This window comes from Durio zibethinus, chromosome 1 (genome assembly GCF_047325235.1).
Source record: "Durio zibethinus cultivar Kanyao isolate XHJ-2024 chromosome 1, ASM4732523v1, whole genome shotgun sequence".
Taxonomy (NCBI): domain Eukaryota; kingdom Viridiplantae; phylum Streptophyta; class Magnoliopsida; order Malvales; family Malvaceae; genus Durio; species Durio zibethinus.
This window is the reverse complement of record NC_143162.1, coordinates 6,434,689-6,574,997: the sequence shown is the minus strand read 5'-3', so window position 1 is coordinate 6,574,997 and position 140,309 is coordinate 6,434,689. Positions and strand designations below refer to the sequence as shown.

Genomic DNA, 140,309 nt, shown 5'->3' with positions numbered 1-140,309 from the left:
ACCAAACGTGTAAACAGTCCAATTTTCTTACAGCCATCATTTAGCCATGGCTAAGTCGGCAGCCTTGTCATCATTGTCGTGACTAGAGAGTAGTCGGCTATAATTGTGAAAGCACATTAACATCGTTGCATGTTCAACATTTTCTTTACTTTTTTATAAATTACTGGCTTCCTTTCTTTTTCTAGCTTTTAATATTCACATATCAACCACAGAAAGTCAAATTGTTACAAACTTTTTTTTTTTTTTTGGGGGGGGGGGGCGGGGGTGGGGACAATCTTGCAATACTAAGTATGTTGAACTTGCAGGTGCTTAATGACGAGACTTTTGCTATTTTGGTCCTCATGGCACTCTTTACCACCTTTATCACAACACCAATCGTTTTGGCCATCTACAAGCCGGCACGCGGTTCCTCAGCCCTCCCTCGCCGGAAATTACGTGACTTGACCAACACCGACAAGTCCAAAGACGAGCTTAGGGTCCTGGCTTGCCTCCATGGCCTTAGCAATGTGCCTTCAATCATCAGTCTTATTGAGTCAACTAGAAGCACCAAAAAATCCCAACTCAAGCTTTTCATTATGCACCTTGTTGAACTCACGGAACGTTCTTCTTCAATCATCATGGTCCATCGGGCTCGAAGAAATGGGCTTCCTTTCATTAACAGGCTTCGCAGGGGAGAGTGGCAGGACCGAGTTGCAGGAGCTTTCCAGGCCTACAGCCAATTAGGTCGAGTCTCAGTTAGGCCCACAACAGCCATCTCTGCATTGTCCACTATTCATGAGGATATTTGCCACGTGGCAGAGACCAAAAGGGTGACAATGATCGTCTTGCCTTTCCACAAACAATGGAAGAGAGAGGGCGAGCAGCAAACAGTAGAAAATGTGGGCCATGGATGGAGACTGGTTAATCAAAGGGTGCTAAGGAGCGCACCATGTTCAGTGGCAGTGCTCGTGGATCGTGGATTTGGTAACGAAGCCCAGAGTCCTGCGCCCATTTCCACTACGGCTCATAGGGTGTGCATCTTGTTCTTTGGTGGGCCTGATGATCGTGAGGCTTTGGAGTTGGGTGGTAGAATGGCTGAGCACCCAGCGGTTAAAGTGGTCGTTGTAAGGTTCGTTGAAAAGGACGGATTAGAAGGAGCTGGGGTAACGCTGAGGCCTTCAGCAAGCAAGTCCAGTGAAAAGCATTACAGCTTCTCCACCGCCAAAATGAACAGTGAAAAAGAAAAGGCGAGTCCCTATATCTACGAGTTCAAAAATACTATAAATTTATGTTTGAAATTACTGAATTCCTATAATAATTATATGACCCGTTCATAGATTATTTAATTTTAATTTACTAACAGAACGCAATCTTTGCTAACCCAACCGTTAGAAAAAGAACCTATATGGTATAGTGAACATAGATTAAGATTCTAAAATAAAATGTTACGCTGTCAATTGGAGGTTATGCTAAACACGTAGCCTTTTTTTTTTTTTTTTCATTTACTAAATCAGGAATTGGATGAGGCTGCAGTGGCAGAGTTCAGAAGCAAATGGGATGGAATGACAGAGTACATAGAGAAGACGGCCACCAGCGTTGTGGAGGAAGTTCTAGGACTAGGACAATGTGGGGATTATGATCTTATAGTAGTCGGAAAAGGGAGGTTCCCATCACCCATAGTGGCAATATTGGCTGACCGCCAAGCTGAGCATGCTGAATTAGGGCCCATAGGAGACTTGTTGGCCTCATCAGATCGCCGTGTTTCGTCATCGGTGCTGGTAATTCAACAGCACGACACGGCACATATGGAGGAAACGCCAGTTGCAAAGGTAATTCAAAATGATTTTGACAAGCTCAAGGGTGAAGCAAGCGCTGGTGTTGGAGAGATTTCAAAGGTTGTGTAATTACAATTAACTTGGCATTCAGCAAATGCATATGTCTGTTGCCACAGTTCATTTCAAGGGTTTTTTTTTTTGTTTTTTTTAATAATCTTGAATATGCATTATATATATATATTTATATGTTAAAGATGATGATCTTTTCGAAGTGTGATAAATTTATATTTGATTATTTATTAAGGTTAAATCTTGATGCATATCAAATATATACTTAATGAATCCATCCACTACTATAAATAAATATGATTAATTCAAATTGTAATTTAAATAACAAAACTTAATTTTAATATTAGCGTTGTGATCTTATTTATTTTTAAAGTAGGTTAAAGTATTCATGAATACTTTAAAAATAGAATAAGATTATAATATGCATTGGGGTAATGTTATAATGGGAAAGCTATGCATATTTCTTTTATATATATATATATATTATAAAATATTTATGCATGCATGCTAATATAAATGCATTGCAAAGGCTAATGGGCATTTAGAAATCATTTTATTAAATTGAGCATTAATTATTCTCCTGCTTCTTCGGAGTTTGGACAGTGATTTCCAACCCTGAGCTTGGGTCCATATGGCCCGGGGATTTTAAATTATGAATATAATTAAAATATTAAAATATTAAATTTTTAATATCTCTTTTGTTTTTTTGAAAATTTCGAATATCTTAAAACTAACAAACCGGATTAGCTTTGACAAATTTTTAAAAGACTGATGGAACCAGACTTGATCCTCGATCACTTTTATAACTGCATTCAACGATACTTTTCGACGAATAATTTCATTATAAGAGCAAAGGCAAAGACGAGTGGCAGTTATGGAACCTCATTTTAAGATTCTTTTTTTTAATTGGTTTTTGGATACTCTTAAGCTGTAGTGAGAAATTTTATTGTCGCTTTCTCTTCTATTTAAGATGGGTAATTAAAATATTCCCACTAACATTAAGGAAAGATAGATATTTCTCTATGATCCCATTCCAGCAGCCCAAATTTTCATCATGGAAATTAAAGTGCCATTCCAATGAGCAAACAAGGATATATCTATATATATGATTTATATTTAATGCTTTATTAATATATAATTTTTACATATCATTAATGAATAGAATGATATCATTTAATATGAATTAATTTTTAAAATAATATTTATTTTTTATATTTATTTTAAATATTAATATTTAATTATTAATAAAAAATATTCTTTTCACCCAAAAATCCCAAAACCGAAAGGCAAAAAAAAAAACCATTTCCCACCTCCTTTTTATCTTTTCTAAAAAGTAAAAAAGGTAGAAGAAAAAACCACAATCCTCCCATAAAAAGAACCTCAGTCAAACAAAAAAGAAAAAGGAAGAGAGAGATTTATAGTTTCAATCTATGGGGTTTTAGGGGAATTTGAGAGGCTATTTTCAAAAAAGAGGTAGATCTTAGCTTGAGGAACGATATAGTAAAAAATGGTGGACTTTGGCGAGGCGAAAAGGGCTTTTTTTTTGTGTTAAAGCCAAAACTTTTGGTTTAGAACTAGCAAAATCAGGGAATTCTTATGAAAATCTATCTGAGAACGCGAAAGAGGGGGAACAGAGCTTCATTTAGGAGAATTTTGAGAGCCAATCAACGTCGAGAGCGGCGACTGATGTTGAAAACTAAGGGTAATAGTAGTGTCATAACGTATAGATCTATGGATCTATCGTTAGATTTGAAATGAAAAAAATCGTCATTAATTTTTTTTATTAGATGTGATTGACCATTTAATTAAAATTGATCTACAAAACAAAATTTAGATTCGAAAGTCGATTGCGCATGAAAAATATTATAGCACCCCTAAAATGCTCATCCAAGAGATGTCATCAGTTTAATTTCGAATTATCCAAGCCTTAATCATTTTTTATAATTTATCAGGTAATTTATTAATTTTATTAAGATAATAAACCCTTGCAAAACTTTTGTTCATTTATTTATTATTTTGAAAACATTATCTTCAAGAAAATTTTTTTGAAAATTTTTTTTGAAGTATATTTTTTCAAAAAAGATACTAGTGGCAGAAGTTTTTTTTTTTTGTTTAAAAAAATAAAAAAAAATGGGTTAGAAATAAAATAAAATAAAAATGAAAAAAAAATCTGCAATCAGGTCGGGTCAAGACATGGGTTGGCGCGACGGTCTTTTAGTCAACCTAGGGATCTTAATTTGCCTAAAATGATGTTGTGTATAAGCGGTATATAAGATACCTTTCAACATTTTTTCTTCAAAACTCTAGAGCCTCTCTCTCTCTCTCTCTACACCCCAAAACCTCTAATTTCTCTCTAAAAAAATTATCAAAAAATTTAATCGAAAACTAGAAACCCATCAATTTTTTAAATTTTCATCAAAAACTTCAATCGAAAATTGAAAAATCCACCGATTTTGGGAAAACTTATCAGATTTTGGAAATTTCATTTGGATCTCGTCGAAAACTTCAATCTTTGTCAAAAAATTCAACCAAAAAATTCATTCTTTGTCGAAAAATTCATTCTAAACCTAAAAAAAAAACCCATAAAAAATTTTAAAAAATCCAAAAAAATTCCTACGTCGTCCTGAAACCTCACTGAACCTTTTGCAACTTTAGGATCACCTTATAACCTAGAATCAAACCCAGAATCTCAAATTAACTCCAAAATCCCAAGATCACATTCCAAAACCCTTTCTGCCCAAGAATTTCCCAAACTTACTTTTAGTAATTTTCACTATGTCTTTCTGTCTATCTTCTATTGTTGTCTATTAGAGACAGTTCAATTTATAGGCATCTCTATGATTGATTTTAGGAAATTGACAGAATCAATCCTAGGCTCGAATCCCGGGATTGAATTCTGTCATAACGAGATTCTAGGTCCAAAATCTTAGCAATCACATTAAAACTTTGATCATGTGGGATTCTGATTCTGATTTCCACTCATGTGTGAATTGGATTTGAAAAGGAAAGTAACAAAGAGAGAGAAAAAAAAAAAGAGACCAGAAAAAGAAAAATAAATAATAATAATAATAATAATAATAATAATAATAATAATAATAATAATAATAATAAATGTTTAATTGAACTAAAATGGGCTAAGATGGGCATGAACCAATATGGACCTAACCAAATTGAGCTTAATTGGGTACAGATCAAAATGGGCCTAGTTGGGCTCGAACCCGAATAGATCTAACTGGACTCGGACCAGAATGTGCTTAATTGGGTCTAGACCGAAATGGGCCTAATTGGGTCCAAACAAAAATAAGTGTTTACAGCTATCTTTCTTTGCACATTTTTGTTAGACAATGATATTGTAAAGACCTAGATACCCTCTCTGACACGAGTTTAAAAAATAACCTGGACTGAGCCAAGGTCGGATAGCCGGGATTAAACCACGAGTCAAATAAAATGACCAAGATCGAGTTGAGGTTGAAAATAAAAGATCAGAACGGAACCACGAATCATAAGAAATGATCTGAACTAAGCTAAGACCAAGTTATCGGGGCGAAACCACAAGTCGAAATAAAGCAATTAGGACTGAGTCAAGGTCGAAAATAATGATCGGGACTGAATCACGAATCATAAGAAATGATCTGGACTGAGCTAAGATCAAGTGATCGAGATGAAACCACAAGTCAAAATAACTGCAACTAAGATCGAGTCGATGTCAAGAATATATATGATCGGGATGGAAACTACAAATCATAAGAAATAATCTGGATTGAGCTAATATCAAGTGACCGAAGTGAAACCATAGGTCAAAATAAAATGATCAGGACCAAGTCAAGGTCGAGAATAAATAATCGAGATGGAACCACGAATCATAAGCAATGATCTGGATTAAGCAAGATCAAGCGAGTGAGATAATGCAAATGTATGCCTTATCTAAGATGCAAATGTTTCATTGATTGTGGTACTAAGGCTTTTGTTTTCTCGTTTTTGTACACCTTTAGTAGAGAAACCATCAAATATTATCCTGCATGTTCACTTTTATGAAGAAATTCCCCTTCACATTTGACAAAAAAGCTATTTTTCATTAATCTAGAGGTGCATTTTTTTATAAAGAAACCATCTTTCATCACCCTGGAAATATGTAAAGAAATCATTTTTCATCATCCTAGAGGCAATTTTGGCAAAAAAACTTTTGCATCCACCTGTTTGTTTATCCCAAAGAGAGCCATGGAAGTCAATTTTTTTTTGGGTCATCTTTTATCTTTATCCCTTTCAATCCTTTAAAATAACACACTTCTTATGATTTTGTTCAGTTATTAATCATTATCCCAATTTAAAAGTATGAGGATGCAAGTTATGCATTTCTTCCATTCATAGCAAGATGTAAAGAAAAAAAGCAACGTATAAGATTTAGGGAATAAAAAGATGGCTTTCATTTATTTGAATAATCAGTTACAAATAATGGTGGGAAGGAAAAAAGAATGCACATGAGCGACTATTTGGGGTAGCAGTGCCCCAAGACAAATGATTAGATGACCATGATAACAAATCTCATATCTCATTTAAAAACTCAATTAAAACTTGATGCCCCAATATTTTAAAGCTCTTCAAAATTTACTATCTTGGATATGCCTTCCCAAGTAGTGCCAATTCCAATTACCTTTCAGAGTTCCAACCCATCATTTGGTTCCAAGTCACCCTTTCAAGTTTTTGACTTGAACTTCTCTCTTCTCTTTTTTTTTCATTTTTTTTGATTTTTTATTTAGTTCAAACCGCCCTTTCGGGTTTTCGATTTGACCTTTCTCTTCTTTTTTTTTGGATCAAGCAAAATACTTTTCCAATATGTCAGAGTTGACAGGGCCAGAAAGTTCATCTTCATCCATCTCCGACAAGATCAAGGGTCCTTAAAAAAATCTATTTTTACCACATAAAGCCTCTTTCAATTTGGAACCCATTTTTCCTATCATCATGATGACTTGGAAGAATATTTTTGAACACCAATTCTCCCTTTTGAAACTGTCGAGGTCTGACATTTTTATCATAAGCTCCCCTCATTCTTCTCTAATACAATTGGCTATGGCACAACATCATCAATCTCTTCTCATCGATAAAGTTCAATTGCCCATAATGCTTCTGAATCCATTCAACTTCTTCTAATCTCACTTTTCTTTGGACCATTAGAGATAGGATTTGTACTTTTATTGGTAATATAGCTTCTATTCTGTAGACTAAGGAGAAGAGAGTTACCCCAGTAAAGGTGCATACAAAAGTTTGATACGCATGTAGAGCAAAAAACAATTTTTCATGCCAATCCTTGTATGTTTCAATCATTTTTTTAAAATTGTTTTGATATTCTTGTTTGCAGCTTTCACTACCTTATTCATGTTTGGGCAATATAGGGCTAAATTATGGTGCTTGATCTTGAATTGAGCACATACTTCTTGTATTATCTTGTTATTCAAATTTTTTGCATTGTCAGATATGATTTTTTTTGGATGTTTATATCTATAAATTATTTTTCTTTTGATGAATTTACAGACCATCGATCTAGTCAATGTTGTGAATGAGGTAGCCTCAACCCATTTGGTGAAGTAGTCAATCATCACAAAAATGAATCTATTCTCATTTGAAGCCTTTAGTGTGATAGGGCCAATGATATCCACGCCCCACATAGAAAATGGCCAAGGTGGTGCTATGACATGCAAAGCACTAGACGAAGCATAAATCTTGTCAGCATAAATTTGGCATTTATGACACTTTCGAGCATAATCGATGTAATCTTTTTTCATTGTCAATCAGTAATATCTAGCTCGCATGACCTATCCTGCCATCATATGCCCATTTGCATGTGCCCTACGTACACCATTGTGCACTTTTTCAACAATTCTTTTTGCTTTAGATATATTTACACAACGATGTAACACTTGGTCTTTGCCTCTTTTGTACAAAGTTTTTCCATCTAGAAAGAATCTCATGGCCAATCTTCATAAAACTCTTTTATCATTTTCCATTGCTTGATTTGGATACTACTAATTTTTTAAATACTATATGATATCATAATATCAGGGGCAACCATCCTCCTCTTCTTCCAAATTGGTATAATGTACTGGCATATCTTTGATATCCAATTTGATAAGCTGGATTTCAACAGCATCACCGATCTATACCATGGTGGCCAAGGTAGTCAAGGCATTTGTAATCTAATTTTCTTCATGAGGCAAGTTTTCAAACCGAATTATTTTCAACTATTTACACAGCTCTAAAATGTATTTATGATAAGGGATGAGTTTTGAATCCCTTGTCTCCCATTCACTTTTCAATTGATAAATGACTAGAGCTAAGTCCCCAAACACCTTTAATAATCTAACTTTCCTGTCCAAAGCCGTGTGCAGCCCCATGACACAAGCTTCATACTCAGCGACATTGTTAGTGCAGTTGAAATTTAATCTTGCTATAACAAAATAGTAGTGCTTCATTGGAGATATCAAAACTACTCTAATCCCATACCCCATGGCATTAGTAGCTCTATTGAAATACATCCGCCATGTTTCTTCTTCATCATCATCTTTTTTTAATTCTAAGATGGCCATTAATTTCTCATCTAGAAAATTAAACTTCATGGGCTCATAATCTTCAGTGGCCTTGTCTGTCAAGAATTCAGCAATGATACTTCCTTTGATTATTTTTTAACTTACATATACTATGTCATATTCAAAAAGCATCACTTGTCATCTTGTGATTTTTCTTGATAATGAAGGCTTCTTGAAGATATATTTGATGGGATCCAATTTAGCTATGAGCAAAGTGGTATGGTACAACATATACTACCTGAGCCTTTTAGCCTTCCAAGCCAAAATACAATGCATTTTCTCTAGTGATGAATACTTAAACTCATACTCTATGAATTTCTTGCTCAGATAATAAATAACTTTTTCTTTCTTACTGAATTCATCTTGTTGGCCTAACATACATCTCATCGAGCCTTCATGTACCACTAGGTATAGAATCAATGGTTTTCCTGAAATAATGGGTACTAATATTGGAGAGTTTGATAAATACTGCTTAATTTTATTAAAGGTTTCTTGGCAATGTTCATTTAATTCCTCCGAATTATTCTTTCAAAAGAGTTTAAAAATGGGGTCACATTTGAGAGTAAGCTGAAAAATGAACCAAAAAATATAATTCAATCTGCCCAAAAAATCATGAACTTCTGTTTGTGTACTTGGTGAAGATAAATTTTGAATAACCCAAATTTTGTTTGGATCTACTTCTATCCATTTTTAGCTTATTATAAATCTCAGTAACTTTTTTGATTGGCTGTAAATGTACATTTAACTGGATTCAGCTTAAGTTGAAACATTCTTAACTTTTTAAATAACTTTCTGAGGTTGACTACATGATCCTCTCTTTTTTGGGACTTGGTAATCATGTCATTCACATACACCTCAATCTTTTCATACATCATATCATGAAAGAGTGTCACCATAGCCTTTTGATAAGTTACCCCAATGTTTTTTAACCCAAAGGGCATAACTTTGTAGCAAAAAGTTCCTCACATGGTGGTAAAAGTGGTCTTTTCTATATCATTTGAGGCCATTTTTATCTAATTATAGCCAAAAAAATTTATCCATAAAAGAGAATACCGAGTGTTAAGCTGTATTATCCACCAAGGTATCAATGTGAGGTAGAGAAAAATTACCTTTAAGGCTAGCTTTGTTCATATCTCTATAGTCTACACACATTCACACCTTACCATTTTTTTTGGAAACAGATACTATATTAGCCACCCATTTAAGATATTTGGCCACTTGTAGGAAGCATGCATCAAATTATTTTTTAACTTCCTCTTTGATTTTCAACAGTATTTTCAGTTTCATCCTTTTTAGCCTCTACTGCACCAGTTTGCATTCTGTCTTTAGTGGTAACTTATGCTCCACTATTTCAATGCTGAGTTCGGGCATATCTTGATAAAACCAAGCAAAGACATCCATAAATTTTCAGAGTAAATCCTCTAATCGCTGTTGGTTAACAACTGAAAGTGAAGTACCAATCTTGACTTCTTTGTTTTTTTTAGATCACCCAAATTGACCAATTCGACCACTTCTTGATGAAGCTCAATGGATTTATCTTCCTATTCAATTAGTCTCATCAAATTTAGAGACAAAGTATATTCATCAAAATCTTTTTTGGTATCGAGTTCATCGGTATTAATTAAAATTTTAAAGTTAAACCCCAGATCATTTCATGATTATCTTCGCATTCATTTGGAGACCTGAAAGTTAATAGAATAGAAAATATTGGTAAGAGATTTTGATGGTGTAATAAATGGAATGAAAGAAATGAACAAAATGCATGCTCCTACTTTTATTGAAATAATGAAAAATAAAAGGCCTAAATTGGGCATAAGCGATCAGAAAATGTGATTACATTGAAGGAAAATCAGAAACAATTGACATTTGGAAGACCCTCCAATTTTGTACTTCATATCCTGATGGGCAAGGGTAAACCATGACTTCTTCATTTTGGCTTCCATCATCCACCACGTGAATAGATAGCTTGGTGAAAAGTTTCTTCCACTTTGGTTCTTTTTTTGTGTCCCTTTCAGCTTTGAAAGCATGTATCCTCCAGGTGTGAAAGTCTCATTTAAATGAGAAACAATCGTTGACTCATTCCTTGCCCTCCTACCAAGGCTTGGTATTTTTCTTATCTCATAACCCAATCCTGCTCTGTCACTATTGTCCTCAAGCTTTGGAAATTCTCTCATCCCTTGAAGGTTCTTGCCCTAACCAAACCCAATGTTTCAACCCTTGTTAACCATCTGATTAATCATGATTTGATTGAATTTGAACCCTTCACCTAATGTATTGATAGGTTCAAAGGATCTGTATGAGCACTTTAATGATTATTCTGTTGCTTCTACATATGAGGCACTTATGGGTTGGGTTACTAGCAAATCTTTCTCTTCGACCACAATCATCAATTGCCCTTCTACATTAAATTTGATTTTTTGGTACAATGAATAAGAAATAGCCCATGTTTTATGGATCCAGGGTCTCCCTAATAAGCAGCTATATGATGGAAAGATATCAATAACTTAAAATTTTATATTAAAAACACATAGACCAATCTATATGGGTAGTTCAACATCTCTCAATACTTTTCATCTAGTCCTATCAAATGCTCGAACTACGATTTGACTGTCTTGGATATGAGACATATCAAAGGGTAACTTCACCAAAATGGGCATATGCATAACATTAATGGTTGACCCATTATCAACAAGGACCTTGGCTATTATATGGCCATTGCATTTGACAGTGATATGCAATGCCTTAGTGCTTCTTCTACCTTCTAGTAAAATCTCATCATCACTAAAAGAGATATGATGTGGTACTACTAGATTACCTACTAAATGATTCATATACTCTATAGAAACATTATGGGCTATATAAGCTTGATTCAATACCTTTAACAAGGTATTGCGATGTGGTTCAGAATTTAAGATAAGTGATAATAGAGAAATTATGGCTAGCATCTTATTCATTTACCTACCACAGAGTACTCACTATGTTTAACTAGCTTTAGAAACCCGTAAGCCTTCTTTTCAGGCATAGGTTTTAATGTATCCTTTTTTAGAATTTTTAGTTCAGTTTGCTTCTCTTTCTCTTTTTCTAATTTGTTTAAAGTCTTTGAAGTGTAACATCTTTCACTTCTAGTTATACCTCTTACTCTTATTATATGAGTAATTTTAGCTTTTGGCATATCCTTTTGCTATCCTTGAATTGTTACCCTACATTCATAATTCTAAGGCACTACTTTGTTATCTTTATAAAGAGATGGGTATGAAACCATAAGGGCTACCGGTTTGGGAACAAACTTATTCTCAGCTGATGGTGACTTCTATTTACAACATATAGTGACAAGTTTTAGCACCCACCTATCTGTCATAGCTACCTCGGTGTCATTTAAGACTTTTAACTCTTCATACAGCTCTATTTGGTAAGAGTCCATCAATTTTTGAACTTTACCATAGAACTATTTACAGACATCAATTAAATGACCAGGCGTCCCATTATGATATTTACACATTTGATTTGGTATGTGTTTCTCACATGAGTGCATGGAGCCACTGGTTGTATCATCCTAGCCATATATAAGACTTCATATAGCTAGTCAAATGGCATCTTAAGCTTATCTACGCTCTTCTTCATATATTTTTCACTTGTGTCCAAAACATTAACTATATAGTTGGGTAAAAGATTCCTACTAATGTTAGGTGCAGAACTCCCATTAGTATCAAAGCTTATCAACATTTTTTTAATCAAACTCTGTACCTTATATTTAAAAAAAATGTAATTTTTAGTAGAATGTCTTACTACTCTGAAATGATAATCGCAATAGGCATTGGCATTATACCATTTAGGGTAAGGAGGTTAAAGCTGTTTTACAAGGACAAAGGCTATTAAATGGCTTTTATAGAGTTCTTGATATAGCTTCATGTAGCTTATGGGTATGGGATTAAAGGTTGGTCTTTCTGTGGTTTATGGTTATTTGATATTGCTTGTGGTACTAACTGGGTCAGCAAGGGATCTTAAAAAAAATGGATAAGATGGTTAAGTAGTTGATTGGTATGAAGATGCAGAAGTATGACTTACTGTGTGATGGTATGTGGGGTAGGTAGGTCGAGAGTAACTTTTGAATTGTTGCCCCTTAAGATTCACAACCTAAGTCTCATTTTTTTTTCTTAGATGTTTTTTTATAAGACTCACCTCTTTCAAGCTTACTATTTTTTTATAACATTTTCGATGATCTCTCTTAAAATCACCATGTATGTAAAATTTTCAGTCACATTCTCGATCATTCTCTCACAATAAGATGACTTTAGAGTGCTCACAAATAGCACAATGGTTTTTTTCTCTATTAAAGAGCGTTATACCTAGGCAGCCACATCCCGTCACCTTTGAACATATCGCTTGAAGGACTTAGATGCCTTTTTTTCTATTGCTTGTAAGGAGAGACGATCGGGAGCCATGTCAATGATGTGTCAGTACTGGTTAATAAAAGATCTGGTCAGATCTTTTCATGTCTTAATACGAATCCCATCTAATTGGACATACAATCTTACCATAGATTTAGTCAAACTGTCTTAAAATACATATATAAGTAATTTTTCATTATTGGCATGTGCAACCATTTTATGACAGTATATAGTAATATACGTGATAAGACACTTGGTACCGTCATACTTTTCAAACTCTGGTATTTTGAATTTCGATGGCATCACTACATCCGGTACTAGGTAAAGTCATACTGCATTCATGGAACCATAGAAATTGATTCTTTCTATAACTTTTAGTCTTTTTTCAAGCTTGTTCATAGCCTGTTCAATTTTAGAAATTTCTAAGAGCATAGCTGCTTATGGCTTTTCTTTCTCTTTTACTTCATCTGCAGTAAAGAGTTGAATGGGCTCAGCTATTTTTTTGATAAAGATAAGATTATCATAGCTTTAGAAATTTTCATAACCTGGTGCATAGGTCATTCCAGGGTAATTGTACTTTAAAAGAGCTATCTATTGTGGCTGAAAAAAATGGTATGGTTTGATTTTATAGTGGGCCGAAGCTTGAAAGATATGCTGAATTAATAGCTTCCTATGAAGTATCTTCTTTTACTGATTTCTCCCTATTTATCTTTTTCAGGGCCTCCAAAATTTAGGTAAGCTTTCTCTCTAATGCTTCTTAGGCTTTCTCTATCCTTTCATAGTGACTTGTATTATCTTGTTCCATCTTTTTAGCTCAAGCCCAAGTATTGTATTGATGCGTAGCTATTTTTGCACCTTAGTATCACAATTAAAGATTCAATAATAATGTTATGATAATGAATGTATGAATGAATGTGATGTAAATGAAAGAAAATAGAAAGTAAAAAAAAAATATTTGGCCCTTGAAAAAGATCCAACAAAAAGAAACTTTCATTTATTTCATATAAGTCTATTTTACATCAAACCTAATATTGTTCGTCTATAGAAACATCTAACTTGCTCATACTGGTCCTTAACTTCCTCAATGAAATTCAACAACTTCTGTCCATGCTTCCCTGCTGGTATGATCAAAGCTCTTAGAGTCTCAGCATTTTCTGTCATTTCACCTGCTTGGATCATGGCCTTGTCTATCTGAGCAGTAAGGTGTTCTATGTATCTCTGTCTTCCTAACCCTTCTATTTTGTTGCATCACACGTGATGGGATAATTCTTTATGCCTTTCTATAAAGAACCTAATATGATTTTTTTGTTCACTCAACTTTGATGTCAGAGTCAGAATGTGGTTTAAAAGCCATTAGTTCTTCTACTCAACCTCTATGAAAGCATTTTCTATATGGTCGCGTTCCTCTTTCAACTTTTCATTTTCATGAGCCAATTCAGTATTGTTTATATCTTTGGCTTGTACTTGTATATGCAACCTCTTATGTTCTTGTTGTAACTCCTTTAGCTCTTTTAGCTCGTCATCCCATTCTTTAACAAATTTTTAAGCCTTGCTGTATTTTTTAAAAATTCTGTGGGCTTGAACTTCTAGTTTTTCTGCTTTATTTTGCCATTGCTAATTTTTTTCCTGCAGCTTCAAGACCTCTTATCTCAGTTTCTCATTTTTCATCTCATGCTTTAATTTTGAAAGCTGTTTATCATACTCTTAACCTATTGGTAAGTGATAATCCTAAGGCCCAGATGCAATCTCCTGACCTCTCTTATTTCTTCAAACCAAATACCTATGAGTAACTAGATTAGTGAATGGTCCTAGGCTTACTCTCTTGGGCATATTCCAGGCTTTAATTATATTGTTAATTTTTTGAAAGGTTTTGGGCTCCTCATATGAACAATCAAACTAGCCGAGCTTGTGGGTCATAGGAATAAATTGTTCAGCTCTATGCTGCCTCTTTACCATTAATGGGGCATAACTTGTTAACCCCAATAAGCCTAAAAGTAGGACCCCTATCTCATCTCTACATTGGTATAGCATAGGTTCTCTGTCCATCCATAGAGCTAACCATATTACCTTACTAGCAGTAAGTCCTTGTAATAAACATTTTTACTCGTTTTAAGTTCTTACCTCTGGCCAAGTGCACTGATAGAATTTTCTAATCAAACTCTGAGTGTGGAGATAAAGTTTGGTAAAGGCACTTTTCTTGCATTCAAAATGGCTCTTTATCCATGCATATAATAAAGTTATACAACTTATGAAACGTGTATTGTCCATTTACCTATAAAAACTCAGAGATCTGATAGTTTTTTACCAAGATAACTGGTGAAGGGTTACAACCTCTTTTAATTTATTCAAATAGATCCACCACTTCTATCTCATTGTGTCCTAAGACCTTAGGGAATATGACCAACCTATATATAGCTCAGAGCAAATGCATTCATTCCCTGGTCATCATCCGAATGCTTGATAATGAAATCCTGAAAAACTTCTCATAGAATACCTTTGTGATCACCTTTCTCTTGAATGTATGAATCTAGAGTCTTATTTCTCACCCCTAGCATCTGACTTAGCTTCCTATGACTCCCTGATTTGTGTTTCTACATGTATGTTCTGTCGGATACAATAGATGCATACCCATTAGAGTTGAGTACTCCTCAATTGTTAGTACTAGATCAACCTCATTAAAGATAAAACACCAGTATAAGGGATGCCAAAACTGTATCATTACTTTGATGAACGAGTAGTCAACCTCTACTGACAAGAGATATGCTATATGTCTAAACTTCTCACAAAAAGCCTCCTGCCTCTAAGGGGTCATATCATTCTATGTGTCTGATAGGTTTTTCAAGTTATTATGTTTGAAGAGTAAGTGGACTTCTCTTGATAGTGTAGGGATGTGATCAAGTGGTAAACAATCTCCTTCTTCTAATTACCTCTTTTTCGATTCAATCTTCACCTCTATGGGAGAATCATATTTGAATAGCATAGATGAGGCACAAACTTGACATTCTGTGAAATCCATGAGGACTTTTTTAAAATAGTTTTGGGGTAAAAATACTATGCAATCTGTGAATATGTTCATGAATGTGTGCAAAAAGATATAAAAGAAGACAAAAAAATTAGTTAGTCATTTCAATAAAATATAGGAAAAACATAACAGCATGACCCACAATTTTAAATTATCTACAAAGGGTGGGAAAATAAGGCTCTATCTACGGTTAGGCTTTTAAAGTCAACTATATATGGTTTGGGCCATTTTTAAAAAGCTCTCAAATTATTCCCTGCATCATGGTCTATTATAAACTAGTAAGGCACCCTAATCATCACCCATCATAGGCTCCAAACCAAAAGGGTTCAATCTGAGTGAGAGTGTTTTATAAGCCCATACGGAGACATGAAATCTCACGAGGCATAGGTATTTCACTCCCTCCTAAAGGTAGAGCCCAGGTGGAGGGCTTATGTTATGCACATACAAGTGAATGACAAATATAATAAGCATATATTTAGGCAAATATAAATACTGAATAGTAAGGCAGACAAATAAACAATAATAAAGCAGAGATAAACAATGAAAAGAAGTAGTTTTAAATTTGTTAGACAAGGTCTGGATAATAAGAAATCTTTTACTGGCTTGAATCTCCATAATCTCCATAGTGGAATCGTCAAACTGTCATAACGTATAGATCTGTGAACCTACCACTAGACTTGGAATGAAAGGAGTCGTCACCAATCTTTTTTGGTTAGGTGTGATTTGCCACCTAATTGAAGCTAATCTGTAAAACAAAGGTTAGGTTCGGAAGTCGATTGCTCATGGGGAGTTATAGCACCTCTAAAATGCCCATCCAATGGATGGCACAGGTTTGATTTCAAATTATCCAAGCCTTGGTCATTTTTTATAATTTACCAGATAATTTATGAATTTTATTAGGACAGTAAACCCTTGCAAAACTTTTGTTCATTTATTTATTATTTTGAAACGTTATCTTCAAGAAAATTTTTTTGAAAATTTTTTTTAAAGTATATTTTTTCAAAAAAAGACATCAGTGGTAGAAGTAATTGTTTTATTTTTTTAAACAAAAAATAATAAAATAAAGAAAAAGGGTTAGAAATAAAATAAAATCAAAAAATAAAATTAAAATAAAAAAATAAAAACTTACGATCGGGTCGGGTCAAGACGTAGGGCAGCACACGGGTCTTCGTGTCGACGCGCAGATCCTAGCTTGCCCGAAATGACATCATGTAAAGGTGGTATATAAGGTATGCTTTAGCATTTTTTCCTCAAAAATCTAGAGCCTCTTTCTCTCTACACCCCAAAACCTCTAACCTTTCTCTAGAAAAATTATCGAAAAGTTCAATCGAAAACTGAAAACCCACAGATTTCTGGAAACTTCGTCAAAAAATTCAATCGAAAACTGGAAAACCCATCAGTTTCTGAAAACCTACTAGATTCTGGAAATTTCTTTGAAATCTCACCAGAAACTTCAATCTTTGCCGAAAAATTCAATCAAAAAATTCATCCTTTACTGGAAAATTTGAAAAAATCCAAAAAAATCTCTACATTGTCCTGAACCCTCCCTGAACCTCTTGCAACTTTAGGATCACCTTAAAACCCAGAATCTCAAATTAACTACAAAATCCTAAGACCACATTCCAAAATCTTTCTGCCCGAGAATTTCCCAAACCTACTTTTAGTAATTTTCACTATGTTTTTCTGTCTATCTTCTATTCTTATTTGTTAGAGACAGTTCAATTTATAGGCATCTCTAGGATTGATTTTAGAAAATCGACAAAATCAATCCCAGGCTCGAATCCTAGGATTAAATTCTGTCCTAGCGAGATTTTAGGTCCAAAATCTTAGCAATCACATTAAAACTTTGACCATGTTGGATTCTGATTCTGATTTCCACTCACGTGTAAATTGGATTCGAAAAGGAAAGTAGCAAAAAAAGGGAAAAAAAGAAAGAGACCAGAAAAGAAAAAATAAATAATAATAATAATAATAATAAAATGTTTAATTGAACCAAAATGGGCTAAGATGAGCCTGAACCAAGACGGACCTGACCAAATTAAGCTTAATTGGGTCCTGACCAAAATGGGCCCGATTGGGTTCGACTTAAATAAGTCCAACTGGGCTTTGATTAGAATGTGCTCAATTGGGTCTAGATCAAAATGTGCATAATTAGGTCCGAACTAAATGGGCCTAATTAGGCCTGATCAAAATGGACCCAATTGGGATTAGACAAAAATGGATGTTTACAAATGGCTGTTAGGTTTTTGGTTTAAAGAAGTTGAGAAAAGTTTGATTTTCTTAGGATAGAAGAGGAATGAGTTTTAAAAAAAAAACTTTATAACTATTTTTTTAAAAAGCAATATTAGGTCAACCCGCCGTCTCGTGACCTAGTAACCTAACTCGATGCACTTGTTTTGACTTAACCTACTCACTCGAAAGCACTTGGCCCACACTTGTTAGACCTGTTTGTATCTCAACTCAACACAGATTGGGTTCAGACCTCAACCCATTTGCCTTGGCCTCTTTCATAGAATTGGGTTTGAATCAAACTCAAGATAAATTCAATGTAATCCACTTAGTTACTTGTTTATTTTGTATGCATTTTTTAATAGATATATCTATTTAATTACTTTACTATTGGTAATGAATATATATATTTAAAAAATATATTAAATGGTTAAGATGATAATTTCAATTTTCTTGTGTAAATATATTAATTTCACCATAAACTTGATAAAATAAAATAAAAAAAGGTGAAATTCTTCCGATGGTGGGATTTCAAAGTCTAAGTAATAATTTTCGAGAATTTCTTAGGTGAGAAAAGTCTTCTAAAAATTACAAAAATATTAGAATGTTTAGAAGTTCTTTTCAATACAAAAATTCTCACTTTTTTCTTTTTCCTTAATTTGAATAATTATCTTAAAAGAAATAAAAAAAGATGAAAGATTTTTGTTGCAATAAGAAAAGTTAAGGGAATTATATTTTAAATATCACAATAAAACCACTTTCATTAATGGCAAGATAAAACATATAGTTAATAGGTATAGTTTTTAAAATGAGCGCTGTAAGAGTGCTAATCTTTCTCCACATTTAACTGCACTCCCGAAACCGACTTTGTTTTCATAGACCCAAAATTTATCTTTTAAATAAATTTTAATTAATTTTAAAATTGTATTAAAATGATAAGTTTTTTAAGTAGTCAATCACACCTGGTTAAAAAAAATGATGGTGACTCCCCGATTTTGATTTTTTTTCCTTAAAATTTTCATTTGGTAGTCTCCGAAACCATTACAACAGCTTGGTGATTCCACTGAAGATGTAATTTTTTTAGAGTCAGATCAAATTTAATTATGTATTATCTTTAATTTTAATTTAGTGGTCTTAATTGGCATTTAACTTTAATTTCTTTGGTTTTGATTTTGCTTTTTTAAAATAAAAATAATAATAAAAGAGAAAGATCACTTGCATTTCATTTTAATTATATCATTTATTCGATTATTACTTTATGTTTTGTATTTACTATTCTTAATAAATTGTAAGGCATTTAAGATTAGGGTTCAATGTTATGTTCTCTCATTCTCACACGTAACATTCATATCATGCATGAGTTTTATATTCGTGCTAGGAAGGAGTAGAGTACATAAACTCTAGTAAAGTGATAACCTTTGCAATGGTAAGTGAAAAACTCTCATTCAAATTAAACCATTTTAGATTGTAGTCTATAATGGGTGAAACTCAGGGTACCTTACTAGTCCCGCATGTACGCTAGTAAAAAAATAATTTGAGAAACTTTTATATGCGTATAAATCTAAACTAAGCATATAACAAGCCATAAGGGCCAACCTTAGGTAAAGCCATGTTGATCCTTTTTTGTTGAACCTACCGAATAAGGACACATGAGGAACATTCTGATACAATTTATATTTAAGGGTAATAATAATGCAAAAAAGACTAAAGTTTTGAAAAAAAAATAAAAAAATCCTTTCAATAAATTTTATTTTCACATACTGTTTGATTCATCTATCATTTGTCCAAAATTTGCAACTTCGAATTTTTTTTTAAAAAAAATTTCTTGTATTTTTCAACAATCAAAATAAACAAAAAAAAATAATTTCAAAAAAAAGTTTTTCTTAATCTCTTTGTTTAGTGGCCAAACAATAAAAGCAAAAATGTAAAGAAAAAATCCTTGAATTTTAGTCATTTTATATACTTTTTTTCATGAGAAATTTTTTCTTGAGATTTTATTTCTTTCAACAAAAAAAAAAAAGAAAAAAGAAAGAAAGAAAATTTTGATTTTGAATATTATTTTACTCTTTGTATTTTATTTTTTCCTTTTTGCGTTCATTTTTATCATGTTTCGCATTTGAAAATAATAAAGTCGTACATATATTTCATTATATGCACATCTGAATGGAAATGTCAATTTTATTAAATTTGCATAGAACATGCATTCCATTTTGTATAAACATATCGTATCATGATATGATATATAAATACATTTTATTAAGCATTCAACTTAAAACTAATTAGTAGTAAGTCATTGGGTCTAACTTAAATATAAGACTATACGATATTGAAAATTTAATATATGTGAGATAACCTACTTTAATAGGCCGTCATTACGTGTAGGTGAAGATGAAAGAAGTCTATTACATGATAGATTAGAAAAAGGCAACAAAAATTTTTTTTGGCTCTGATACCATGTTATGGTTCCAACTTAAAACCAATTGACTGTAAGTGAAAGGGTCAAACTTAAATATAAAACTACAAGATACTGAAATTTTATTATATATGAAATAATTCACTTTAATAAGCCCCCATTACATGTAGGCAGAGATGGAAAAAGCCTATCACATGACAGATTTGGAAAAGGTAACAAAAGAAAATCCTGGCTCTGATACTATGCTATATTTATATAATTTTTATAATTTTTTTAGAACTGTTTAAAATTTTTATATTTGTTTGAATTGTTGTATAATTTTTAAAAAATTGTTTAAATTTTTTTAAAATATGCCATAGGCATGACGTGGCATTGATGATGTAGTACTAATTAAATTTTTTAAATGTGTCGGTATCTTATTGGATATTTATGTTACGTCAATAAAGTTGACTAATGGTGTTAATCAAAGGTATCAACATGATAATAATTTGAAAGTTCAAGTACATCAAGTACTCATGTGACAAAAAATTCTTTAAATACCAATATGATAAAAATTATAAAGTTCAAAGGTCAAATATATATTTAACCCTTAAAAATTCTTTTTGATACAAAAATTCTCACTTTTGTTCTTTTCCTTTAATTTGAATAATTTTTTAAAAGAAATAAAAATATAAAATATTTATAAAAATATGAATTTTTTAATAAATAAATTTATTTATGGATGATTTTATTGTTATGCAAACCATCTCCAAACCAAAATACTGAAAGGAAACGTTTCTTTAGTATTAAACTTCTAAAATTTGAACAGCTCGGAATACAGAAATCCTTATTGCAGGAATTTGCCCACCAATTATTTTCAATTATAAAGATCATTAAAATTTAAAATTAATGATAAGTTGCGATTTCACAACCGTGGCTTTGAGTATTTGGAAGATCACTTCAGGCTTTATCAGCTAGGGAAAAAACTCAGTCTTTATTTTTCGTTTGAATGAATATTAGTAGATTTAGATTACTTACTCCAGTACTAATATAAATTTTTAAGATCAATTTATCGATACTTAGTTTCACAAATCTTCAAAAGTTTATTTTTTATTCTAACCTTCGAATAGCTTCTTTGATTTTTTTAATCTATAAAATAGTTATTAAATTTGTTAACATATTTTCACACTCTAAGTCTTCATGTTCAGAGAGAATATTTTTTATTGGAGTAATTGAATTAATACTTCTTATTAGTTTTTACACGTATATTGCCTCTTTACATATCACATATTTCAGTCTTGTTAGTAATAAGTCTCTGATAGCATTTATATAAAAATTTTTTAAAAAATAAAATTTTATTTCAACTCTTATTAAAAATTAGATAACGACTATGAAAAGTAATACATTTGAATCCACTTAACTAGATTCAAATTCCAAAAACCAATCTGAAAAAGCAGGCACATTTCTCATTATTGTTTCTTCGAATTCCTGACACTTGGAACGCATTCATTTTTTAAGTGCGGTGCATTGCATTTCATAGAAAGTTCAGCTCATTGGTGGATCATAGAAGGGTGCCACTAAGAGTTTAAAAAAGATACTATGCTAAAGCAGCACCACTAGTTCATGTTTTAGACTTCTGATATGATCTTTTCAAATTAAAAAAAAAAAAAATGACCGATCACCTTTAGATATCAACTAGCTTTAGTTTTGACGTATGTATAATTTTGATCTTTAAAAGTTTATTTTAATAAATAATTTTTTGATATTATGATAATAATGATAGATATTAATAATTTAATTTTGATTTTTGGTCTAATATAAGTAAATTTTAATAATTTTTTATATAGTTTTGATAATAATGATAAATATTAATAATTTAATTTAAAATTTTATATTATAAGTAAATTTTGATTTTTTTTTTACATAATTTTGATTTTGATAATCTTTGATAAAATTTTGGAAACTTTCAATACAATTTTGATAACTTTCAATATCAGTTTGGTAATGTATAATACAATTTTAGTAATTATTGATTTAATTTTGATTTTTTTTATAAAAATTTGGGTAACCTTTTTATTTAATTTTAGTAATTTTTTGGTAACTTATGATATATTTTTAATAATTATTGGTACAATTTATGTCATCGTATATTTAACAATAGATTCTCGAAAGAAAATGTGGGTTTAATTCTAGAATGAAATAATTTTTTTTTTTACTTAATGACATTATTATTTTATTCAAATTTAGAATTTTTTCACTAAATTTTTTTCACTAAATAGGTTTACGATAGATTTATTCTAACCTCATAAGATGAAATTTGTAGCTTCATTTTTGCTAGTAACCAAAGTTCAATTCCTGATAACTTCATGTATAAAAAATTTATCAAAGATTGACAATTAAATTATCATTAATTTTACTATTAAATTATTAATGATATACTTCTATATCATTAAAGATTTACTACTAAATTAATATTAATGTACAATTAAATTATGAATGATTTATTACTAAGTTTTAAATGATTTACTATTAAATTTTTTATAATTTATTACTAAGTTATTGATGATTTATTATAAAATTATAACTAATTTATTATTAATTTATCGATGATTTACTATAAAGTTATTAATAATTAACTATTTCACTACTAAATTCTCGCTAATTTACAACTAAATTATCACTAATTTAATTTAAATTTGTTATATTATAAGTAAAATTTGATAACTTTTATATAATTTTGATTTTTGATAACTTTTAATAAAATTTTAATAACTTTTGATACAATTTTGCTAACTTTTAATATTAGTTTGGTAACTTAGAATATAACTTTAGTAATTTTTTATTTAATTTTGATAATTTTTTTTTATAAAATTGTGATAACCTTTCTATATAATTTTAATAAACTTTTGATAACTTATGATACACTTTTGGTAATTATTGATACAATTTATGTTATCATATATTTAATAATAGATTCTTGCAAGAGAGTGTGAGTTCAATTCTAGAATAAAATAATTTTCTTTTTACATGAAGACATCATTGTTTCATTCAAATTAAAAAATTTTTCATTAAATTTTTTTATTGAATGGGTTCATGGTAGATTTATCTTAGCTTCCCAAGATGAAATTTGTAGTTTCATTTTTGCTAATAACCAAGGTTTGATTCCTAATAACTTCATATATGAAAAATTTATCAAAGATTGACAATTAAATTATCATTGATTTTACTACTAAATTATTAATGATATACTACTAAATTATCAAAGATTTACTACTAAATTAACATTGATGTACAACTAATTCATGAATGATTTACAACTAAGTTTTTAATGATTTACTATTAAATTGTTGATGATTTATTACTAAAGTTACTGATGATTTATTATAAAGTTATAGCTAATTTATTACTAATTTATCGATGATTTACTATAAAGTTATCAATAATTAACTATTTCACTACTAAATTCTCACTGCTGATAATTGACAACTAAATTATTATTGATTTACAACTAAATTTTTAATGATTTATTATTAAGTTATCAATAATTTACATGTAAATTATCAATGATATATTATTATGTTATTATGCATTTACTTCTAGGTTATCATTGATTTAATACTTAGCTTTCAATTATTTATTACAAACCACATAGATTTATTACTAAATTAACTATGATTCTTTACCAAATTATAACTAATTTATATTAAATTATTCATAATTTACTATTAAGTTATCACTTAGTAATTATTAGATTATCAATGATTACTACTATTAAGTTATATTGATATACTTTTAAGTTTTCAATAATTAACTACAAAATTATCATTGATTTGCTACTTATTTATAATTTACTATTAAATTTATCAATTAATTATTGTTAAACTAAAATTGATTTACTATTAAGTTATCATTAATTTATTATTAAGTTATCATTGATTTATTATTAAGCTATTAATTATTAGCTATTAAGTTATCACTTTTTTTATTAACCTATCATTGATTTATTAATATATTATTATGCATTTATAACTGTCATAACGTCTAGATCCGGGAATCTATTGCTGAACATTGACTTAAGGAGTCGTCACCAATCTTTTTTTATCTAGGTGCGATTGGCCATCTAAGGAATCTATCATTTCAAGGAACACCTAAGTTTAAGGGTTCCTAAAAGAATAGGTTCGGGTCTACTAACCAGAATAGGGTTCAGAAATTCAATTACTTGTGAGGAAGGTTATAGTATCACGGACCTAAGAAAAGAGTCATGAATCTCACATCGACCATAATAAGAGGCTCATTGGGGTATATAAGGGTTCACACCACCTCCATCTTGTGAGGCGCCTTTTGTAGGACAAAACCGTGAGGCCAGGGGGCCAAAGTGGATAATACCTCACAAGGGTGTGAACCGTGGCAGAAAGGCTAATCTGGGATGCCGAAAGGGTGAATACCTGGGTCCCAGAGCCGCGCGGGTTCGAAGCTTGAGTCTCGACCCATGACAAGTGGTATCAAAGCTAGCCCTAAACCGTTCGATCGACGCCAAGCACCTCAAAGGAGGCAGGCAGGGTGGTCAGCCTCTGCGACGAGGGCGTCACGAGGTTGGGTGCGAGAGAATATCACGGACCTAAGGAAGAGTCCTAAGTCCCACATCGAACATAATAAGAGGATCACTGGGGTATATAAGGGTTCACACTATCTCCACCTTGTGAGGTGCCTTTTGTAAGACAAAACCGTGAGGCTAGAGGGTCAGAGCGGACAATAACTCACAAGGGTGTGAACCGTGACAAAAAGGCTAATCTGGGATGCCAAAAGGGTGAATGCCCGGGTCTCAGAGCCGCGCAAGTTTGGAGCTTGAGTCTCGACCCGTGACAATAGCATCCTCACAACGCCCATCGAAAGATGGTACCAACTTAATTTTGTGTTATCCAATAAGTCTTAAAAATTTACCAAGTAATTAATTATAAAAAATTATTCTCAATTGACTCTAATACTTTTAGCAGAAAATTAAAAAAATTTTCTTACCTCAAGAGTATGCAAGAAAACTATTGTTCACTTACAGAAGTTTCATCATCGAATTATTTAACATTAAAAAAAATTTAAGAAAATAAAAAAAAAGAAAAATAATGATTGCTTTTGTACAGAAAAAATTGATACTTTCAACTTTTCCCCAAAAATATTTTTTGAAACTTTAATTTTGAGAAAATTTGATACTTTCAACTTTTCCTCAAAAATTCACTTTTGAAAACTTATTTCTAAGAAAAATTGATACTTTCAACTTTTCTTCGAAAATATTTTTTTTAAAGTTTATTTTCAAGAAAAATTGATACTTTCAACTTTTCTTCAAAAATTTTTTTTGAAAATTTATTTTAAGAAAAATTGATACTTTCAATTTTTTCTCAAAAAATTTTTTTTTGAAAATTTATTTAAAAAAAAAATTGATACTTTCAAATTAAAAAAAAAACCTTTTTTTTTTTTACTGACTCTGAATTGTCAAAGGTTGAAGCGATTTCACCACCCGTTACCAAAGCCAGGCGCTCTATCCCATCAAAATCAGCATGCTCAATTGCAAGTATTCCCGCATCAGCGAAGAGTTCTTCAGGTAAATCAACTGCTTGTTAACAAAGCAGTTAATCCCATGTGCTATGATCTTTTGCACCTTTTCTCTCATTTTTTCCTTCTCAGCCCCTTTAATTTCAGCAACCTTAGACATTAAATCAACACGAACACGTGCACCATATATCTTCACTTTATCTGTATCCATTGCAGTATTTGCCACCAAAATCTTAGCATTTTCTATTCGTTTTGGTTGTTCAAGCCCTATTTTCTTGTCAAGAATGAATCCTTCATCTAAGAAAGAATCCTTCAATGATCCTTCAGGATTCTTGATAATTTGGATGGCCTCTAAATTTATGCTCCCCTTTAACCTCATAATAGCATCCACAGCTAGTTGTGCAAAATGCTCCTTATCCTGAGAGAGAATTTTGGAACTCAAAGTGGTCATTGTAATTTTCATCAAGTCTAACTTGAATTTCTCTGCATTCCCTTTGTTATCTACAACCCTCTGGAACAAAGCATTACGAGCACACTCGACTGTCATTCGATAACCTGAGATTATGGTCATGGGGTGAATCTTAGCAGCCACTAGCTTTTCTGCCTCCCTTAAAAGCTCTCCAGCCAAAACAACAATAGAAGCTGTCCCATCACCAACTTCATCATCTTGAATTTTTGAGATGTCGATCAAGACTTTTGCAGCTGGGTTGTCAATAGGCAGGGACTTTAAGATGGTAGCTCCATCATTTGTAACAGTGACTTCACGTCCTCTGCCGGTTGATTGTAAAATTTTATCCATTCCCTTTGGCCCAAGGGTTGTCTTAACCAAGTCAATAATTGCAATTGCCCCAACAAATAATGCCATTCTGGCCATTTCCCCCTTCTCGTCACTAGCATCATCTTTAAGAATTTTTTCAATCGCCGTGGAAAATAACAAGGACGAGAGTAGCTCGAGCCCTGATACTCAAAAGAAACCCTGATGCGCGATGTAGGTGGGATTTGTGATTCGGATCCTGTCGAGAACAGAAAATGGACACAGAGTTTTGCCTCTGTTTTCTGTGTTTCTCCGGTCGTTCCCGCATTCTGTTGCCGTCCTTCCTGCTCCGATCACCAAATAACGGTAGAACAGCTAGCCAGTGACACTGCTTAACCGACCTTGTGAGGTTTAACCTTCATTACGTCAGAGTCCTGCTTATTAAACCCAATGGCAGGACAGTTGAAATATTATCTTCTAACATAGCACCAAGACCCTCAGAATTGGATGTAAAATCTGAACTTGAACTTTTCGGCTTAACCACATTATCATGATCTGGACCATTAGGATCATAATCATCATCCTCTAGATCATCAGACCGAAGCTCCATTTGTCTTTCTAATGATTCAAAGGGCTCCTCTGTGCAGCTAATGCAAACTAAATAAATTGGTCCTTTCACAAGAAAGACTACCTGGTGTTTCCCAGCCTTCACCAATTTGACACGATCTCCCCCATTCTCTACGAAAGAAATAATAGCTTGAAGTGTTGCTGAAAAACCAACTAGCTTGTGTTCATCACCACATCTGGAATTTATTGGTTTGCCAGAATTACTCAAAATAAAGAAGTGCTTCTTCCGCTTCCTCCATGATATCGAAGCATCATCCTCATCGACGTGGCGTTGCGGTGCCAGGGCTGGGAGAAAATCAGAAATATTAGGCAGACCCAAAGTCTATTATTTCTGAGATGACGTGCCTAAACTTGGTGCCAACTGGGAGAAAATCAGAAATATTGGGCAGACCCAAAGTCTATTATTTCTGAGATGACGTACCTGAACTTGGTGCCAAGGCTGGCCCTAGCATCCCTCTCAACGTGCCACCCCATAACATATTGATAATCACATTCAATATCATTAAAAAAAAAAATTGCTCACTGACATTGACAGGCGATCCAGCCTTGCTGTATATATAGTTTCTCGTACTTCCTTACGGCGAAGCATATATACTTTGTCCAAAGTGATGTTGCTAAGCATCTTGAGTGTACATACCTTTCTTAACATCCTGCACTCAGGACCATAGGGGTTCCAAGCTATGTCACATCTGCCGTTTGCTCTGAGGGTAGTCACAAGCACGTCACGATTGGCAAATGCGATATCTTGGCCTTTAAGCACTTCTCGGGTCATGGATGGGGAGGTCACCCACCAAAGAGAGGCCTTAAGGGCCTAGTGGCGATGGGTGCTTCCCCCTTTGTTTTTGCTTCCCCCTTTCAGCTTGTAAATCACAATGATTTATAAAATCATTTTAATAGAGTTTCAGTTCAATTTCAATTAGTAATTCAATGTTAAAGATTAGCATCTAATTATGCTTTCTGATCATCATCAAGCTTAATCTCAATCTTTTTTTTTAAAAAAAAATAATCAAATAATAAAGATAGAAAAAGAAAATAAACAATAAGTAGACCATAAGATAAAACTTAAAAAATGATAAATATGAAATAAAAATTTGAAATAAAAATGAATAAAAATTTTTACAATCGAGCTTGGACTGATTTTAATTGATAACGGACCTCGGACAAAATGAGATATCTACAATAACAATAAAACTTGAAATTTAACAAATTCACTAATAATATAAGAGATAATTTTCCTTTTATATAACAACATTATTATTTCATTCAAATTTAGATTCCTTTACTAATTTTTTATTAAATAAGTTCAAGGTAAATTTATTCTAGTTCCAAAATAAAAGTTTTGATTTCGTTTCTGCTAAATTGTTAGTGATTTATCACTATGTTGTTGATGATCTATTATAAATGTATAACTGATTTATTATTAATTTATCGATGATTTACTTAGAAACTATCAATGATTAATAATTTATTACTAAATTAGCACTGATTTACAATTAAGTTATTAGTAATTTACTATTATGTTATTAGTGATTTAGTTGAATTATTAGTGTATATATTTTCATACATATTAGCAAAGTATAATTACATATAAAAGATTAAAAATTTTGAAGTGTTCTGTCACGAATGAAAATAATATTTATCCTATATTTCTATCTTTAAATAATAATTTTGGGTAAAAATTTTGTCAATGATTAAAGTAACGAGAACAGATGTAATAAATAAATTTTATAAAAATTAAACAAACAACAATTTTAAAAAATCGTAAATTCAAAATAAGAACCTTCGCATTCTCCATAAAAAATTTCTTATACTAAACAAAAAAATGATATATTTTTAATTGTTACTTCATTCTTATTATCCTCGTTCAAAATAAATTTCTTGATATTCTAATGTCAATCAACCTCTCCACTTGAAAAAAAAAAATAAAGAATACTGTAAAGGGTCATAATAACCCAAATAATGTTTAATTCTATGTTATCTTCTTGAATGAGTATAAACAATTATATCTCTTTTAAATAAAATTTTCAATTCCTCAACCCATATAACAATAACTTGATTAACAAATAAATGATTATAAAATCATTGACCTAGTTTAACATTTATACAATACAAATTTCAAAATTCCTAAAAGAAGATGTATCCTTTAATCTTTATAAGGCTTAGGCATAAAGATTTTTTTTTACAATTATCATTAGTATCTCTCTTACTTTTACACTTAAATTTTTTTTGTATTGTGTTTTTATTTTATTTTGAAGTTTATTACCGGTGTCATAAAAATATAGCTAAAATAATATGAATTAATCAACTCAAACTTTAAACAATTCAAAACTTAGATTGAGTATAAATAAATTTTTTACTTAATTTAAATCTTAATTTAATTAAAAATAATATAATACACATAATTATAAAAATAACTAACTTGACTTGATTTCAATTTATTTTAAAAAGTTAACAACTTAATAATTATTTAAAACACAAAATGATTGAATATAACTAAAATTTGAATTGAAATAATAATCAAATTAGAATTCAATATTTTTTATTCATCTTCCATAACAATTTAAAAATTTCTTATTTAAACTTTTTTCTTCATTTTCAATGTCTTATTTTTATTATATTTATGATTGAATTTATTAATTAATTTTAAAAGTATTTTTAAAATAAAATTACAATTATAAGTAATTGAGTTTACTTTTTTTCTTAATTTCTATTTAGGATGATCTAAATCTAGTTTTTTAAACAAAGCAAAGCATGCACTAATTACTAAGTATTTTGTAAATAAAAGTAAATGATAAAATTTGACTCAACCTAATTTATTGCCAATTATAAATCTAAAATCCAACTTGAAATTATGAAAAGTCAAAATTCGAAATGATTAAAATACTAAATATACAATTAAATAAAGATTTATCAAATGAGTTTTACTAATTAATCTCGTAAATCACTTTTAAGTTTAGTTAAATTATAATTTATATTAATATTTTTATATTAAATGTAATAGTGATAATTAATTTGATGAATTTCAATTTTTTTAAACAAATATTACATAATATGATAACCTTAAAATTTTTTATATAATAGTGAACATTCATCAACTGATTAAAAGAGAAAATAAAAGAGTATACAATGTTTTTCTTAATAAAAAATTTCATATTAATTCTAATGAAATTTGAAATCAGTACATTTATATTTTTTTCATTGAAACATCATATAGTACTAATATTCTTTTTCATATGGAGAAAATAGACTACACATAATTAATCAATCTTTTATCTCATTTTTCTATTTACATAATCATTTATTGGTGCTTTCAATAACCATCAATTGAATGTAATTATACTTTTTACTAGTTGAAAACTTAAATTTTCTTTTATTTTAAAATTTTAATTATACATAAATTTTTATTATATAAAAATGTTAAAATGCATAATTTTAAAAATTAAAATGAAATAAAATAAATTTCTAACCTTGGTACTTGTCATGTTTTTTTAAGAAAATTCCAATTCTCATAATAACAAATTTGTTATGTAATACCTATATAATTTATAAGGATTTTATTTTGCAGCATTAATAACATAAATTTTTATGAATGAATGTAACTTTGGTATAAATATCTACAAAAGATAATTCCATTAAATTTTGTCATATCTTAAAAGAATTCTCCAAAAACAATTAATTTTCCTTCACTTGATAATTTTTTACTTAGAATAATTCATATTAATTCTTTTGTATAAATATTACCTAATATGGGAACTTTAAAAATTTTGATACAACAATGAACATTTTTCAATTTATATAAAAGAGAAAATGAATGTGTCTATAATATTTCTCTTAATAAAAGAGTTTCATATTAATTCTAAATTTGAAATCAATACATTTGTATGTTTTTCAATAAAATATCATATAACACTAACCTTTTTTATCATATGGAGAAGATAAAGCTATGTATAATTAATTAATCTTTCGTCATATTTTTTGCTTAGGATAATCTTCCATTGGTGCTTCCAATAACCATCAATTGAATGTAATTATGCATTTTATCAATTCAAAGTTTAAATTTTTTTTATTTGAAATTTTTTGTTATATATAAATTTTTATTATATAAAAATATTAAAATACATAATTTTAGAAAAATAAAATAAAATGTTAACCTTCGTACTTGTCATATTTCTTAAAAAATTACAATTCTCATAATAACAAACTTGTTATATATTATTTATACAATTTATACTTATTTTATATTTAGTATTAACAACATAAATTTTTACGAATGAATATAATTTTGACATACACATTGAAAAACATAATTCCAATGAATTTTGTCACACCTTAAAAGAATTCACTAAAAACAATTAATTTTACTTCACTTAATAATTCTCTAGTTAAAATAATTCACATTAGATCATTCAATCACCTGGATGATAAAAAAGCAGGCAATTTAATACAACTGAGAAATAAATTAATCATATATATACATATTAAGATAAAAGTTGAAAGAAAATTTAATCAATTATTGTTTCATCAAAGTGAACAATTCTTATGTCAATTTGATGAGACCCAATCTTGAGTTATTGGTAGCTCCACCAACTCCTAAGTCAACTAACTCAAAAAGTGAAAAGTCTAATTAAAGTGTTCAATAAATCTCATAGTACTAATTATTGGTGAAGAATGTGCAGTCGATTTGCAGTTGATTTACTATTAGTTTTTGTTCATGGGAATCTTTTATACAGATCTATTAAATATATAAAGGTGAGCAGATATCGATTCAAACTGATTTAACTGATCGAAATTAATAAAATATGATTATTTCAGTTCGATCTAGTCGATTTTTTGTTATAGTCGATTTTTGGATCGATTAAATTTGTTAAATTGGTCAATTATCGATTTTTGAAATTGATAATCAAATTAACCGAATTAATCAATCTTATAATAACTAAAGGTAAATATGTATATTCCCCAAAAAAACCCTTAAATTTAACTCACTTTTTCTAGCCCACCCCACCCACGCCATGCCTCATTTTTACTATTTGCCTCCCTTTCAGTCTCTTGCATATTTGTCTCCCTCTTAGTCTCTTACTCAACTGCTTCCCTCTTAGTCTTTTGCTCCTTCTAATTTGCTGCATAAGATCTACATAAGATCAGATAGTTGTAAAGATTTTCCTTTGCTACATAAGACTTATAACCATCGTAAGTTCTTAAATCCAGATAATTTATATTTTTTCTTTTATCGTGATACTATAATAGTTGCCAAGATGAGATAAATTTCTTCTTGCTTCTTGAAGCTAGTGATGAGTAAGTAAAAGTCTTTTCATACGTGTCCTTGTTTAGGATTGTATTCTTCTTGTCTAGTCTAAGTTAAAGCATAAGAGCAAGAAGTGCCAACCCAACCCCTAGGGTGTGCCCACAAAAGGTCAAATTGAATGAAATAGAAGCCTCATTTTCTTTGCTGGTGCTTTTCAGCACCTTTGGCAGAATGAAATAAAAGCCCCATTTTCTTTACTAAGCTTTTCAGCACCTTTGGCAAACCTCAAATAGTCCCAACTTCCTTCATTGGTTTGGGTGCTCTTTCTTTTTCTCAATGAGATCTTTTAGGAATCATAGTTTTCAGTAGTGCTTGTCATCAAAGCTTAAAATAAACTCTTAAAAAATGTCGTACTCATTCAATTCCCTAAAATATATTTTTATTTTTTATACATTTTTAATTTTGACATAATTTTAAAAAATTTACTTTTTATTTATATTTAAAGTTATCATAATTTAAATTTATTGAAATTAATAATCTTTTATTTTTTTTTATAAATGAATTGAAATGTTAAATTTTTTAGTGACATAAATGCAACTATCACAATTCACAACAATTAATGATTAATGTAAAGCTTATGAATCATTTAAATCAAAATTCAAATGGTTAAAAATTATAATCCCTACAAATTACTAGTAACATCCAAAGACATTGAATTCTAAGTCATTAATAATGGACATAATCAAGAGTTCCTGACTTCTTATTTCCTACCTACACTTTTGGCCTTAGACATTAATTACTGAGTTATCATAAAAGCTAAAACAAGCAACTAATTAATCTAAATTATGCTAGATACTTAAATTAAAAGCTAAATAAATTACCCTAAACTATGCTAGATACTTAAGTTGTTCGTTGATAAAACAAGCAACTAATATATAGTTTGATTAACAGACTATTTCATTATTTGCATATCCAATATGTTCAATAATTGTGTGACCACTACTTTATTATTGTTTCATTATTTCAATATAATTTTATTTTTATTTATTATTTGAATATAATTTAATTTTTTATTTTTTATTGTCTGGATATAATTTGATCACTTGTTTTTTTTTTAAGATGTCAAATGAAGTGAATGATATGACTTTGGATTCTACACTTAATCAAACATAATCAGTCTCTCAACTTCTTACACATGATGAAGTAACAAAAAGTGAAACTATAAATTCTAAAGTGATGAGACGAGCATCTAAGCCATGGTCAAACGTATGGGACCACTTTATTAAATTTGTTAACGAGAAAGGTAATCGTAAAGTTAGGTATAATTATTGTGATAGAGAATTTTTTACTGATCCTAAAAAGAATGGAACCACTGCTTTAAAGAATCACATGAATTCTTGTAAAAAGCTTTCTCGTGTTAGTGGAGATGATGATACTCAAACAAAATTGGTGTTACTATCAGAAGGAGCGAAATCTTTAGGCACATGAAAAATTAATCAAGCTGTTGTTAGAAAATGTGTAGCTAAAATGATCATTCTAAATGAGTTGCTATTTATATTTGTGGAGTCGAAAGGATTTAGGTATTGCATGTCAGTTACATATCTTAGATTTCATGTACTATCACGATGGACAGTTGTTAGGGATTGCTATCAAATTTATATTGATGAAAAGACTCATTTGAAGCAATTCATGAAATCATCTTTCATAAGAATATCTCTTACCACTAACACATAGACCTTATTACAAAGGGTCAATTATATGTGTTTTACGGCTCATTTCATAGACAAAGATTAGAAACTAAACAAAAATATATTAAATTTTTATCCTATTTCTAGTCACAAAATTGAAGCTATTGGTAAGACAATTGAGAAATATTTGCGTGATTGGGGGATTGATAAGATTTTTACTGTTACAGTTGATAATGCTAGTTCTAATGATGTTGTAATTGCATATTTGAAGAAAAAATTTAACAATGCTGAAACTAGTATTTTTGGAGGTAAATATCTTTATTTGAGATGCATTACACATATTGTTAATCTTATTGTTTGTGATGGATAAAAGGAAATGAATGAAACAATTGCTCTTATTAGAGGGGCAATAAGATATATGAGACAATCACCTTCTAGGTTAGCTAAGTTTAAAGAGTATGTTGTGAATAAACATATCTAGAGTAAAAGTTTATTTTGTTTGGATGTTACCACTAGATGAAATTCTACTTATTTAATATTAGATGCAGCTCAAAAGTTTGAAAGGGCATTTGATGCATTTCATGATATTGATCCTTATTACAGAGGTGAGCTTTTGATGGGAGATGGGATGCTCGATCAAAATGATTGGGTAATTGTTAGGAAATTTACCTTTTCTTGCAAGAATTTTATGATCTCACTGTGAAAGTTTCAGGTACTTCTTACATCACATCTAATACTTTTCTTAATGATATATGTGATGTTTATTCCACTTTACGAGAATGGTAATTAAATCCTGATGTTGAGTTGAATGCGATGGCAAAGAGAATGAAAGATAAATATGATAAGTATTGAGAAAATATAGAAAAGATGAATATGTTGGTTTATATTATTTCTCTTCTTGATCCTTAAAAAAAGCTTTTTTTTGTTGAATATTGCTTCATAAAAATGTATTCTTCTTATAAAGCTTCATTGATGATTAAAAAAGTTCAACAAGCAATAGAAAACTTGTTTAATGAATACAAAAGAATGTTAGAACCTCAGTTTGAGCAAGTTGATGAAAGTAGTCAAGTTAGCCAAATGTCACAGCTTATCAATGATGAAAGTTGAAATGGAATGACAAAAAAGAAGCAAAGCTTTAAGTCCAAGTACAAGAGATATAGGATTGAGCATGGCAAAGATGAACATAAATTAGAATTAGCTAAATATTTGAGTGAAGAGCCTGATGATGATGATAGTGATGACTTTGATGTTTTAACTTAGTGGAAATTCAATAGCCATAGTTTTTCTATCCTTTCTTATTTAGCTCGTGATGTATTACCGATTCTTATATCCACAGTTGCTTTCAAATCTACTTTTAGCACTGGTGGTCATGTCCTTGATGCATATAAGAGCTATTTAACTCTTATAATTGTGCAAGTCCTTATTTGTGCTTAAGATTGGTTACGTAGATCTTTTTATCTTTATTCATTTCAACTTGAAAATGATTTGACATAACTTGAAAAAATGGATTTAGGTAACATTTTATTTATATCATCATTTATTTTTGAAGTATTATTATTTTTATTTTTTTATTTGTTTAAAGCTTACTTTAGTTATTTTTTGTTTATTTATTTTTAGATTTGTCAAAAATTGCCTTCGATTTAGTAATTGATTAAGAAAAAGGTGCATGGACCTTTTAAGGTAATTTCATTATTAATTTTTATGAATATTTGCATTTAGAAAATATTTATTTTATTCTTTGACAACTAATTAAGATTTTGATCTCTTTAACATCTTAGGAAACAATGAAGGATGTGCACCAAAGCTATGGGGTTCATGTATGAAGAATACTGTTAGAATTTGAAATCTCCTTTAATTAGCTTATTTTATGTTTTTTATAAACTTTTATATCCATTTGCCAACTCAAAGTGTCCTTAGTTTATTTTATATTTTGTATGAGCTGTTAGCTCAATTTGCCAACTTAAAATGTCTTTTATGTTTTGCACCAAAAGTATGAAAACTATATTTGCTTGATTTGCTTTTTTAAGTTGGCCTATTGACCCTTGAAAACTTGTTTATGTGTTGAAATGACAATTATTATGTATTGATGGCTTTATTTATTATTTGATATATGTTAGAGTAATACTTTTTAAAACTTATTGTTTAATTTATTTTGATTAAACAAGTTTAAATGAGCATTATTTATCTTTTTTCTTGTAAAATATTGTAGAAATTATTAAATTCATTAGTGATTTAGTTTGAATAATATGTGAATTTGAGTTTTATTAGATTGAATTTGTAGGTAAATAATTATTCAAAATAAGAGAAAAAATGATGAAAATTTTAGTTATTTAATTGAACTAATCGAACTGAACCGATTTTTAATCAATTTGGTTAAATCGATTATTTAAAATTTTGTTGGTCAATTCAGTTATTGGTAGAGTAAAAATTGATTAATTTGATTATTAATTTTTTTAAATCGAATTGATCGAACCGATCGACTGCTCATCTCTAAATATATAGACTTTAATTGCATACATTCATCCAATACTAGTCCATTTGCTATAATTCATTTACCCCAATATCACGTTTAGGTATGCAAGCTTTTTCATTTATTTTCAGAGAAGCTGAATGTTATATAATATTCTACTAAATAGATATTCACCACATTAAATTTTGAAAAAAAAAAAAAGAGATTTGGTCTTGGCCTAGACTCCACCGAATCTAAAAGATCTTAGTTTTTTGAACGTATAAAGACAAAAAAAAAACCATTGCAATTGCCGGAAATACTAAACCGACAAAAGGCACAAAAATAGAAGGAAAGCTATTGAAAGTTGTTATAAAATGGGTACCTCAATTTAATATTTGTACCAATAATGCAGGGAAAGTAAAATTAAATAAAAGGATTTGTCCATCTTTCTAAATGAAATAAAATAGGTATATAATAATATGACCAAACATTTCAATAATTCTCGTGTTCATATTTCGAAAGTAAAAAAGACGTGGATGATAGGTAATTTATTAAAAAATAAAGAATTCTTTCTAAATTTTTTATTTAAATGAATCAACTATTACCATAATTATATATAGACATTGAGAGACAAAGAACCCCTTTTTCTATATTTGTTTGTTTTTATTTATTTCCCTTTTTACTGTTATTGTTAGAAGAGAAAAAAAAAGTAATTCTTTTATTTAGTGAAATCTTAACTTAGTGTAGTCATATATTGCATACTTATCCCTTGTTTTATTTATTATTTTGGGAACTTCATTTATGCTATGCTTTATTGACTTATTTAATATCATGAATCAAAGAAAAAAAGCTAAATTCAAAATGGGTTCCATGAACTCCAAAAATATTAAAAATGATCGACCAAAATACTTTTATAAAATTTTAAATTAATAAATTTATGCTTAAATATATATAATTTTAATAATTTATTTTAAGTTTAATTTAAATCAATTAAAATTAAAAATAAAGTTTATGTGAAATTAAATTATGTAAAATTTAAAAATTTTAATTTTAAAAGTGTTAAAAGCAATTTATTAAAATACTTTAGGTAATTTTTTTATAAATTTTAATTTAAATAATTACCGAACAAAATACCTTTATGAATTTTTAAATTAACAAAGTTATCTTTAAATATATGTAATTTTTATTAATTTATTAGATATCAATAACTAAATTAAAAATGTAACTTTCAATGCAAATGCTACAGCCATTTGTTATATAGCCATTAATATTTATTCAAAATTTGTTTTGTAACAGCTTGGGCTTCTTATGTTTATCACTAAGCACTAAGGAGAGAAAGGAACAAAGCACTATCGACGAGAGCAGTACAGGGGCAGCAACAATTTCCCGAAAGACTTTTACTGATTTGAATTGTGAGGAATGGATTTTCACAAAGTTCTGAAATATTTTTAATTTAACAGCTGACAAAGGATAATATATAAGCTCATTAATGAAGTGGATCTTAATTTCAATAATCAAGATTGAAATGCTAACAGCCACAAGTATCCAAATAAATTTGAAGGCTCCCAAGCAAGTATGCCACAAAATAGCACCTACAACAGAAAAAAACCAAAGAGATCACGGAAAAGAACGCCTTAATATCTACGCAAACCAAGACAATTTGCTAATAAAACCTATGACAGATCAACTTTTTTAAGCATCTGTTAGGGGACCGGGGAAAAGCAACTTTTTGGCGCACAAATAAGTGCAATTATTTAAAATATCCAACATCCCATTGACAAGAACTGGCATTAACAACAGGAGCACTTCATCAATATATTCAACTCTATAAAACACTAGATCTTGTCTAATTTACCTCCGCATTTTCAAAATTTCGACAAACAAAGCCTTAGATTGTGAAATTTTACATACTTGGCATCGGCAGGTTTCACTGGTTCTGGTCCTGAGCAGGCAACAGCGACCATGCAACTCAACATAACCACTTTAAGAACCTCATCTGATGGAGCATGGCAAGGTGAGAATCCTCTAAACTGCACCTTCCCACTACTGATCGTTCAAACAACCTTGGTTCTCTTCACTAGCCGCTTCCTTGCATATCTTCTCAAACCTCTACGCCAGCCCAAAGTTGTTGCTGAGATTGCTGTACGTCAACTTGATTCTCAAACAATAGTTTACAATCCCATTTTCATTACTTGATAGTCCTATTGTACTTTGATGCTCTTAAATGAAGTGTTTCCTAGTTTTCCAGGGTGGAATTTTGCTTGGCCCCTCTGCTTTAGGCCGCAATAAAGATTTCTTGAACTTGGTTTTCCCTCCATGGAATACACCAATACTCGAATCCGTGGCAAGTATTGGTCTTTTCTTCTTTCTCTTCCTTGTGGGACTTGAACTTGAACTAAGCACAATTCGTCAAAGCGGTAGAAAAGCTTTTCGCATAGCCATAGCTGGGATGTCCCTCCCGTTCATTTTCGGAGCTGGACTTTCCTTGTTTCTCCGAAAAGCTGTAAATGGAGAGGATAAAGTAGGTTATGTCCAGTACATCATGTTCCTAGGCGTGGCTCTTTCCATCACAGCTTTTCCTGTCCTCGCCTGCATTCTAGAAGAGCTCAAGCTACTAACGACCCATGTGGGGCAAACCGACGTTGCTGCATGGATATTACTGGCCTCGGCCGTGGCCCTAGCAGGCAATGGTTCAGGTGGAGCTCACAAGAGCCCCTTAATATCCATATGGGTTCTTATTTCTGGAGTTGCTTTCGTTGCTTTCATGTTAATTCTTGTGCAGCCCGTGATGAGCTGGGTTGCTCAGCAGTGCTCCCCAGAGCAAGACAATGTTGATGAAGCTTGCATATGTTTAACTTTAGCTGGGGTAATGCTATCGGGGTTCATGACTGACATTATAGGAATCCATGCAAGATTTGGTGCTTTTGTATTTGGACTAACAATTCCTAAAGGAGGTGAATTCACAGCAAAATTGATAAAATGGATTGAGGACTTCGTAACTGGTTTGATTCTTCCGCTTGACTTTGCGGCTAGCGGGTTAAAGACGGACGTGGCTAAAATTCAAGGAGTAGAGGCGTGGGGGAATTTGGCGCTTATTATATCCACGGCTTGCGCAGGGAAGATTTTGGGGACGTTTGTAGTGACGATGCTGTGTATAATTCCCGTAAGAGAGTCATTACTCATTGGCGCTCGGCTTTTTGATGAATACCAAAGGGTTGGTGGAGCTCATTGTTCTCAACGTTGGCAGGGAAAAAAAAGGTGAGTTAAACCTATTCTTATAAGGATCACTACAGCTCTAATACAATTTGATAAGAAAATAAACAAGCATGCAAGTACACGCAAACAATAGAGCAAGTTCAAAATAAAAAAAAAGAAACATAAATAATAGAGCAAGCTCAAAATAAAAAATAAAAACACATAGATATATTATTTCGGTCCAACTTAAAGTGATCTACTCTAAACCTAATTTATCAATAAACAAATCTTTATAGTTGTGAGACTTTTAGAATGACAAAAAGTCATTAAAAACACCTTAATTAAAACTTAACCCAAACGTCAGTTACACATTTTTAATAACCCACTCACTTAACTATTCTTTTAGTGTATAACTATTTTGATATTACCAAACCAAAACAAAATAATTTATTTATAAGGGTGAAATCTCTTATAACTTTACTAAATTTTTAATGTGTGATACAAAACAAACTCTCAACTCTTATAACTGCACTCAATTTTCGATGTAAGATTAAAAGATTCAAGGTAAATCTGAACAAATCATCCCTTGACTTGAATCTTCAAATTAGAGAATCACATGCAGTCCTATAACGGAATAGCGGTCGTGAAATCATAGTAGCACCATCACCCGCCATTGTTATAGGGAAAATGTGATCTTAAAATTTAATCACACTTGAAATGGTGCATGAAGCCATTGAAAAATGGCGTAACAGAGAATAGCAGTAATAATGGTTTGTTATAGCCGTTATCCTTGTTTTCCCATCACCAATTCAATTTAAAAAAAAAAACTAAAACTTCAACAGCTAATAATCTGAGAAAAACAAGGCCAAGGTTATACTCTGTATGCAATGACAATAATGAGGGTCAATGGGTGTGTGGAAACAAGAGTTGGGACTTGAGAGGCTGACTTGAGATTGACAAAAGAGGAAGCGTGAGTGGCTAGTGAGTGGAGGTTGGAATAGGCAAAAAAGAAACACGAAAAAGAGTGAGAAATGCAAAGAAATTGAAAAAAGGAAGAAAATTTGAGCAGGATTAAGTCATTGACTTGAAGGAGGCCTTGAAAAAGATTCGAAGAAGTAATTTGAGAATTAGGTGGGATTCACAATTCAAGGAATTTTGGGGATGGGACTATAGGAGTGGGATGGGTGGTGGGGTGGGTTTTTTTTTAATTTAGTAATTAATTTTATTAAAATATAAATTTGAAAATTTTTAGTTTTTGAAATTTTTTTAGAGAAAATCTAATTAAAGGGATTGAAGGAAGTTTATAATTTGCTACTAAACTAAATATGAATGCTTTATTACAATCTAAATAAAATTGTGAATAATTATAAATACATAATGTCATAAACTATTTTAAGAATTATATTTTTATGATTATAATTATAATTATTACATTTTATAATAAATTGTGCAAAACTAAAAAAATTCACGACTGCGATAACCGTAATAACCGTAATTATTTCTATTATGTTTGAAAACACAATAAACACAATACAACTGAAAATGCGTTGTGATTGCTATTTAAATCCATGCTCTAAATACTTTAACAATATTTGTAAAACTAACACGTTTGCCTGTCTTCTTTTTCTTCGTTGTAGGAATCCCAACAACTAAGCCTCCATTAAGTATGTACAAGTGATTCTTGACCTTATTCTCTTGCAAAACCATACTATCATTTTTGTACATTTTACACCAATCATTTCGTCCATAATATGTATACCCACTAAAAGCTAACACACCTAAAACAATCAAATTGTAGCTATAACTCAATATATACCTTACATGATGAAAAGTCTTAATAACACCATTATAAAATCTAAGCCAAACACTCCTAACGTTTTGAATTTGTACCTTTGCATTGTTGGCAACAACGATATCCCCATTATTCTTATTATTTCTTAATTCTACAAAGCAATTGCTATCATTGCAGACGTGGATAGAAGCAATTGAATCTAAAACTCAACCTTTGTCAACTTTCAAGGGTTGAGTTTCATTTACAGAAGTTGTCAAAAGGAGACCATCATCAAACACAATAGTTGTAGTGTCACTCTTTTTTTCATTTGATAACTTCTTGTCATTCGTCTTTTTAAAAGTAATCATATCTCTTATCAACTTCTTACAATGCACTTGGATATATCCTTTCTTACCACAATAATAACATTTTGTATCACTGTAATCTCTATCTCTTAACTTGAATCTTCATCTTGATCCATTAATTCTCTCTTGAGTTCTTCGTCAATCAAAAACCTTTACAGTTAGTACACTCCCTCTAGGTGATGAGTTCTCTGTTAACATAAACCTTTCATTCTCATGTAACAGAGCAATCACATTATCTAACTTCAAAGTAGAGCTACCCACCAATAAAGTTTGAACTCGAGATTATAGGATTTATACAAAAATGACAACAAAATTAAAACCTTCTCTTTATCTTTTAATTCATCAATAGAAATGACCAGCAATTGAAAAACTAACCTATTAAATTCATTCAAATGATTACGAAGACTCGTAACTTCTTTCATCTTCAAATAATATAATTTTATCTTCAAATATAATTTATTAGTCAATGACTTCGATGTGTAAATACTCTCAAGCTTATCACACAAATTCTTCGTAGTACTGTCAATCAACACACTACACTTTACCTCTGAGGCTAAGGTCAATCTAATAGTACTAACAGCTTTCTTTTGAATTCTATTTCAATTAGTGTCAGTCATTCTCTTAGGTTTACTATTCTCTAACGTCTAATCTAACTCTTGTTGTACTTTTATGATATTAACAGATTTCGAATAGTACTTTGCCATAGCATAAAATTACTATTTCCATCAAATAAAGGAATATCAAACTTAGGTATACTAAACATACCGTCTTCACAAAACTCAAACTCTTTTCTCTTGGGCTTTCTTTTTCTTATGTCTCGAATCTCACTCTAACACCACTTGTTAGAGAAACAAACAAACATGCGCAGCACACATAAACAATATAATAAGTTCAAAACAAAAAATAAGAATACACAAATATATTTGTTTTAACCTAACTCAAGGTGAACTAGTCTAAATCCAATCCACTAACATATAAATCTTTACAACTGAGAGATTTTTAAAATGAGAAAAAATTATCTAAAACTTCTTATTCAAAACATAACCCAAAGCCAATTACACCCCTTTAATAGCTCATTTAACTAATCTTTTGGTGTCTAACTATTTTGAGATTACCAAACTAAAATCAAAGCATTTTACTTATAAGAGTGAAACCCCTCCAATGTGAAATACAAGATAAACTCTCAATTATTATAACTTCACTCAACTTTTAATATAAGATTAAGAGATTCAAGATAAACCTCAACAAATCTCTACCATGAATCAAGTAACAAATTTTTTGCCATGAATCAAGTTGGCTAATTAATAGGGTGCCTTGGGATTCAATCATATCGTATATCTTTAACATATACATACATACATATATATATATATATAGATAATGACCAAATTGCGTGCAGACTGATGTCAATTTCATGTTCTATGAAAATTAAGTTGGGGGTGGGTGCTAGAATGTAAAAAATGCAGATATGAATTTGCACCAGGAAATATTTTTCTCCGAGTTTATGTTAATGAGGGCATTAATGCACTGAGCAGATGGTATAATTTTCATTGATGAATATATTATCCTAAGGCAACAAGTGGCAGTTCTTTTTTGCTGGAATCACTTTCCGATTTTGGAATTTAGATATCCTATTTTCCATACAAAAAACTGTAGCTTGTCCTCGATTTAAGATGTATAGTATTCCCAAAAAGAAATTGAAGAGCTACATAATTTGAAAAAAAAAAAGAAAAAACCTCTGGTCTCAATCATCATCATATTAAATCCAAACTTAAGCTTTATTCGCTTTACATAGAGATGAGTAATTAACTTACAATTGTCAAGCAGGTTCTAAATGATGAAATGTTTGCGATTTTAGTCCTGATGGCACTTTTTACCACTTTCCTGACAACTCTAGCAGTTTTGGCCATATATAAACCTTTGCGTCGTTTGGAACGAGCGTTGCCCCCTGCTCAAAACTCAGAAGACGATCTTCGAATCCTAGCATGTATCCACGGACCTGGCAATGTGCCTTCACTCGTCAACCTTATCGAGTCAATCCATACCACCAATAAATCCCCACTCAAGCTCTATGTCATGTACCTTGTTGAACTTACTGATCGATCTTAATCTATTTTGATGGTTCAGAGGACCCGAAAGAATGGTTTTCCCTTCGTTAATAGCCTATGTCGAGTCACCAAATATGACCAAATTGCAGCTGCCTTTAGGGCGTATGGCCAACTTGGGAGACTAGCCATCCACCACTCAACGGCCATTTCAGTGTTGTCGACAATGCATGAGGATATTTGCCATGTTGCAGAGGATAGAAGGGTAGCAATGATCATCTTACCTTTCCACAAGCAATGGAGAGGGGCGGGCGAGGAGGCAATTAAGAACATCGGCCGTTGCTGGAGAGAGGTCAATCAAAGGGTGCTAAAATGCGCACCATGCTCAGTGGCAGTGCTTATAGACTGTGGATTCAATAGTCCATCAGAGCAAGCGGCAGAACCCACTACCACCATGCCAAAAAGAGTAGGTATTCTGTTCATTGGAGGACCAGATGATCGTGAAGCTCTGAAGCTCGGTGGGAAAATGGCTGGACATCAACTAGTTCAGGTGACTCTGAGATTCCTCCAAAGTGATGGGAACAGAAGGGAGAAGGTAAACGTACACAATTTTATCCAATATTTTTGAAATATCTATGACTTCTATCTTTGTGCTGAACAAAACGCTTTTAGCAGGAACTGGAAGAGCTTGCATTGTCGCAGTTTAGGTCTGATGGATCTGTACAATACGAAGAGAAGGCAATAAGCAACGTGGCAGAGGAAGTGCTGAGAATAGGACAAAGCAGAGAGTATGATATTCTTGTCGTTGGAAAGAGGCAGCTCCCATCATCTATGGAATTAGCAGGAAATCATACGAAGAGTGAAGAATTGGGAGCCATGGGATATTCTTACTTCAGCAGATCCAGGCATCTTTGCATCTACCATAGTGATCCAATGACGATGCGAATCAGATAAAAACAAGAGCAGTGTCTCAAAGATGATATGAGACAAAGAAGCTATTCATAGATTTGTGACGAAAAATGGGATGAGCAAGTGTGGCACTGTAAATCTAAACGTCATTGGAATCTTTAGGTTTGTTTAGAACTTGAAAATAACAATAATAGTTAAATACTATAGAATTTATATATATAATTACGTCCTAGCAAATCCAGCACTCGTTTCAAAATTTTCCGTTCCTTAATGGTAACGAGTTTCGAGATAGTGCAACATTTGCCTCAAATGCAAATGAGCTAACCCAGCTGGAAATAAAAGTCGGTGTGTCGTAGGCCTCGAGTCTAGGCAGTTACCGATCATGATAAATAAGAACAAACAAAAACCCTGTTGCCAACAGACTGGTCATATTCCAAGCAACAAGTGGAGCTATTAGCCAACAGGATGGCTTGATTATTCCAAGGAACAATTAAAGCTTGTCTCGTGGTGCATGGCCAGAGCTTAAGTGCCCAAATGCAATATAAGCTGCAACAGCAGAGGAAAATTTTAAACGCATTAAAAACTTCTGGACAAAAGTTATAATAACATGAACTTCTCAACATTCCTTGGATTGATCAAGGTATGGGACAGACTTATAGACTTTTAGCTGTGTTCTTATGAAGTTCACTTGTTTCTTGACAACAAGAGCACGTTTTGCATCCAGATAATTTGCAAAATACTCTTCCATCACTAGTAATTAGATCAGAGTTTTGGTCAAAACATGAAATATTTCAACAAAAGATCAAACTACTAAAGATTACCAGAAATAAAACAAAGCACACAACAAAAGGATAGGAAAAAAAATATTTAGCTACAGTTGGTACATATCCAAAGCAACTTTGAATTTTCATGTCGCAGATAACGTTTCCTCACACTCACAACCAGACGTCTTTCCAATTGGGCAATTAGCATTTTCTGTCCACAGTTTTACAAATACAAACTACTCTTAAACTCGAAACTTACCCAAGAAATTACATAATAAAATTGTTAAAGTTTAAAAAAAAAAAAAAAAAAAGGAGGGAGGGGGGGGGGGGGCAAACGAGTTGCTAAAGATACACTAACTTCATGAAAAGCGTTCCCTCTTCCATTTGGAGATCTAATTCACGAACAATTTTCTTAGCAGCTGTGCTAAGGTAGAAAAAATTCTATCCATCCCCTGTGTGCATTATCCCAGAACGAATCAATTGTGTATTAGTTACCTTTTGTGGATAAGTAAGGTTCTGATAAATGTGATATCATTCAAGTTCAACCTGGCCACACATCAGATAATCTCATTTATGTATTGGAACTCAAACAAAACATGATCACAATGCAAAGACTAATAAAACAAGAAAATAAGAAAGGGAATATATAAGAAATTAACCTTAAAGAAAGCCTCCACCTGTCCATGTGGCATCTGATTTTCCATTGTGGCCGACAGCTTTTTTATCAGATAAACCGTTATAGAAATTATCATATCCATCATCCTTGGCATCGTCCCAGCCAGCCCAACCATCATTGCTATGAGAAGCAGTCACTTTCGTAGTATCTTCCTTCCTATTGTCTTTTGTGTCCCAGTCATCCCAAGAATTTGAGCTATAAGAATTATAATTCCCACCAGAGGAGGATTGTCCTCCAGAAGTAGAATTCCATCCTCTATTCTCCTGTTTAAACTCCTGATAATATCCATTCTTTTCACTATCATTTCGTTGCCAGTTACTATCATTTTTCCAGTTCATGCCATCTTTAGTGTACTCCTCAACCTTCTGAGAAGCTAATGCCATGACCCCTTTCATGATCCCCCATGTCCTCTGGCCAATCTCACTTGTCTTTGCAGTGACAACATTGACAGTTTCGTTAACTTTGGTATCATAGCCACCCTCCTTAACCTACAAAAAAAGGTACATCATGCCCTTGTGTATCTAACTCCAATTCCCCATATCCTTGTAAATAGCAACAAGAAAAGCAAACCCATCAAATTATAACCATAACATTCAACAATTTAGCCAAATCAAAATGCCAAAATTAAAGCAGTATGCTTTTCCTAAGGTATCAATTCTAGGCAAGAGAGTTTTAACTTGAATGTAATGATAGCCTCTTAGGGCCACAAAGAGCAACCCTCGAGTCAAAAACCAATTTCCTTTGCAGAAGAAGAATTAAACTGTTTACTGTTTAAAATCCATATGATTTGGAACAAACATATAGCAAAAGGATTAATGATAGAAAGGATTCAAATTTCTCTGCATTATTTCTAATACAGAATTACCCCAAAGGTTCTAATCAGCTCTTCATATGTCTCCCATGGAACTGTTATATAACCCAGCAGACAGCAGTCTTGTGGTTTAATGAATAAAGAATATTTAAAAGAGTATCTTTGACCTTAACAATGCCCTAGAATGTTTAAAAGAGCACAGAAAAATAGGTGAAATAGAGTGAAAGCTAATTTATCTTTAGTTTAGACATTAGGAAAGCAATTAGGAGAGCAATAAAGTGAAATTAAAACTATAGGTTGATCAACTGTAACCCATTGATTGAGAGGCATATTTTGAAGTCAAAGATTTTAACTTAGGAGAAAATTTTACAGCAACAATTTCCTATTTTTTCTCTTATCATTTGGTTTTCCAAACAAGAAACGTTGAAACTAGGTGCACCATGCAGAAGATTACCAACTTAACAAAAAATATACTGAACTTAATGGTTTAATTTTATTCACATATATACTTTATTCAATATAATATATAAAACATTAGGTCTTATATACTTTAAATATTTTGACATGTTGTACTTATATTATATAAAACATTGGAGGCCTAATGATAGAATAACTGAGGAATTTGTCTGTTCATCATGCATTTTGTAAAAAATCATATAGGGTTAAAGAATTTATCATATACAGTACAAAGATAAACAATTTTGATGCATCTAAAAGAAGATTATCATGCAAATATCAATAATAAAGATTCAATAACAGCGAATATCATCGTTAATCAATGTAAGATATCAACTTGCAAAACAATCAAAAAAAGAATTCAAAATTAATATTCCCACAAAAATACCTTGGAGGTGAACTCCTTCGTCCCTGCTTGGACAACATTTGCAGCAGATTGAGCAGCGGATGCAGCTACCAAAGATAACCTCCCAATCCCCTGAACCAAAAACAAATCAGCCAATAGCTAATCGTTATCACCAAATAAGGAAAACAACAAAAAGAAAGAAATAATCTCTTAACCTGAGATACAACAGAGAGCACATCCCCCTGAGAATTATTATTATTATTCCTTTGGGTAGGCATAGGACTCGATCCAAACCCAACATATTTCCCTCCTTGCGAAGGTGGTAACCCTTCGGGCCTCGATTCATTCTCCACCATCTTCCTCGCAAAAAAGCTCTCTTTATTAGCCGCCGACGCCTCCAATTGGGATCTCGTGTACATATCCTCCGTGGACCTCGACCTCACCGGAGCACCTCCCATTCCACCACCATGATTATTCCCTCCCCTAAAATCACTCGCCGATTGATTCCTCCTCATATCGCTCGAAGATCTAAATGAATCGTCATTATCCCAACTATCCCACCCTTCATTATTCCCATAATTACTGCCCCTACCACCGCCACCACCACCGCTCAACGGTGGCCTTCTATTTCCATTACCACCTCCGTTGAGAGTCTCTTTCGCAACCGGTGGATCCCGCCATGGGCGACCCTCGGCTAGGGCTTGGATACGATCACGATAAACACTTGCGGCATTAGTGTTATATTTGGTAACGATATCGGTGTCTTTAGGGATTCCGTATTGAGCCAAAAAGGCGTTGAGTCGCTCGTTACCACCCGATTCCATTTTCTTGATCTGGATCTCGGACCATGAGTCCATGGTAACGGATCGGACGAATGAGATGTGGACACCTAAGCCACGGTGTTTCCCGGAGCATTCTAAGCACATGAAAATACCGTAGGAAACTGAAGCCCATTGTGGATTCTTTTGGTTGCAATCTACGCAAGTTTTGTTACCTGGCTGTGATTGGAGTTCGCGTAACCGTCTCGTTGCCGCCATCTTTTAATCCGATCTGAATTAGATCCAACAAGAGAGAGAGAGAGAGAGAGAGAGAATAAGAGAATTGATCTATAAAAAAAAATCTAAAAAAAAAATTATTGGAAGGCTAAAAATTTCCGGAGGAAGGAGATCACCGACACCGTCAAAACAAATTGAGGGGGAAGGGTGAAGATGACTAGTGGTGTGGTGTTGTTGAAATACGTGATTTTGGATTTTTTTTTTAAAACAAAAAAAAAATGTAAAATTTCAGTTCCTTATTTTAACAAAACACGTGCCGTTGGTGTGAAAATATTCAACTCGGTTGTGACTCGTTTTCGCACTTTGTAAAGCTGTTCCTCCTCCTTCAGTCCTTGACTGTTGCGTTGCTGTGTGTATTGGCTGGTGATTTAAAATTTAAAAAAAAAATTTCATAGGAAGAATCTAATTATTTTTTCAGCCTTTTTTTATTGAGTTTTTTATTTTGAAACTTAAAAAAAAAAAAAATTCATAGGGCCTTTAGGGAGGTAGGTGATTTATTAGTATTAAATTTTAAGCAAAATGTTGTATCGTGACTTCTACATCGGTCGAGTCAATTACCAAGTTTGTGAATAGAGTTCAACTAGGGTTGGAATCGGAATAAAGATTTTTAAATTTGGAATTAATTAATTTGGTTTAAGTTATTATTTTATTAATAAAAAATTATTTTTTAAAATTTAATTTTAGATATGTTAAAAATTATTAAAATATTTAATGGACATATTTAATGGGATTCAAATGATTTAATCAAGGCTTTAAGCAAAGGTTTAACAGTGTCAATGAACCGGGCTCAATTGGATCTAATCCATAAGTGCCCCTAATTGATGCGACTTTCTAAAATTCAATTTTGTCTATGAATCTACGGGCAAATAACTAGATTTCATTTAAACATTTACATAGTATAATAATAAGATCAATGTGACTTTAAACATTTACATAGTATAATAATAAGATCAATGTGACTTTGTAAACATCCTATGAATTAGTGTGAGAATAAAAAATATTTGCAATTATGATATGTAAAAAGAATAAAATAATATTTGCCATCTAACATGCATCAAATATATAGGAAAAAGAAACAACAACCCAATAAAAGATTAGGATTATGTGTTCCATTATTACGCGGACCAAGAAGTTTCAGTTGACCATACTGTTTCATAATCATAAGGTGGGTAACAAGGTTGGACGGTTCAGATTGTGTGTTGGTGTAAGCAGTTTCCTAAGTTGGTAGTCTGATGGGATGGCTCAAAATGTTTGTTCATGATGAAAAAGTGCAGAGGGAAAATTTGCTTTTCCGTCTTGGATTAGCCTTGTTAGATCATGATTATCAAGTTGACAATTAAAAGTTTAAACTGATCCAGCCATAAAACACGTATTTCAGAACTCTCAAATGAATCCTGAAAAATATTTAAAAATGAAATAAGTTTTAGTAGTAGTATTTCATTAAGAGACTAACAGTTGACAAAAATGTTGGCCTGTCCTTTTATAAAATGATTTTACAGAAATTAAAAATTGATATAGAAAATACAAGATGATGATGATGATGCTAAGCATTTGATTTACTAGAAACATTGCTCTTTGCAGATGAAACCCAGTTTAGTCTAGAGTCCATGCCTGTATCCAAAACCCAAAACGAAATGAGTGAGTACCAGCAAAACATGTTTATTTCAACAGTGATTAATATTGTGTTTTTGAGTTGTAACTACTAACCTGGATTTTGCCATCAGAGGAACCAGCATAAAGCATTCCACCATCCATGTCTGAAACCAAGGATGTAATCTTTGCATGTCCCTTGCTGCCCACTTTAATAGAAGCAACTCTGTTGATTCTTTCTTTCAACCAAACCTCAATGATCCCACATTTCGTGGCTGTAAATATGAAATCATTGTTGACAGCAGTTCTTTGGATGTCGAATCCCGTTGAAAATGATCCCATTACTGCCTTACTGGATCGACAGAACACCTTCATTCATACATGCAAATATGTTTTAAACAGGAAATTACTAATTGTTTGTATATATCCTGACAAAAGAATTGAGCTGCATACTTGCGTATAAATATACCTTTCCTGCAATTCCATCAACTGCAGAACCACCAGCGTAGAGAAGATCATCATGTATGTTCAGGGAATTTACAGTTTGTTTTCCCAACAATTTTCTTGTCCCTGAATGGAACGTGCTCAATGTAGAACTGCACAAGTCCAGCTCCTGAATTTTTTTTTTTTTCTAGTTCAGCATATTGACGATTGGTAATTATTCACAAGAGTTAACAGCTATTTTGGAGAGGGTGCTTACCTGTATGATGTAGCCAGAGCAACCAAAATATAACTTATCTCCTGCCATGGCTATGCACTTCACATGTTTATTGAAATTTATATGCTTTGGAATCCCAGACCAATTATACACCTGCCAAAATGCCACTTTTTGTTTTAAAAATCTTCTTATGGACTGATCTGAACTGCTTGTTCCATATTTATTTTAACAAGGCCCAGGAATGTGCTTACCTTAACTCCATTTCCTTGAGAAATAAAACATGCAAATTTAGCATTGGCTGTTAACTCATACACTGCCTCTTTCACATCATGAACTTGAATACAGTGTATTTCTTCAGGTTTGAGTGCCCATACCTGCAGATAAAAGCATATAAGCAATTTGTTGTAGAGAATTATTAAGAATCCTACTCAAGTAATTTATAGTACCAGCAAAGCTTGAATGCTTGACAATATAATACAATTAAGTCTCACTCGTGAACTATTATAAGATGCAAAATTTTCATCTGCTATTTTGTTTCAGGACCTTCAGTTCAATATATAAGAGCAATTAAGGACACTTTATATGTGCTTATTGTTACTTTATTGCTACTTCTCTACTTGAAGCTTTAAAAACTCTGTGATTAGGTCATTCTGTCCAGGAAAAAAGAAGATAAGAACAAGAGGTTAAAAGAAACAAATGTCTACTCAGTTATGAGATGATTTACCCGAATTGTTTTGTCCAAGGAGCCACTATATAGTCTATCACCTGAAGCTGGAACATACAAACATGTAACAGCTTTCATGTGCTCATGAACTTCTTGAACCAGCCTTAACCCCCTTTTCCCAGCATCCCAAACCTTGAGGCAAAAAAAATTTAAGCACAGTTATTGGAAGAAAATAGTTAGAAGTATTTTATGTTGCTTGCATGCAAGCATGTTTGTTTGAGGGAAAGAGTAATTTAGGCTCAGACCTTTATGGTTCCATCTGAGTGACTGCTTATCAAGCAACCCTTCAGATGAAGCATACACAGAACCTCACCATTTGCGCTTGAATCTAGTTCTACAACATCGGTACAGCTCCACAATTCTGTCTATAATCCAAAATATTATTTACAATCAGTTATCAGACTATTCATATTGTTTATGGTGAAGGATATGAATAGTTCTGAACTTACTGCATTCACAGATGACAAATTCATTAAAGCTTTTAATATATCAGCTGCCACAAATGAATTCCTCTTGAGCTTTCTCAAAGTTTTGTAGATGCATTTAGCACACTTTCCCAATTCTTCCAGGGCAGCTAAGAATATGATAATTCAAGTTAATGATTATTTTTATGGAAATGAACATGATAATGCAATGTTAAAGATCTCCTAAAGTCACTTACCTGGATCATTAATAAAGGTTTTCAAAGCAAGGGCCGCCAATATCTTCTCCTCCAAGTTCTTAGATGATTGGAGGACATTTATAAATTCATCAAGCAAAGATTCACGAGCAGCCTCTCTTAGTCCAGTATCAGGCAGTGTTACAAGCATGTAAGTGAGCCATGTGGCAATAACAAGGCATGACTTTGCCATTTTTAAGGAATTACTCTTGAAGCATTCCTCCAATGCTTTGAAAATAGATCCTTTTTCATGATTGCACAGGACAAAAGCCACTCTTTTCTCCCATGAACATGCAGCTTTCTCTTCCTCTTCCTGCAGCAAACAGCAAGATTCAGGATTGACCCAAAGCAGCAAGAAAAAAGAAAAGAGCACAGATCATATCTCCACAAAATCCGCATTCAACATTAATGCTAACCATCATTTCAGTCAAATCTTTTTCATGGTAATCTGCCTTTATTAAAGCATTGTAAGGTTGATCAAAGCCTGCAATCTTGAGTAGCCAGGCTTCAATATAGGACTCTCCTGAGGAAATAAGACGGCCTGGAAGAGATAGGAGTGCTTGTAGAACTATCATTTGTTGATTAGGAAAATCCTTTCTACGGAGTGCTTCAATCAATGCCTCTATAGCTTCTTCCCTATAAATGCTCATCTTCCGTGGCTCAGCCTGGAAAAATTCAGACATGTTAATCTATGTTTAATAGCTTACTACGTACTACTAGCTACTAGTGTATATGAAAAGAAAACTGTGATAAATTTTGAAGTATTGTTAATTTCAAAACAAACCAGGAGGTCAAGCTGCAGAAGAAGAGTGGAAATGGTCGGCTGATGTTCCATGGGGGCCATCTGAAGATAAACAAGGAAAGTATGCATGGTGCTGAATGCTCCTTCAGTCCTAATTATTTGCAAGATCTGATTGCTAAGTGTTCTCCTGAAACAAAGGAAGAATAGGATTTAGACACAGATTTGTATAAGATGAAATGTAAAGTGTAATAGTAGTTTAAATACCTATTCAGCTGAACCAATTCGGAGAGAAAATCAATGCATATGCCTCGTATACTATCATTGCCAGCATGAAGTAACTCAAGAACATAAGAAAGTTCAATTCCATTTGCTATCAGGTTCCTGCAACTTTTATCAACTTTCATACAACATAGGAGTATGGAAATAATAGACCTCCTTCCTTCCACCCTATCCAGAAACTTGACCAGGGAAGGAATTACATTTGCAGAAACAACACTTAAGGCATTGAAAGACCTACTGTTTTCATCCCCTCCCATCAACATTTGTTCAAGCATTGCTATAGCAGCATCCTTAGGTTCCATTATCGACAGAAGATCATCTGATTCTTCATTTTTATGCAGTATTATCTGGACAAGGGAGGGGACAATGTCATGAAAAGAAAGCTGAGCAAATGTTGGTCTCAGTTGATATATAAGAACAGCAGCCTCAGATAGGCCATTCTTAAGCAAAGCAGCAAGACAATCAAAATCAGAATCTACACTGGTCAATGTCTCTCCAATATTTTCATCTGTGAAGATTAGTTCTGAAAGAATGTAAATTGAGGTCCTGAGAACTTCTCTATCCAAAGAAGCTGACAGTATTTCGACAAAACCATTAACAATTGTCGGTTTGGATAAATAAGAATGAACTGCAACATCACCCTTTGAGTCCTTCCATAATCTAGCAATTGCCAGCACTGCTGATTCACATTCTTGTAAATTGTTTGAAGTACAAAGACATGACACAAAAGGTTTTAATCCATTGATAATTGTTTCAACCGCAGCTTGAGATATCACACTGGTTGGTGATGTGGCTACTGCTGCTCGTGTAAACCTTTTGCCCCTTTGGTTTACATAATCATCTATACCCTTGTAATTAGAGATGTTGGTTGCTCTGGTTGATGGGGACACCAATACAATTTCTTTCCCTAAGGGGGAGCTGAACGAATTTCTGGGTGTTTCAGAGTATGAAAACTCCTGAGCAATATCAGGATGCTGCTCTTTCCAAGATGTTATTAGCCTCTTCAAGACATAGTTTGTCTTAGGCAGTGCGCTTGAAGAGAGAGGATGCCGAGTAATGGGGCAGGTTGCGTTCCCTCTATTAAGCCATTCTTCAATTGCTTTTCTTTCATATGTTTGGCCTGTTTCGAGTGTAACAGGGTCATTGAAAATCTGGCCTGTGATGGGGCAGACGAAATCTTTTGGTGGTCTTGACTGCGGAGTCAGCTTCTCAGATAAGGGGAGGGCAACACAGCTATGGTTCCCTTCATTACTTTCGTTTTGAGAACTGCAAAATGAAATGAAATATGAATCTCACGAGAAAAATACTGATAAAATCCTTAGTATAGATTTGTTCAATCAACATTAAGGTTAAAAGACAAGTTTCTTACCTATTTTCCAGTGTTCGGATATTCACACGATCATAACTCATACTCCGAGGTCGACCACGATTCTTCCTACAGCTTTTCTGCATCTCCTAAATTTCCAAGTTAATATCAGAATAAGTTAAACATTTCAATTTCAGATGCATGAAGAAACAAATGAAATGAAGTAAACTTTTGGTATTTCGGAGTTCAGACATACTATCACTTCACCATCTGAGTCTTCTGAGCTTATGCTATGATCATTACTCTTGCAATTTGGGATAGGCAAAGAGGTAGGATCACTAGAATCTGTGATACGACAGGATAAAAGGCGCAAAAATGATTTCGATTCCTTTTTAGAATTCACATCAGGTTTCGGAGATGAATTTTTTGAGGAAGAGGTCTTAGGGGAATCTACAGGTGAATAGATTGAGGGGGAACGTGTTTGATTCATAAGTTTTGTAGGTTGAACAGTTGTTCCAATTTCCTTATCACTGGTCATTTTCCTCCCTTTGCTAGATTGGACCTCATCAAATTGATCTTCAGATTCAATAGAAGCATCATTGGGCTCATAATCAGAATCATCTTCATTTTCCTCAGGGATACCATCCTACCATCATAAAGCAAAGACAGAATATGTCATTAAAAATTTGCTAAGCCTTAAAAAAATACTGAATAATAATCATAAAAATTTGATGCTACTGATAACAAATAGTTGGACTGATTCAACTTTCAGCCTTACATCAGGATCCCAAGCAGCAGATTCATCCATATTCAGTGAGTAAGCTGAAGAAGTTGCACTCATTCTGCTAGAAGAAAATGTCCAGTGAACAATGTGAGAAGTAATTATAAACAAGGCTGCTAAGCATTTTGCTAATAACTGGCTATAGAGTTGAAGCTAACCTGTTGTTTCCTACTCTTTTACCATGTTTAGATTTGAGAACTGGAGAGAAGCCGGCACTTTTAGGTAGTATAGGACCAAATTTTACATAATCAGGGATTGACCTGCTCACCTCATGTAGAGGAGTCATTGGTGGCTCAGCAATTGGTAACATGGGAGCCATCACTTTCTTGTTAGCCGTTGAATCAGAATTTATACAGTCTTTGTAGTATTTAGCAAACAACCGCGTATTTTCATCTAATGATTCACCATAAAGTTGCTCCAGTTTTTTCAAATTTTCTACTTGATCAGGCCTCATGGAGAAAATCAAAGATTCATTGAAGAATTGATCAAAATCAGTAGTAAAAGACAGATCAGAAGAATCAGGAATTACTTCCATCATTAGCCTTTGCCTAGCTTCTGAATACCACCCAACAATTGAACTCATGTGTGGGAGGAAAAGTTCTTTCCAAAGTTCAGGAGCAAAATCAATCCGCGAGAAAAAGGGATCGATAATAAACATCTCAAGAACATGAAGAACTGAATTACGAACATTGTTACGCAACTTCCAAAGGTACGAAAGGTTCAAATGAGCCCATGCAGACAGGTAAGAATTGGGGACACCAGCAGTTTTATGGTCAGAAGTCAGCATAGCACACACTTGAAGCATCTTCTCAGCATAGTCTAACCTTGCATTCTTGGTTTCCATATTGGATGTCTCAATAGCTTCTTCAAGGGCTTCAATTCCCCAATCTAGATTTGCTAGCACAGCTTGATCAGAGTATCGAACCTCGATGTCCTTGTCTGTGCTTCCATCTTCAGCTGCTAATCTCTCTGCACACTGTTCTTTGTGTTGGATTCTTTGTTCTTTATTGATCAACCGATCTTGACTAAAACTTCCCACAGTTGTAATCAATGCCCTTACAATTTCCTTTTGGTCCATTGCAAATCTATAGTTCCCAGCCATCTTTTCCTAGGCCTCTAGACTCCTTACTCAAAGTGTAAACTAGAACATCAGGTCTCCATTTTCATTCAGAAAAATGCTTCAGAATGTGTAAAAATATTCTAAATAAAACATTTAAAGTTTCCAAAAAAAAAAAAAAAGGAGAGAAATATGATCCTAGCAAATAAACTTCTATGAAGAACTGCTTACCTTGTGGAAGAAGTAACAATCAAAATCGAAGAAGATATGGGTTGGCAATTTTTACCGGTGTAGCTTCAGAGGAATTTTTTGAGATGAAGAATAATTCTTCATCAATTTCAAAGACTAGAAAGATCAGGGCCGGCCTCTAAATTATTAGATGGCAGTAGCTGTGCCGGCTTTGTCATTTGTTTATGTGATGATCAAAGCATAGGGTCGACAAAGCATTAATATATCACAAATCAACAATATTAATATAAGCATATACTAATTAATAATATTACAAATCAACAATATTATAAACTCTTCAAGGGGCAGATTTTATGTCCTTTTCAGTTCTTTTTTTTTTTTTCGTTCTCAAACTCTCTTTTGGATCATTAATTCTGATTTTTGTAGACCATTATTCAATATTTCTTTGAGTTTTTTTTTTACAAAAGATATCATAATTTAAAAATTAAAAAAAAATTTAGGTATTCATATCTTAATTTAATACTTGTTAGATACCACAATTTTATAAATAATTACATAAACCAATTAAATTAAACATCATGTTTAAATCAAACTTTGAGCTCTAACAATTATTGATTTTTTTTTTTGAAGTTATACTTATAATCAAGTATTATATTCATATAATTAATTATTATTTCACTGAATAATTAACTAATATATTATAATTTAACTAAACAATCAAATTTGTACACAGTAGAACTTGAATACAAGTATTGATTATTGAACTCTAAATCATAGTTAAATGTTTTTTCCCATCATTTGTCTTCCATTATTTAAGTTAGAAAATTAGTTACTTCCAAATTATAAGTTCAAAAAAAGGTTTCTTTATCCTAATTGAATTAAAACTAGTTTTGTTAATCGTTATTCTTAATATTAATTAATAATCAACAGCAAATTAACCCGTTATATATTAAAGAAAAGAATAGACCATTAGCCTTATTTAGATGAATTGTTGTTCTGTCATATTCCAACAGCCCATGAAAAACAAAGTTTATGGCCCATGGACTATGGCCGAATCCCCAGCTGCCGACCAGTCGACCACTAAAAACTTCAAAATCTGGGTGCGCCTGCTGGCTGCCACTGCCCAAATTTCCCAATTTCCTCCTCTTTCTCCCACTACTTTGGAGAAGGAAACTATTATGTTGGCTGACAGCATCTTTTTGGGATCTATCTCCATCCAAAGTTAACAGCTGCCCTCACATTTGACTTTGGCATTGCATGATCAGCATGGATCAGCTGATCGATCAAGTAGCCGACCAACTTCCCAACAGTCCGAAATTTCCTCCGTAGTACAAGGTTTGTCCCCATCCAACATTATGGGCAATTGGAACTTGGAACCATGAATAGTATGGAGCAAAAGCTAACATGCCCATACATTGTGTTAGAAATACCAAAAAAAAAAAAGTCCAAAAATTAAAGAATGGGGATGCTTGGAAGAAAAACGCTTGCATTTTTCCTTGGTCTGATCAACTCCTGGTGAATTTATTGCTTTTGATCAATCATACAACCACCCATCATCAAATATACCATATTGGTACGGCTAAGATTGTCGTTTTTTGGTGATTGTGCTACTTGATGAATAGTTTCAATTCATTTTCTTTTTTTTCTGATGCTATTTTCTTTTATGTTAAAGAGTAGATTTTATTTATTGAGATTAAAATTTTAATATTCTAACATATTATATGACAACGACGGTTTTTCTTTCATTATATAGAAAATGGTTGATAGAGTAAATATCATGGCAGCTAATTAATTCTTTTCTCTGCTCGAACGTGCCTGTCTTATTCATTTCTCGATCATCTTTTGAGATGAAATTGCCAACGTCGTTAATAAGCGTGGACCTTTTAGACGTTGAGGTAGGAAGGATAAGATTCAAGATTGGGTTGGTAAAAGTTAAATATTTATGTTAATGGGAATTAATTGAATCAAGGCCTACCAAATAATAATAAGTACCATTTTGCGAATTATTTTTTACACTATTTTATTTTCATATGCTTTGCTTTTTTTTTGTTTTTGTAACAGATAATTATATGTTCACTAAGCTACTTGAGAATTTTCCTTTCCTTTGAATTTTTTTTAAGAGAAAAATGAAATATTAATGATAATAATATGAAATGTCAATTGAAAGGGTTCCATGACAATGTTGTTAAAAAGGAAAAAGACAAAGATATTTATGTTGCTCGTGTCTTTTCATTGTCTAAACCGTGTGGGGAGGATTTCGTGGCTTTTCAGGTTTTTTTTTTTTTTTTTCAGTTTTCAAGCACTCTGTGGAAAATTGTAATCCTGGATTTCAGTGGATCTTCTAGTCCAATTTGTACTCTAGCAGAACTTTTACATTTGGTACGTGTCTTTCTTGAAGGCGACGCCGTACAGGTGATAAAGGGCTGCAAATATGGATTTGATGAGTTATCAAATACGGGAAACATCCGTATAAAGGTAAGGACCATAAGAAAACTTGTTACGATCTTTTCAGGTTGATTACGTCAATCCCAGTGTCAATGGGGCTGCTCATTGTTTAGCTAAATATGCTTTGAATAGTTCTGTTGAAGAGATATGATGTGGGGTCCGTCCAACCATAATCCGAGATATTATCAACACTGATTGTATTGATTTTAAGTAATTTATTAATTATATTTGATTAAACAAATAATTAATGCAAACAAACTTTAAGAGAAGAAAAGAAAACTTGAGAAAAATTTTTTTCCCATTATTGCTTCTATGAAGTTAATGGTGAACTTCCAGTACTCCATAAGTTACATCTCATTAAAAAAGAAGTAATGAGCTCCAAAACTAATCACGCCCTAACTTCCAACCAAATAAAAGAAAAATAATTGTTCAAAATTTAAGGGCTTGTTTTTGTTTTTGTTGTCAAACCAATCGACAGTGTCTTTCTTCATATGGATTACATGTAATCAAAGGTAAAGGAAAAAATGGGAAGATTTTGAGCTTGTTACTTTCATTTTATTGATACGATGCAGCTACAGCCTAGTAACTAGTAATTAATTTCGTTTTAAATATCTTTGTCAATCGTAAAAGTGATGCAGTGATTTGATATTTTAAAAGGTTTAATGTCCTGGTTCCACTATGATTTAGATTATTCGATAGCTTTTTATTATTATTATTTGAAAAGCAAAAAAAAGGGGAAAAAACCTATCCCAATTGTTGGTACATCATGGTGAAGTGGGCTAAAACTAGGAAAGTTGCGTATTCCAACCTGCACCAAGCACCAATAGGGTATGGTTGATGGGTCGTTGGGAGCATTAACTGTTCTTCACCGACAAACATTGAATAGAGTCTCGTAAGTACCCAGAAATGGCCAACACCAATCGCCAAACCATAAATGCTCTTAACCTTTATTTAGTCAATGCTCCTAGTCTCTCTCTTTTTTCAGCTTTCTTCTTCTTCTTCTTCTTCTTCTTCTGCTTCTTCTTATCGCTAAGAAAGCAAGAGAATCTTTCCTTCTTTCTCTTCTTCAGGTTTCCGAGCTCGTTATTCGCCTCTTTTTGAGTGATTAGAAGTTGAAGAAGAAATGGTTGGGATCTTTTCGATGGTGACAGGATGGCCAGGACCAAGCGGCTTTGGTTCAGCTTCCACTGCCGAAGAGGTTACTGAAGGAATTGATGGACGCAACCTCACTGCTATAATAACCGGTGATCAGCTCTTCCGTTTCTCTGAGTTTTTTTGAGGATCATAGGATCTCTCTAAGTTTCATATTTTTACTTTTCCTAAACTTTTTACCCTTAGTATCTTAAGATACAAAAAGGGCAAATACTAATATTTTATTAAAATTATTTCATGATATTTCTTCCCAAGCAAAAGTCTTTGTTCTTCTCGAACCTGACTTTTTCCACCTTATTTCCGTTGTTTATAAGCTTCTGTGAACTGGGTTTGTTGACCTTGTCAGCATGTTTTTTTTTGCCTCTTAGTTTGTTGTTTGTATTATGTATTGTACATTTTTGCTTGACGTTTTCCTCACAGTATGGGACAAGCTGCATCGTGGCTTCACCTAGTTTCAAACGTGGCCTTTACCAATTACTTGAAGTTAGGACTCATCTCCATATTCTCCATTTTGTTTTCTCTCTTCTTTATTTATTTATTTTTTTACAGTCTTCCGCAGTTAAAAATTATCTTCTCGTAGACTTGTATATTCATTGAAGCTATATCTCATTTGGAAATCAGTCTGATTCAATATTTTAAACTAGTCAATTAATCAGACAATTCATGAAACCAAAAAGGAAAGCGTTGATTATTGAAGGGTTCTTTTCTTTGTGGGGTAAATGTAGGAGGAGCAAGTGGAATTGGCTTGGAGACTTCAAGAGTATTGGCTCTTCGAGGAGTCCATGTCATCATCGCTGCAAGAAACTTGAAAGCTGCCAATGAAGCAAAAAAACTTATTCTTACAGAGGGTGAAACTGCCCGTGTAGATGTTTTGGAGCTTGATCTTTGCTCTATCAAGTCTATCAGAGTATTTGCTGAAAATTTCATTGCTCTTAATCTTCCTCTCAATATCTTAATGTACTCTCTCTTTCTCTCTTAAAGGCCATGCTCCACCATACTTTTAGATTTTAAGTAACCTATAACAAGATCTACAATGTGTCTCAGAAACAATGCTGGGATCATGTTCTGTCCCTTTCAGCTTTCTCAAGATGGAATAGAGCTGCAGTTTGCAACTAATCATATTGGTAGGTATTGCTATAAATCCATTTCAGTAATCCAAGCTTAATCTTCATTGCTTTTCATTTTGATTATATTTTCAATTTCAATCTACTTTTCTAGGGCATTTCCTCTTAGCAAACCTTCTGTTAGACAAAATGAAGAACACGGCTAAAGCTACTTGTATTCAGGGAAGGATTGTTAACTTATCATCTATAGCCCACAACCACAGTTATAAAAATGGGATCCGATTTGATCAGATCAATGAGAGAGATGGGTATGCTAAAGTTTCCAATAATATGTTTTTGTTTTATGATTTTGCTAATATTTGGTTTTCATAATCAGCTAGCGATTGCTCTGTTTTTCTTTCAGTTACGATGACAAAAGAGCATATGGGCAGTCCAAATTAGCAAATATATTACATGCTAATGAACTCAATCGTCGATTGCAGGTGAAACTTCAAGTGATCTTAGTGTTTAAATCGTAGCTCAATTTTCTATAGTTTGAGGAAAAGAATTATGCTATGATCTGAAGTAGTAAAATTTTTTTTCTTTAAATTACTTCATTAAACGAATGACCATAAATTTGGCTACAAAGTTGTTGAACATTTGGGCATAAATGATTGTAGGAGGAAGGTGTGAACATCACGGTAAATTCGGTCCACCCAGGATTGATTATGACGCCTCTGTTTAGACACACTGCCGCTCTGATGAGTATGTTTACATTCAACAAGACAAATTCCACTGTCCTGTTTCAGTTCCTTCTTATGCTGTTTTCCACTCTCTTACTCTACCATCTGTTGTTTCGACAGAACTTTTTAAGTTGTTCACTTTCTTCCTTTGGAAGAATGTTCCTCAGGTAACGTCTAATGTAGTACGGTGGCCTGCCTACTTTCCATTCAAATTAATCAGCCAAAATTCTCCTAAGAAAACAGCTTTCTTTTAAGTTTGAAATGAAAAGATTTTCAACTGAGTTCATCTCTTGGGTTCCTATAATTTTTAGGGGGCAGCTACAACCTGCTACGTCGCCCTGCACCCTCGCCTGAAGGAAGACACCGGGAAATACTTTGTGGATTGCAACGAGATGACACCAAGTTCATATGCTAGAGATGAGGCTTTGGCAAGGCAACTATGGGATTTCAGCAACAAATTGATTAACTCAGTTTCAAAACCTTAATCAAATCAGATGCTCAGCTCTCCATCCAAATGAAAATTACATCATACAAGTTGAAACAGTTGCACTATTCCACAGTTTCTCTCTACATGTTTTGAGTTCCCATTCTAAATTTATTAGTAAAAATGTTAAAAAGGGGTTTCCTCCTTGGCATGGCTAGGATTGATTTTCACCACAGGAAACTTTAAGCATGATTATAGTTTAAATTGCTGTTATTTCCTCTTAAGTGTTAAACAACATAATAGTTTCATGCATGAGTGAATTTTTCATGTTTCGAAGGAATAAAATCCCTCCTATATTCATATTAATATAGTTTCTCATAATTTTTTCCCCTTATTTTATCTTTTGTTATCAATTTTTTTTTACACACCACAAGAGTATTTAATCCAATTGGTAAAGCAAAAAGTTCCCTTTTCTTATCAACTTGTGTTCAAAAGCACTTCAAAAATAATATTTTAAATCCATCGTACCAATTTAAAAAAAAAAAAAGTACTTTCAAAAAAATTAAGGGCAAGCAAAACTTTAAATACTACTAATCATATTATTAAAAAAGATTGACACAACAAATTAAATTAAACGGATGATATAGTTTAATATTTGTAGAAATTACTCCAATTAGTACTTCATTTAAATTACACTATATTTCTACCATTAAGTAGAAATAAGTGAGGGGAAAAAAACCCTTACGTTAACCTAACTAAGAATTATATAAACTGAAACTTAAATTTCAACCAGAAAAGTAAAGAAAAGTCAATAGACCTCGTCAAATTCCCACAAGCCCATGCCGCGGACCACCCAAGCCGACCCAGTAACGATGACTGCTGCGAAAACAGGGGGAACGATCCAGTCAACTTTGGACTTACCGAAGAGGTGAGCTGGCAAGCACAGTTTCTCTCCCGGCACGTCCATCGGAACCCTAACGGACCCTTCTACCCCGCACTCCTTCGAAAACGAAGATGACTGAGATATGGCAGAGACAAAGGCAACTTCAGGTGAGAAAGATGCCACCGCCACCATAGCAGTTAGGAGAACAGTCCAGGTGGCAGCGTAGAGTAGCACCGGCCACCGTAAGGTGAGTCTATGAAGCACGGATGTGAGAAAAGAGAGAACCATTTTTTTGTTTTTGGCCTTTCGAAAGAGATTAAGGAAATGGAAGCTTTTTCATAGGCTGAAAATGGTTTTTGATAAAGGGATGGCTAAAATAGAGAGAAGGGACCTAATTTCAACTACTTTTTTAGTTGGGATTGGCGGGGTTTAGTTGGGCTGAAACGCGTGGAGAAGATGAAAGAGACTAACTCCGAGAATGTTTTCACTTTTGGGAATGAGCTTTTTGCTTTCAGGGTTTTTTTTTTTTTTTTTTTTTTTGGGTTATTTGGGCTTTGGATTTGGTTGGAAACAGGAGACCAACTCCATGACCAAGGAAAAGAAACTACACGTCACAGCTAAGCCCCGGTACCAGATTTAACTGTAAAGCAGTTCAGGGATTGAGCCTAGTGCTCTTGGAGTTGGTTTGCTTCGAGTGTGGAAAAACGGCGTTCCAACGCCATAGAAGAACTAAAAAGCCCTTTTCCACCACGCTATTAAAGGAACTTTTAAGAATGGAAACTAATTGAACAATCCACTAGCATTTAAGGGATTTTCAGAACTATAAAATGATATTGGAAACTAGACTTGAAATTGGATGGATTTTACAATAACAAGCAGCTAAATTGTAGGATATCAACTTGTTATATATGAAGTTTTATCACTCCTTAAGAAACATTGATTTAACCATAGCTTGCTGAAATATCAGAGCTAAGAGAATGCTTTCTCTACCTTTAGAGTAAGGAATAGAAATGAAACCAAGGAAACAAAAATTGCAGCAAGCATAATCACCACCATTGTATGCAGCGTGATGGCCGGGCTCAAAAAGAACACAACTGCAATCGCAGAGCTCTGCCACACCTTCAGCTGTGCAAATGCTCCTTCCTGTTCTCAGACGAAATATTCATTTTGATTAGATATTTAAATTCTGTAACTACATTTTTGGCCAGGCAAGAAGCTTGACACTCAAGAAAAGTTATCGAGATATTGAAAAGTTTAGACCAAACATATACTTGTTTCATATAAACAGCTATAAGTTCATACCGTGTCATGCTTGAATAGCAAAGCAAGCAAAGCACTGAGCTGAGTATTCAATACCCCATCACCAATGCCCAGTAAAGCTGCCATAAGAAGTGGGTATACTATGCCAAGCACTCCACTAGCAGCACTACATCATGAAATATCTGCAGTTAAGTATAGAAAATGAAAACAGATGGAAGTAATATGGAAAGCTTTATACGACTGCATTGCACCGACCTATATTTTAGCAAAAGCCAGAGGAATATCACTGCCTGAAAAAAAGCTCCCCCGCAAACTATTAAAGTTATTGACTTGAGGTCAGATGTGAGTCGACCAGCCACCAGCGAACACTAACAGAAGTTTTACCAACAAGATGAGACTAGATAATAAATCATCCAATTGAACAGCATGCTTTTTACCAAAGTGTTTTCTACAGGACTCCATAATAATTTTGTGCTTAATGAGTGAATGGATATCAAGATTTTACAGACTTTGTAAGACTAAAGCGAGCACTGCCTTACCGTACTAAGAAAAGTTACATGATTAAGTAAAAGAAATGTTCTCTTAATGGAGGCATATGTATTATTATCTATGAAAAAGAAATACATAGCTACGGTCCTATTGTGAAGGGTGTTGAGAAAAATTATCTTAAGGATTTTGAGAATTTTTTGTATCTTTCAACTAGGTTAAGTGAGAAAGTTGGTTACCAAGAATCTAGCCCATAAAGAGCTAATTTTGCATACTGTTTCTGTTCAAGTAAAACTCATTGCTAATAACTAATAATCATTTCTGAATTTGAAGTACTTACAATTGCATCAAAAGCCCCATAAACTGCCATTGCACCACCAACACCAGCCTCTCCAAGAATTGGGTTTACAACATCCTTGGTGTAATCAGCCCTAAAATTGCAAAGATATCTCTTATTAAGAAGATAGATGAAATTTTTTCTTTAAAAAAAGGCAAAGCTTGACACAAATTGTTTCAGTAATGGCCTCAATAAGTAATACCACACAAAAGCTTGCTGTAATCCTGAATAAGCAATAAGAGGAATGATCAACAGCATCCGTATGTCAAGCAAAGGATTGATAACTAACTTCAACCGAGATACCACAGCAGAACAAAAACTGACAGAAGAATCTGCTGAAACCTTCTCTTCTTTGTCTTCAATTTTACGTAAGAAACACATAAGAATGGTACCTAATGTCATACTACAAAGAAACACAATGAACAGCAAAGTTGTGTTGCTGGTACTTCCTTCCTACAGTGTAAGAATAACTTATCATTAACCAAGGATTGGAAATGCTTGTGTGCATATAATTATGTAAAGAAAGAACCAGTTCCTAGAAGAGAAGTTCGGTAACTATTAAAATAGAGCATATCTGGAAGCATGCATCCAATCCTGGAATGCTTTTCCACCCCTATATTAAATAGAATACCATCTTCCAGACCACAAAAGGTATTTATAAAATCTTCTGGTGAATAGAAGAGAAGAGGAAAACAATTCTTAGTAGTGTAACCACAGAAGTATCACATACCCCTCCATTTTGCAACACCGCAAGCGTGATAAGATTACCAACGAACTGCAAATTTTAGGAAAGTCAAAATTGGGGTAAAAATTAATATTTACAACCTTGTCACAGCACATTAAAGATATTCAAAGAAATGAGCCACCCTGACTAAAAGAGATAGAAAATAACTACTGTCACAGCAGAGATCAATGGTCACCTGGTGAAGAGCAAACATTGCCCAAAATTCTCCATTGAAGTTGCCAATCACAGTTCCTTCGTGTAAGTTGGTATATCTAGCATAACTGCGTGCAATCGAAGTAAGATATGTCCCCTAATAAACAAAATGGTTTGAAGAATTGAAAATCAATCAATAACCATCATTAAATAAGAAAGATAAATAAACTCAATAAGTTTAAAACACACACATACCTCCCCGACCCAGATTATTGAGGCTGCAAAACCCATGTACAGGGAAACTGGTATCATGGTATACCTGCAACAATAAGATTAATAGTACATAGTATGGAAACATTAGAATACAAACAATGCATAAAGATAAAGCCAGATGTTGATCCACTATTGCATGCATTAAACAAAAAAGATGTTCATTTCCACATTATCGTTCAAACTGACAAACAAATTTCTTTTAGGAACAGTAATTACCATGTAGGCTTTAAATTTGCAGCAATGTACAACCAATAACCAGTAGTCCCCAGAACCACAGCATTCTTCGACCCCAGTACTCGAACCACCAACGATGCAAACAATGAGAAAAACGCAAAAGATACATAAAGTATCCCAAGCGACACCGTTCCCAAGTTTCCTTCCTAAAAACCCAAAAAAGGTTCGAACTTTAAAAGTCTAATCATACAAAATTATAAAATCTCCAAATTTTCCAGTAACTCCCAATTGCAGTCAGTTTTCTACGCAACCAAACAGATGGAAGAAAATTCAATCAAATAAATAAAAATGAAAAGGAATATAAGAAACTCACAGCATTAACAGTAGTCTCCAAATTCTGGGCAGCTCCATAAGCAAGGAAGACCAACAAGAAGGCACAGCTCAAAATATGAACGTCCCTCGTTCGATTTTTGGGAGTTTCACTTCCCAAAGTATCAACAACCAGTGGCGTCTCTTCATCGCGACCATCCATCGATTCAATTGCCATTTGACTTCTAATTTCTTCTCCAGCCGATTTAAAACCCCTAAGAATTCGAGAGAGAATCCAAGAGAATAAGGTCAAAACGGAAAGAGTGCCGGCTTGAAAGCTTGAGGAGTAAAGGACATACGGTAAAAGCTTGGAGAGATTGATTAAAGAATTGGGTTAGGTGTCAAGGGCCCCTACGGTTGGTGAAGAAGTGTAGGAAATAAGAGACAAAGTTGGAAGGATTCTGAATACTCTTATGATAATTTTTGGTTCGTATCTTTCCGAAAGGAATCAAAAAGTCTTCGAATCCATCGATGATGATGAAACCCGACGGAAATTCGGACGGCGATGGAAGCAGAATCGACAAAAACAATATTTTAAACAAATGCGTCTTCATCATTATTTGGGTTCTTTTGGGTTAAATACAGAAATTCCTTTTTCTTGTACAATTTATTAGTTTAGCAACGGGAGAAATAAAATTCCAGATACTCCAAATTAACACGATTAGTCAAGTTTTTGGTATTTCATTTCTTCAAGTATTTTCGTACTTTAAATTAAGAATTTATATTTGATTTATTATATTAATAAATAATTATTTTAAAAATTAATATTTACTTATTAATAAATTATCATTATATGATTTATTAATAGCATATACTAGTAATGTATCACATATAAACTTTTAAATTAATACCATTAATCAAATTACTTACTTAATATTAATATTTAATAAAATCATGATATGTGATATAAATATCTAGTTATTGACATATCATTTATTGACCATATCAATATTTAAATAATAAATTTCAAGAATATATTTTTGTAATTCAAAATAAAAAAAAAAATAGAAAGAACATGTAAAGAAGAGAAGCAAATATAGCAACACTCTAGTTAGTCGAGTTTTTATTCGCCTCAAATCTTATAAAATTTATATCCAACTTTGATCTTATATCAAAATATTATTTATTACATTCAACTCAATTTTTATATGTATAAAATTACAATCGATCACATCTAAAATTAATTTAATAATTTTAATGTAGTATAATATTTATAATTTTTTTTAAATATAAATTACACATTAATTATACATAAGTATAATATTTTTATCAAGTTAATATCTTTAATTAAAGTATTAACTAATAATTTTATTAATATAATATATAATTAAATACATGGTTAATTATAAAATTGGTCCTTGAACTATACATTTTTTCTCAAATTGATACTTAAGGAAATAAAACTATCAAATTAATATATGAACTTTCATTTTATTAGCATACTTGTATCTAAGATTGATGCTATTAGTCGATTTTATTGATATAATATGAACAGTTAATAACATGCTAACATATGTCATATGTCAAAATGTCCACTCAACGCCACTTTATTAATGCTACATCAACATAAAAAAAAAAAAATTTAATTCTAAAAAAGTTCTAACAAAATTTTAACAAATTTTAAAATTCTATTACATCTTCTAAAAAATTTTCACAAAAATAAATAATTCTAAATAATTTCAAATAATTCTAAATAATTTTTAAATTTTATTAAAAATTTTTAAATTTCAAAAAAAATTCTCAGAAAAATACTTTTTTTTTTTAATTCTAAAGAATTTTTTAAAATATTTTAAATTTTATTACTAAATTGCTAGGGGACAATTATAGTTTCAAATCAAGTGTTTATTACTAAATTATATTTGTTTATTGAAGAATGGTTGATGTCTTGGGACAAAATTATAGTTATTTGTAGATCAAGTAATTTTTAATAGGGTATAATACAAAAATAATAAAAATAATGTGAAAATAATATGATTTAAATTTCTAACTAAAAATCATATTAGACTTTGGTAAAAAGAAAAACATATAAATTTTGTATTTGATATATGATAATAATAAGATAATTTTCGTGTTTTATATATATTTAACACCAAATAAATATGTCAAAGATATACAAATTATCAAATCTAGTTATTTGGTGCCTGATGACTTAAAAAATTACTAACAACCACAAAAATATAGACCAAATTGGATTCATGGTTGTCTTTGGTTTCTGCCTGCTTTCCCTCCTGCAAATGAAAATAGTGGTAATAAAAGTGAATATATCAGATGGAAATTTCAGCCACTCTTGCAGAAAATCAGCTTTGGGCTAGTTGAAGTTGTACATGGAAGACAGGGCTATTTGTTAAAAAGAGTAGTACGTTTCTTAAATTACAGATGGTACAGGGGATAATAAAATCTTACCCCATTTAGGAATGCTGACTTTGATGTGGAGTCTAAGCTATAGGCATTTCATCTTCTGTAATTTCTGTCAAAGTGTGATTAAGTTTACGCTCCATTAGCAAAAGGTAAGAACTTACACTCGAAATAACGTTGAAAGCCAACTATATATAATCAACAATGAGGCTTCATGCGTTTGCTACCTGTTTGTTAGGACCGGTATCAAGCTTCATCTTGACCAGAAAGATTTCTTTGGCTTTCTGCTGTCCAGGACGTTTCCGAGAATGGCCAATGCATCCTGAAATTTAGAATTCTAAGGAACCCTCTTATCATGGAAAGCTCACTGTCTGAGCAGTTTGCTTTCTCCATTACCGTAGTAATGAGCTTAATTAAGGTATCTTCCAAAGATAATGCACAAAGTCCTTCAGCCAGCATATGGTATGAGGAGAATTCAGGTAAAAATCCTTTCTCAATCATCTCAACTACAAAATCAACAGCTTCTCGAATTGGTCCTCCATCATTGCCAAGGCCACGAAATACTATCTTATATGTGATGGCATCTGGAGGGTCACCCTTCTCCGACATCTCTCTATAAAGCCTCATGGCTTCATTAGCTCTCTTTCGTCTAACTAGAGCTTGAATAACAGGGTTATAAGCATGTGGGGTCAAAACCATCCCTTTCATTTGAATAGTTCTAAGGAGTCTACTTGCAACTTTAACTCTACCTGCCTTACAAAAGCCCCTAATTAGGGTTTCCATAGGTGACAATATCTGGTTCACGACCGGTGGAAGTCATGGTTTGGACAACATCGGCAGCCCTTTTTATATCCCTAGCCCTGCAAAAGTATCTAAGCAGGAACTGTACGTGAACTTATCAGGTTTCAACCTTCCATTAGCATCTGGTCCATCAAATGAGCAACCTCCTCCACCCTCCTGCTCTTGCATAGACCATTGATTAGGGTGTTACAGGTCACTGAATTTCTTGAAACCCCTTGAATTTCCATCTCATCATAGATTTCCTCTGCTTCTTGGATCCTCTTGTTTTTGCAGAATCCATCAATCAAAGTATTATAAGTAACAACATTCTGAGCACACCCACTTGACTCCATATCTTTAAGCAGGCTTAAAGCTTTTTCTACTTTCCCTCTACAACACAAGCTATCAATCAACATATTGTAGATAAATTCATCTGGTGGCACCCTTTGTTCTTCGTCTCCTCAAAAAGTTCCAGGGAAATACTATGATTTCTTGTGAGGCAAAGACCTTGTCTCAAAGAATTAAATCTGCAAACATCAGGTAAAATTCCCTTACTCATAAGTACATGAGCAAGTTCAGTGGCTTCTTCAACTTGGTTCTCCTTACACAAGGTGCTAATCAAGGTATTATACGTAACAGTGTTTGGCGAACAATCCCTTGAAATCATTTGGTTTAAAATTTCCACTGCCTCCTCAATCTCACCAATTTTACACAATACATATATCAAAGAGTTGTAGGTAAATATATCTGGATCAAACCCTTCCAGAAGCATCACATCCATGATCTCCAAAGCATGCATAACATAACCTGCCTTACGCAAACCATTAACCAACGTATTAAACGTGAATTGATCCGGGTAAATTCATTCGTTGTCTCTTGTATAAAATCCAAGGCTTCCTCAATCCTACCATCCTTACAAAACCAATGTACCAAAACATTCACAGTCACATAAGTAACCGGACAACCGGCCTCCATCAATTGTTCTACAATCCTCAATGCACCATTCATTTTACTTTCATCAATAAACCCTTAAATCATCGTGGTAAACGTTTTCTCAGCAAGGCTTCAACCATAACTCGGCATTTCTTCCATCATTAAAATGGCAGGCCTAATTTAATGGGCATTACATAAAGCCTTAATCAACATGTTAAAAGTTGAAACATCAGGCCTGATCCCTCCACTAATCATTCCATTATGAGCAGTTTCTACTAACTTTAACTTATTCCCATCAACTAGAACATTCAAAAAAGAAATTATAAAAATGGGTATTGGGTTTTAAACCAAACTCACTCCCTATCAACTCAACAACGTCAAGAATTTCATCGTACAAACCAAACACAGCATAACTTTCAATAAGAATAAAAAAAGTACCTCTACGAAGTTCACAGCCAGAGGGCTTTACTTGTTGTAAAATATGCTTCATGGAATCAAAAGAGCCGAGTTTTCCAAGCTTGGTAAGGAGTTCTTCGTAGATGGATAAGTTAGGGTGAAATGGGGCTGCTTTGAAGCCCAATCAAATAAACGAAGAGCAGAGGACTCGTCGTTTTGGAGGCGGAGGGTGTCAAGGAGTTGAATTGGAGTGAAATTGTGGGAGAGAGGAAATTGGGTTTGGTTTTATTGAGTGGATGAGAAGGAGATGGAGAAATGTGAAGTGGGTTTTTGGAAAAAAGGAAGAAACTCATAGATGAAGACATTTCTTTTTTTTGTTTGTTATAAGGAAGAGAGAGCTTCAGCTTAGGATTCAGCAAAGCAAGGAGTGTGAAAGACGAGAGATAACTTGGGGGGTCATTTCTTTCTTCTGGTGTGTGTGCGAGTCTGACAAAGCAATCCTTAAACAGGGAGACAGAGAAAACAGCAACGACACCGTTTGGTGATCGCAAACATTTTTATAGTCCGTGGAGTCTGGCCCAAAAGAAAAATGCAAAACCTAAGGTATCTTTTTATGGTCACTAGATCCGGCCCAAAAACAGAACGACTAGCTATCGCCCAAGGCAACAGCGTTGACGAGCGTGAAACATGCCCTGCTTGGCCGGTTGGTTTATGCAATTGGCAAATTTTAGCTTTCAACGACCAAGCATTCCTTTCCTCCTTCTGCAGTCCTGTCGCCTGTTGTTTACAGCAAAGATAGGCATGTTGTTGAAGTCTTCATCCCCTAAGCAATCCCGCTAAACGTCCATAGATTAAAATTGGGAAAATCTACTTCTTACAAATAATGAACCGACCCAAATTTTTATCTCTGTGAAAGCAAATTTGAATAAACACTCTTTTGTCCAGCTTCCCACTTCAGCAGGTCTAGATCAATCTAACACATTTTAATCGCCCCAAGAGATGAAAGCTCATTTTGAACAAGGGTCCAACCGCTACTCATTCAACGCTAAGCACTTCAAAGAATAGATGATGTCAACGCGTACTCAGCTATTAGCTGATGTGGCTAAGGTCTCTTTCCTCCTATCTACTAGTATTTTATAAGTTTCTTTTCGTGTTGTTTGACCGAATGCCTTTTCCGACCAAAAAAACATCAATTTTTAAACGTGTAACACATCAAACATTACCGTATCACAATTATTAACACGTATATGACAAACATTTATAGTTTCACACTATTCTAAATATCTAACTAGTTGCTTTTTTCATTCCAAAACCATGTTTTCTATCAAAGCATTAGAATATATATATTTTTTTTTAATTTTCATTGTAGTACAGCAGCATCACCTTGAGGTCTTGAAACGTGAAAACCGGTCCATCCAACAAGCTGTCGCTCCAAGTAGATCTACTATACAAATATCAGAAGCAATACATTATCTTGTTAAGCCGGCAAAGACTAAAAGCAAAAGTTTGAACTTAAAACCAAACAAACTACCGACACAAACAATCAAACAAAGACAAGCAAGAGAAATAGTTGAGAACATGATTAGCATCATTACCAACAGCGAGTTGGCGTCCAATTCTTTTTCCGACACCAAAAACAGACAAAAATTGTTGGTTACTCATCTTGCACATATGACCATAGCCTCTTCAGCCGCATCAATTCAGAAATTCAGTCTTCCAACAGACATTAACAAGCAAAAGAAGGATTTAGTTTCATCATGATCCAATAAAAGTTTGATCTAGAAAAATGTTGACCTTGTACAAAATATGTTTGCAAGAACCATAATCGGTTCTTTGATCACATCAATCTAGATTCTTGAGTCATACATAATGGCAAAAAATCAGTGACTCTGAAGCCATGAAAGCATGCCCTTCAACACTCCAAAATAACTTGACGAGGGTCAATATTAAAATAATAATAATAATAAAACAAAAGCTTGAATATGAACTAAAGGTGTTGTCTAACCCCTCACAAACAGTTACATATTAGCTTAAAGAGATAAGACTACACAGAGGCACTCAACACATAGGTTCTATAGATAACAAATCACATATACCCGAAAGCACAGGTTTATCTTCCAGATAATAAAAGTCTATGGCAAGACTTGGAAATTGGCATCCTAATTATCCAAGTTCACCATTCCACAACCTATAAACATTTCACTCAAGTAAAGACAACAGGACGAAGCCCCCATTGCAAGACCTAAAAGATCCATATTCAGCTTGCACGGCTTTTGATGACATCGAGACCCATCTCAGTTGGATCTGTTGCTTGCAATTCCACTTGAATTCCATCCAGTTCTCTCTTGAATCTGTCTTTGGAGCTAGCATATATCATCTTACTCCTGACCCGTGATGTATCAGGAGACCTTCACAGGACAACAACATAATAAGTGCAAAACACAACAATAAAACACAGGGCAGTAAAGATGATTCAGACGATCAAGAAACTTGCAGTACCACGCAATGAAAAAAATCCTGCTCTTTTGGACGTTCTCTGCCGTTAGAAAATCAAAATCATAGACGGCATATCGACATTCATCAGCAGGAAGACTTTTAGTAAAATCCTCATAGCTTTCAGTTGGCTCACCAAGCTTCTCCACAATAACTTGCTTCTGCTTCTCCTCAATTTTGAAAACAATGAAGCGATAGGTTCTTTTTGCCTTAAGCTCCAGAAACTTCAACTTGCACTCATCATGCACAGCCATTCCTGATGCTGCATTGGCCTGAGGATAAGAAAATATAACGTGACAAAACATCAAATATCTGAGGCAATCCCAATATTTAATGACATCAGTAGTATGCAACTGCAACATCAACATTTAACCTAAAAAGAAGTAAAAGAAGAAAAACCAAAATGAAGTGATCATCAACTAGTCCCTTTCTATCACTGTGATGTGGTGCTAACAAAGTGGAGGATAACAAAACAGAACAAAAACCGCACTTTGATACTCTTTACACTAGGTTCTAACTTGATCTATTTCAATTCAGCAGCCACCTATCCTGTGTTAGCAAAACATGGTATGGCAACAACATCGGCTTAGGACAACAGCATATCCTACATTGCCGTGAGAACACCAGAAATTAAAATAAACAAAACAGCTTTTTGGACTTGGCGATGGAGCCTCAAAGTTTATTCTTTATGACCATATTCTTATGTAATAGTAAAAAAATGCAAACAGAAATAACGACAAACAAAAATACAAGGATCCAAATTAAAAGTTCAGACAGCTTGGATCAACATATCAATATATAAAACAAGTAGAAAATCAATGGCCAAGAAAAATTGTTGAAAATCGACTAACCATAAAATAGATATCAAAGCGTATTAGATTAACAGCAAATCCAGTAGAATCAAGCGGCTAAAGATACTAGAATCTAGATCAGTGACAGTTCCATTTCAGCACAAATTTAAGTACATCTAATATCATAGAAATTTAAATCAAATCATCAAAGCACAAACTACAGATTTAAGATCCTAAGATCTAGAAACTCAAACAAAAATAAAAAATAAAATCAGTCGACGCAGGAAAATTTTCCACAAATTTTCAAGCATCACAGCTTCAAAAAGAAATCAATCGACCGATCAAACATCATATTTAGCAAATAAAAATCAACAAAAAGTAACGATCCACTCGGATTGCTAAGAAATTACACAATAAAATCAGAGATATAATTAATTTAAGGGCAAATTATTTATTTAAAACTAGAAAAATAAGCAACTGATATATTACCATCTTTTTTGGGTTTGTTTGGTAACGAAGATAGAGATCGGGAACGACAGAGGAAAGGGAGGAGAAAATGTAGAGAAAAAGGAAGCTCCTCCGATGACGAGGCGGAAAAGGGGGAATGGTAAAGGTCCTTTTATTTCGGTGACCCTGCCCAGTTGAGAATTAATACCCTGGTTTTATTGTATGTTAAGTTATCGTACGAAACATTCCTTCGACTAATACGTGCTGCCACGTCATGTTTTGGTTTATTGAGAGCACGTTTTTGTTTGTTTATATCATTATGATGATTAAGCGCTGCATAAGATGGGCTGCGCTACAGCTTCACAAATTAGCGCTTCGCTTGACTCGGCTGAATTTTACAATCTTTACCTTTCTTTTTTTTTGTTAAAAATATTTAACATTAAGGTCAAAAAATATATATCAATAATACTATTATTAGCAGTAAATTATGTCTCTAAGGTTATTTTATACGGCATAATAATTATTGAATAAAGATTAAAGATAACATTTAAAATTTATTTTTGCATAAATAGCAAAAATACATAAAAATTACATTTGAATCATTGATTGGATGTGAATTATCTCTCAATCTCAAAAGGATATATTAAGTAGCTCTTTTTATAAAAAAAAAAAAAAGAATTATAATAAGTTTTTAAGTTAATTTAATTATAAATTTAAGATTTAATCTAATTTTTTTAATCATTTCTTAAAACAATATAATTAATAATTTAAATTTTAATATTTATAATTATTTTATCCTACAGAACTTTTTATTTTAAAGTTATTTATAATTGTAGGCGTCAAGTTTGGCTTTTCTTAGCCTAGCCAGCTCTAAGCTCTAACTCGTATGAGAGTAGGTAATGGAGATATTTGTTGTGTCGTTGAAACTAGTGTTGAACCAATAATGCAACTTTGTGGAAGCCATTAGCGCATGCGGCAATCGTCGCCAACACCTGGGTTGGGTCCACTGCTTCACTCTCTTCCTCTGCGTCAATCTAACGCTACCCCCTTTCTCACCATTTTCCCATTTGAATTTTTCATATTTTGCAAGCGCATTCCTCTCCTTTTCACGCCTCCTTTCTTTTCCTTTTCTTTTTTCTTTTTCTTTCCAAATACAAAAATAAGTAAGCTTTTAATTACAATACCTTATTACCAAATTGCAACAACCTCTCTTCAATTTTACTCCACACTAGCTTATAATCCGTGTTACATCGCGGGAGAATGTAATAAATATATTATCATGTAATACTATTTTTTTTATCATGATGAATCAAAAGTAAATTACCTTGCTATGTAGTCAAACGGCACAATAAGTATATTAAAAAAGTTGAAGCATAAATGATAAATATAGTAACATTATTAAAAAAAATATAATTTTAAAGCTTTAATAGTTGCTAAATTGGTAAAAAATATATCATAGTTTTTCATGAAGATTAAAATGTATTTTGATTTCTACAAATTATAAGCATAGAATTTCAAAAAAAAAAAAAAAGCAGCTACCTCCATGCGTTTTACTATGTAATTGGCTTTCAAGATAATTAGCTTGGAAGCATTAGTAAGTAACTACAGGATGATTACAAAGCAATCAACATCGAAAAAAAAAATCTTGTGACAGAAGAATCCACTACTAAATACCCTTTGCAATGTGATGCCAGTGGTAAATGATAATAACTAAATGCCATAGTTAACAGCATGTGAAATGATATGCTCAGAATTTCAAGCACAATTATGTTTATACAGTTATGATAAGAATGCTACTAATCATTGAGTTCTAAAGATGAGATACAAAAATGAAATCCAATCCAAACCATATTTTAAGATGCAATTCTTTAGCAAGGATACCAAAAGATTGATGACATGAACATGAAAAGATAGAAATTTGTATATATACATGCATATGTATATCTCAAGAAGTATATACCACAAGATATAGAGGCAGAAATGGTGCCAAATGCTTATTGACACCAATAGGTGCCATGCTAGGTCCACCACCTTCATGTGGAATGCAAAAGGTTTTGTAGAGATTCAAATGGCAAACATCTATTACAGTAAAACCTAAACTTGTCAAACCAACTTGTAAGAAAAATAAACAATATTTTCTTTAGAAAAAATAAGCAAAATAAGTTAAAAAAAAAAAAAGGCTTGTCTTACCGCAAACCTTTGTTGATTCCATAGCACAAACATGTATACATAGAGCTAAGAAAATAGGTATGGAACATAAACAATTTCATAAAAGCAGCAATATAAAATGGAAGTTCAAAGGATTTTACAAATTGCAGACTCTATGCATCAATTCCAAGGCAAGCATGAACTATGGATTCCAATGACTAAAAAACTCAATATGTTTGCCAATAAATGAAAACTCCTATTTAACCAATTACAAGTGATAAGATGCTATCTCTGGTGTTATCAACCACTTTCTTTACATATAAAGTCCTCATTTTCAACTACCTAAAACCAATAATCATGAACTAAAAATAGATAAAATTTAAAAGAAAAACAAAAAAATTCAATTGAAACAAAGAAAAACAAACCAATAAAGCAATAAATGACTTATGTGGTAGAAGAATAACCTAGAAGAGGATTCTTCTTAAAAGGCTAAAAGGAAGACCTACCTAAAAAATCAATAATGCAAAAAACAAAATTCTTGGGACAATTATTCACATACATGATGATGATAACCATAACAATATTGGCAACAACAAAAACATAAATCAACCATGGTATGAAAAATAACTTCACCCCATTGTCATGGATTATCTTACATATCTTATCAATCCCGTCTTCATACATTCCATGGGCAGAATGATTAGTGACCTAAAATTAAAATAACAAATTGAATTTGCATTAGCAATTTATTGGGTTGAAAACAATCTTAATGAATGCAACCATTGATATCATGGGAGTAAAAAAACTAAAATGTATTAAATTATCGATTCGTCAAATATTTCAAATTTTTGACAACTAAAGTATCAGTATACAAACATAGAAACAAAGTGATGACTAAATAAAAATTGAAACTATAGGCTTCTCTCCTCACCACTCCCCAACTTTCTCAATCATTGTATCACAAAATGAAAGATCAAAAACTTTTTCCTTACATACCACTCTTTCTTGACAATTAAACAAATAAATTATTTAAAAAAAAAAACTAATATGTAGGCATACCTTTTTGGTTGACTGCCCATATCTTGAATAATCATACGTTATAAAAAGCCCACAACTAAATAAAAAGAACAAAAGGATCATTTAAATAAAATGATTATGCTTTTCAACTTACCCTAATAAGATAACTCAGAGATATAAAACTAATTCACTGAAAAAATCATACATTTGACCCAAATCAGCACCGCTCTATAGTTCTTTTTATACACCTCTAATTTCCTCTCTCACACCTTTAAAATGTTGACATTCTCTCTTGCCACTACTCTATTCATCGCAAGCTTCCTTGCATCGTCCACCATCATATACAAACTCCCATAATAAAAAATTAAATAAACAAAAACAAACCTTTTTTGTCTCAAAATATGAACATTTAGCCAAGGGGAAAAGAGAAAAAAATTTGTGGAAAACTAAAAAATATTGATGAGTTTCAACTTGTACCAAAAAACAAAACCCAAATGCATGCAATACACCAACTATAAATTTATTATATAAATAAATATGTTTAGCAAGGTTCCACATTAACTCTTCACTACATACCATCTAAAGATTTTCTAAACTTCTCTAGTTTAATATAAATTAATGAAAACAGAGGTTTCATAATTTTTCTCAAGATTGAGAATTAGTAATACTAGTAATTATTAAGGAGACAAACCTTGCAAATTGACATGAAATCATGATCAGATTCACAGTTTCGAATTCCAATATCAAGTGATTCGTCACCAAACTCTTTTAAAATGGCTAATCTCTTCAACTTCTTGACTAAAACCCCAGGTTTCTTTACAAACTTGTTGCCTTATTTGTTTTAGTCACAACAATTTCTAAAACAGAACAAAACCTATAAATAGTATTAATTATAAACAATTAAATAAATAAAAGGAAGCAAAGATATAGTATAAAACTTGTCGCCTTATTTGTTTTAGTTACTACAATTTTAAAATAGAATGAAACCTATAAATTATATTAATTATAAATAATTAATTAAATAAAAGGATGCAAAGATATAGTACAAAAAATCAAATAAATGGCGTTAATTATAAAAGGGAAACAAAATCAAAATCGTTGTTCATATATCAAAAAGTTATACAAATATAATAATCCAAAGTTTAAAGCAAGTGATTGGAATACCTTAATCTGATAAAAAGTAAAATTCATATGAAAAATCTGTCTATGAAACGCACCAACTCCCTCACCGCCGATTACACCGAGATGTCCGGCGCCATTACCGAAGCTATGCTGCAGCATCATCAACGCCCCAACCACGACAATGGTTCCAGCCAAGCCACCGTCGGGTCCTGGTCCTGCTAAACCCGTCTCAATTGTCACGAAGCTAGGGAATCTGAGGATTCGCTCAAGGAAATCATTGGTGGGGCCTCGTGGGGATAATTGGCCATGAGAAAATTGAAGTGGCGAGTTATGGGTACCAAATAGCATCTACTTACAAAAAAGAAATAGCGAAAGAGGATTGAACCAAACAAAATAAAAAGAATATTTAAAGAAAAACTTCGATTATTTCTTTAGCTTTCTTTCTATCTTTCTCTCTCAGTGAGATGGGAAAGTTTTTCTTTTTTTCTTTTCCTTCGTGAGAAATAAACAGAGTGAGGAAGATAATTATTTCTTTCCAAATTATCCCTTTAATTTTATTTTAAGACATTGATTAATTGTCTTTATCTATGTAAATGGGGATTAGTTTTATATATTGTATATATATATGATATGCAAAACATTATATTATATTATATTCACAAATAAAGTTACTAAGACTAGTCTTCTTCGATTACCCTTTTTTTTTTTAAGGTTATTTAAGTTATTAATTTTATCTCAAATTTTTTATTTTTTAATATGGTATATAATCATTGGATAAATTTAAAGATAAAATCTAGTAATTCAGAAATGTTTCACCTATAATTTTTTATTATAATATTATAATTAACAAATCATAATAAAAAATTATATAAAGATTCTCAACTTTAAAATGTAAATTTTATATAACTTTTTTACGAACCTTACATAATATTAAATTATAATTAATTAATTATATTATAATAATATAAGTGATATAATTTCACTAATTCATGACAAAATCGATTATTTATAAATATGTAATGTAATTAAATCAATAATTATTAGTCATATAAAAAAATATAAATATTTATAAAAAAAAAAAGAGATGACATAATCATGACAATTTTAGCAAGCGCAAAATTATTATAACTACTATTCACGTGCATGATGGACCTTAAATCCGGACTCAAGCTCAAAAAAGAATTCTACAGAATCTACGACCAAAAAAACTCGATTTATTAGAATCATTGTAATTTAAAAAGCATTGAAACATTTTATAATTAATACGTAGACACTTTATTTACCCGAATTTAGTCATTCATTGTGTACAACCAAATTTAGTCACGCATTATATACACAAAAATAATAAAAAGAAATGGCTGGAAAATTAGATGGACAAGTTGGTTCACAGGAAGCTAAGTTGTATGAGAGCTCTTTTTGATCGGACATGCTTGTACTTTGACCTCCTTCACTCAATGGTAGGATATGAGTATGGTAAAATATTTTTTATCTCTATTTTAAAATTTTTATATTATATTTATTTTTATATTTATATTTAATAAATATTTTAAATTTATTTTTATATTCATTCATGTGTTTGTTTAATGAGTATGAATAATTTTTATATCTATATCTTTTTTAAAAAAATTAAAAATTAAGAATTTTATTAGATTTTTTTATTTTGTATATTTAGATAATATTTTCTAAATATATATTAATATATATTTTTTAATAAATTTTATTAATTTTAATTAATCTAAAATAATATTTTATATTATTTAATAAAAATTTTATATACTAAATATATAAATATATATGTAAAATATAGGTATTGGATAGGTGTTATATTAACTATGTTTATTTTTATCTCCAATAAAATTTTAAATTTATATTTATCTACATTTTCGTATCCATTTCAATTCGAGTAAAGAATTAAATTTTTTATTAAATATAAGTAAAATTGATATTTTTATTTTAATTTGAAACATGCACTCCTTGAAAGTAAAATAAACAAAGGGAGGGCTTAAAATTGTCTGAGTATTTTTTATATTATTAGTAAAATTTTACGTTATTTTAAAGTGAGAATGATTTACTTATATTAGAGTAATTTTTATATTTTTTTAGATTTTTAGATTAAAATAAATTTATAATTCATTTAAATTAAAATAATTTTAATTTAAAAGTAAAAAATACAAAAGTAATACTAATATAAATAAATCTTATATTTAAAAATATATATATATATATATATATTGTTTTCGATTGCTTCAGACACGAATCCCCTTTACCAAAAGTACATGGCACATGAGATGCACATGGCAATTAAATTGTATCAAAGTCAAACGAGGCGTTGGAACTGAAAAATTGACCAGCCAGATGTGTAATACTAAGGTTAAAATTGATTAATTTAATTTAATTATTTAAAAAATTAGTTAATTCAATTAATTCATTCAATCATTTAAAAAAATATTATTTAAAAATTTTAAATTTAAATATCAACTTGCATAAAATTTTTAAACTACAATCTTTATATATAAAAAAAATTATAACACCATGACCAATGATTTTTTTTTTTAAAGTCAAAATGAACAATGTTAAGTTTGAGTTAGCCAACAAACATCGAAATTCCAAAATGTGGTCAAGCTCAAAAAGCAAGATCAAACTTTGGTTATTGAAATTTAATTAAATTTCTAACCATGGATTAAGGGTTTTTAATATCATATTTAGCATATTAGAACGCTGGAAAAGGAAAATCTATTGACAATTAAAACTCAAATAAAGGAGAAAAGGATACCGAAAGATTTATTCCTTGCAACCACGTCAAAATGGTGATTTTAACATAAATACACCTAACCGATGAACAAGCTTCTTTATTAATATATTAAAAACGGATTAACAAAACACAAATTAAACAAGTAAACTACCTCAAAAAATCAAATACTAAGAGAGAAGTAATTTATAACATCAAGTTGTAGCATTTTTTCGTTTCTCGCCATCTTTGGCTACATGTTCGGATGTCTCCAACCTCGCCAAGGCTGCAGCCGGAGGAGTTGGGGCACGAACCGGTTGGGAAGGTGGCGCTTGGTTGGACGGTGCAGGCTTATTATCTGTGTCGTTATCAGAGATGGGAGAAGAGATGTCGTCGAAGGACACAAAAACGCTTTGCGATGCCCTCCTTTGGTGGCGGTTAATGGGTCTTTGAGACATGTTTCTTTCAACAGCGATCAAAGCAAAAAGAAATGAAAGATTGTGGAAGTTTTCAATGGGAAGAAGAGAGCAACCCAATAGAGCTTTGATATCTGTTTGTACTATCACTCAAAGGTTAACTACTCGACTGGTCTTATAAAGAAGAGGTGTCAGGAAACGGCCTAGAGAATCTAATAGCATCATTATATGATTACATACCAAAAATATTACTCTATCATCGATAATGATACAAGTATGTTTTTATTTATTTAAGAGTAAATTTTGTGATTATAAAGATGCATATAAAAGTTTCGTAGATTTTTACAAAAGAATTTTTTGAATGTATGATAAAAAAGTACATTTAAAGTAACATTTACGATCAAAATTATTCATATTAGATATTCAAATGAAATGAAATTCAATTTTATAATATTTTTACTTAAAATTTGATGCCTGTTATCCAAAAAAATTTTCATCTTATGCTTTGGATATGCATTTTTCAAATTAAAGGTATTTGGTTTAAAAATTACTTAGCGTTTGAGCTTCCCTTTTATCGATTACAAATGAGAGAATTGGGTACTAGAAAAAGGGTGGCATAAAGAATATAAACCCTAGGGCCTTAAATTTCCCAAACCTTCTCTCCTTTGTAACCTTTTCTACAAAATAAAATCGTTAAGCATGTAATTTTGTGGGTCGACGTCAAAGGGGCAGCATATTCAACTACCTAGTAGCTAGTAAGATAATGGGGCTACATTTAGGATACAAGAATGAATTTCCTGTGATAAAAAAAGAAAGTATCAAACTTGAGATTGATTATGATTAATTCATACGACGACTCTTAAAATATGATATTTTATAAATTTAATATTCAAAATTTAATTTATAATTTTTTTGGTGTCTTTATCATTAAATCTCACCACTGTCAGCAACAAGCATCCAGTAATATAAAAAAAGGAGTTATATGATTTAAGCACTGGATTAAAAAGATCTATGACCACTTTTTTTTTCCCCTCTGAAAAATTAAATTTCTTTTAGCCAATCGAATATATTAGAAACATGGTTATATCAATAATTACATAAGAGGCTGAAATATGCATAAAATTAAACTGTAAGTGGACTCATTACAAATGCTTTATTTAAACTTTTTTCATTTACTTTTAACTCAAAAAATTCAGTTACATTGTTATGTAATTGATGATAAATTATTACAACAAATTATTTTGCATAAGCAAATTATTACTACAAAGACGTATGGATTGATTTTTCTTTTTTTTTTTAGTAAAAAGGTCATATATCATTCAACCTTATACATGATATTTTTTGACATACACCCTTAAATGCTAATAAAATGTGTACATCCTCCTAATAAAAAAACATTTTAATGATTTTAAATTAAGTAAGAAATTTTCATAAACTAAAATTTGATATTTGTGAGAAGTATTTCAAGGGAAAAATTTGTAATGCACTAATAAGATATAAGGAGTGACCTATTAAAATAATTTGAAAAAAGTATTAAGTTTAGGTAAAATCTGAAAATTTTTATTAATTATAAAAAATAAAAGCCCAAAAGCAAAATCTGGGTTCATTTTCAACCCACTTTAGCAGAAAAAGGCCCCAAAAAGAATGGATCAAGCTTAATGTCGTGCTGGCCCAGCAATAATAATGAGGATTAAACGTGAAAAAATAAAAAACTTTTTATATTTCAAAGACTTTAACCAATAACAATTGCTTGCGTGTAAGGATTAAGGATAAAATCTCAGACACGTGTCTTCTAACTAACCCTTCATCCAATGTTGTCTCAGTTGTACAAGACAGTTCCTACAGTAAATCCACGTGGTGTATTTTCATAGGTTCCTTTATCCCAAGGTCCCACCAGACATCCACTTGTCTTATTGTTCCTTCCAAATATGGCGAGATTTATTTTCTCTCTCATGCTCTCACTTTATCATCTTTCTTTCTTGAAAAGTTGAATTCCAACCGCGAACTAATTATTCTCGCTTCTTGTTTGTTGCCGCCCTCCACGTTCCCTCTGCAATTTCTTTTTATTTATTTATTTATTTTATTTCACATAAAAAATAAAAAACACTTACCCAAATCTTTGGCGCTTATTTCTAAACCATACCTGAATTTCTTTCTTTCTTTTCCTTTTTTTTTAGCTTTACACGAATCTCAGATCCGCGAGATTTGAAATCTAGCATTTCAACACTCGTGCATGCTTTATTCTTCGATTTACTAGAATTCTATGTTATTTGGATTCGACTTCTGTAGATTTCCGTTGATTCTTGGCTTTGCGTAGGTAGTTTTTTTTTTTTTTTGGTGAAATTTCCTTTTAGCCAAGTTATATTTCAAATTTAAATAACTGTTAAGCGGTTATTGGGTTTTCTTTTTGAACAGTTTGTTAGTTGAATTGAAATTTTCTTCTGCTTGTTTTGTAGTTAGGTTTTTCTTTTCCAGCATATTGTGAAGAGTGACGGTTTAGCATTGCTTTGGAGGCGCACATTTAAGTTTTCTGTGCGAATTTGGATTCAAGTTTCAGTATATAAAGTGAAATTTTAGGTTCGTTTCTTTCTTTGAATTTCCTCTTACGAATGCTGTCATTATCTGAAATTCGGGAAGGAATTGTTTTTGAATGGAGGAAGAAGCAGTTTGTTTAGGAATCTCAACAGAGGAGATTATGGAGAATGTAAATAGTACAAAGCCTGAATTGAAGCGAGACCGTGAATGTCTTGAACCGGAGCCGGAATCCGAACCGGAGGCATCTCCTAAAAAGAAACAAGCGAAAGAAGTTTCCAATGAGGATATTCGATCAGAGGTTTCGAACCCAATTGTTTCTCCTAAAGAAAACACGTCTAGTTTCCATGACATAAGCAGTAGAAGCGAAGCTGGTTGCGGTGAGGTTACCTCTGTTTGTTCCGGGAATTCGAGTTCCGATGAGACTCTCAGTGATAGTTTTCAAATGGGTGATACATCCGGTGTTGTGTCGAGTTCCCATGTTACGTTGGAAATTCCAAAGCATTTGAGTTCATCTGGGATTAGGAAAATTACGTTTAAGTTTAGCAAAAGGAAGGAGGATTATAATAATGAAACTTCGTATTCAGTTGGTGGGGAATGTACGAATCTGGAAAATATTTATGGGAATGGTTCAGTTGAATGGAGCAGTCGATATTCTTGTGCTCCCAATTTGGAATTGAAAATGTCTAAGAAGGTTGTTCCTAGTAACTACCCAACAAATGTTAAGAAGTTGTTAGGAACTGGCATTCTTGATGGAGCCCGAGTGAAGTATATTTCTATCTCGATGGAGGTAAATTGGTTTTTCTCTATCTAAATTAAGGTTAATTTTGTTTTTGTTAAGCGTTGACTTGTTTATTAAAGTTACTACTTTTTTTTATGGTTGTTAGACAGTACTGGATGGAATTATTCATGCGGGTGGATATTTGTGTGGATGCTCATTTTGTAATTTCTCGAAAGTAAGTCACTCAACAGTTCCAATTATTACTATTAATTTTTCTTTTAGTGCTTAGTTTTGAGGATATATTATTTTAGCTGAATGGTTTGTCTGAGGCGTGAATAGGTGCTGAGTGCCTATGAGTTTGAGCAGCATGCTGGTGCCAAGACTAGGCATCCAAATAATCACATATACTTGGACAATGGTAGGCCAATATACAATATTATTCAAGAACTAAAGGCTGCTCCACTCAGTATTCTGGGTGAAGTGATAAAAGACGTTGCCGGTACATCTATAAATGAGGAGTCCTTCCAGGATTGGAAAGGTAATAATTTCTGTTTTGATTAGGTTTATCTTCGTTGAGTGTAGTCCTATTTCATCCAGTGTCTTGGGTCGTTTTGGGTTTGTGAATAGATTTGTAATTCTTTTTTTAATCTCCAAATACTGCTTATTTGATACACGGGCAAATTCTTTTGAAAGTAAAAGAAACAACAAAAAAATAAAAAAGAGAATTCAATTAGAGGACTGCTGTTTTGCTTGAGGTTGCTTCCCTTACTTGTTAGAGAGTATTTAGGGTCTCTGGCTTCCAAGTCTTGTTATGCAAATAGACCATAAAACCATAGTGAGGAGAAATATCTAGGATCAGGTTGCTACATGTAAGTAGTAGCTTATCCGATACATCCAATGCTTGTGAATATTACATGACAATTTACGACAGAGCAAATAATAGAAATTAACTCTAAATGGGAAAGAAATGAATTGATATAAACTCAATCAGAGGACAGTAATTACATTCGAGGTAACTGCCGTCAAATGTGGTTGGCATGTGTAAAGTATAAGCAAAGAAGTTAAGAGTGGCCCACTCAAGCAACACGTGCAAGAGTAAAAGAAAAAACGCAGATGCTTCTGCCCTCTGACGTGTTGTTGTGCAATAAGAATACTTGATTCTTTTTCTCCTTTTCTGCAATCTCATTGTGTTGGAAGTCAGGATGAATTGTAAGAGCCAGATATCAAATCTACTATTCCGAGTTTATTAGTAGAGATATTGTCAACCTTCTTAGAGAAAAGGGAGACCTGATTTTATACCTTGCCAGTATAGAGCCGCATTTTATTTTTGCTATCATTCAGTTTTTGACAAGCTGTTACGATCTGCAGGTAGTCTTCAGCAAAGTAACAGAAAGTTTGAAGAAGAGAAGAAATATAACATGAAACCTCCTAGTTTGCCTAATTCTCTAAGGTAAAGTGATATCAACTTCTGGTGACTCCTATTTCTATAATCTTGAATGTTTCAACTTTTAAAAAATTTTCTTCTGTGTCCTTATGGGATGGATATGTTTCGTTGAATTTTCTTGGTTTTCAACCTGGATAAGGATTGTGCCCTGTTGGTTTTATCTGGATGCTACGTGGAATTGAATCTAGCATTTGAATGTCATGTTTGCCTTTTCAATTTAGTTCTCATAGGAGTTGTTGGAGGGAAAATTTTTTTCGACTAATTTACAAGATTGCATGATTATGGCTAATTCCTGAAGAGGGCTATTGGTACATTTTTGTACATTTCTCATAAGATGGCTTGTGTTGTTCTTTTTCTTTTCCACACTTCACTAACATTCTACCTTTTTTGTAGGCCTAACTCATTCATGCAACGAAAGAGAACTGCAGATGGTGGTATGAAGAAAAGGTATGCTATGGCATATGTTGTGCTCCCTCTCTATGTAAATTTTATATCTGCCTGAATTAAGCTGGAGTTTCTTTAAATTGTTGGCAGGGATAATGATTTACACCGGTTACTTTTTATGCCAAAAGGACTTCCAGATGGAGCTGAATTGGTTTACTTTATCAAAGAACAGGTGCAATTTTTTATGGGAAATAATATGCCTGATTAGCAATAATTTATGCCTATTTGTATTACTGACCGAAGGTGTGAAAGTGTGTTTTTCAGAAATTACTTGAAGGCTACAAGCAGGGAAATGGTATAGTCTGCAGTTGTTGCGAGAGAGAGGTGAGTTTCTAATTCCTTATCAATTTGATGCTAGGTCACATTTCTCATCTATGATTTTCTTTAATTTTATTTGTTTTGGTGTGAGCAGCTTAGCCCTTCACAGTTTGAAGCTCATGCTGGAATGGCTGCTAGAAGACAACCGTGAGTGGTCTTTAGAGAATTTGATATTTCACTAGAATGTTATGAGTCATTCTTTGTTATGTTTCTTTCTTTACACAGGTATCGCCACATCTATACATCTAATGGATTGACACTTCACGATATAGCCTTGTCATTGGCTAATGGGCAACGTGTTACAACTGGTTTCAGTGATGATATGTGTGCAATATGTGGAGATGCAGGAGATCTGCTTCTTTGTCATGAATGCCCTCAGGCTTTTCACCCAGGTATGTAATTTCTTTTATTTTGAGCCTTTTCTTTGTGGTTTATGTTCTTGTTCAGATAGGTACTTGATTCACAGTTGATGTTGTAAACATTTGATATTGAGTGGCCAACATCAAATGATACTTCATGTGACCAGTTTGTTTACCACACATTGCATTTGGGTCAGGATCTGGAGCTCTAATTGGGTTTGTGCTTACATGGCAAATGATTATCATGACAGTCTTTCTACAAATTATTTTCAAATAATAAAATGATTGATGCACGTCACTTAATTTTTTTGTCATTTTACGTTGTAGTAGTAAAAATTCATTTGGTACTGTTATCTTTAGGTTGTGCCTGATTTTCTTTTTGGTTTAAGGTTTCTTTCATCATAATTCTATTGAATGTCTTTGTTGCAGCTTGTTTGAATTTAGAGCACTTTCCTGAAGGTGAGTGGCGTTGTGCAAGTTGTGCAGATGAACATGGTCCTGGTAGAAAAGCTGTTTCTGGAGAAGCTTCAAGTTTGGCAAGACCAATAGTGATACGATTGACAAGAGTTGTTAAAGCACCAGAGTTTGAAATTGGTGGTTGTGTTGTTTGCAGGTTGATACTTTTGTATTTCTTTTTTTCTTTCCAGTTTATGCTGTCTCTGAGAATGCCAATATCTTTGAATATGAGCTTGAATGTGTGACTAATCCCTCCATGGCTTCATCTATACGAGTCAATAATCTCTTGGTAGTTTCTGGTTTGGATTTTTTTTTTTTTGGTTCTGAGTTTTCCTATTTTTTTTCTATTTTCTTTGTGGACTTCTTACATGTTTTCTGCTTTTAGTCTTTATCTGCTACTAATATATGTTACTTTTAGTCTTTATGAGATTATTATTTTTTGTCAGGGGCTACGACTTTAGTGGCTCTACATTTGATGATCGAACAGTTATTCTCTGTGACCAAGTATGTGCAGTTTCCTCATCCTATTTCTATTCAAGCAAGCATTTGCTTTGGTATAATATTTTCTTTTCTTTGTCCTTTCTTAGTGTGAGAAGGAGTTCCATGTTGGTTGCCTTCGGGATAGCAGACTATGCGATTTGAAAGTAAGTCTGAAATGTTCTGGCAGATTAATAGTTAACATATACATTCTAGTTGAAGTGTTTACCATTTTGTTTTTCCTCCACACAACAGGAAATTCCCGAAGATAAATGGTTCTGTTGTGATGACTGCAACAAGATTCATGGGGCTCTCCAGAGTTATGTTTGCAATGGGTTACAGATAATTCCTACTTCATTCTCAGATATAATCAGAAGAAAGGATTTAGAAAAAGGAATATTTATTGATGGAGCCATAGATTGTGTTCAATGGCAAATGCTGAGTGGAAAAAGCCGTTATCCTGAACATTTGCCGTTGCTTTCAAGTGCAGCTGCAATATTTCGAGTAAGTTTTTCCTAATGTGAAACATATTAGATTTTAGTGTATTAACCTAGTTACTCAAGACTTTTATATACCTTTTTTGGCACCTGACCTTTTTGTTAGAACATATGTTACTTTTTTACCCAACTTTTTAGTCATGTACTGCGAGTTTGTCGGGACCAATGCTTGTTGACCAAATTTTTTTGAATTGAAAGTTTAAGATAAGCTCTGCGCCATGAGTGGTTATGACTTTTGAACAATATAAAAAAAGGAACTGGTTCTTGGTGTGAATACATATGAGCTCACAGACATAGTTCCAGAAAGACTGTTATTTCCATATACTTCCATCCACATTTCAGCTTATAGTTTTAATTAAAGCAGTTGAAATTCTTAATCATACAATCATGATGAGGTTGGGATACAAAGGAAATCGTCAGTCTTACAGAGTAGGACCACTTATATTTTGAATTTTGTGTTCTTATTATGGATGGCTGATGGATAGTATTAAGATCCAGCTTAACAAAAGAAAATTTGTACTTCTCAAATCAAATTGATGAAAACTTGTATTAAGTTGAAATTCTTAATCATACAATCATGATGAGGTTGGGATACAAAGGAAATCGTCAGTCTTACAGAGTAGGACCACTTATATTTTGAATTTTGTGTTCTTATTATGGATGGCTGATGGATAGTATTAAGATCCAGCTTAACAAAAGAAACTTTGTACTTCTCAAATCAAATTGATGAAAACCCATCCATGCAAATTATTAGAATTGCACTTGAGGTGAAGCCTGGATTTCAAAAATGAACTAATTTTGTAATTGAATTTGATTACAGTCAGAAGTATTTGGTTTTTCTATGGGATTTTTCTGAATATACCTATGTATATATACTAGCTGCCTTTAGATTGTTGATTATCCTGCATATATTTTATTATTTCAGTTGTATGTAGCAATTGCCTGTCTGCTCAAGTTATTTGCCCTTCCTGTTTGACAGGAATGTTTTGATCCCATTGTTGCAAAATCTGGTCGTGATTTGATTCCTGTCATGGTCTACGGGTATGTACTCTTTCTTACCCCTGCCTTCTTTCTTTTTTGCTTTTTTTGAAAAAAGAATCTTTTTATGGTCAGAAAAGGTGTTTCAAGATATGTTTTTATATATATGTGGTTAATGGGACATTTGCTTGATTTATCACAATTTTTGCAGCTTAATGATACTACTAACATTGTTAAGACAAATAATGTACAAGTGTTCTGGTTTGTTCTGATCAGATCTAATGGTTAGTTTTTGAACTTTTTTTTAGGAGAAATATATCTGGACAAGAGTTTGGTGGAATGTATTGTGTGGTTTTGATTGTGAGGTATATCTCTTTCTCTCTGTGTGTGTGTGTGTGTGTGTGTGTACTGGGGGCGGGGTTGCAAGGTGTTCTTGTCTTGTTTATTGCTTTATTGCTGTATGAATTTATACAAAGTGCATATGCGCAGGTCTGTTGTTGTATCAGCTGGTCTTCTTAGGATATTTGGTCGGGAGGTTGCCGAGCTCCCTATAGTAGCTACAAGTAGAAAACATCAAGGAAAAGTAAGTGTTTTAATAGACGTGTTTTAATAGATTGGACTAAGAATATGCTGTGTTGTTGCTGTCAACTCTAGTCCATTTCTTTTAGTCTGTTTGAAGTTCAATGCAATGCTGTGTTGACCTTTTTGCAAATTTTTCACCTTAAAATGCTTTAAGATGGACCACTAACACTGTTATACACTCTCATAGTTTGTCGGTTTTGTTCTTAGTCTTCCAATCTGTTCCAAACACAACAACCATACTAATGCTGGGCCAAACTAACTAATAATCTTTGATCTTTGTTATAGGGATATTTCCAGGCATTATTTGCTTGTATTGAGAGGTTACTAAGTTCCCTGAATGTGGAAAACCTGGTGCTTCCGGCAGCTGAGGAGGCTTTGTCAATTTGGACAAAGAAATTTGGCTTTGCAAAGATGAGCGAGCAGCAAGTAAGTGCAGTCTAAATCTTTTACTTAACAAAAAAGGTATTATTTTGATCATCTGTTTCTACCAAATACTAATAATATAAGAGAATTAAGCCATTGTGAACTGTATTTTATGTTCAGTTGTCCCAGTACCAAAAGGTGCTCCAATTGACGATTTTTAAAGGAACGTCGGTGCTGGAGAAAAAGGTGCAGCAGATGTCAGAATAATGCCAATAATTTTCCTGTCAACTTTTCATCAAAATAGCCAGAGTTGGTTCATGAATGCAAAATTTAATTCAATTGATTCATCTAACTATTTTTAAAAAGTTGCATTCATCAAGTTTAGCGTTTAAATCTTAGTATTTGCAACCTTTAGCTCTATCCTTAGGCTGTTTTTTTTTTTTTTTTTTTTAATTGAAAAAATAGCCAGAGTTGGCGTTAACATTTGTTTTAGTTTGTGTTGTTGGTCTTTTCCCCTCTGTACAATTGGTGAGAAAAGTTTCCTTTTGCTTCCAATTTTTTTCTTCCCCGCAGCATTCACCATAAATGTTTTTGTTATCTGTACAAAATCAGAACTAAAATGTGAAAGGGAGGTAGGACTTGAAAGAAGAGTGACTGAATCAAACATGCATTGCTTGCTGACCTTTTGTTAAGCATGCACACGGCAAGAATTTTTTTTTTATGGGTAATCTTTTGGAATATTTAAAAAAAAATCCTTCCAATTGAAATTTTTACATTCTAAAATATATTTTAATATTTTAATAAAGGAATAACTAAAATATTATGTTTATATCAATATTCATAATTTTATTAAATCTACTAAATTAAGTTGGAATGCCTCAAGTAAATTAAGAGTGGAGCTACAAGCTTAAGTTCGTAATGGATCGGTTCGACTTAATTAGGGAAATATGAAATGGTTGGGATGCTGTCACGGGCCGAGAGTTCCCTCCTGGCTATCATACTGTGTTCCGCTAAAACTGAAATTGTTACTGGATTCGGGTCGATACACTGAGCCTGGACCAGTGCGCCAACCGTGACACGGTGACATAGTCACGCAAGCAGATAGCAGAATACATCAAATCGCTTAAAAGGACGTTTAAAAGCGTTTTAGCCGTTTCTTTCAAGTTCCAATAAACCCTAATAGAGTCCCATTGCTTATTTTCCAACCACCGTCTTCTCTACCTCTTTCAATTCCCTTCCGATGGCATTCCTTTCCCGATTCCGCCGCGTCTTCACAGGACCCCATCCTCTGTATTCTCAGTTCGATTCAATTCGTCGGAGTTCGACTCTCACTTCCCCAAAGCTCTTCATAAGCGGTATTTTCTCATTTCCTTTGTTTATTTAGTTTGTCCATAAAATGATTAATTTTAATTGCAAATTTCATGTTTTGATTGGTCAATGAAAAAACAAGAAAATTATATAAAAATGGAAGCCATCTTAAAAAGTGATTTAGTTATCAAAGCTTTAATAAGATGCTAATATAAAGTCGAGGAGCAAAAATTGGAAAATTTTTCCTTTTTGTATTGAAGTAAACATAAAGCATGAATTTATGTTGCTAATCAAGCTTTAAAGGTAAAACCTTTATTATTATTGTTGCAGCTTCCGATTTCTAATCAGAAGGTGAGCTAGTAGGAGAAAATTCTATAACAAAAAAGTTTGATCTTTTGTATAAACCCGGTTGCCTAAATTCTTACTTCAGAGGTAGGTGAACAAAGGATTGAAGTAGCGTCTATGTTGTTGTGTCATTGTGCCTATGGACCTTTCAAACCAAGGTTCCAATTTTTTGGCATCTTCTATGACGGTTTTAGTAGCCCTGAGGAGTATTTGCAATGCAATAGCTGTTTGAGGGTCTTTAGTTAACAAGAGAAGCTAGATTCAATTGAAAAGATTAGTTGGATTGAGGTTTTGTCTAGTGAAACCTAGTACAAAAATATTTGGTCAATTTAAGTTTACTGGCATTATACCTTAAAATTAATTTGGATTGGATTAGTTGAATTAAGGCAGCATGTCATGGAGCGTGATACATAACTTGTGGTACCATGAAGTTCAATGCTATTATCCACTATGATTCATCGGCATTAAAATGACGGTATTTTGGACGAAAGGAAAGGATTTTGTGCATTGCTTTGCTGTCTGCATAAGAGTTCGATGTTGTTGTCAATTTGCCAACTTTTAAGTATGTACCAAAATCTACATTAACGGTTGTACGATTGTTACTGGCTTAGAGTAGCTTCTTTCATGCGATGAACTATCCTTTCTTTTTGTTGGGTTGTTTTACGGTTACACTTGGATTTCGAAGGAAAAAATTCAAGTATATCATGTTGAACCTAGTCAGGATTTTGGGTTAGATGGAGAATGAATAGCATTTGTAAAAGAGTGGAAGGAAAGCTCTGAGATTGGATTTGTGTCTGGATATGCATGTGGATCAGATGTGTATTCTCTTGTAAGTTGTTGAAAATGAGTGTATTGAGCAGAAAGGTAAAAGTCCTTCTGTCTTCTCGTTTTTACCTTTTCATTTAATCCAAGATCGCATCCAGGTCCAGCCTATCTTATTCTCTGAAAATCTGAGTTGCCCTTTATTTCCTACAGTAGAAGCATAGAACCCAGTATAAATAACTAGAGATGGCATTTATTATACCAAACAAGGACTAAGAGAAAGTTTATGCCAGGTGCCCTAAAGAGTTTCCTCAGGCACTTCGATGTTATTTCTAGAGTTCAAAACCTCTTTGCTATTTACTGAAGTGTTTGGGGGGACTATGGTTGCCATCCGAGACAGTTAAAATTATGATGGGGAGAACATTGTGAGTCTGCATTTGGATATTTGTAATTACAGGGATGAACGCTAGGTGTACAGTTCAATGGCATACTGACTCACGGATGAATTCTATTAAAGTTGGTATACACAAATTTTTGTTAGAATAAACCTTTTAGTTGTAGTGTTCCTCCGAGAGAAACAAATATGATAACTTGATATTTTTTTTCTTAAATGATTCCTTGTATCATAGTCTGCTGACATATTTTGAATCATAATCTCCCCCTATCCTGGTGTATTGAACAGGTATCTCAAGAGAAACAACAGATGAACAGTTTAAAGAGGCATTTAGCCCGTTTGGCCAGCTTGTTGAAGGTGTAATTTAACACCCCACTGTCCCTTCCCCACATTGTCTCTTTTTCCTTTGGTCTTCAGATTTATGTTTCTTCACTAGCATACTTCTTCATTCTGCTATAATCCTGATATATTGCTTTAAATTATCTTGCAGCCAGAGTCATTAGAGATAGAGCTACTAGAAGGTCAAAAGGTTTTGGTTTTGTTACGTATACATCCATTGAAGAAGCTGAGAAGGCTAGAGAAGAAATGAATGCCAAGTTCTTGCATGGATGGGCTATTTTCGTAGACCCTGCCAAACCAAGGGAATTCAGACCTCCACCGAGATCATAATCTTGAGCCTTCTGAAAATGGTTTCAGAACAAACAAAACTGTTGGATGGTGTGGGTAGTTCAGCTTATAACGAATTTATTTGAAGGCTACAACGTATCATACATTACCTATAGTTTTTGCAGAAGATTGAAGTTGAATCTATGATATATTCATTCAGGATGGGGAAACCTGTGAACCTATGTGTACTAAACTAATCTTATTTTCCTTTGTGGACCTGTTAATTGCATTGTGCTGAAGTTCCAATTAATACTTTCAATCATCAACCTCACAAGAGGTTTAGATCCCTTTGAACTCATTCCCACAAACTTTCTAAGGATAGGATACCTACTCAACATAGTTGCAAGTAAATGTTAGCTCAAGATCTAAAAAGCCATAGTAGTTTCCTTGAAGACCATTAAAGCTACTTTAGACTTTCCAATCTAATGAAGTTGATACATTCTATTGACATTGTATTTCTTAGATTAGCGATGCTACTATTAATTTCCAAGCCTATGCACGAACAACTCTAGCTAAAACTTGTTCTACAGAATAAATTCATTTCATACATTTTTGTGATGATTCGCACGGAACTTAGTTGGAGGAATAAAACCTCTGACAATTTAAATCTTCAATTACCATCATAAATATAATAAATTCACAAGTTGCTTTGCTATTAAGCTGGATACTAATATTAATAGGCCTGCCAACAATCCAATTGTATGATTTATTAATAAAGTTTTTAATTTGTAATTTTAATAATTAAAGATCAATATTTGACATATTCAAAAGAAAAAAAAAAAAAACTAATAGCCTATAACCTTTATGTTTGAATTTTTTTAAAAATACTTGAATTGAGCTTTTGCCTAAGACCAGATTCGGCTTAGGTAAGAAAACAAATGCAGCTCGGTTGAATCAAATTTGGGATTTATTGCCAGTTAATAAGAATGCGCAATGCTAGGGGCAGTCACCACATCAGTCGCCCTTCGACACTCTGTCCATTATTCAACCACGTCATCCTCACTTTTAAGTTCGCAATAAAAAACTGATAGTAATAAATTTCTTCGATTTTTTACTTTATTTTGCTAATTTCTTGACTTTTTACTTTTCTAAAATCCAAAGTCAAAAGATCAAATCTTAAAAGCTCTTCAAGCCAGAAAAGAAAGTATTAAAACCCTCCCACAAAGCAAGCATTTTTTTTTAAATTATGTGAAAATTTTTTTTTTCTGAAAATTTGAAACCAAATAAGGAGGTATGGAATTGAATCTACTCACGCAGTTGACTCAGTGACTAGCACACAATGGCATAATCATTTCAAGTCGTGGATAGATTTTCTTAAGGAATGGTGGTTAGATAAGTGTAAGTTTAATGATTAGGCTCTGGAAACTTCCCATCAAGTATTGCTTTCTTTTCTGCTAAAGAGAATGCCAAACCTGCAAACAAGCCATTCAAGCAAAGAGTCTATTCTAAGCCCTTTTCTTGTACAGGGTATTCTCTTGATTAACGCCTTTTCCGCTCTCATTCCTAACTTGGCTTTCCTTTCCGCTTGACTCTACGCCTTCCCGCTGTCTTGGTGAGGACTGCGGTAGTGATATCGATTCCTTGCTGGGTTGATTGATCTCTTTCGTTGATTGCTTGTTTGCGGTAGAAAGACCGAGGGCAAGATCTCTTTATATAAGGTCACATCCGATACGTAAACAGAGAGGAAAAAAGTAAGAGATTCAGAGAGAGAGCTTGATAGGACCCAAGAGGAAAACAATGTAACTCGTGGATGGAGTTGCCATGCATGTGCTATCAATCCATGGCTAGTGGCGATGGATAGATTTGGTTCCAGAAATGATACTGGAGATATGGGTTTAAATAAAGAAGCATTCTTTGAGTTTTTTCTCTTCTCACTCTTGACAGTGATAATAATTTGAACAAAAATAGAACAAGTGAGAACGATGAAAATGTATGTGGATTTAAAACAAAATAGAAAATTTACAATTGTAAGAAGAAGGCCGTTAGGCCAACAAGTTCAAAAGTGGATTTTATTATGAAATTTCGTGATTAAAAAAAAAGAAATGGGTATTTTGCCAAACAACTTATCCAAAATTAGAGAAAAAACCCCACCAAAAGAAAAGAGATGAAATTTGCTGAAGAAAATAAGTGGGACAAGCAGCCAGCTTTTTTTAAAAAAGAAAAAGCAAAGTGATTAAGTTTTGCTATAGGCACCAGGTAGCCAGTTCCAATGTGTAAAGTAAGAATGGGATCTTGGTAAAGAAGCTTTAAGAAAGATGTTAAAATTTGGATTCCAACCAAGTTACGTTTTTTCTCTTTTTATACAATAAGACGTTGTCCGGCATTGAAGAAAAAAAAAAAGGTAAGAATGACGTGGTGGCATAACTAAGCGGCTGTTGTAGAACGTCTGAAAAAGTGACTGCCCCTAGCATTGCCCCTCGCCAATACTACAGAAGGAACAGCGTGGGTTCCACGCGAATAATTTATCCGTGCCCTCACTCCGCCGCCCCCCCCCCCCCCCCCCCCAATCAATCCAACGATAATATATCCCACGTGAACTCTTGCAAAGTCTCTCTTATCTCCATTTTCAAACAAACAAAGAAAAGCCCTGAGCTTCACATTCTCACTTGCAGAAATGTATTCATGTGCTCAGATTTCGTCTCTTTGAAATTCTCTGATATGTTTCCCCTAAGGTCATCTCCATTTCTCCATTTTTGCTTAAAGTCTCTGTTTGGCTGCCCAGAAACAATATACTTTTTAAGTCTTTGTTTGACTGCCCTGAGAAAGGGAGAGTTACTAGACAATGAGTGATTTAAAAAAAAATTTTCTTTTTTGATATTTTTGGCAGATTATAAGCTCTATTTGTTCTTCGAAGGCGGATTTCAAAGTATTTGTTTCTGCATCAAACGTTAATGAGGTGTCAAATTATATACCGGCAGCTCCTATTCTTCTCCCTGAAGGAGTGTGGAAACAGGTCAGCCACTTGATTATTCAATTATCAAATTTCACTAATTTTTCATTTTGAGTTTCAATTTTCAATCAAATTTTGCTAATTTATTGTTTTTGAAATTGCATAGATTCCGGGGGGAGTTACTGCAGCTAAGGGATTTAAAGCTGCTGGCTTATATAGTGGATTACGGGCCAAAGGAGAAAAACCTGATCTTGCGCTTATTACTTGCGACGTTGATGCCATTGTTGCAGGTAAAATTTCAGTTGGTGAAATTTTGGACGTTTATACTACATTTAGAAACATAATTGTTTACATCTTCTTTAATTTTTGTTACTGGTGAGTTTATTAAAATAATGTTGATTATCTGGTTATATAATAACTTATATAGAATTATATTCCCAGGGGCTTTTACTACTAATGTGGTTGCAGCAGCGCCAGTGGTGGACTGCAAAAATTTGTTGAATAGTAGGAAAACGGTATGTCAGATCAGTTATCTGATTCCTCCTTATATAGGAAGGACAATGCTCTTGTAGATTTACTCTTGAACTGAAGAAACAATTTGATTTTGAATTGCCGATTTGAAGATCTTAGCTTTAGTCTTGTAGATATTCTTTTTGGTATGTATGTCAATATATCTGCCGAGTTCAGTTATATATTTGGTTTGTTTTTCCAAGTTATGTGACTAATGAATAAATCATGCTTGTCAGGCACGTGCTGTGTTAATAAACGCTGGTCAGGCCAATGCAGCAACGGTTTGTCAAATTAGCATTTTTTTTTCTTCTACATTTCTCTTGTCTTTATCTGGATGCCAAGTGATTATCAAAGAGTGTAGTACATTTAAATGTGCCCCATTTCTTAGTGCAGTTAAACCATGGGCAAAGAATCAGTCTGACTCTTTTCTTATCATTTGAGCATTTCAGACATGCGAGATTTAATCAGATTTTACATGGCTAATTGACCTTCCAATCATTTTCAGGGTGATGATGGTTACCAGGATGTGATAGAATGTGCAAATGCCCTTGCTACGGTACACAACTCGGAGCATAAGTTTCTTGTTCTCATAGAGATCTTTGTACAGGTTGGATTTGTCTGCGCTTTTTTTTAATCATTTTCATTGTTGCAGATCCTTCAAATAAGGCCAGATGATGTGTTGATTGAATCCACTGGTGTGATTGGTCAGAGAATAAAGAAGGTGCACAACCCTTTTTCTTTTTTTATCTTGAACATGTACATCCTATCATATGCTTGCTTGTTATACTGGTTTATTAATGTGCCATTCAAGTGAATTGCAGTTATATTCTTTTGACCAGACTGATGTAATATAATCTGTGATGCTCAATCTTAAGTTGATATTCTGTTGATAATGTCATATGCAGGGAGCGCTTTTGAGTTCACTCCCAATACTAGTTAATTCATTGTCGCCATCTATCCAAGGGTACTTCTTATGCTTCTTCTTCTTCTTCTTCCTCTTCTTTCCTTTCTTTTTTTTTGTTTTGGAGGAGACTGTGGTTTATTCACATGCTTCCACAATTATGTAAAGAACTAGACACAGTTAATCTGATCTATGAAGTTATGCTATGATGATATTTTTCCATTGTTGGTAAATAGAAAATAGCACTTGAGGCCTAACACTTATTTGAACAGGAATTAAAATGTATATCTGCAAACAAGACCATAATTGCTCTTTTAAATTTTGCTTAAACACTCTTGGTTGCATTGTCGCTTTCAGTGCAGATTCTGCTGCAGTGGCAATCACCACAACTGACCTTGTTAGCAAGAGTGTGGCTATTGAATATGAGGTAAGTAATAGTTTCAAAGAGATAGCAATTTAAAATTCCTCTTTGCTATAATCTATTAATTTTTTCTCGGAAATTAGTATCTTTTCCAATTTTGGTGATAGCATTGTCTTGACACTCTAGAACTTGCAGTCTTCTTAAGAATGAAGTCTTTTATTAATTGTCTCTTACATCCTTGTATAATAGCAATTAATTTCTCAGGATGGAGGGACAAGTATAAGAATCGGTGGGATGGCAAAAGGTTCTTGGATGATCCACCCTAACATGGCAACCATGCTCGGTGTATGTCTTTCAATTGTTTCTAACTTTTCTATAGCATATAACTCCAACTCTATTCTCAAGGCAGATAGCTCTCTCAGGTAATGACAACTGATGCCCTAGTTGAAAGTGATATCTGAAGAAAGATGGTAAAGGTTGCCGTAAGGCGCAGTTTCAACCAAATCACTGTATGTAATCCCGTTGCTTTTAATCCTCCTTGTTCCATATTTCAATTAGATTACGTCATAGTTGAACGGAGTCCTTTTCTTCCATGACAAGATCTAATCAGTCTCTACTTTGTCTTTAGCAAGTTCATTTATTGTTTTACTATAGGTTGATGGAGATACCAGTACCAATGATGCTGTCATTGCTTTTGCCAGTGGCTTATCTGGATCAAACTGGATCACTTCTATGAACACTTACAAGGCTACACTACTTCAAACAGGTCTTGATGCGGTAAGTTTGGCTGCAATTGAGCATTTCCTTCATCTTAAATCAGGTTTCTTAAATGTTCAATAAATAAATAGTATCCTTTCTGCATATCTCGAAATTTATAGTTGATTAGTATATTTTCTTTTCTTTTGCTGGTTATTTTTAGCACAAATACAAACCACAAACTACTAGAGTTTGGTTAAATTTTTTGGGATGATGCCGCTTGGTTCAGCCTTTTGATTTAAACCAGTGTTTTGGAATGAATTTGATTGAATTTTTAACATATCTCTTCTCAGGTAATGCAAGGTCTTGCCAAATCAATAGCTTGGGATGGAGAAGGAGCAACTTGTTTAATTGAGGTCTGCATTCTTTGATTCGTTATTTCCTCTCTTTTTTACCCTAGAAAGATCCTTTTTACTGAATGAAACAAGTTGAATCGCATACATCTGCCCACTTAAGAGATCCCTGATATTAAACCACTTTAACTAATAAATTGTTCTGTATTAGGGAGTAATGCATTGAATTTTTAGGCTGCAAAAATCGATTGGATAGTGTTTTTGCTTTTGTTTATTATGGAGGTTCTTGAATACCTTTTGCCATCACTAACCTAGAGATGCAGTTTACTGTTACTGGTACCAAAGGAGAGGCTGAAGCAGGAAAGATTGCACGCTCAGTGGCTGCTTCTTCACTTGTGAAGGCATGAAATTTGAACATATAATCTATCTAACAGTTAATCTTAGCATTGTCTAAATCAAATACTGCTGTCAGGCTGCGGTATATGGGAGAGATCCGTACTGGGGTAGTATAGCTTCTGCCGCTGGCTATGCTGGGATTTCTTTTGACCCAAACAACCTCCAGATACTGCTTGGAGATATTATGCTCATGGATGGGGGGCAGCCACTTAAGTTCGACAGGTAAAGTTTGCTCATGGTTGCTGTCGATCCTTCCTGATAATGCAAAAAACATAACATGAACAGATTTTGAGATTAGTTATGAAACCATGTGTATATATGTGTCATGGATCTAAGGAATAGTCATGAATCCCACATCGAATATAAAAGGGAGGATATAAAAAGGTTACTGGGGTATATAAAGGTTCACATCATCTCTTCCTTGTGAGGTATCTTTTGTAGGATAAAATCGTGAGGCCAGGAACCAGAGCGGACAATATCTCACAAGGGTGTGAATCGTAGCAGATAAGTTGATCTAGGACGTTGGATGAGTGGATGCTTGAGTCTCGGAGCTGCGCGGGTTCGAAGTTTAAGTCTCAACTCGTGACAAGTGGTATCAGAGTCTGCCTTAAACCGTTCAATTTACACCAAGCGCATCGAGAAAAGTAGGCAGGGTGGCCATCGACACGAGATTGGGTAAAGAAAAATATCACATCGAATATAAAATGAAGGTTACTGGAATATATAAGGGTTCACACCATTTCTTCCTTATGAGACGTCTTTTATAAGATAAAATCGTGAGGTTAAGGGATTAAAGCGGATAATACCTCATAAGTGTGTGAACTGTGACAGATAGGTTGATCTGAGATATCGGATGAGTGGATGTTTGAATTTCAGAGCCGCACAGGTCAAAGCTTAAGTCTCCACCCGTGATATATGCACATAGCTAATGCGTTTTATGCCTTATTGGTAGTTAAACCGGATTGTATCTATGGTATTGTTAAAGAGAAATTATGAGTTCTTTAAAGAGGTTGGGAAGTGAGTTTGTGCATATATTCAAAGCCTGTTATACCTAATCGTAATTGCCCTATATATAATTTCAGGGTGGCAGCCAGCAACTATCTCGTCAAGGCTGGTGAGAGACATGGAACAGTGGAAATAAAAATTGCTGTTGGTAAGTTTCCCCAAATTTGACTCAAAAAATGACCTTAAAACTCGTACATTACATTGCCCCAAGATTTTAATGCATGAGATGGACCTGCAACAGGTGATGGACCAGGATATTTTAAAGTTTGGGGATGTGATTTAAGTTACGACTTTGTCAAAATAAACGCAGAATACACAACTTAAAAAGACATCGTTGCATGTTCCGTTACAATGTCTTGTTCAGATGCTCTAGATTGTTCCTTGTGTGCAACAATCCTTTCATTTTGCTCCCTGTCTAAGTTCTTCAATCATACAATTTTTACACCAGTCTACAGGCGGGTAACCATTGCATATCAGCAAACTAACAGAACTTTTCAAACCCATACCATTACCGAAAACCATTACATAATTGCACTAAAGTAATTATTCAAATATCCATTGTTGTGAAGGCAGAAAAGACCTTATTTATGTACAAGGATTGGTAATAGCAAGGGCTTTTCTCAATGACGAGAAAAGAGAAATTTACTCATAGGGCCTCCGCCATAGAGTAGTGCATCCTGGTGGGTGACTTTTTTAGAAAACTACTCCCGCAATAGGGGTCTGGACTGCCAACGTTAAAACCATCAAGGTCACCTGAGGCGTTGACTGCTCTATCCTGAACCTCCAGTGGCTTATAACACCTATCAGAACTCCCACTACCTCTGCGAAACAGTTTGTTGTCTTTACCACCAGCACTACCACGTGAGGAGTTGTTGCCCTTCTGCCCTTTCTTTCCATGTTTCTTCTTGTCATTTTTCTTCTTCAACTTCTGCTGCTTTTTGCCTCTAACTGTGTGCAATACTAACGTCGGCGGAGGATCATACACATCGGGGGCCCATGTCACAGTCAGCTTCTTTGGTGGTAATCCCTGTTTCTCACGACTACCTTTAAGGGCAGACACTAGCTTCAAGGAAGTCTGTTAAAGGGTAAATGCAAGTAAGAATGGAGTAAAACAAAAAGGAGCAATGGAGCTAAGGCAACTTAAATACTCAAAGGCCTAACTAAAGATATTCTAAGTAGAAGAAACTAAGAGAAACGAAAGACACTTACAGGCAAAGAAATTGAACGGCAGTAAGGAGACTGCATGGCATCCTCAGAGAATATGCGCCGCAATGCAGTTTCTAATTCATCATCCTCTTCAGGAGGAGACACAGCGGAAGGAAATGATGCACACTTGCCCAAACACTTTTGAGGAGGTTTGCTTTGATGTCCTCGTTGAAGTAACTCTTCCACATCACTCCTATCATCCCCGTAAGATTCATTACCGTATTCATTCAAACAAGCATGAAGTATAGACTGCGTTCTGTCACTCAGATCATCTACCTCTCCAGCACCCAAGATGTCCATTTCCAATACCAATGAATACAAAGAGTCCTAGCTTCAAAAACAAAAAAAACGACAAACCAGCATTGCCATAACTGTAAACTTCTAATCATAAATCTCAACAGATAGATTGATAAATAAAAAGTGGAAAAAATAATCCATCGTTAGTCTTTGAAGAACAGAAACATTATAAACAAATAAACTAGGAACCAAAAAATTGAGACAAAAAGTTTTCTGTGATTCATTCATTGACATAAATGTAGCCAACAAATTCAAAAACCCACCATATATCCATAAAAACATGATATCAGCCAGACCCCGTATCATCACACGTGCGGATAACACGTGCTAAATGAATAAGGATAATATACCTTTCTTAATACAACAGCTGCAATCAATTCAAAGCCTTAAACCTCCGAAAATAGCAACCCCAGTTCACGATCGAAACCAAACCAAACCTCCGATTATCTGAACAAATTAGATTCCTTTGTATCGTACGGTAATAACCTCAGAAACAGACCAGAAGAATGTAGAAGAAGACGGAAAAGGAGAGAAAAGAAAGAGGGAATGAATCACTCAAAAAAATAATTTCGATGGAAATGTTAACTAAGATTACCACGCCGATCACTCTTTTCAAGATGTTTCAAACGATGGGAACATAAACCAGAATGAAAAGGAGTTAAAGAAGGGATCAAAGGAAGCAAAATCGATTCAAAGGGTAACGAAGGCATATTATCTTTCTATGCTCTTCGAAACCCCTAATTTTGTACAACAAAAAAAACCCTATCTTTCTTTTATTTGGGGAGGGCGATCGAGATTGGGTAGGAGGGGGAAGAAGAGAAAGGGATCAGCTGATGAAAAGAAGGGAAAAATAAGAGATTGTAAGGAAAGAAATCAAGAATCCTGTGTGTAAGTCAATGGATATTGGCGGTTTTTGAGACCGAATCAGATACGTACACGTTTCAATCATGAACTCGTACTTTTTTTCTCTGACTCAGATTTTTTTTTTTGCTGTGGTTGTTTTGGTTTGGTCGAGTTTGGGTTTATTGGTTTAGACTTTAACCCACACACACTCGGTGGTATTTTGATTGTTTAGCATTTAATTAATGAATTTAAAGTATTAAAAACTTATCTGATCTACATTCATTATCTTCTTTTTCGTTCAAATTTGTGTAAATTAGATTCAATAATTTTTTATTTATTTAATTATTTATTATTAAATAAAATAATAAAAATTATTGTATTATAATTTATATAATTTAGAAATAAAAAATATTTTTTAATTTTATTAAAATTTTAAACATATTATCTTTATGTTTCTTATATTATAATATCATATTATATGTAAAATTATTAAATTTAATTTTTAATAAATAATAGTATTCAATAGAAAAAATGTATTCAATTTTTAATAAATAATAAAAGAAAAGTAAAGGACAAGGCAAAAAATAATGCGGCAGCCCATTGGAGCCGTTTTATTTCACGAGGATCGCCAAACAAGTGGCATCTCCACCGTCGATTAAACAGCCAATCAAGCGGCCTAAAACCTCTCAGTCTGTAAGCCGAGTGTCTCCCATTTTCTCACCAAATCCCATGTAAATCGCACCTCTTTTTCCTACAGAAAAAATCTCACAATTTTTTTCCGTTTATTTCTCGAGGAAAAAGTTACTGCGGAATTCAATTTAGTTTTCCTCTTTTTTTGTTTTTTCTCTCTCGTTTTTTGAATTAATGGATACCGGAACGAAAGTGAAGAAGGGAGCTGGAGGAAGGAAAGGTGGCGGTCCAAAGAAGAAACCTGTCTCTCGCTCTGTGAAAGCTGGGCTACAGTTTCCGGTCGGTCGGATCGGTCGTTACTTGAAGAAAGGCCGTTACTCTCAGCGCGTGGGGACCGGTGCTCCTGTTTACCTCGCTGCTGTTCTTGAGTACCTTGCGGCTGAGGTAATTTCAACTTCCCCATTATTATTTTCCCATCTTTTGTTCAATTTATGAGCTTGACATTTTCAGGTTTTTCGCATGAAATTTGTTTTTTTTTTTTTTTGTTAAATATACTCTTTTATGTTTGAGATTTTTTTTTTCTTCCAGTATATAGGGTTTGGTTGGTTAGTGAGAAATTGAAAAAGAAAAAGTAGGAAAATTAATGGTTGACGCTAAATTAGTTAATTCCATGTGATTAGCTTGTTCGGAAACTCTTTCTAGCTGGCTTCGGTCGCGAAATGGGGAAACTTTATGCTTCAAATAGTAAAATAGAGCTAAAGGAAAGTGATTAGATCTAGAAAGTACGAATTTGCTTTTGATTCTATGAGAAATGATCTGCATTGGATTTGGGGTTAGCTTTTTGCCGGGGTTTCTTTCGGTTGGTGAATTTACGGTTTTAGATACCCTTTTAAGTATGTTGGTGAACTTGGTTATGTGTTTTTGAAGGTTCTGGAGTTGGCTGGTAATGCTGCAAGAGACAACAAGAAGAATAGGATCATTCCGAGGCATGTTCTTTTGGCTGTGAGGAATGACGAAGAACTTGGGAAGCTTTTGGCTGGTGTGACTATTGCCCACGGTGGTGTTCTACCCAACATTAACCCAGTTCTTCTGCCCAAGAAAAATGAGAAGGCACCCAAGGAGCCAAAGTCACCATCCAAGGCTACCAAGTCTCCAAAGAAGTCACCTAAGAAGGCCTAGTCTAGTCTTTGCTTCTTTCATTTCTCGTGTATGTAGCTTGCTTTATGTACTCTGGTTGCAGAAAAAAGTTGATGTTGATAGGACTTCCTAGTTGTCTGTATTGTGTGGAACAACCTTTGTTTGGAATGAATGAAAAGAATTTCGGTTATCCGATTATGTTTGTCTTCTTCCGCTCTGATTAGATAGATGGTTGAATCGGCTACTGTCTATGATGAAAAGCCCTGTAATTTTACCATTTCTTGCTTGCCGATGGTTGAAGGCTATTTTTGCAAAACAGAAAACAACACTAATGGGCAAATAGTTAAATTCTACATCTATCACTGTCGTACAAAAAGGTCTAAAGGAAAAGAAACAACATAAAAGGGAGTTGAGTTCTGAGTTTTCCCTCAACCTTACCACACTTGTACTGTTCAATAATTCTACAAAATTTAGTACCATTAGTTGTGTTATCCTAAGTTATATAAGCGCTCACATTTTGTAGGAGAAGTTAGAGGAAGGAGACGAGTATAAAAGGAAAAACTGACTGAATTTGACATGAGCTTCAAAATCCAGGGAAAGAAATCAAGAAACTGATGCGTTCAATTGAATTTAGTGTTGCATTTCGTTTTCCTTCCATTTCCACATTGAATTTGGCATGTTTGAAACGGTGCAAAATGCAAATTCGCCAATCTTCTTCCTCTTATTTTCTTTTATTACCAAAGAAAGACTCTCTACTAGTCCTAGAGGCAGGGAGGGATGGGAAGAAGAGTAAGTCTTTGGAGTTTTTAGGTAAGTGAATTACAGGCTTACAGCTTCCATGTTGAAACGCCGGAGTGGATTTCTATGGAGGCATTCGATTGGTAGAAAGAAAACGTAAAGATGCACACGTTCGAAGTTCAAACCCAGGAATGTTTCAAATTTGCTTCCCCTTCCAAGTTTTTTCATTTGGTTGGAAAAAAAAACATTTTTTATTCCTATGGCTTGAAACCTTGATTGTTTGTTCTACAATCTCTCTTTATCATCCCTTCGGAATTGGAAACTGTAACAACCCGTGAGTTCACCGAAACATGAAAATCACAAGTCGGAATAAACACAAAGTCCATCATCCATCCCATTTAACACCACACCCAAATCTGATGATGTAATGGGACTCAACCGCCACCGACCCGACTCATCATCCATCTCAATCAAACTCTTCCATTTCCCTTTCTTTTTTCTCCCAAATCCAACACCCTCATCAAAAAATACATAAACATATAAAATCATAATTAATAAATCCGAAAACATTGTATCAAAAAAATTTTCCAACAGATTTCCATTTCCAATTTTCTATCCATTACAACTACAACATTAAAGCATCATTTAAAAAAAAAACCCTAAAATCCGAGACCGAATATGCTAATTGTATTTTTAACCAAAAACAAACCATTCTAAGAACTGGTAAACTTGGTAACCGCCTTGGTTCCTTCAGAGACAGCATGTTTCGCCAATTCTCCAGGCAAAACCAATCTCACAGCTGTCTGGATCTCCCTTGATGTAATCGTCGGCTTCTTATTATACCTAGCCAATCTCGAAGACTCCTGAGCCAGCTTCTCAAAGATATCGTTGATGAAACTGTTCATGATCCCCATGGCCTTGCTTGAGATCCCAATATCAGGATGAACCTGTTTCAAGACCTTGAAAATGTAAATCTTGTAAGTCTCCGTGCTCTTCTTGATCTTCTTCTTCTTTTTTTCTACGCCTTCTTTTGAGATCTTTTTCTCCGCCTTTGGCCTTTTCTCTGCCGACGCTGGGGATTTTTCCGCCATTGGCTTTTTCTCGGCGGGCTTCTTCTCAGCCTTCGGTGCCATTGGTTACGAGGATTGGGAAGAAGATAAGACCTTTAGAAAAGGTAAAAATGAATGAGAGGCACCAGGGCAGACTGAACAGAGGGAGTCGAGATGGGCTTGTTTATATAGAGAGGTGAGGTGGAGTTTGATTGGTTTATTATGGTTCACGGGGATCGATGAGGTGGCGTTCTTTGAGTCGATCGATGTGAGGCGGCGTGCGGAAGAGACGTGGATAGTTGAGACAGTATTATAATATTACTTAATTAATTGAGGAAATTGGATGACAATTGGGCTTTGTGTTTGGATTATGTTCAAACTCCATGGCCCAACACAAGACAAGGAAATTGTGCCAGGAAAGGTTATCGCATGATCACGCATTTTATAACTGAAGGACATTCAACAGGATTCCTGGTATAAACAACATAATTTTACTCGTGGATTCATTTTCTTTTTTTGGAGTTGTCTATTTATAATACTAGGTTTTAAGCTCGTGCTTTGTCATAAAAATAAAATAAAATAAAATATTTATAATTTAATTATAAAAATAAAATAAAATTATGTATTATTTTTCATATATGTTTTGCACCATATAACTTTTCAATAGAAATTACAACCATTAAGTAAATAATTCATTTATCCTCATCAACAGAGGCTTTTATTAAAAATTTTGTAATAAATTCTGGCATTGAAATATTGAAAATTTTTGGCAGCTAAAAATCCAACCTGGCTTTTGAAAAGAATGCTTAATGGCCAGTGGTTTTGTAATTTGTCAAATGAGGGGAAAGACTAAAATAAAGCTATTTTTTGAGAAGCGGATGCACGGTAGCCCCCTCAGCTCATCATTATCTGTATACTTTGCCGAGCAAATACAATAAACCTGCAACATCTCAATTTAGTAAGCTGTATCATTAATCCAAGGATGGGTAAAGATAAAATTGCTCACAAGCACCTCACAGTCAATGCACCATAACTATTTTATGTATCCAGAAATCATATGAATAAAGAGATATCCATGTTCAGTCAGAGTCATACATCTTTAGGACACTAGAAATCAAGCAGAGCAAACATATAGCTGAATGCAGCAAGAAAAATTAATAGATAACTTAGCTAGATTCTCAAAAAATTCATTATTCTGTATATGATTGAATTTGTTCAGTTTCATTCAGTTTGATCCTAGCAAGTACTCTGAATGCAGGTTAAGTGGTTGCAGTTTACATGTAAAGACCAATAAATTGTTAGCAAATTGCTAGCATTAAACTTACTACATCTTCTCCTGATATCACACGTTTCTTTGCTGTCCTCGCAACCAGCACTCCACCTTCACTAGCAGAATTTTCCTGATCATTTACATTTCTAGTTTTCTTGGATTTAAATTTGTAGGTTGGCAATGCATTTATAGATTCCATGGTGGCTCCTCTAGTTTGTGAAAAATCCTCTCGAAAACCAAGGACAGAAATTATGCAGGGCAAGCAGCAACAAATTGTTGCACATAGTATGAATGGCATGGCATATGCAATACAGTTAGAAGTAAGGAACATTATAGCATGCTATATAAATATCACGGCACCACTTTTGTTAACACGACCAATTGAGAACTTTTCAACTGTGAATTACATAAAAAATACTCAAGTGATAAAAAGTAAAATTACAATCATCCAGATATTATTTGCCTAAGCTGATCACAGGACTTAGAATTATAGAAGCATATACATCAGAGCAAGTCAAAGGAAAAACTAACCAAGTTGCTCAATTGTGAAAAACACATTTTCAGTTCCATCAACTCAACCTAAAAGTGTCAAGTAATTCATCATTGCTTGAGGCAGATACCCCATCTCTGTGAGCTGGAACAAATAATTGTTAAACATGGAGAATTTTAATCCGCAATTTAAAAGATACAATTGTAGAACCAAAGGAAATCAAAGTGATAGCATTTATTTTGCAATATTTGCTGCGAAAAAAAGTAGAATGAAAATAACTACCTACCTGACCGACCAACTGAAGTTGCACCATGATGTTTTGACAGTTTACTTCTATCAGGTGCAAGAATCAGAGAAACATGGGAAAAGAAAAGCATTGGGAATCCAAAAGCCTGTGGAAAAATATTGTTTAAATGCCAAGATATGCTTCCTCATATGGTTAAAAGAAATCAGAAACTCTGAAAGCTACCAAACATTGAAAAAAGAACTTATACTTTGTAAGATTACCTTGTATATTAAGGCTTGCCTTGGAGTATTAGGTAAATGCTCTTCTACTCTGAAATGCTAGTTTTCAGAGAGTGTGAGGATAGAGGACCAAAAAGATCACAAATAAAACTGATATTAGATTTAGTAAAATGGTAAAATAATTAGACTTTTCTAATTACCTTATAACATGTGAAATAGCCATGGTAGCATCATCAACTGTAACACAAAAGTTGTAAAGAGGTCGGCCATTACTCCTCATTTTAACAAAATCTCCAAGTGTTTCCATTTCCAGCTAACCTACATGACGCTATCCAACAAAGTTAGTGTCTGTATAACTAAATCAAAGTTAAGTAACCTTCATGACACTATCCAACAAAGTTAGTGCCTGTATAACTAAATTAAAGTATTATATAATCTGTTGTAAAAGGACCATTAAAATTTAAGAATAATAGTGCTGTTAAGCCAACAAAAAAACCCCCAAATTATAGACAGCAAATTGCAGCTTACTGGGCACAAAGCTATTAAGGAAGAAATAGTGCAAAAAATGGGACTTCACCTCGAATAAGGTCATTAATTTTCAAGCTCCCTTCCTTTGGAACACGAAACCGATATGTATAAGGGATTCCCTTTGCTAGCTCTTCTTGTGCTTCTTCATCTGTTGCAGTGGCCCACTTCTCAGAGTATACAGGAGGAAGTCTCTTATAAATTAAGTGCTAAAAAGTGATCATAGTTCAGAGATACAGAAGCATGCTATTCATAGTTCAATTGGGTCATAGTTTATGTTTTTTGAGACACAAAAATTGGCATATTTGTCTCCACAAAAATAGTTTCCAATCCAATTTCCAGAGGCAATAAGCTGAAACCGAAATGTAATTCATTTCAAATCTCTTCCCATTCATAATGTTTAGTTGAAAGCAATTACCTCATTGGAACAAAAACAACGATTAACATGACCAGATTCTAAAAGCTTCTCAGCTTATTGCTTGTACGTGGAATTCCTTTCGGATTGTCGATAAGGAACATAGTCTCCACCCACACCAAGGCCTACATAGCAACAAACAAAATCTATTAATTTTAAAAGTGACAAACAGAATGGTAAATGTGAAATGGCAGTGATACATTTTAAGCCAATAGGAAGATAATGATGATAAAAGCGGATAAACAATACCTTCATCCCAATCAAGACCGAGCCAAGCTGAATCTCGATGCATAGCCTCCTCTGATTCTCGCGTCGACCTATCTAAGTCTGTATCCTCGATTCTCAGCACAAAATTTCCTCCCTTTGATCTTAGGAAACACAAAGAGCATAAAAGAATAAATAGTTCACAAACCGTAATGAAATCCTGAATCTCAGTCAAAATAGAGTAATAGATATCGTTAGTCCCCATTATAGCTGTACAATTTAGGAACATCAGAAAGAGATGAGTGACTTCAAAATATCCGCACATTGCCCATGACAAATGACATTGCAAAAAAACAATTTTGATGAATTGAAAGCCCCACTTGATCAAAATTAAAAAAAAAAAAAGTAATTTAACTATTTAAGTATCAATTAAAACTAATAAAAGTGAAAAAAAAAATAAATGAGATACTATCCGATCTGAAAATTTAAAAAAGGCCTTCATAATTTATTGTAATTTGACCAAATTTTTGTCAAAATTATTGAAAAATATTTTGGGTCTTAACCCACTCTAGGTGCTATAACTTATTCATTCATTCCAAGTGAAGCTCAATTACACACATCCCTCCTCAGCAAACCCTTATCAGCCAATAAACTCTTAATAGGGTTCAACAGGAGCACGTAAGTCGAATCTGGCATAAACTGCATCTATACCGACGTCCTCTTTATTACGCAAAAGCTGGATTGCAAAAATATAACACCAAGATAATCAGACAAGTTGTTCACAACTAAAAACAACATAGACCTTGTATTATCATTCAAGGAAAGAAAAAAATATGCTTGATTAAAGGTAAGTATGTTAACCTGATTATACTTAACAAGACGCTCAGACCTGCATTAAGCTGTGCTCTTGATTTGACCCTGATTTTCTAAAAAGAAAACATGTTATGAACCAGATATGTTATTGTTGTAGCGAAACCCACTGAAAGATCAGCAATAAATGTATAATCGGTTTCACCACTGCAAGAAAATAATTTAAAACATTTTGTGAGTAAATGGAAATTTGATTTTATAAATCAAATCAATAATTTTAACATTTAAAGGTTGACATTTAAACCTACGGTGGTTGGCCATCACACCTCATCCAGCTTTCTTGGACATTTTGACAGCTTTAATGCTTTCAGTAACAAATCCAATTTGATTAATCTGTTGTTACCCATTCATCAAGAAAGAATCTGCATTACTATCCAAGGCATTGCCAGAGAACATAAATTACATTTTAAAGAAAAGAACCCAGTAATACCTTGAGAAGAATGGCATTGAAAGTTTTTATTTGATAACCTTCTCAACCCTTTGCATAAATTAAAAAGGAATATAAGTGATGTCATGTTCTTTCAGAACGAATACTTACGTATACATGCACTATTTCCTATAGGAGAACCCACATAGAAATGCCAATTCTACTTTTGGATTGGTGACCAAGAGATCATCTCCCACAATCTGAACTTTTTCTCCAGTTTCATTAGTTAGTTTGGAGTAGTGCTCCCAATCATCTTGGTCACATGGATCTTCAATTGACACAATAGGATATTCACAGACAAATGACTAGTATAAATCATTGAGATTATATTTTAACACAAATTTTGTGCAAATATAATTATATTTTATGTTTTTTCTATTATCAATTATATACTCTCTCTGTTCCATTTTTTTGTACTTTTTTTTTCACATATCCTAAAATTATGTCATTTTTTAATATTTAAAATTTTTATTTTTTATATTTTAAAATTTTTTATTTTTTGATATTAAAAATTATAATTTTATAAAAAAATTCAAAATTTAATATTAATTATATTAAAATTAAAATTAAAATTTTTAAAATTTCAAAAAAATCAAGACAGTTAAACATTTTAGAACGGGGGAGTATTTGATTTTTTACGTACTTTTAATATTTAAAACGGTGACAATGCTAGTTGACCTGTATTTTTCCCCGAGAACGGGTCAACTCGGGACACGTGTATGTTGCTAATGGCTATGTATTTTGTCTTGAAAATGAAATTGCTTTCATAAGTTATAAAACAATTGGATTACTAGTCAACGCCAAAGATTATTTGTTTCTACGCAGTTTTACATTTTTATTATATTATAAAAGAGGATCGAATTAATATCTAAATAAATTTAATATTCTTTATGCAAAAATGCTATAGTTTGGGTTAATGAAAAAAGTTATTAATATATCATCAACTCAATTAGTTTAAATTTAGAAATTAAATATTTGGATTCAAAGCATACTAATAAATCCATAGAGCTCTGACAAAATCCTAAGTTAAATTGGACTACAGTATTGAATTCGTTATATTTTAGTAGTAGTATTTTATTTTAACACTATTGCTTGTGTCGAAGAAACTCTATTATTTCATGGCCACGGGAAAACCGAAAAGATAATAATTCATTAATAACTACATAATTTTTTTTAGAATTTTTATGTGATATGTTATTGGCATATAAATTTTATATATTATTAATAAATTAGATAATTTTATTTATAAATAAATATATAAAAATATAAATTTATTAATAATATATAAAATTTATATCTAGATAATACATTAAATATATATTTTTTTTAATAAATGATTCCTTCAATTCATATCCCTTCTCCTAATCTTGGGAATTGAATTGGGTTTTACTTATACTTTGGGCTATGGCTTTAGCTATGAACTCCAATAGAATTATGTTGCCCAAGAGTTCAGCCTGCCTTTCACCTAGCAAATTCGATGTTCCAACTGCTTACAGAAGTGTCTGGTCTGATCAATTGTCATGGTAGGTAGGCCATTATACCAGTGGCATTTGAAACAAAAACATTATGGTTTGCATTTTTGCCTATTGACAACCATATAGCAATTAAAAAATAAAGAGCCTCGACTGAACACAATGAATTGAAAGGGTTGGAGAACTAGAAAGATATACAACTTGACAGGGCAAGCAAATCTGTGTAAGCAATATAACAATACAATAATTCACAAAACCGAAAGGTTACATCAAACAGTAAATAAGTGACAGGCATTAAACAACCAAAATAATTAATAGGCAGCCCAATGAAAAAATGTATAGTCATCATCGTTACATTGAGAATTATCCAAAATTATCGCCATCGTCATTGCATAATCGTCATAAACAACAACCATTTCAACTAGAAAATGTACTGTAAGGGATGAGCACACATTTACTTTGTCGCAAAACCAGTCTATGCGGGGTGCAGTCTGCAAGGAGATGTTGAATTTCTTGCAACGATGAAAAGGACTTTAATATGTAGCAGCAATATATTCATATTCATATATATATATATAGATGAGACTCGATGAACAACTACCGCCTTAAGCTCTCCACTATGTAGTCCGCGTAGAGATTCCTTCACAACAAAAAGTTGAAATAAAATTAGAACTCTACTTTGAAACTGTTAAGAGAGTATAAATGCACATGGACACGAGCAAAAGTTTAAAAAGAAGAATCACAAGCTGCAAAGCAAACCCAACTTAGGTCTTTAAACTTCCTTGCATTTGAATTCAGACCTGGAAAGGATCTGCATCTTTGTTCAGAAATGAGGGAAAATGCATTTACAGTCGCATGATCATGTTGACATAATGACTGTCGAATAATGTGGGGTGATGCATCGAAAATTTATGCCAACCATAAGTAGCATGAGAATAGAAAGTCTGATATAAGTAGCATTAGCATGTCCTTCTCTTGCACGAGGCAAGGTGATTAGAGACAGGAAACTTTCACTTACATGGAATGCTGGATTGCCTCATAAGCAGTAGTGGCTGGCAGAAAGTCATTAACAGCAACTTCCTTGTTCTCATTCTTCTTGTCTGAAGTATTTATTAAGGCAAAAGAAAGTTAAAAATGCTTCAAATAAAGGAGCAGTTTAAAATAGATATCCTTCCTTGTAGAAGTTACATACAGAACTTGCTTTGCGACTAAGAATAATTAAAACTTACAGTCTTCAAAGAAGCGGCGAATCTCAGCCAAACGGTGAGGCGGAAGTTCCTTGATATCATTGTAGTCGCGATACTCAGGATCATCAGCACAGACAGCAATAATCTTGTCATCTTTCTCACCCTACATTCATAATTGCACATGTTTTCTCATTTGCTTTTAAACATATATCCAAGAGCCAAGAGTATTTTAATCAGTGGTTGATATATACCTGATCAATCATAGGCATCAGACCTATAGCTTTAGCCCGAAGAAAGCATCCCGGAAGAACTGGTTCCTGCATGTGTTTCAATAGTAACATAAGTATTGCCTTAAAAATTTTCGACCCCTTGAATATACAAAAAACATTTTAAATAAAAATTACAAGCACAGGTTTTTGCATTGGCACGTGTATGGCCAAAATAATTATTTTAGCCAATGATCAGTGTGGACCATGTCAATCACAAAGTGCATTGGACAAACCAAAGCGAACAAGTAAGAGTTTCAGAGCATGAAACGTATTACGCAACCGTGCATTAAACTATGATATTTTCAATATATGTGGATCAAACAGCACACCTGCATGATAATCAGGACATCCATGGGATCATTGTCTTCACAAAGTGTACGAGGGATGAAACCATAGTTGTGAGGATACACAACTGATGAGTAAAGCACACGATCAACCTGCAAATTTATGCACCTTTCATCAGCAACCAACTTTATCGATAAGATGTGGCAAGTACATTTTTGTAGTAACTAGTAGTTACCTTGATAAGACCAGTTTTCTTGTCAAGTTCATATTTCACCTTGCTTCCTTTCGAAATTTCAATCACCTGCACAAAATAACAACATCTTCAATATAACAATAATCAAGTAAGAACTCTTAAACGCTTTGTTATTTGTGAAGGCTTTACTATCTTTCAATTTTAAAGGAATTGCATACATGCTAACACTTCATAAGTTTTCTCAAATAAATCTCAATCATGATAACTGAGAAATATGCCCATTTTAAAATATCTAGAAAGTCAAATGTTTATAAGAAAGGTGTTATACATATTCTAGGAATTTATGAAGCCTTTTATATTCAAAATGCAAATGCTAACAGTTAGGGAGAAGATAAAGTCTGGCATACTTACGCAGTTGAAAACAATCGGAGCACCAGGTCCTATAGTAGACATTGTAAATGGTAGGAAAAGTAGTACATTATTAGATTTACAACAAACAAATAGGAATAACCCAAAGAGAACTTATACATGGCTTAAGTTGGAGTTGCTTGCCTATCTCAAGATCATGCCATGGGTGAGCAGCAACAGACCTCCTGGTCAATGATGAAAGGATCCTTTCATTCAAAGGAGGATGTGAAGAGTGGTGAGAGTCAGAGGACTTGGTTGGAGGCTCAATTGCTGGAACCATCACTGTGAATTACAAACAATGAATCAATAACTAACTTAACAACCGCACTACAAATTCCATAAAAAAATTTCAAGTTAGAAATATGCAACGAGAATAAACAATGCTCACAAGATTTTTATTGATCTGTTTGGATTTTTTTAATTTTCATTTCATTTTATCATCATATTGCTTAACCAATCAAATGCTTGTAAAACTAAGCAAACAAAACGAAATTGTCGCCACACATCGGCTAAAAGTCGTTTCACTTTAGAAAGATTTGCATTCTACATGGAGCTTTTCAGCTTGGAAAGCTGAAGGTTTCCCTCAGCAGCAGTGTATCATCAAATATAACAATAAACTAACAGTTGAAGGCAAACTCCGAAGAATCTAAAAGAAAATTGGAAAAAAAAAAGAAAAAGAACTCTTCGTATTAAAAATTCTCTTAGTCTCTCACAGCGATTTCACAGTGATTTCCTAGCAGAGTCTCTTACACGGCGATTTTACATTCGATTTAAAAAAAAAACAATTTGGAAACCAACTAAATCCATGACTATAGCTTTGCAAGCACAGATCTAGAAACTACAAAAAGTGAAATCAACACAATATGCTAGAAGGAGAAAGTGCAGAATCAAAACCAACCAAAAATAGTAAAAAGTGATTTCAGCTCAAGATCAACGCCAGATGATTTTTCACCAACAAAACAAGTGAAAAAAAAAAAAAAAACTAATCTCCGGCAAATTTAAAGAAAAAAAAAAAGGAAAATGTGTATCTCGGAATCTATGCTACAACCTGCATACAAGTTATAACTTACAACAAGCAGAAGCAATCAGATTCAAAAACAGAGCAGAAATGTGAAGAAACGGAACATAAAAGCCAAAAAGAAACGAAAATCGACGATCGAACCGTTGAAAAGAGGATTTGAAACGTACCTTCAATGGTTTCCATTCTTACAAAATGAAGCTTTCAAGAAGCTAGAGGAAAAAAAAGGCACAGATCTCAAAAACAAAGAGAAAAAAAGAGAGAGAAGAAAGAATAAATGCCTATAGGGAACCTTAAGTCAAAAGGGAGCACAGAAAGATGTACAAGTTCCCGCTCTCTTTCCTCGTTACCATTTAAAGGCAAACCCCGACACCAAAGAAAGAAAAATAAATATGGAATCGTGGATATTCTGCGGAAGCGAAGAAGACGTGGTTCCCAGTTGTAATATCCAAGAATACGCGTCGCCTGGTGATTGGTGGTTAGGGTGGATTAGGAGCATGGGACCCACTGAGGGACAGGGACGGAGTTTCTACGATCATGCGGTGCTTTTTGGGATTTTGGCCTCGCTTTGATGGACGGTGAGAAGTTTTGATTCTCCAGAATGGTTGGGTAGTGGCCTAGTGGGTACCTTGTATAAGATAAAATATTAGCTATAAATATAGGGTGTGGTAGGGACCTATCCTCATTTTAAAAAAAAGTTTTAGCTTGAAATTAAGATTTTTAAGTTTTTTTTGGAGTTCCCCCATGTAATATATCAGGTGAAGGGAAGACGATATTTTTACTGTAACCACATTTTTATTTTTAAAGTTATAAAAAAAATAGATTGTAATTTATTTCTCCAAAAAAGTTGTGCTTATTATTAATAAAATGTAAATATAAGACTTTCCATAACGTAAAAATTATTATTTCCAAGAATATTACTCATTACTGTTGGTTTCCATACGAAGTAAATTTTGTTGTTTCATTTTGTTTTATAGTTAAGATGATGTCGAATTTAGAATTTAATTTAATTAATTTATATAAATATTTAAAAATAAATTTAATATTTATAATTTATTCTTTTATCTTCAAACAATAATTTTTTTTATATAAAAAAATATAGTTGATATCTTTAAATTAATATAATTGAATTAAGATTTTATAAGAGATGTTGTGAAAGAAAGCAAATTCAGAACAAGGAGAGGACTCACCATTGATCTAAAGCCCTGGGTTGAATGAACGCCATCATGGAATACCATCTCAGGCTGTACTTGGTTTCAAACGTATTTCTAGTGGGACTGCGTTTTTTGTGAAAAACTGTGCGCACTGAAGATCCGTTAAGTGCTAAAATAACTTTTTTTTTCAACTAGAAATGTTAGCTCCAGCCAGTAAACGCCCAATTGATTCTTCCTCTTTTTACATTTTTATCCTTTCAATGTACTTATATTCTTCCTTTTTTTTCATTTTAATTTTTATTTAAAAATTATAAAATAATTAATAATTTAATATAATAAAAATACTATTTGATAGGTTATTGTTATTTTATTATTTTTATTTATTTTATTAATAAAATTATTATTTACCATAAAAATATTTTTATTTTTTTATTATTTATTAATTTTTATAAGTTAAATAATTTAAAATTTTTATTATACATAAATTTTAAACTAATATTTAAATTTAAATCAAAATAATTAAAATTAAAATTATTATTTTAATTTAATCCAATGACAAAGAAAATGTAAAACTTATGGTGCAAGTAGATCCTTGTTAAAAAGAAAATAAAATTCAAAGAAAAATGAATATTAATGAAATATAATCAGAATCAATTTAAAAGTATTTGTTTGAAATAAAATTATCTTTTTTAATATAATTTCTTTATACTACAAAGTTAAGCAAACATAATTAAAATAAAATATCCACTATAGCTTGCAATAACATAATTCTTTATAAAATCTTTCATTTTGTCTTTTATCGTATTCTTTGCAAAAGAAAAAAAGATATAGCTATTGCATACAATTTGAAACAAATGCAAGAGCTGAGAATGTCGGTGTAAAAGTTATCCGTACGATATTAAATTATTTTTGTGAGGTGCAAAAGGTTACTTAAAAGCAAGCCTCCATGAATGAAGACCGTGAAGCAATTTTCAATCTTATCCTGCTACTATGTGTTGGAGCATTGTTGGAAAGCCTATCCATTCCTCAAAGGCTGGCTAAACTACCAGTCGTCTCATATTCCATACACCAATTCAAACAGAAGAAGAGCCAGCCATACATGTGACCAGGTCAATTACTGGAGTCTTTCATTCTTCACAAGCCCAACCACTACTTTGGCAATTGACAGTAATTTCTTCAATTCATAATTAACGGAGTAACTAAAAAAATCATTTTATTCTACTTACCCTCCATTTGTCATATGTTTGAATGTTTCCAATCGGACCAAGTTCTTATCTCCAAATTAGGTTAATGTCTGAGTTGTTTTTATTATTATTATTATTATTTATTTTAAGTGGGTGCGGTTAGCCGTTTAGATTTGGACTTGTACTTAACATGACTATTTTAATAATTTTTTCCTTCAATTGAAATAAATTAAACTATTAAACACTTCTAACTAGTTTTTTTCTGGATTATTTTAGCGAATATTGTTAAAGAAATAATTTCAATAGAAAAATGGGTTTAACATTCATAAATCACTACAAGAGAATAAGTTTTTAGTGAGTTTTTTTATTTTCATATTTAGTGATGTGTATAAATATTATTAAACAATTAACGATGTTTGTCAAAAATATCATTAAGAGCATCGATTGTACTTGCATAAAAAAAAAACAATATTTCAAGAAAAAAATCATTAATTTAATGATTTTTATGTTTAAAAATATCTTTAAATTTAACGATATTTATGCGTAATTTTTTAATTAACGACGTTTGTATCAAAAAAACATAATTAAATTTAATAATATTTTTTGACACAAAAGCTGTTAATTTTACAATTTAACAATATTTATTTTAAATTTAACGATATTTATGCATAATTTTTTAATTAGCAACGTTTGTGTCAAAAAAACAATAATTAAATTTAATAATATTTTTTGACACAAAAGTTGCTAATTTTACAATTTAACAATATTTGTGTACAAAAACGCTATTAAATTTATAAGTATTTTTTTATACAAACTCTGTTAATTAAAAAATTTAATGACGTTTTCACTACAAATACTACTAAATTAAGAAAGTTATTTTTTTAATTTCTTTCAATATTTATTATTATAATTAAATAAAAAATTATTAAAAAAATAAAAATGAATTTAAATTTATAAACTATATATTATAAATATTTAAATATCTAACTACAAACGCCAATTAAAAAAACTTAAAGAATAAAAAATACTTGGCATGATAAAGCAAAAACATTATTATTAAATAAACAAACATACATTGTACAAGCTTTTCACATGAATAAATGTATAGAAATGAACCAAAATAAATAAATTTATCATTGACGAGTTACATGTAATCTTACAAGCCACGAGAGGCAGCATACCACAAAAGAAATAGAGCTTCGTAATACATTTTTGAGTTTTTAGAAAGAACAAACAACAACCACTTTTCTGACCAACAGGTTGTCTTGGATTTGTATTGTCAAAGGCTTTGCTTTGTTCATGGCCGGTTGGATTGCCATTTTGCAATAAGAGGCAATTTTGAGGGGTGAGCAAAACACGTTCAATAGGAACTAAGATTTTTGAGATAAATATCATAGCAAATGGTTTGTTGATCCATAAGTTTTTTCTTATAGATTGAATAATAAACCTTGATAGCCAGAAAATTAGTGCAAAAGATTCCACAAACGTATGAAAAAACATTACTTAAGCAATTTTCTGCTTCTTCAAAGATTTTATGTAATTTTATACTTTACAAGCCTAATGAAATTGAATTTCTCATCTAAAAAAAAACAAACAAACAAACAAAATCATAGAATACCAAATAGCTTAATGAAGAGGATATACACAAATCATCATAAGCATACCCATTAAACCACAAATTAACTGCTTACGCCAAAAAAAACATATTATTTAAACCTTAAAATAGAAAACAATCATTATATAAACATAACCATGGCTTTAATTTTATGGGCTGGGAACTCCGTCCCTGGTATGAACCCTTACATTTTTGAACCCTCTCTTGTAAATATTGGACATACTCTATCACCTGTAAAAGAACATTGTACCAATCAAGAAAATTTTAAAGCAGAATTTTCTTAAAAAATAAATAGCTAAATAAATAATATGGTGTGACATTTTTCATTTCCAGAATCAGGACATACCTCTAGTAGGAATGAAGCCATATGTATCTCTCTTTTGATCAGCGTTTGGTATTAAATCTCTCAATATTTGAAATCTAAAAGTATCAGAAAACTAGTTAATATTACCATTTGCAAAATTAAGTAAGCATCATCAATTTACAATTGCTATTTGATAATTTTATTTTTTATAGAATTATCATAGGTCCACTTGAGATGTCATCTCATAGGCAACAAAAGAAGGGAAACACAGCTAGCATAGTAGCTCAAAGTCAATACCTGCTATAACTAAAAAACACAGCTGGGATCAAACATTAAAAAAGCTTTCAGTCAGCTATAAAGGAGCACCTCTTCATATATGCCTCGGCATTTTTTTTTTTTGGCAGGAACTCCAAATGCTGGCAGCTCTATAGCTGTTATGTTCTTGGCCATTCAATCTTTGTTTTTTGTTTTTCCTTTTGTTTTCAATTTATGTTAAGTTTCTTTTGCATTCCTTTACTTGTTATTTAGCTCTACTTTAGTTCTTTTAAGCAAACATTTTCCATTTAAACTTGCAATTTCAGTTTATTCAACACAGTTTTTGAGTTTCCAGGTTTGATGTTAGCTATTGTTTAATTAATTTTCAAGTTGATTTCAATTTCATCAAATCATGAGCTTTTTATATGTTGTTCTTCTACTTGTTAGCTTGATTTACAGTGCTTCCTCTTGATCAAATAGTTCTAATTGAGCTAGCAAATTTAATTTTTTTAAAAACCTATTTCCAGAATGTTATTCTGTTTTCAGATTTTATTTTGTTTAAGTTTTTGTTACTTTTCAATTTCAATTCGATTTCAATTTGCATCAAGCTTTTTGGTACTTGTTCATCTATGAGTTATCTTAGCACTTATAAAATTTGAGAGCAAATTTCCATATATTTTGAGCTAGATCTAAGATTTAGTAGGAGCTGTTCTATTTTTCAAGCTGAAATTCCAGATTTTATTTTGCTACGGTTTTGGTAAATTTCAAGTACTAAATGATGTCCAATGCGTTTGAAAATTTATGTGCATGTTCACATATTAGTTAGTTACTTCCACAAAAAATTTGGAGATCAAATACTATCAAATAAGAGTGCAAACCGAATTTTAATCAGATATTGGTCAGAACCTGTTTCCAGATTTTAATATTTGCTCTAGGTTGTTGTTTCTTTGATTTTTCATAGCTGTTTGGGGGTTGATAAGGATGGCACAAGGTTGCTATTAGGTTGAGCATTCACCTAGGAGGCACCTTGTTACTTTAATCAAGTGTTTTAAATTTTTATTTAATTTATTTTCATGCTATTGCTTTACTACCCCATTAATTTTTGGTTTCAGTTTGCTTGTTCATTTATTTGAGTTTGGTTTTTGTATTGATCTTCTTGTTATTTAATTTTCATGTTCTTAGCTTATCTTTACATAAAAAGAGAACTTCTTGATAAAAGTTCAATAAAATCATCGTTGATTCATGATACAATCAGTTAGCTAGCCAAACCAATTGTTTTTCAATCATCAATATTTCCACAACAAAAGTAAACCCAAGCTAATAAAGTTCAAAACTTTCTTAGACTTAACCTACCCCAAGCCATTAAAATTAATGGTTTATGTAATTACCAAAACTTTAACTTGATAAACATATAGAATTACTTAAAGGGTATGACTAAAAGCCCAAAATTTTCAAAAAGAAAAAATAACAATTATAAAACATAGACATTAAAACTAGAAGAAAAGTGAAAAAGATACCTTTCATTAATCTTACTCTGCATCCTCTGCTTCGTGACAGACTATTTTGATCATGCAGCGTTAGCCTTATTAATGTTTTTCCCATTTGTTTCCACAACCCTAGATAAACAAAACAAAAATACATATGAAATAATTCTAGGATAGGAACCAAAAAATACCTAGAATTCCAACTTGGTTAACAGAAATAGTTTGATTAGAAGAAAGCAGAAATATGGAGAAAAGGATGAGGCAGAAGGATAGGGCTAGTGGTGGTCAACCAGAGAAGAAAAAGAAAGGGAAAAGGAAAAGGAAAATGGGTTTCAGAGGAAATTTTCAAACCAAAAATCAAAAGGAAAAGAAAAGAAAAGGGTAAGGAAAAGCTAGAAAAAAAAATCAATCCAAAACTTTTGTATTGATACAGTATGGCAAATAAAAGAAACAACAAAATGGAGGTAAAGCTTGCATGAATTGTGTTCTGAGCATAAGGGATTCGAGTTCATTTAATTTTAGAGATAATTTAGTGGCGTTTGTATACACAAACACCCATAAATCTAACAAATAGTGACATTTCCCTTAACAAAAGTCACTAAATATTAACCTAAAATTTTTTTCAAAAAATTACATTTATAATATTAAAATTTTAAAAATTATTTAGTGGCCTTGTTTTAATAAACGTCATAAAATTTTTATCATTAGTGATATTTCATATTATAAACGTTGCTATATGTAGATTTAGTGGTGTTTATCATACAAATGCCGTTGTTTAAAAAACACACAGAATGTAGCGGCATTTTTTAGTGAAACGCCACTAAAAAAAATGCCTTCAATTACCCATTTTCTTATAGTGAATATTTTTTTAATTAAAATTAAATATGGCTTGAGAAAGAGGAGACAAAAAAAGTAAATCAAATGTGCTACATAATGGTATATATGATAAGGATGTTGAAATAATATATTTACAAGGAAAAAAGATTCGATCGTTTATATATTTAAAGAATCACAATGAAATATCGCCAACCATAAACTTACGAGGAATTGTTTATCAACATGCATGTTCGACATGTTTTAATATTTAATGACAATGTTCAAAGAAGATAATTCTTAGTGATTTTGTACATGCCCATAAAAATACTTTAAATAGTTATGAAAAAGGTAAATCTGAGATGTTGCTAGGTGATGCAGGCTTTGGTTAATGTTTAATCTTTCCCAGACATCACCTTGGTTTATACATTATTTTTAGCTTCCTTTCATTGTGCTCTCCAACTTTGGGTAGCATTCATTTCCCTTTTTAGAATGAGCATCAATGCCTTACAGTGTTAATTTATCCAAATTTTTGGAAGCTTATTAATGAAACATAGAAATTGTTATAAATTTGAAGTTATTAAGTAAAACAGTACTATATATGTTCTTTTGTGAGTACTAACTAGTTAGTACGTGGAATTCACCTATTTGTGCTAAAACTTCGACTTGAGGGTATTTTAAAAAAGATAAGAAAGGGAAGAGAGCGATTATAAGCAAAGGCATGGAGTGTTCCTTGCATTTGTATTCTGACACATAAGTTAAAGATCGATATAGAAAAGGTTGGAAAGAAAGAAAAGTAGAAAGTTGGAAATAAGATCGAATGGAATGATAATACTTAAATGTCCATATTTATAGGTAGAAAACGAAAAACTTGTGGGGAAAAAAAGTGACTTGGCCTGGTTGACATGCCTCTGAACATTTAGGTCAGTCAAAATATCCAAAATGCCCCTAGTCATCTGTTGGCAATCTCTAATAAGAAAAAAAAAATTACAATACCCTTTAGACCACTAAAGGCCCCTAACACTTTGTCCCTCACTGAATAGTTTGAGTATCAAGCTACTAGGTATATGATTAATTTATTTTGTATATGTTTGCGAACTTGGGCTTACTCTTTACGAATACAGGCCTTAAAGGATTACTAGGGACCTGAACTCTCATGGATGAGGTCAGATGTTTGTGAGGTCAATGTGATGGGCAAGCTTCAGAAGCCTACAATTGTTATTCAACTCAATTTGAGCTGTTTTACTCTACACTGACCTGGCATGGGTCTGATCTTACACTTATGCTTTGGGTTAGGCATATGATTTTTTTAGGGGTTATCGAAGTGGCATCACTTTGGACAACTAAGGTAAAGATGATAGGGCTTGGATGAGATGACAAGGTTCATTTAGCCAATGTAAGACTTGACGTTTACTAAAATTCATTTTTTGTATGTATGCCTTAGGGGTAACCTGACAGTTGGTTCACCAAATTGGTTCGACCTGGCATTTTTATCCGATTTAGCTACTTCAAATAAGTAGAATCATATTTAATAAGGAGAAAGATTTTTTAGTGGTAAAATTCAAAATAGAAAAGGTGAAAAGATGCTCTCTATTAGCATTTTGACATATGACACAATCTAGGCTATTTATCTGATTTGAGATGCAATTATATAAAAAGTTGTTGTGGCTTTCATTTTTCACCTTTTTGCTTTTTTACTTTCAATCTGACATGAATTTTTTACCTAAAAAGCTTTCAAGTTCTACCCAACATTATGATTTTTCTTTCTTTCCAATCGTCTTCTTTTCTTTTACTTCGATACGTATTCTTTTTATCATGTTTATTAGTGCTAGTTCTGAAGATAATGGAAGTTTTAGAGTAAAGCTCAGAGGGGTCAGCTCAAGAATGAAGACAATGACCTAGTCTCATCGATCATCACTGGTTGGGACTACAACAAAATGGTATACTGGTTTAACCTGATGTTAGAGGAAAAACAGTAGAGAGATAAAGATAATGCTCGGGCTCGAAGAGAACAGGTTCTAAATGTGGACGAGTTGTGTGCTCAAATTGATTTTAAATTAAAAATTCCTTCTCATTTCCTAATCTTCCAAGTTAAACCAATTTTTTTTACTGACCCTTCTTTTTTACTATTTCCCTTTCCAGAGTCTAATCCTATTGTTTTTTTGCCTTTTCTGCTTCTCAAACTATTATTAATACTCTTATTCTTTCTTTTCTTCTTCTTTGATCAATTTTTATTAACATTTTTTCTTTTTTTTAAGAAGTCTCTTCATTTTTCCTCTTCCCTTGATGCTATGGTGTTTTCCACCATTATTCCAACTCACAATCCTATTCTTATACAGGAATTTGAGTCTTTTAACAATGAAAACTCCAACAATGAAAAGGTTCTGAGAAGAAACAATCGAGGAATGTAACCTTATCGAGGAAGGTGAAAGTGAGAATAAGTCTTTCTTAAAATTAGATAAGCTGGTTGAGGTCTTTATTTATACACTTTGTTTCTTAGGCACAGTCCCTAAGGACGTGATGAAAAACTTAAAAGGTTGGGCTAATCTTGATGACTACCCTAATATATGTTCTACTCATCACATTTATTCTCTGGTAATGAACTTTCATTTTCATAAAAGGGGTATAGTATATTTATGCCGAGCACTTCAGATCGGATTACTGATAAGCTAGAGCTTCATCAACTCTGGTGTATTGAGACTCTATATTAGCCAATTTGAGGTTCCCCTTAAACTTTTTATTTGATAAAATTTTCCTTTCTTATAATTTAACACTCACCCGACTCACCCTTAATTCATTTTGGTAAATAATAGCATTCATAATTTTTTGCCAACATTTAGGTATTTATCTTTTCCTTAATCTATTTAGGAAATTATTTTCTATTAAAAGGTTACCTAGTGACAAGATGTGGTTCTACGTAACAACTCATCCCAATAAAATATTATTTGTAGACTTTTCAAGCTTAATAAAAAACTTAAAACTATTTTTTATCTAAAAAGAGAAAAAAAAATAAAGACATTAAGTTTGAGGTATGGGAGATTTTGAATGAGCTCAAGAATTTTGAAGACATACCCACTGCTTTCTCTGTATCTAACCTTATAGTCAGGATAAAATAATGAACTACACCAAAAAAAAAAGAGTTGACCATAAATGCTAATGAGCTAACCTTCCTCAAAATGGTAAACAAATTCAAGTACTGGGGTAAGTGTAAGGTAACATCGCAGGGTCTTTAATTTTTTTTAATTCTTAGCTTGTTTTGCAGAGATGTATACCTAACCATTCAAGGACTTCGATTTTCATTTGTATGCGTATGAATCAAAGTTCAAAAAAGGCTAGAATAAGATTAAGCTTAGTACCTCTTTTCGATGGGGCATAAGCCAATAAACCCCTTTCTAAGTAAATTGTTAAGCTTATCGACTTAGCCCTCTACCATTACCAGGGGCAAGTAAAAGATGATGGAAAATAGAGAGCTCTCCACAGCAGCTTCTCCTCCAATCAAAAAGCCAAAGATCAAGGCCTTTTCCTCTCTTTTTTAAAAATCCTGAGGCCCAAGTCTTAAGACCTAACTTGAAAAAAATTTGTATGAGTTTGAAGTACATTCCTATCGAGAACCTACTGGAGAGCACTGATATAGCTAGAAAGTTTTACAAGGTCACGGTCTCTCCGAGCAGTAAGAAACATTTCAACTTAGTTCTCTTGTTACTATTTTTAGCTCTATTATTATTTTTTTTTATGTCTAGGCTCTACTTTTATTTATAGTTTACCAGAAGCCTTCACCTTAGCCTCAACGTCTATGTCAGTTAGGCCTTACACCACATCTATATGGTAATGACCTATATGTTCAAAGCTAAAAAAGACCTAAACATATGGGGTGAAGAAAACTAAAAAAATATTGAGTCCTTAATTGATCTTCGATCCAATGTCAGCATCTCTCACAAAAAAAAGGCTAAGTAAAAGAAGAAAGTGAATGGGCTGACGATCAAGCTAGATAACATACAGATAAAGAAAGCCACAGTTGAATTAACAAGAGATCAGGTTAGGTTAAAGCTCAAAGAAACTCATATTAAGATTGCTACGCTAAGGTTTCAACTAGAGGCTGAGGTGAAAGAGAAAGAAAAAATTAAGTAAAAGGCCAACGAGGCATGCAAAAATGAGATTATTCAAGAATTCATGGCCACTAGAGAATACACTCAGCTTTAGATGGAATTCTTAAAGAAAAATGACCTTGGCGAGTTCAAACTTGTAAAAGATGAAATGTTTTTCAAGTACGCTAACCTTAACCTTGACCTTTCAAACATCAACCTTAATAAAAGTTTGAGGTTACTTTTACACCCGAAGCCAATAAAAGGTTTGTCGCTACTACTGTTGTTAACCAAGAGGATGCCTAAAGGGTTTTTTTTTCACTTTTTTTATTGATTTTTGTAAATTTTTGTTTAAGTATAAGGTTGGGTTTTTGTAAAAACCTCAGACCAAATTAGATCACTCACCAAAACTTTTGCCAATCATTTATTTGTATCTAACTTATAGTGATTATTGATATTGTAATCAAAATTAACATTTTTGTTCAAAACTTAGTTCAGTTTTCTTTTTTAATCTCATTAATTCTTTAATCATAAGTTTGAGCTTGGATAAGTTAATCAATTCACCAAATAATCATGAAGCTTAACCTCAAACAATTAAAAATGACTTAATAAACCAGTCTTTTGATAATTTAGATAAGTCGTAGATCAAAGTAGGTAAGCTTAATAGGATTTAATTAATTTTTTAATAATATTTTAAATTAACTTGAGAATTTAAATTTATGTTAAGTCTCAAGTAAGACTTTGTTGGTTAAGTTAGTAAAGGATCAAGTTTAGGACTCACAATAAATCTTAATCAGAATAACTTTATTTAATAATTTTTGAATTACAAGTGTGAGCTTGATTCTATCTAAGTTACTGGTAATAAGCTTTCAAATTATCTACATTCCAAGTCCTAAGGATAAGACTGTCGTTCATGTCCTGCAGTTAGTAGGTCGTATTATGGATGACCTCTTTAACCATGTATGGTCCCTTTTAAGTTAAGGCTAGCTAGCCACCTTAATCATCCACTTTTGAAGCTTTAACCCTACTAAGTGCTAGGTCACCTTTCTTTATAATCTTATGTTAAACCCTCTTATTATAGTAGTTGGACATTTTTTGTTGGTAGGCTACTATTCTAGTTAGAGCTATATTTTTTTACTTTTCTATAGGATCCAGATCGATCTTAAAGGCTCTTTCATTTTTTTCTATTGAGTCGAGCTTGACTCTGAAGCTTGAAAGACTAATCGTAACAGACACTATAGCTTTTATCCTAAATGCCAAGTGAAAGAATGTCTCTTTTATGGAAACTTTCATAATCATCCTTAAGACCCACATGACTCAAGGGAGCTCATCAACATATTTGCCTTTAATCTCATCTAGCATTTTCTTATGGGCTTCCAATATTGTTTTATTGGTCATTTTGACCTATCTATTAGACTAAAAATGGGTAATCGATATAAATCTTAAGTCAAAGTGAATGTTGAGCATTATTATTTAAACCTCAAAATTTTAAATTATTTATTGTTGTTTGTCATGATAAACCGAGGTAAACCAAAGTGATAAACTATGTTTTTTTTATACATTTCTTGACCTAGGGTATCATCAGGGTAGCTAAGGCCTCAACTTCGAGCCATTTTATGAAATAGTCAATCGCTACTAAAATAAATCTTTTTTATCATGTAGTAGGGGTGAAAGGTCCGAAGAGATCAATTCTCATTGCATAAAAGGCCAAAAGTTGATAATATAAGTTAGATCGATCAATGGGATGTGCTAAACATGAAGTGAATCTTTGACATTTATCACATTTCTTTACTAGGTCAATAGCATTCTTTCTAATAGCTAGCTAACAGTAGTCTTGTACAAGTACCTTATAGGCAAATGATCGAGATCCAAAGTGATTTTCACATATCTTTTTATGAATTTTCCTAAAGATATAGTTTACCTTCTCGTCATCTATACATCTTAGGTAAGGCAAGCTGAAAGATCTCCTATATAACTTCCAATTAATTATAGCACACCGAGAAGCTTTCTTCATTAAAGCTTTAGCTCAGACCTTGTCTTCGAGTAGTTCTTCTGTGGTTAGGTATGATTTAATCGGAGTCATCCATGATTCTTTTTCTTTAATCTATCCAATTAGTTTTTCTTTAAAACTTTTATGTGTGAGTTTTTCTATCAAGACTTGGCTTAGATTTTCTGTTATCATTCTTGATGTCAGCTGAGATAGGGAATCTACCAATGTATTTTTTGACCTCAACCTTGAAAAAGTGGTTATGAAGGTTAGTGTTTTGTCTAAATATTTTTGGATCCCTTTTTCTTTGGCTTCAAACTCACCTTTTATCTGATCGACCATTAACTGAAAATCACTATATACAATAATATGTTAACATTCAGCTCACTTGCCAATCTTAGGATGGCTATTAACGCTTCATATTCGACCTTATTATTGGATGCTTTAAATCAAAATTTAAGGATACATTAGTATCGTAGGTCTTTAGGACTGATCAAAATAAGGTTGATCCTACTACTATGACAGATAGCTAATCCGTTAATGAATAATTTCTATATATATATTTTTTACTTTGACTCATTTGTTCTCTTTCGACCTAAGCTGATGTGCATTCTACAATGAAGTCTGCTAAGATTTAGAATTTTAAGGTTTACTTGAATAACGTATATAGATCATATTTGCTAAGTTTTATTACTCATTTGATTATTTTACCTGACAGTTTATGAGACTTGTCTAAGCGATTGGTCGATCAACAAATGAATTGTGTAAGCTTAGAAGTATGGCCTGAGTTTTTCAATCGATGTAACCACTGTGTAGGCCAGTTTCTCTATCTTGGTATAGTTTATTCCTAACCTTATCAGTACCTTACTCATGAAATATACTAGTCTATGCTTTCTTTTTCTCAAATCAAAGTTGAGCTAATGGCCTAGTCGAGGGTAACCAAATACAGATATAATATCTCATCGGGTCTTGGCTTGAAGAGAATTGGTGGATAGAAAAAAAACTCTTTAAGCTCTTCAAACACTTTCTAATACTAAAAAATCCACCTAAAGTCAAAAATATTCCTGAAAATCTTGAAAAAATAGTAGGCAACACTCTATTGACCTAGACATGAACCTATTTAGAAAGGCTATTCTTCATATTAGCCTTTGTACCTCATTTACTAAAGTTAATGCTTTCATATCTAAAATGGCCTGAACCTTCTCTGGGTTCACTTCTATCACCTTGCTATTGATCATGTAGTTCAAAAACTTACCCAATGTGATTTCGAAAGTGCATTTACTTGGCTTAAGTCTTATGTTATATTTTTTCAAGGTATTGAAAGTCTTTTCTAGATCTTTTAAGTGCTTGGTCAAACTCTTACTCTTTACTATCATTTCATTTACATATATTTTCATATTCTTGTCAATTTGATTTTTGAAACCTTATTGACTAAACTTTGGTAAGTAGTTCATAAGTTTTTCAAGTTGAACAGCATGATTTTATAATAACAGAGGCCTTTCTCAATGATGAAAGTAATTTTTTCTTCATTTTCTTTTAGTATTTTGATCTGATTATAGCGAGAATATGCATTTATAAAACTAAGAAAGTCATGTTTGACACTGTCATCCACCAGTTAATCTATACTAGAAAGAGAAAAACTATTCTTTAGATAGACTTTCCTGAGGTCGATAAAGTCGAAGCACATTCTTCAATTTTTGTTGTGCTTCTTGACCATGACTACGTTAGCTATCCGTTTAGGTTAATAGACTTCCCTAATAAAGCCTACCTATAATAGCTTATCGATCTCATATTCAATAGCTTTGTAACTTTCTCGAGTAAAAGTCTTTTGCTTTTGCCAAATTGGTTTCATGTATAGATTGGTATGTAACTTATAAACCACCATCTCGAGGTCAATTCCTAGCATGTTTGATAGTGTTCAGGCAAACCAATCAGCATTATATTTTAAGAGTTAGATTAATTATTCTTTATGTTCAAGTTTAGTCCCAATTTGCATGTATTTTTTTAGGGTGCTCTCCTAGAGCAATATAGGCACAAGGTCTTCTATCAATTCAAGTTAGTTCTCATCTATCTCAAGCCTTTAGTTAATTATTTTTTTTGCTCAATCAGGTCAAGATTATTTCCTACTAGGATAAATCCTGACGTGGTAATTTGTACGTTGTTAACGATATGATAAGTGATGAGAATGTAAAGCTAAACAAAATGTATGTATTTTCATTTTAATTTTTTTGTTCGATGTATTAGCTTGGTCGTATTGACATGTATGTGTTCATGACAATTTAAAAGCTCATTCACTTGTAGAATCTATTCAAAAGTTACGAAAATTGCTAAAAATGTGGTTTATACTAATATAGAGTTTAAAAGTTTATAGTAATTTAAGAACGCTTTTCTTTCAAGTCAATTTTCTATTATTACGGGTGCTTACTCTTACTTTTTTATTTATCTTTAGTCTCTGTTGCTTTTTCCTCTCTTACCTTTTCTTAGTCTTAATCAAACTGTCAGTTTTCCTCTCAGTAATTCTTTTTATCATCATAACATAGCATTGTCGTGCTATAAACTGATCTCCTTCAATCTCTCCAATCTTGTGAGGTGTTGAAAACTTTTTTTTTTAAGTGGAAAGTTAAGCCTATGAGCTGCATAACAGATTAACTAGGTCAGCCCAATATCAAGTTGTACACTAATAAGACATATACGAACATAAACTCTATAATTGAAGTGATTGTTCTTAATCAGTTCCTAGAGAGATTGGCAGTTTGATGGTCCCCTTAATGGTTACTTACTCATTTCCAAATCTAATTAAAGTGGTGGTGATTGGCTGTAGCTACTCTTCCTTGATTCTCATTTCTTCATAGTTGTATAATACAAGAAATTGGTCAAGTTTCCATTATCAAATAAGATATTTTTGACTACATAATTGTACACCACAATTATGATTACTATGGCATTGTCACGAGGATACTGAATTCCTTCTAAACCTTTCGAACTGACTCATTTTTCTAGTTTTTCTCTTTTTTATCAAGGAACCAATTGCCATGACCAAGCCCTAATCAAACTTCCTCTTAGTCGAGGTAAAGCTTCCTTCGATGATCACATTAATTACCTCGATAATAGGTCGATTATTGATAAGTTAACCTTTATTTTATATCTGCTCATCCTTTTAAACTTTTTTTTTAAATTTTTTTTGGTCTATTTTCCCTATTCATTATAGGTTTTCTGTGGTCTTTTCTATAGTCTAACCTATTCTAACTTTATCTTCATCAGTCCATAAATCTTTCTAGCTGGTTTTTCTTAATTCGAGCTTCAGTTTTATTTTTTAGATTAACACAATCTTCGATGTTATGGCCGATGTCTTTATGTAAGGCATATATTTTGTTTAGATCTCTCTTTGTGTTTTATCTCAGTGATTTCAACCATCTAAGCTCTGAATTTCTCTTAATTTGCATTAGAATCATCTCTCAAAAAGTATTCAGTGTGATGTAGCTTTTTTTTTTGCTAAGGCTTCTGGCCCTATGTCATTTCTCTCTTAAAAGAGGATCATAGAAATTCTTATTTTTTTTACGACTAAGGAGGGGGAATGAGCCTATTTTACCTTGGTTGTTTCTTATTATAACTTCAACATTCATATATTTTGTTAACCACAAGTAAGACATTGGTCAATGTCTTTGGTGACTATAGGGAGAAGGTCAATTTAAGGTGGTACTTTCTATCATTGAGTCCACTTGTTAGGTTGACTATGATGGCCGTCAGCTTTAAATCCTTCACCTATAAGGCTTTAATGTTAAAACGCATAACATAATCTTTTAAAGACTCATTTCTCTTTGATGAATTAACATCAGGCTTAAAATTATCTTTTTGGTTCTTCGACTGTTTACAAAACAAGAAAAGAATGAGCGGCTGAGCTCATTGAACATTATGATTGATCTCGACTTGAGACTGTTATACCAAGATCAAGCTACCCTTTTAAGGATAATGGCCAGTCTTTTACACATTAGCACTTTGTCTGCACCTTGCATTATCATATTCGTCTTATAAAGTTCCAAATGGTCAAAAAGATCAAATGTATCGTCGTAAGTCTCCAAAGTCATCATTTTGAATCCTTTTGAAAACATGGCTCTGCCAATCTCTTTAGTGAAGGGTGAGGTCTCCAAGAACTTGAAGTTATCTTTAAAAGTGATTGCTTTCCCTTTTAATTCCTTTTCCATGGCCTGCATTTGGGCCTCTAGGTCTCTGCTCAATTAGGGTTCCAAGTCAAATTGTTTTGATTTTTTGATTATGGCATGTGTGAAATTGTGGCTAGGGTAATGATGCGCAATTGGAATACCATGTTCTTTTTTCTTTGAGGTTGACTGCTTCCTCGTAGCTTGGTTGTCTTTCTATGGCTTATCGACCAAAAATGAGTAGATCGAGCCCCTTTAAAGCTTAGCATAGGGTTATGGTGTGTAGCATTTGTTTCAAATCCTGTATCTATTCAACTAAGGCTTGAAATTGTTCCATGATCGGATTGGCCTGTTGTGGGGCAAGTCGATCCATGTGTTGGCTGTTGTATGTCTTCATTCCGGCCGAGATGTCCATCTATCTTTCCTTAATGGCTTTCTTCCTAGGCAGCATAATTTTAGGCTTTACTGATGGATAGAAAGCCCTTACTTGGCACGCTTAAAGTTTCTGTCAAACTCTGACCTAAGAGTATTCCTAAATAGACAAGAAATGGAAAAGAGTAATTAAAAGTAAAGGTAGAGAGTGTTTTTTGCATTTACACTCTAACGCGCAAATTAGAAACCGATATAAAAGAGGTCAGAAAGAGAGAAAAGTAAAGAGTTGAAAATAAGATCGAATGGAATGATAATATCTAAATGTCCATATTTATAGGCAGAAGGTGAGGGACCTGTGGAAGACAAAACTGATATGGCTAGAATGACATGGCTATAAAAATGTTAAGTCAGTCTAACATATCAGATTGGCCAAAATATTTAAAATAACTCTAATTATCTGCTAACAATCTCTAATAAAAAAAAAAAAAAAAGACTAGAATACCTTTTGGACTCCCAACATCATCAAACACGAGCTAGCGTGCAAAGCCTCCAGTTCCACTACCCAAATGGTATCAGCCATCAAGCGGAAGGAACGATTCTGTTCTAAAAGTATTTGGAATTTGTTGGGCATGGCAATCTCATGGTCAGCTTGGGCTTCAAAGATGGCGAGCGAGCTTTTGCCCAGTTGATAATCGCCTTTTCATGCAATAAAGTAGATCGTATTGGTCGGGTCCTAAAATGTGAATGCTTGCCATGTGCATGTGGAGGGCATTGTTTCCTATTTTTCTAATTTCAAACTCCATTAGTCAAAATGTTTAATTACAGATATGTTTGTTTGTCAAACTGATTGATTTTAAAAGGTCTTGCTATGCCGCGTTGCGTTGGAATTAGTTGACGCTCCATACAAATTTCGTTTGACATTTTTCATACAAGCTTTTAAATTTGTAAAAGTTATGTGATTCTGCCCTTTTGTGTTTCTATATATCTCAATAAAGTCACCATTGAAACCATCAGCAACTGTTCCCACTGACCACCTGCCACGATTTGGCCCCCTCTCTGTTTCCTCGTGGCCAAGTCTCGGGACTTAAGACATTTTTTTTAGTAATCAGGAACAAGTTATAATATTCCTTTAAAGAGAAAACAAAATGAATCGGTAGCTAAATTATATTATATTATATTGTTTCTGATTAAAATAGGCATATAATACGACATATCTTAGACACCAAACTTAAACAAATCTTTATTTTTCGAGTAAACTCGAGTTAAACTAACTTTTTGGCCTCAACCAAATCTAGAATCTCTATTCCATTTCTTGACTCTCCTCTCCATTGCTGCTTGAGCCAAATTATGTTTCAAATTGAAATTCTAGTAAATTAGAGTCCATCCATCTGAATTAGGCCTGGAATGACAACACCAAACTATGAATCCATAATGCAGGTTACAAAAGTTTGGGTTGGTCCGAGTAGCTGATTCTCCTAAGCCCAACTTCTTCTGTGTAGATAATTTTTCTATTTATACTATTTGATTGAATTATAGTTATATAATTTTTTTTTTGTTTCGAGTAAAAACTTATTGAGAGATAATGGGAGAATTTTTATAAACTCATTAATTTCGACATAAATAAATTTAATAAATTTAAAAAAATATATTAAACAAAGTTTAAGAATCTCTTACAATTTAAAAGAAAAAAAAATTGATTGAATTCGATGTCACTTAAACAATTGACATCACTTCAATTGTACAAAATACAAAAAAGAAAAAAAAAAAAACTAAACTAAACTAAAGCATGGTATCAAATAATAAAATAATTGATATTTTGATTTTTTAACTTTAAATATATATAATTTTAAAATTAAATTATTTATTTTTTCTTAAAAACTACCATAAACTTTAAAAAAATATATCATTAAGAAACTATTTTCTTTTAAAATAATTTTCTTTTCCACCCAAAATTTTTTTCTTCCAACCACAAGGTGGGTGTATGGAACTTTTGCTTTTGTTTTTTTTTTTTAAAGAAAACTTTAGTTTTTTTCAGTTGCAATTAATCAAATTTCAAATGCAGAGAAAAATTCAAACTTAAATCTATGGACCGAATCTACTAAAGACATTCTAGATATTTTAGCTCCCAACAGGTACTGATAATCATTTTCATTTACTATTACTGATAAAATTTTCAGTCACATCGGTTCAGCAGGTACAATATTTCTGGCAGCCTGCCACAAATATCATATTAATAGAATATTATGCTTTTACTTTTTCAATGTTTATTTTTTTATTTTTATTACTAACTTTTAATCACTTGTAATTAGAAAAAAAAAAAAAAAAACCTTAAGCAATAGTACAAGTTGTCAATAAAAATTTTAAAAAATTTAATCTTACAAAATATGCATATTTTTTATGTCTTTATCTTCTACCATTAAATATAATATAGTCAATTTTGTATTATTTTAGCAACAAAATATTTTGTCGATAAAATACACAAATAATCGCTCACATTTAGAGAATTTTTTTTTTTAAATTTAAAATTTTTCTAAAATTATCATTTTAATATAATCATTTAAATTTACATAGGTATTTTTTTTATCACTTAGTTGTTAATGGCATGCTTATATGACAATACCATGTCAATTGTCAGGTGTTATGTGATACTATTATATCATTTGATAAGTCATGTGATATAGTTGACACGTTATTATCAAATTTAAAAAATAAATAAATTTTGATCACTTAATTTTTTAAAAATTAACATTTTGATAACTCAATTTTAAAAATTTATAATTTAATCACTAAAAAATAAGTCCTCAAAATTTATAAAAAATAAAAAAAATAAAATTTTAATATTTTTATTACATAAAATTAAATTATAAACTTTTTATGTTATTGTAATTATACCATTTTTAATTTGAAAAATGAAATAATATTATTCACTTGTAAAATTATTAAATAATGTTACTTCCAATCTTTCACATTTAGCTCATTCAAATAAATTCAAATAAGTATTTCATATTTTATAATGTAAAATATATATAACTAAATAAAATAAAATAATTTATTATATTAAATTTCACAAACAACTAGTAATTAAATTGTTATAAAATTATATTGAAGGTAACATCTCGATATTAATAATTTCACAAACATTAGTGATCAAAATGTAAAAATTTAGAATAGTTACTTGAATTTATTTGAATTAACTAAACAAAAGATATTTTAATAATTCTGGCAATTGATTAATATTCTTTTACATAACTATGATAAAATAAAAGTTCATAATCTAATTTGATGCAATAAAAATATTAAATGTTTATTTTTTAAAATTCAATGACTTATTTGAGTATTATTCCAATATATTTTAATAGATAACATAGATAATAAAATAATCTATTATATTAAATTTCATAAACATTGGTGATCAACTCAATAGAAATTCACAATGATAATGAGTCATTGACAGTAAAAACTAAAATATTAATAAATTTCACAAATGTTATTAATTGAAATATTGATAAATTTCATATTTATAGTGTCAAAATTTTAATTACAATAAATTTATACTATCTATATTTCTTTTAATATTTTATTATATGAAATAAAAATTATGAACTTTTATTGTGAATAGAATCTTGACATTATGTAAAATGAAATATTTACTTGAATTTATTTGGATGAATTGAATGACAAAATTTTGAAGTAATGCTATTGTAGTACTTTTAGCAATTGGATAATAGTCATCAATTTGTCAAATTTAAATGGTATAATTACAATAAAATAAAACTTATAATTTAATTTCATGCAATAAAAATATCAAATGCTTCTTTCTTTCTTTCTTTTTTTAATAAAAAATAAAAGCTTATTTGTTTATGATCAAATTATAAATTTTTAACATTAAGTATCAAAATAACAAATTTTAAAAAGTTACATGACCAAAATTTTTTTTTAATTTATAAATGCTACATAATAATGCTAACTGTTTGTCAGATGATGTGATAGTGTCACGTGACATTTAACAACTAATGTAACAATGTTACGTCAACACATGTATTAAACATTAATGATTGAGTGATAAAAAAAATTAATTCAATTTTAAGTGTTTAAGTTAAAAATTAATATTTAAGTGGTTATTTTAAAAAGATTCTTAAAATTGAGTGACTATATGTATATTTTATCCAATATTTTTAGACTTCATCTAATACATTATTTTTTTCAAATTGATTCCAAAAAATTTATTTATATAACATGTCATAAATTTATAAAAAATTATCTTTTTTACAATCTTTTAACAAATTCTACAATTATATATCTTTAATACTAGGTGATTGGAATTTGAAAGAAAGACACATATAGCATTCAGCATTATGGTTTAATTATGATTATAATTAATTAATCACATTAAGGGGGAAAAATTCAATCATTGAAATATTCCTTAATAAAAAAAAGTTAAGCTGACAATTCTTACATTTTTCATATACAATTGGCTAAAATAATAAAAATATCTTTAAAATTTATCATTTTATTTAAATAAATCTTTATATGTTGGT

At 32.5% G+C, this 140,309-nt stretch overlaps 16 protein-coding genes, 1 long non-coding RNA gene and 5 pseudogenes across 37 annotated transcripts in view; 7 read left to right on the top strand and 15 right to left on the bottom strand.

The window, feature by feature from the left end:
- Positions 1-2,025, top strand: part of CHX20 (cation/H+ exchanger 20) — a 4,829-nt gene extending 2,804 nt beyond the window's left edge. The window contains exons 3-4 of the mRNA XM_022911785.2: positions 306-1,226; positions 1,494-2,025. Coding sequence (XP_022767520.2) covers positions 306-1,226; positions 1,494-1,883 — 1,311 coding nt within the window. The 3' untranslated portion in view covers positions 1,884-2,025. The remainder of the gene's footprint in view (positions 1-305; positions 1,227-1,493) is intronic.
- A 13,108-nt stretch (positions 2,026-15,133) lies between these two features.
- On the bottom strand, positions 15,134-27,173 carry LOC111310612 (T-complex protein 1 subunit beta-like; annotated as a pseudogene).
- A 10,951-nt stretch (positions 27,174-38,124) lies between these two features.
- On the top strand, positions 38,125-45,100 carry LOC111311926 (cation/H(+) antiporter 20-like; annotated as a pseudogene).
- A 52-nt stretch (positions 45,101-45,152) lies between these two features.
- Positions 45,153-49,403, bottom strand: LOC111311927 (putative ADP-ribosylation factor GTPase-activating protein AGD6). Of its 6 annotated transcripts, none has more exons than XM_089761474.1 (4): positions 48,293-49,336; positions 48,120-48,209; positions 46,448-46,952; positions 45,153-45,570 (listed from the first exon to the last, which is right to left on the bottom strand). In XM_089761474.1, the coding sequence occupies exons 1-3, from the start codon at positions 49,112-49,114 to the stop codon at positions 46,449-46,451; spliced, it is 1,416 nt and encodes a 471-aa protein (XP_089617600.1). In that variant the 5' UTR covers positions 49,115-49,336; the 3' UTR covers positions 45,153-45,570; position 46,448. The 6 variants fall into 6 exon arrangements, with proteins under 6 accessions (XP_089617600.1, XP_022767516.1, XP_022767518.1 ...); XM_022911781.2 differs by having other exon boundaries at positions 46,466-46,952; positions 48,293-49,331; XM_022911783.2 differs by lacking the exon at positions 45,153-45,570 and adding an exon at positions 45,875-46,334 and having other exon boundaries at positions 48,293-49,403.
- A 1,137-nt stretch (positions 49,404-50,540) lies between these two features.
- On the bottom strand, positions 50,541-57,347 carry LOC111311925 (putative E3 ubiquitin-protein ligase LIN-1). Of its 2 annotated transcripts, none has more exons than XM_022911779.2 (16): positions 56,029-57,347; positions 55,868-55,931; positions 55,346-55,735; positions 55,153-55,238; positions 53,769-55,049; positions 53,547-53,691; positions 53,179-53,427; positions 52,766-53,075; positions 52,554-52,678; positions 52,350-52,469; positions 52,105-52,236; positions 51,632-51,754; positions 51,423-51,533; positions 51,192-51,335; positions 50,840-51,091; positions 50,541-50,743 (listed from the first exon to the last, which is right to left on the bottom strand). In XM_022911779.2, exons 1-16 carry the CDS (start codon positions 56,970-56,972, stop codon positions 50,726-50,728), a joined length of 4,494 nt encoding a protein of 1,497 aa, XP_022767514.2. In that variant the 5' UTR covers positions 56,973-57,347; the 3' UTR covers positions 50,541-50,725. The 2 variants fall into 2 exon arrangements, with proteins under 2 accessions (XP_022767514.2, XP_022767513.2); XM_022911778.2 differs by having other exon boundaries at positions 50,604-50,743; positions 55,868-55,934; positions 56,029-57,065.
- A 3,174-nt stretch (positions 57,348-60,521) lies between these two features.
- Positions 60,522-63,289, top strand: LOC111311923 (short-chain dehydrogenase TIC 32 A, chloroplastic-like). The gene is made up of 8 exons (XM_022911773.2): positions 60,522-60,805; positions 61,439-61,670; positions 61,758-61,837; positions 61,932-62,085; positions 62,181-62,259; positions 62,437-62,521; positions 62,620-62,666; positions 62,811-63,289. Exons 1-8 carry the CDS (start codon positions 60,685-60,687, stop codon positions 62,982-62,984), a joined length of 972 nt encoding a protein of 323 aa, XP_022767508.2. The 5' UTR covers positions 60,522-60,684; the 3' UTR covers positions 62,985-63,289.
- A 259-nt stretch (positions 63,290-63,548) lies between these two features.
- On the bottom strand, positions 63,549-64,228 carry LOC111311924 (forkhead box protein G1). Its single transcript, XM_022911774.2, has one exon. It carries the CDS (start codon positions 64,092-64,094, stop codon positions 63,732-63,734), a length of 363 nt encoding a protein of 120 aa, XP_022767509.1. The 5' UTR covers positions 64,095-64,228; the 3' UTR covers positions 63,549-63,731.
- Positions 64,229-64,690: 462 nt separating this feature from the next.
- LOC111311922 (Major facilitator superfamily protein) lies at positions 64,691-68,205 on the bottom strand. Of its 2 annotated transcripts, none has more exons than XR_016342452.1 (10): positions 67,587-68,159; positions 67,256-67,419; positions 67,022-67,085; positions 66,810-66,923; positions 66,620-66,664; positions 66,092-66,342; positions 65,893-65,983; positions 65,322-65,434; positions 65,109-65,248; positions 64,691-64,949 (listed from the first exon to the last, which is right to left on the bottom strand). XR_016342452.1 is itself a non-coding variant. In XM_022911771.2 (10 exons), the coding sequence occupies exons 1-10, from the start codon at positions 67,758-67,760 to the stop codon at positions 64,776-64,778; spliced, it is 1,314 nt and encodes a 437-aa protein (XP_022767506.2). In that variant the 5' UTR covers positions 67,761-68,205; the 3' UTR covers positions 64,691-64,775. The 2 variants fall into 2 exon arrangements, 1 of the variants encoding a protein (XP_022767506.2); XM_022911771.2 differs by having other exon boundaries at positions 65,109-65,232; positions 67,587-68,205.
- Positions 68,206-69,595: 1,390 nt separating this feature from the next.
- LOC111310611 (pentatricopeptide repeat-containing protein At3g53700, chloroplastic-like) lies at positions 69,596-72,325 on the bottom strand (annotated as a pseudogene). The gene is made up of 2 exons (XR_016326599.1): positions 69,986-72,325; positions 69,596-69,810 (listed from the first exon to the last, which is right to left on the bottom strand). The product of XR_016326599.1 is annotated as a pentatricopeptide repeat-containing protein At3g53700, chloroplastic-like (transcript).
- A 1,632-nt stretch (positions 72,326-73,957) lies between these two features.
- Positions 73,958-75,917, bottom strand: LOC111311920 (actin-depolymerizing factor 2-like). 2 transcript variants are annotated; one of them, XM_022911769.2, is made up of 3 exons: positions 75,820-75,917; positions 74,546-74,811; positions 73,958-74,454 (listed from the first exon to the last, which is right to left on the bottom strand). In XM_022911769.2, exons 1-3 carry the CDS (start codon positions 75,820-75,822, stop codon positions 74,304-74,306), a joined length of 420 nt encoding a protein of 139 aa, XP_022767504.2. In that variant the 5' UTR covers positions 75,823-75,917; the 3' UTR covers positions 73,958-74,303. The 2 variants fall into 2 exon arrangements, with proteins under 2 accessions (XP_022767504.2, XP_089617564.1); XM_089761438.1 differs by having other exon boundaries at positions 74,546-75,917.
- Positions 75,918-77,215: 1,298 nt separating this feature from the next.
- Positions 77,216-80,666, bottom strand: LOC111311921 (uncharacterized). 4 transcript variants are annotated; one of them, XR_016342447.1, is made up of 3 exons: positions 80,160-80,652; positions 79,634-79,799; positions 77,216-78,633 (listed from the first exon to the last, which is right to left on the bottom strand). XR_016342447.1 is itself a non-coding variant. In XM_022911770.2 (2 exons), the coding sequence occupies exons 1-2, from the start codon at positions 80,410-80,412 to the stop codon at positions 78,415-78,417; spliced, it is 525 nt and encodes a 174-aa protein (XP_022767505.2). In that variant the 5' UTR covers positions 80,413-80,666; the 3' UTR covers positions 77,216-78,414. The 4 variants fall into 4 exon arrangements, 2 of the variants coding, with proteins under 2 accessions (XP_022767505.2, XP_089617561.1); XR_016342448.1 differs by having other exon boundaries at positions 79,634-79,816; positions 80,160-80,640; XM_022911770.2 differs by lacking the exon at positions 79,634-79,799 and having other exon boundaries at positions 80,107-80,666.
- Positions 80,667-82,962: 2,296 nt separating this feature from the next.
- Positions 82,963-83,339, bottom strand: LOC149520311 (uncharacterized). The gene has a single exon (XM_089760276.1). It carries the CDS (start codon positions 83,248-83,250, stop codon positions 83,008-83,010), a length of 243 nt encoding a protein of 80 aa, XP_089616402.1. The 5' UTR covers positions 83,251-83,339; the 3' UTR covers positions 82,963-83,007.
- Positions 83,340-85,165: 1,826 nt separating this feature from the next.
- Positions 85,166-92,934, top strand: LOC111311919 (uncharacterized). 7 transcript variants are annotated; one of them, XM_022911767.2, is made up of 19 exons: positions 85,166-85,525; positions 85,665-86,530; positions 86,628-86,696; positions 86,801-86,999; positions 87,830-87,911; positions 88,299-88,352; positions 88,440-88,521; positions 88,614-88,673; positions 88,762-88,814; positions 88,893-89,059; positions 89,456-89,639; positions 89,929-89,986; positions 90,070-90,126; positions 90,215-90,463; positions 91,436-91,497; positions 91,743-91,799; positions 91,924-92,017; positions 92,302-92,442; positions 92,560-92,934. In XM_022911767.2, exons 2-19 carry the CDS (start codon positions 85,859-85,861, stop codon positions 92,644-92,646), a joined length of 2,427 nt encoding a protein of 808 aa, XP_022767502.2. In that variant the 5' UTR covers positions 85,166-85,525; positions 85,665-85,858; the 3' UTR covers positions 92,647-92,934. The 7 variants fall into 7 exon arrangements, with proteins under 7 accessions (XP_022767502.2, XP_022767503.2, XP_089617518.1 ...); XM_089761392.1 differs by having other exon boundaries at positions 85,194-85,521; XM_022911765.2 differs by having other exon boundaries at positions 85,194-85,521; positions 88,602-88,673.
- Positions 92,935-93,256: 322 nt separating this feature from the next.
- Positions 93,257-96,141, top strand: LOC111311071 (organelle RRM domain-containing protein 2, mitochondrial-like; annotated as a pseudogene). The gene is made up of 3 exons (XR_016342441.1): positions 93,257-93,734; positions 95,477-95,545; positions 95,679-96,141. The product of XR_016342441.1 is annotated as an organelle RRM domain-containing protein 2, mitochondrial-like (transcript).
- Positions 96,142-98,410: 2,269 nt separating this feature from the next.
- On the top strand, positions 98,411-104,346 carry LOC111311918 (arginine biosynthesis bifunctional protein ArgJ, chloroplastic-like; annotated as a pseudogene). The gene is made up of 17 exons (XR_016342438.1): positions 98,411-98,526; positions 98,682-98,807; positions 98,911-99,034; positions 99,186-99,259; positions 99,491-99,535; positions 99,760-99,810; positions 99,907-99,975; positions 100,160-100,218; positions 100,513-100,582; positions 100,781-100,861; positions 100,939-101,025; positions 101,171-101,293; positions 101,566-101,628; positions 101,889-101,966; positions 102,038-102,183; positions 103,044-103,114; positions 103,208-104,346. The product of XR_016342438.1 is annotated as an arginine biosynthesis bifunctional protein ArgJ, chloroplastic-like (transcript).
- LOC111311917 (uncharacterized) lies at positions 103,475-104,472 on the bottom strand. Its single transcript, XM_022911762.2, has 2 exons — positions 104,176-104,472; positions 103,475-104,041 (listed from the first exon to the last, which is right to left on the bottom strand). The coding sequence occupies exons 1-2, from the start codon at positions 104,470-104,472 to the stop codon at positions 103,613-103,615; spliced, it is 726 nt and encodes a 241-aa protein (XP_022767497.1). The 3' UTR covers positions 103,475-103,612.
- Positions 104,473-105,895: 1,423 nt separating this feature from the next.
- On the top strand, positions 105,896-107,269 carry LOC111311915 (histone H2A-like). The gene is made up of 2 exons (XM_022911759.2): positions 105,896-106,386; positions 106,870-107,269. The coding sequence occupies exons 1-2, from the start codon at positions 106,177-106,179 to the stop codon at positions 107,119-107,121; spliced, it is 462 nt and encodes a 153-aa protein (XP_022767494.1). The 5' UTR covers positions 105,896-106,176; the 3' UTR covers positions 107,122-107,269.
- Positions 107,270-108,386: 1,117 nt separating this feature from the next.
- On the bottom strand, positions 108,387-109,041 carry LOC111311916 (histone H2B.9-like). The gene has a single exon (XM_022911760.2). The coding sequence runs from the start codon at positions 108,948-108,950 to the stop codon at positions 108,531-108,533; it is 420 nt and encodes a 139-aa protein (XP_022767495.1). The 5' UTR covers positions 108,951-109,041; the 3' UTR covers positions 108,387-108,530.
- A 427-nt stretch (positions 109,042-109,468) lies between these two features.
- LOC111311070 (glutamate--tRNA ligase, chloroplastic/mitochondrial-like) lies at positions 109,469-113,977 on the bottom strand. The gene is made up of 10 exons (XM_089761425.1): positions 113,354-113,977; positions 113,097-113,252; positions 112,281-112,971; positions 112,035-112,156; positions 111,669-111,767; positions 111,292-111,419; positions 111,134-111,182; positions 110,913-111,018; positions 110,668-110,770; positions 109,469-109,806 (listed from the first exon to the last, which is right to left on the bottom strand). Exons 6-9 carry the CDS (start codon positions 111,396-111,398, stop codon positions 110,706-110,708), a joined length of 327 nt encoding a protein of 108 aa, XP_089617551.1. The 5' UTR covers positions 111,399-111,419; positions 111,669-111,767; positions 112,035-112,156; positions 112,281-112,971; positions 113,097-113,252; positions 113,354-113,977; the 3' UTR covers positions 109,469-109,806; positions 110,668-110,705.
- On the bottom strand, positions 112,891-115,420 carry LOC111310610 (enolase-like). The gene is made up of 8 exons (XM_022910077.2): positions 115,360-115,420; positions 115,203-115,223; positions 115,074-115,115; positions 113,678-113,800; positions 113,526-113,583; positions 113,370-113,438; positions 113,186-113,252; positions 112,891-112,971 (listed from the first exon to the last, which is right to left on the bottom strand). Exons 1-8 carry the CDS (start codon positions 115,418-115,420, stop codon positions 112,891-112,893), a joined length of 522 nt encoding a protein of 173 aa, XP_022765812.2.
- Positions 115,229-118,735, bottom strand: LOC111311914 (soluble inorganic pyrophosphatase 4-like). The gene is made up of 9 exons (XM_022911758.2): positions 118,535-118,735; positions 117,491-117,628; positions 117,350-117,378; positions 116,981-117,046; positions 116,790-116,897; positions 116,443-116,508; positions 116,234-116,354; positions 116,023-116,104; positions 115,229-115,644 (listed from the first exon to the last, which is right to left on the bottom strand). The coding sequence occupies exons 1-9, from the start codon at positions 118,548-118,550 to the stop codon at positions 115,602-115,604; spliced, it is 669 nt and encodes a 222-aa protein (XP_022767493.1). The 5' UTR covers positions 118,551-118,735; the 3' UTR covers positions 115,229-115,601.
- Positions 118,736-122,289: 3,554 nt separating this feature from the next.
- LOC111311069 (uncharacterized) lies at positions 122,290-124,866 on the bottom strand. The gene is made up of 3 exons (XR_002692608.2): positions 124,394-124,866; positions 122,664-122,737; positions 122,290-122,548 (listed from the first exon to the last, which is right to left on the bottom strand). It is a non-coding gene; the product is annotated as an uncharacterized LOC111311069 (long non-coding RNA).
- Between the last annotated feature and the right edge of the window lie 15,443 nt (positions 124,867-140,309).

Bases quoted from the DNA above. Each gene is read 5' to 3' on its own strand.
- LOC111311914 (XM_022911758.2), bottom strand. The intron at 116,105-116,233 runs GTAAGTTTTAAT...TAAATACTTCAG, and splicing joins TCGCCGCTTCTTTGAAGACT to ACAAGAAGAATGAGAACAAG. The intron at 115,645-116,022 runs GTAAGTGAAAGT...TTTGTTGTGAAG, and splicing joins GAGGCAATCCAGCATTCCAT to GAATCTCTACGCGGACTACA.
- LOC111310610 (XM_022910077.2), bottom strand. From the start codon at position 115,420: ATGGTTGTTGTTTATGACGATTATGCAATGACGATGGCGATAATTTTG. The intron at 115,116-115,202 runs GTATATCTTTCT...GGTTGTCAATAG, and splicing joins TTTGCTTGCCCTGTCAAGTT to GCAAAAATGCAAACCATAAT. The intron at 113,584-113,677 runs GTGGGTTCTCCT...ATTTATGCAAAG, and splicing joins AGTAGAATTGGCATTTCTAT to GGTTGAGAAGGTTATCAAAT.
- LOC111311922 (XM_022911771.2), bottom strand. From the start codon at position 67,760: ATGGCAATTGAATCGATGGATGGTCGCGATGAAGAGACGCCACTGGTT. The intron at 66,343-66,619 runs GTATGTGATACT...CTTACACTGTAG, and splicing joins CGGTGTTGCAAAATGGAGGG to GAAGGAAGTACCAGCAACAC. The intron at 64,950-65,108 runs GTATGAACTTAT...GTCTGAGAACAG, and splicing joins TGCTATTCAAGCATGACACG to GAAGGAGCATTTGCACAGCT.
- LOC111311924 (XM_022911774.2), bottom strand. From the start codon at position 64,094: ATGGTTCTCTCTTTTCTCACATCCGTGCTTCATAGACTCACCTTACGG.
- LOC111311919 (XM_022911765.2), top strand. From the start codon at position 85,859: ATGGAGGAAGAAGCAGTTTGTTTAGGAATCTCAACAGAGGAGATTATG. The intron at 86,697-86,800 runs GTAAGTCACTCA...AGGCGTGAATAG, and splicing joins CATTTTGTAATTTCTCGAAA to GTGCTGAGTGCCTATGAGTT. The intron at 91,800-91,923 runs GTATATCTCTTT...GCATATGCGCAG, and splicing joins TGTGTGGTTTTGATTGTGAG to GTCTGTTGTTGTATCAGCTG.
- LOC111311916 (XM_022911760.2), bottom strand. From the start codon at position 108,950: ATGGCACCGAAGGCTGAGAAGAAGCCCGCCGAGAAAAAGCCAATGGCG.
- LOC111311917 (XM_022911762.2), bottom strand. From the start codon at position 104,472: ATGGACATCTTGGGTGCTGGAGAGGTAGATGATCTGAGTGACAGAACG. The intron at 104,042-104,175 runs GTAAGTGTCTTT...ACCCTTTAACAG, and splicing joins GCCGTTCAATTTCTTTGCCT to ACTTCCTTGAAGCTAGTGTC.
- LOC111311927 (XM_022911781.2), bottom strand. From the start codon at position 49,114: ATGGCGGCAACGAGACGGTTACGCGAACTCCAATCACAGCCAGGTAAC. The intron at 48,210-48,292 runs GTTAAGAGATTA...TTTTTGGTTCAG, and splicing joins TGCTCTCTGTTGTATCTCAG to GGGATTGGGAGGTTATCTTT. The intron at 45,571-46,465 runs GTGGAGGCTTTC...CTGCTGTTGCAG, and splicing joins ATCAGATGCCACATGGACAG to CTTATATTGCATTTGGGCAC.
- LOC111311925 (XM_022911778.2), bottom strand. From the start codon at position 56,972: ATGGCTGGGAACTATAGATTTGCAATGGACCAAAAGGAAATTGTAAGG. The intron at 55,050-55,152 runs GTAAGAAACTTG...TTCATTTTGCAG, and splicing joins ATCCGAACACTGGAAAATAG to TTCTCAAAACGAAAGTAATG. The intron at 52,237-52,349 runs GTCTGAGCCTAA...TTTTGCCTCAAG, and splicing joins ACTCAGATGGAACCATAAAG to GTTTGGGATGCTGGGAAAAG.
- LOC111311920 (XM_089761438.1), bottom strand. From the start codon at position 74,907: ATGTTGATGTTGCAGTTGCATACTACTGATGTCATTAAATATTGGGAT. The intron at 74,455-74,545 runs GTACTGCAAGTT...TGTCCTGTGAAG, and splicing joins AGGATTTTTTTCATTGCGTG to GTCTCCTGATACATCACGGG.
- LOC111311923 (XM_022911773.2), top strand. From the start codon at position 60,685: ATGGTTGGGATCTTTTCGATGGTGACAGGATGGCCAGGACCAAGCGGC. The intron at 62,260-62,436 runs GTGAAACTTCAA...AAATGATTGTAG, and splicing joins AACTCAATCGTCGATTGCAG to GAGGAAGGTGTGAACATCAC. The intron at 62,522-62,619 runs GTATGTTTACAT...TTGTTTCGACAG, and splicing joins ACACACTGCCGCTCTGATGA to AACTTTTTAAGTTGTTCACT.
- LOC111311915 (XM_022911759.2), top strand. From the start codon at position 106,177: ATGGATACCGGAACGAAAGTGAAGAAGGGAGCTGGAGGAAGGAAAGGT. The intron at 106,387-106,869 runs GTAATTTCAACT...GTGTTTTTGAAG, and splicing joins TTGAGTACCTTGCGGCTGAG to GTTCTGGAGTTGGCTGGTAA.
- LOC149520311 (XM_089760276.1), bottom strand. From the start codon at position 83,250: ATGTCTCAAAGACCCATTAACCGCCACCAAAGGAGGGCATCGCAAAGC.
- LOC111311070 (XM_089761425.1), bottom strand. From the start codon at position 111,398: ATGGAAACACTTGGAGATTTTGTTAAAATGAGGAGTAATGGCCGACCT. The intron at 111,183-111,291 runs GTAATTAGAAAA...CTAGCATTTCAG, and splicing joins GCTATTTCACATGTTATAAG to AGTAGAAGAGCATTTACCTA. The intron at 110,771-110,912 runs GTAGGTAGTTAT...TATTTGTTCCAG, and splicing joins AACTTCAGTTGGTCGGTCAG to CTCACAGAGATGGGGTATCT.
- LOC111311921 (XM_022911770.2), bottom strand. From the start codon at position 80,412: ATGCTATTTGGTACCCATAACTCGCCACTTCAATTTTCTCATGGCCAA. The intron at 78,634-80,106 runs GTATTCCAATCA...TTTTAATTTTAG, and splicing joins TTACTTTTTATCAGATTAAG to GTCACTAATCATTCTGCCCA.